This window comes from Eptatretus burgeri, chromosome 14 (assembly GCF_056783735.1).
Source record: "Eptatretus burgeri isolate ZD-2024b chromosome 14, Ebu_testis_v1, whole genome shotgun sequence".
NCBI classification, from domain to species: Eukaryota; Metazoa; Chordata; class Myxini; order Myxiniformes; family Myxinidae; genus Eptatretus; species Eptatretus burgeri.
Genome location: NC_140974.1, coordinates 66,769,241 through 66,906,857, shown reverse-complemented (window position 1 = coordinate 66,906,857; position 137,617 = coordinate 66,769,241). Strand labels below are relative to the sequence as shown.

Genomic DNA, 137,617 nt, shown 5'->3' with positions numbered 1-137,617 from the left:
GTTAGAGTGGTGGGGTTGGGACCTCGCATCCTGAGTTGAAATCCCCCTTGGCTGTTGAATTAATAGCAGGTGGGGTTGACTCTGCCTGTCATCCTTCTGAAGTTGGCAAAATGAGTGCCAGCATGCTGCTGTACTGTGTCGGAGTGGTGACCCGTCCAGGATTGTGCCCAATAGCCAAGGAGACTGCTCAGGCAGCACCAACGCTCTGCACAGAGTATGGTCCCAATGGATGGATGTACAAATGTGATCTTATTTTCTTCATCTTCTGGGACATTTCGTTTCGACCGAACAGCCTCGTGAGCATGCCAAAGTCTGAAGCCTCGGCCTTGCATCAGGTGTGCTTTTATCTTCTTCATGTATTCGACATCGTGCGGATGTAAATCAACACTAGTTTTATTCTGCATGAGTTAAACTTCACGTGCAGTGAATTTCACCTCCCTGTGCCATGTATTTATTTATTTTTTAAAACGCTTCTGTACACCATTCTTGAAGCCCAGTTGCAAGTCACCATCTACATTTCCAATAGAAGAGACGTAATTACTTTTTTAAGAAGTGTTTTTTTGAGTTTTTTTTTTTTAATCTTGAAAAATAGACCGTAGTGAACACACAGTCGTGTTGAAAGATTGGCATTTAAAACCTGACTTAAATCGTCCTTATGAAGGGGGGGCGAACAAATACACACTGTGTTTTATATCGGTATATTGTTTAACCCTTACTTGAGTATGCTGTCCCTGTCTGGTGCCCTGCCCTCTCTACTCAACAAGATTCTTTAAAATGAGTACAAAGGAATTTTACACGTTTTTGTTTGTGTCTCCCGAGAAGAACTTCTTTCAACTCAATCAATGAAATACTGCATTCCATTGATCAACTCTATCAATGTAATACAGTCCTCTGATAGGTGTACCCAGTTGGGTCTGCCGTTTTTAAAAAAAGAGAATGCACTTCCTCACTATTGTTTTTGTTGTTAAATGTTGGTACAACAAATTTGAATTATCCCTTGATAATGTCATTTCTGTCAATCCTACACAGTACACATACTGATGTGATTAAATTTCAGCATCAGCAGGCAGTGACCAATGCTGCTTACTCCTCTCTGTTTCAAAGATTTCCTGGATTATGGGACTCAGTTCCTCCGGAAATTAAAGATACTGTTGTTTTTGGTGTAATCCCTTTTACAAACTTTTTAAGGAAATATTTATTAGCCCCAGGTATAGGTGTGGTCCTAACCCAAATTGCTTAAGCATTTCCACAATCCTTATTATCTGGATAGTTTTTTTCCATGGGGTGATTTCTTGCCTGTTTCGAGATACCCTTGCCAAAGGAAAGGGCATTGCGTTTGTCTCGGTTTGTTACTTACGAAATCTTTACATATTGATGACTTCCGTCCTCTGTTTGTGTGTTTGTGTGTTTGTTTGTAGGCACGATAACTCGAGAACGGAAGAAGCTACCAATGTCAAATTACACCACGTGATTCAGGAGGGTGATGGCTAGTGCTGATTAGATTTTGGTCAAAATCGGTCAAAGGTCAAGGTCACAGTGAGGTCAAACATCCAAAACATGATAACTCGAGAACGGAAGAAGCTACCAATGTCAAATTAAACTACGTGATTCAGGGGGGTGATGGCTAGGGCTGATTAGATTTTGGTCAAAATCGGTCAAAGGTCAAGGTCGCAGTGAGGTCAAACATTCGATTTTTGATGGTTTGGTGCAGAATCATCGTAGAAACTTCTGGTTTGCGTCGCCACCTTCTCTAGAGACAGCTTTTATTAGACAAGGTCAGAGGTCAAGTTGACGATTTCGTAAGTACCGTCTATGACTGCTTGTTTGTTTCTTTGTTGGGTAGTTGATGTCGTCGAAAAAAAATTTTTTGAAATCTGTTCTACTTTATTATCAGTATTTCCGTCGATATGTTTGGCTGTCTGTCTGTCTGTCCCTCTGTTCGGTCCAGTGCTCCGTTAATACAATGGCGATTTCGATGAAACTTGGTTGGTAGGTTCATACCATTACCTAGTTGTGTGCAAATGAGAACCGTTGCTATGGACACCACCGTTGCCTAGCAACAGGACTTTGAAATTTTTGAAAAATCATAAAAAAATTAATTTTTTCGAAAATCAAAAATCAGGCCACGAGCGACTGTGGGTAGTACATTCAGCCATATTGTCAAAAATTTCAGCCGGATCCTATGAAAACTGTCGGAGGAGATAGACTTTGAATGAACCCTGGTCGAAAACAATAAAAAAAACGAAGTTCGTTATATTTCAGAGACTATGAGTCAGATATACATGAAACTGGTACGGTAGGTTCATGGTATGTCCTAGTTATGTGTGAGAAAGAACCGTTGCTATGGACCCCTCCGTTGCCTAGCAACGGCCGAAAAACCTCTAAATGTGGGGGTATTTTAACGAAAAAATAATCTGCAGCATTAACCCTTGAAGCTAGAATCATGAATTTTCTTGTGCTTATTCTTCAGGTCATTCCCCATCGAACGGGCCCATCACGTCAGGTTCTATTGGGTAGGCGACTACACATGTCCGCCTACCGGCTTGTCTGTTTGTCTGTCTGTCCGCACAGAAATTTAGTGTTTTTCTCCGCAACTGCTTGTCGGATTGTGACAAAATTTTCACCATAAGAGCGATTACTCATGTAGAAAGTTGTATCATAATTATGACATCAAAGGTCACGTGGTGTGGCAGCCATGTTGGAATCACGGAAAAACTTTGGACCTCTGCATCTCTGAAAACTGCACCAAGGAAAAAATTGAAACTTGGCACACAGCAAGCACTCCTCATGAGGAATACGTGTGATTTTTTTAATATGACGTCATCGGTGCATTCATTATGACGTCATAATGACATATGTCGAATGCTACATCTGATCAGTATGAAAATGTTTGAGGGTCATCTTGGAATAAAATGGTCCACAGAAAAATGTTTGATGATGTCATCAGTCACGTGATTCGGCAGGCATATTGTTGTTTTTTTACACCTTCAAAAATCTTCTTCTCTGAAGTCGCTGAACAGATCGAGGCGAAACTTTACATATGTGACCACCTATGCATGAGGAGGAACAAAAACTTCACACATATGACATTATAGGTCACATGGTTTGGCAGCCATATTGGATTTACCCTAAAACCTATTAAATTAAATGACCCGTATCTTGCCAAAAGGTGACCACGTGTGACTTATTTAAGGTCACACTGAGGTGAACAGAGCTGCTATCCACCAGGAGCGACTTCTTGAGGAATATCTGCCTACAAGAGATTCCGATGAGAATCGTTCTACAGCGTAACCATGAAAAATATGCTTTTGCCTCATAACGTCACCAAATGACGTCATAATGTCTCAAGCTTGACATATCTAGAAAGCACTCATCGAGGTGTTCAATTTGAGGTACTACACGATATGGTTCATAAAACTTGAAAATTTGGCCTTGGGGTCAAATATGTTTGACCTCAGGCGCTAACCATGAAGGTCAAGGCCAATCGCCACCAAAAATTAATCAGCTGAGCGCCAGACCATGAACTATATTCCCATGAAGTTTGAAGATGATCCGATCAAAATTACTCAAAAAATAAGGGTTTCGTCGACTCCCCTGATTTGCGACAAAGTGACCTTGACCTTTGACCTTGACCTTCAAAATTTTATGCGCTGAAAGGGACCTCGATAGGCCTCTGATATGCGAAGTTACAAAAATTTCCAATGACAACTGTGCTCTGCAGAGTGATTTATACGTGATTACAGACCAAAAAAAAACAAACAAACAAACAAAAAAAACATATGAAAGTCAAGGCCAATCACCACCAAAAATTAATCAGCTGAGCGCCAGACCATGAACTATATTCCCATGAAGTTTGAAGACGATCCGATCAAAATTACTCAAAAAATAAGGGTTTCGTCGACTCCCCTGATTTGCGCCAAAGTGACCTTGACCTTTGACCTTGACCTTCAAAATTTTGTGCACTGAAAGGGACCTCTATAGGCCTCTGATATGCGAAGTTACAAAAATTTCCGATGACAACTGTGCTCTGCAGAATTTTTTATACGTGATTACAGACAAACAAACAAACAAACAAAAAAACATACAAGCTGACTAACATATCTTGCAAAAACTTCGTTTTGGCAAGATAATAAAATTGTTCTCCAGAATAGCTTGACAAATTGAGGGGAAACTTCACACAAATGTTTCCCAAGCCATGGGTGTACAAGTTTGTTAAGGAATAATTGATAGGTCACATGGTTTGACAGCCATATTGGATGCTGGAGATGATGTCTTGGAACAACATGTGAAGAGTTGTGCAAAGAATGCCACCGGCATTCATCTAAAACATCTCAAAATTAACTCCTGTTCTGTATAAAGCAGTTAGTCCAGCAAAAAATAGTGGCTGAAGTTAAGCATCAGGCTACTGGGCCATACTACGGAATACAGTGTGAGGAAATGACTGACACTAGCAACTGGGAGCAACTCGGTCTCGTATTACACTATACACTAAAGAACCAAGCAGTAGAGCACTTAGGGGAGTTTGTTGCTTGCGAGAGTAGAACTGATCAGGCGATTTGCAACATCATAAAATCCCTTTAAGATGCTGGACTTGACACACAGCTTTGTGAGCACATAGTCAATCTCCTTTGCCACACCGCCAGCGTTGGAATACCAAGTCCAGCGATGAGCTTGTGGGCGCTGAAACCATGAACCAGCCACCCTAAGTCCATGACTTCTTGCAAAGTCAAGGAACTGAGTGTTATTCAGGTTCACAGTTCCAGACCGATGGGGACCAACAAACGTCTCATAACCATCCCTATCAGTTCCAGTCGATGCATTGAAATCCCCGGACTAGAAGTGTGTCTTGCCTGGGGCATTGATCAACCACAGACTTGAGCATGGCCTAGAATGCGTCCTTCATGGTGAGATCACTCGCCTCAGACGGAGCATTTACAGAGACCAGGGAAATGACACCAAGGAGTGACGAATCCTTCGTGTCATAATGCGCTCGTTGACCGGTGTTACCTCAATTATCATTGGAGTCAGCTAATTCGACACAGCGACAGCACCTCCTTGGGCATGGTAACCATCAGAGCGACTTGACCAATAGTCGGTGTAACCACATGTTGGAACGTCTAAGTTCAAAATGTTCTGCGAAACCAGGTGGACCGATAAGATCACCATATACAGGTATTTGATGAAATGTATGAGCCCATCCCATTCACATTCTAGGGAGCTGATGGGAAAGCTGTTGCTGAATCACATGCATTGGTGACGCGTATCAGACCCAGCATTCATTGTATGCTTCCAGATCGTTGTTGATTTCTTTGGAGATAGGATTGGATTGAGCAGGAAGCCCCAAAGTTCTATGCTGGATATTAAGCAAGGTCACTGGATGGTGGAACATGTTAAAGGAACCATATCAGCTGCAAGGGGAAAACGATCAAGATGATGACTATCCAGAAAGGCAATGCGAATGGCAGAGGTGGCAAACCTCACATCATTAGTTACACATAGGTGTTGTGGAAGGCAAACTCAAAGAAATAATAATATACCTGCAGACACACCAAAAGAGTCCTTTAGGTTTGCCATTTTCCTTCCTTTCCTTGACTCGCTAATCCAGCAGTTTAGCATGCAGTTTGGTAGTTTGGCCAAGTCGACTATAAGAGCCACGAGTTTGATTCCTTCAAAGTTGAAATTACTGGAAGGTGGATCAACAATCTTTGGACACCATCCTGAGTAACTATAAGAAGGACTTTCCGATGCCGTCCACATTCGAGCGAGAGTTGGTGTTATGTGGGACAGCCAACACAGGAAGCCTGATGATGTCTCAACAACCCTTGAAGACACTAAACCATGCCCACTGATGTACCCAAATATCACCAAAATCCTAAATCTGTTGCTCCGAACATCCATGACATCCAGTGGCGTTGAAAGTGCAAAGTCATTGCTGAAATTCATGAAGAATGCATCCAGGAGCACCATGAGGGAGGATCAATTCAATGCTTTGGTGTTGTTATATGTGCCCAAAGCTATTGAGTTAGACATTGACAGGGTAGTTTATTTATTCGTAATCAGCCAATGGCTGCTTGGCTGCATCATTTTCTGGAAAGGGCAGGGGGGGGGGCATCTGTACCGCCGATGCAATGTCTCCAGTTACCAGAAAACTGGTACTCATTTCATCAACCTCGAGATGACAGGCTGAATCAACCCGCCTGGTGTTAATTAAACTGTTTTTACAGGGGCTTGAAGTCAAGAACTTAAGCCATCACCAAGGTATTGAGAGGGTAGTGGACACCTATGCGAGAAAACATCCCCGTGTATGCAACATTTTTTGATTTTAAATAAAATTGATTCGAGTCTGATTTTAAAATCGATTGCATCAGACAATCGCAGTGACGTCACAAATCAACCTTATTTGCCTAACGGTTGTCGTCGTTGCGGTTTCCGTAACAACAATCGATTTGTTTTCGATCATCACGCAATTCGTTTCTTTTGATGCAACGTCTGCTTTCCAGTCAATCAGATGTAAGCCTGGTGTTGACTTAACGGTCAAGGTGGCTGGCTTAAGACCTGAGGGTCTTGAGTTCAAGCCCCTGTTTGACGCATTGAATTAACACCTGGTGGGGTTGACTCCGCCGATCTTCCTTCTGAGGTCGACAAAATGAGTACCAGCTTTTTGGTAACTGGGGGCAATTCGTCAGCGGGTTCCAAAGGGAATATATGAGGTTCCCAGAGAATTATGCAGCTAAGTCGCCACAGGCTGCATTCGAATGAATGAATGAATGAATGAATGAATAAATAAAATCAATCGATCGGATTAGACAATATTTAAAATAAATGTTGAGTTTTGAGCCAAAGTTTTCTCATTAAAGTACTTATTTTCAAGTGTATTAGAGTAATCTTTGTCTGTGCTGTATTTAGAATTTTTTTTTTTTTAGAATGTACGAAAAAGAAAAATGTTCCCCTCACTCTCCTCAGCGAAATGATATTTTCATTGAAATGTGCATTTTTTCACCCCCGAACTTAAAATCACGGATCCGCGTCTGATATATGTATATACACACGAAACGTACCAGAGGGTAGATGATGATCGGGGGTAAACGGGGCTTTGTAAATACTGCACGTGCAAAAACACCTCGTGTTTCCTTGTTTGCTATCGGATGAAGAAGAAGAAGAAGATGCAAAGACAGGAAGAAGAAGATGCGCATTCAAGAAGGAGCACATTGCGTAGAGAAGAAGAAGATTGCGTGGAGAGGAAGAAGAAGATTGCAATGAGAAGAAGAAGAAGACGTAATAAATAAATTCACCACAGAATAAAAAATAACGGTGAAGTTTAACTCGAAAGTAATGCACATCGTGTGAAATGATGAGGAAAGAAATTTCCTCACTGAAGAGGGGGGGGGGGAAATAAAAATGTAATAGCCGTGACGTCACGTTCTGGAAGGTTCCTCTGACGCTCGTCTCGTCAGCCATCGTTGTGGTTCATTTCAGAACACAAGCCGCCTCAGAGTGCGTTTTCGTCGTTGATATCTCGCAAGTAGATATCTCGTACAATGACTGCCGACACGGAGCAAAAGCCCGAGGTTGAAGGAGAAGATATTACACCAAAACAAGACGGAGGGGTGCGAAAGGTAATGTACGGTTGCAAAGGTGTGACGTCACGCCAATGAAAATTGGTTTGCAAAAGTCTGAAGGAAATAATTTTATTTATTTTCATTTTTCCTTTTCGAGACGGATACAAATTAATTAATATAAATTAATTTACAAAAATCCGATATTCTGATGTGAACGAAACGTGCCCTTTTTCGTTCTGCTTGGGATTGACTAATCTGAATATTAAGAAGGATAATTATTCCTCCTGAGTGAAGATTTTTTAATGTATGTTAATTTTTCATTCGTCTGAAACGTTTTCGGGTCTCAAGTGTTTTTAAAACCACGACGTGAGGTGAATGAGAGAACGGGCCTCACTATCACCGGTTCCTCGACGTCATGGAGAGAAAAAAAAAAAACCACGAGGGACTATCAAAGTGGGGGGGGGGGGGTGTTTTCATCAAAGGGGCTTGGGGAACCTCTTCGTGACGTCACCCCCCCCCCCATCGCAGCCAATGTGTACTTGACTTTACTTGAGCCTAGATGTCCATTTGTGGATGCTATTATATTGTAGATCTACTCTAGATCGTTGCATTCTCAGATCTACTGTAATCTATATACCACTTGTTTCCATTTGGTTTTGGATTGTTTTCTAATATTTTGTGCGTTTCTTGTTGACCATCTTCGTTTTTACATTTTTTTTATTATTATTATTTTATTATTTTTTTATTTCTGCTTATATCGATCTGTTTTTGAGTACGGCTTGCATTACTACTGGAGTGTGGAGGTGGGCAGATGGCACTGCAATGATTGCTGATTTGGTCTTTTCTCGGGATTACGAGGCTGGAGTTGACATTTCGTGGAGAACTTTTCACCATTGCCTTTAATTTCTTGTTCCAGCTGATACTGCAAGAGGGAGAAGGAGAGGAGCGACCATTACCTGGAGATAACGTTTGGGTGCATTACACAGGGAAACTCACTGATGGCACGGTGTTTGATTCTAGTCGTGACCGCAATGAGAAGTTTTCTTTTGAACTCGGCAAAGGTGATGGTTTTATTTTCAAAAACTCAAAAATGGTTTTATTAAAACATGTCTGGTAGCTGATGGCTGAATGCATACATATTCACAATTTACAATCAATGATTGCTTACAAGATAAGAAATATAAATCCAGAAGGAATATTCAAGAAGTACAACTTCTCAATGATTATATATATATATATATATATATATATATATATTTAGGGTGGTGGGCTTGGGATCCTAGAATCCTGAGCTCAAATCCCCTTTTGTTGTTTAATTAATACCAGGTGGGGTTGACTCTGCCTGTCATCCTTCCGAGGCCGGCAAAATGAGTGCCAGCTCGCTGGTATCCTATGTCGGAGTGGCGACCCGTCCAGGATTGTGTCTATAGCCAAGGAGACTGCTTAGGCAGCACCAACGCTCTGCACAGAGTATGGTCCCAATGGATGGATGTACAAATGTGATCTTATTTTCTTCATCTTCTGGGACATTTCGTTTCGACCGAACAGCCTCGTGAGCATGCCAAAGTCTGAAGCCTCGGCCTTGGTCCCAATGGATGGATGGATATGTATGTTTGTTTGTTTGTTTGTCTGTTTGTTTACTTATTTACTTACTTATTTACTTACTTACTGTGATGCTCTGCTGATGAAGTTGCTGGAGGCATTATGTTTTCGGGTTGTCCGTACGTCTGTCTCTCTGTGCTAATTTTCTCTGCAACTGCTTATCCAATTGAGAATTGACACAAGTTTCACCATTGGTGCGACTATTCAAAAATGCTCAAAAAGTTTAACTTGGCCGTGGAAGATTTGCTTACCATTTATAAAGGATATGTTGGATCACTTTTAGAGTATGCTGTCCCAGTTTGGAATGCTTGGCCTCACAATCCGCCGAAGTAACGAATTGGAGCAGGTTCAGAAAAGGGCTCTCTGAATCATACTAGGATAATCACACTGATTTTTGAGCAGGCCCTTCAGTTTTGTGATATCCAAACCTTGAAACAACGCAGGTTTGAAATTTGTTTGAGATTCGCACGCCACTTACAAACATCAAATAAGTTTAGACATTGGCCTCCAGACCTCAGGCAGGATAGCACACAATACTTTCAGAAATTCATCTCAACTTTCACAAATTACGTGCAAAACCCAAAGGTACAAAAACAGTGCCATACCATCTATCTATAATTCCAGCAATCTCTCTGTGTCTGTCTGTCTGTGACCACTGTTTCTCGACAACGACTGGTCCGATCTAATTGAAACTTGCCAGGAATATTGCTGAGGACCTGAGTATGTGCCTTTTCAAGGTTTTATATTAATGGGACAAGTGATTCCCAAGTTATGGCCATTTATTTACCAAACCAATAACAGGACACGTTGCTGCGTAGGCGTGGCCGATGGGGAAAGGGCGCCTTAGTTACCGTGGCAATGGTCAATGGCAGCGAATATCATGGCAAGCAATGACAGGGAGGTAAACTTGATTTTAATTTGGATTTTAATTAACTCTGTGTGTGTAAGTATCACAGCAGTTGTTACTTCAATGCAAGCGATAATTCGTGGAATGCATGTGAACATTCCATACGGGCACACACTACTTCCGGATAGTGATGACACTATTCTGAGAATTTCTCTATTTCTTATGCGCATTTATAGATAAACACAATGCCCCAATCCAGTCGTCGTTTACGAAAGCGAAGGAACGGCCTGTGTGTTTGTTTGAAAGTTTATTTTTTTTTTTTTTTTTTTTTTTTTTTTTTTTTTGCACGCACGTATGTGCATGTGAGAGCGAAGGAACGGCCTGTGTGGTTGTTTCTGGCACGTGGTTTGAAAGTTTTATTTATTTTTTTGGGCACGTATGGGCATGCACGTACAGGCCTGCACTAGTACTTTAAGATTCTTAATGAATAATGTACATTGTACTCCCCCTTTTACTTTATTTTATCATATTATTATTATTTATTTATTTTTCATGACATCCTTTTCTAATGATGTTCAAGTGGAAAGTAATTACTTCTATAGCTTTTTGATCATCATACTGCTGATTTTGATTTTAATTGATTTGATATATTGTTGTGGTGCCGGGTTCGGTAGCGAGGACGAACGCCAAACGGGGCAGTCGGGCTGACTCTCACCGAACACCCGGAATGAAAAGGTCGTCACCCCGAATAACTCCAGAGTCGACGGGTCACTTGAAGGACCGTGATCGCCAATATTTTGAAGGCGTGAGGTAGGGTCCACTTGTCTAAGTACCCACGCTGTCTTAACTACGGGGGAAGCCACACCCTCGGCCGACTTTGTCCGAACCGAGTGGAAGTAACCAAAGCCGCGCCGGACCAAATGAACAATTTATGGCACAAACGGCCTTACTACTTCTCAAGCCCACACCATGCTGGGTCAGTGGTAGAAACGACAGGCAACGAACTGGAACATTTAACAGATATTTATTTACAGTAATAAGACACAGTGCAGACTTAATCACAAATAAAATGTAATGTGCAAAGATCAATCAACACTTATACAAGTCTACTTAATAGACTGGTGCCACACACACACACCAAAAGAAAATGGACCCCCGCCGGGTCTTTATTTGGTCCTCCAGCCAAGGAGGATAGTTCAGCTGGGGGGACAGAGGCTGGCCGGGTACCTGTCCGCCTCATGCGGTCACACCGACTCCAACCCACCACAGTGGGACTCTAACCCACGACCCGGAATCCACGATCCTGGCTGTCACAAACGACGATCGAGCACCATGGTCCTGGCTGCTTGACCACCACTACCATGAGGAGCCTCGGAAAATACCGCAGACCACGACGACAGACCAAAGGGCCAAGAGCAAAGACGATGACTCTACTCTCCTCTTTTTTTACGACTGCTCGCCACCTTTTCTTATCCTTCCCACCTCCCCCCTCACCTGCGGGTCGAGGGAACTGTCTCCGAGGGAACCGAGGTAATTCTCCTCCGGATTGGACGAGGGGTTGTCGGGCGATCAGTGGCCTCCCCTTATTGGTCGGGACGAACACTCCATCTGGCTGGGGCGGAGTCAGTCCTGAGGTGATGAGCCTCCTGATTGGACAGGGGGTGACCCCCTCCTTTCCTGAGCGGAGTCGGAGCTCTGAGGTGAGGAAATCTCCGCTCACGTCCGTGGTCGAACGCACGTGGGCAATGGCGTCGATGGTTCGAAGAACGAAGGATTAATTGAAGATGTAAAAAATCTGACTATAAAAGAAACCTGCAGCGCATACATGAAATTAACCCATTAGACAGAAGGACGGAACCCTAACTATAAACACATACTTATCAAAATAACTGAACTGCGGGTTCTCTGGCTGGCTGTTTGTGTGCAAAAGGTTTCCAAATCTGTAACAATATAATGTTGCTGCTGTCCTCTTCTTATGTTTTATATTAATTTTTCATGAGAACACCTGTCTGCCTTTTTGCTCAAAGGTCGCTCACTTTCTCGCTCTCTATTTCTTTGAACCCGATTTTAGTCTGGTTCCCAGGCTGAGTTTTCCTTTTCCTTCTTTCATCCCATTTACCCTGGTTTCCCCCTTCCTTGTGTTCACCTTCTTTCTCTGTTTCCATATTGTTTTGCATCTATTCTCGCATCCTCCTCCTGGCTTTATGCTGCATTCACCCTCCCATAGTATCTGTCCTGTCCTGTGGTCATGATATTTTATAAATTCAAATTGTTGGTATTTCTAATCATGTACTTGTTATTCCTCAGAATGTGCAGGTGACGGGCCCTTCTTGTGCAGTTTTTATCAATTGTTTATATGTCACATGTACAATGGGGATGGTTCCCTCTTTGTGGTTTGCAGTGATCAAGACTGTTTGTGAATTCATTTGTCGCATCTGTCCCTCGTTATAATGTTTTATCTGCATGTTACGATGTACTATTTTGCAGCCATTTCCCTTTTCTCTATGTTTTAATGTTTATGGCCAGTTGAGTAAAACCATTTATCTACCTACCTACCTACCTACCTGCTCATGTAGGATGATTTAATGACAAATATGATGTCATAGGTCAAGTGGTGTGGCAGCCATGTTGGAAAAAAGGAAAAACTTTTGACTATCTCCAAAACTGCTCCATGGAACAAAAAAAATGAGTGGCGACCCGTCCAGAATTGTGTCCAGTAGCCAAGTAGACTGTTTAGGCAGCACCGACCCTCTATACAGGGTATGGTCCCAATGGAGTACAGTATCGGTGTTTTTCAGATTCATCCACTCTGCTACAGAAGGTCGACTGAGGTTATATATTCACCTCGGTGTGTCTGTCTGTCTGTCTGTGAGCACAATATATCAAAAAAGTTGTAGACTGATTCGGATGACACTTGATGGACAGGCTGAGTGTGTCACAAGGACAAATTGATTTGATTGTTTTAAAAAAAAAATAAAATTGTGAAGGTCCCAATTTTGGATACTATCGTTTTTGGTTACCATTACATCAGTTGCCTTTCAACTCTTCTAATCGGTGCTATTGTAAAACTGCTTTGGTCAAATGCTTTTACTTCCATTGAAGAATCATTATTGTTTTTAGGAGCATCTCGCGTAGGTGTTGTTCTTCTTCTTGTTCTTCTTGTTCTTCTTCTTGTTCTTCTTGTTTTTCTTGTTCTTGTTCTTGTTGTTGTTGTTCTTCTTCCAAAACCTTAATCTCTTGGACTCAGCTCTTGTATATACAAGATCCGGATCTCCTTAAAGACTAAGCACATGTACACATCCTCACATTGACGGTGCCTTTTGAGAGCGTCGATCATGAACTTTTAAATATATTTGGACATTTGCTTTAAAGTTTCGAAAAGTTCACGTTGCTATTTAAAGATTATTCCATTTATCGTATTGTAATTTCATAAATACATTATTTATATCGTAAATACATTATGACGGGTCTCGCTATTGGCTTAATCAAGGCACGTGACGAAATATCGGAAGTTGTTGTTGTTGTTGTTTTTTATTTTTTTAGTCGACAAAACCTTGAGGATGCTGCTCTTGGACACGTTTGTCCTTGTTTGTTTTATTGTTGCTCTCAGAAATGGAGTCCATCAACATTTATGGGTTTTATTATTGCTTGCTGTGCAATACGTTTCCATGTAACATTCCTCTGTTTAGATTGATTCATTGATTAGGTGCAGATGCTCCTTAAGAATCAGGAAGTGTTGCTTGTTGTGGGTGCAGGTCAGGTAATCAAAGCATGGGACATTGCGGTAGCGACGATGAAACGGGGAGAATCTAGCCGCATTACCTGCCACCCGGAATATGCTTATGGAGCGGCAGGCAGTGCACCCAAAATCCCCCCAAATGCAACGCTTGTTTTTGAGGTCTGTTGGTGTTTCTCCCCACATTTGCATCCTTTTAAAAATTGTTTGCATCAGCATGAAAAGTATGAAGCTTGGCTTCATCTTATTATGATGAAAATTGAAAATTTTCATCTTATGTCGGTCTGTCTCTGTGTTTGTTTGTATGTTTGGCTGTGAATGCGATAACTCGCGAACGCTTTCAGCCATCTTCGTCAAACTTTACCAGAGGATTCTGAAGGACAAAAGTGAGGCTGTCCATGTTTTTTGATGACGAAGGTCAAGATGACAGTGACGTCATTCATTTGCATGATTTTTGTCATATCTGTCAGGCTATAGCCCGACGCCTTCTTGTTTGTTTTTGTACCCTTCTTTTGTTTCTTGCAGGTTGAACTCTTTGACTGGCAGGGAGAAGATCTCAGCGACAACGGTGATGGAGGCATCGTGAGGCGTGTGCTGACGACGGGCGACGGTTTCACAAAACCAAATGAAGGCGCTAGCGTGCATGGTATGCCGATTCATAACTTCGCAATGGGATGTTTGTAAAGGTAGATGAACAGACATTCACATTGGCCTTTGACCATTGGTTAAACAGAAAATCAGTTGAATGGGTACAAACGGTAGAAGACATATGTCACAGCCATGAGGAAGAAGAATATTTGGCAGAGTTTGGAGAAAAGGGTGATGAGCAAAACTGCAGGCAAGCTTAAACGCCCTTCAACGAAATATACTTTGCCTTGTTATGTGTGGGCACACCTGTTGGTCGCTTGCAGTTCAGCCAGGTGTTGGTGAGCACAATGTTGTGTGTGGGCACGCTTGTTATGCTGTAAATCACGCTCAGTTGTACTTATCCGTCCAATTTCACCTATATGTACCCTCGTTGACAGTGTATATGTGCATTTTTGTGTTGTCAGAAAGTGGGAATGTATGATTCTGTATTTTGCAGTGGATATTGAGGGCAGAGTTGGAGACAACGTATTTGAGAGCCGCTCTCTGAGCTTCTGCATGGGCGAGGGAGAAGAACATGGCGTTCCGAACGGTGTGGAGAAAGCTTTGGAGAAGATGCAAAAGGGAGAAGAAAGCTTGCTCTTCCTCAAACCCAAGTAGGGTTCAATGTTTAGAAACTCCACGAAGACAAATAAATAAAAGCGATGATTGACGCATTCAAACAAAATTATAATCAACTGCTGCTTGCAATGCATTAAAGTTAAAATCTCGATGTGACAACCTGCCGTTTATCTCACCTTCCAAAGATAATTAGGCAGCACACTTAATTACCCAGTTTGTAAAGTAAGAAAAAAAATTTAAGGTTCAATTACTTTTTTTAACAAGTTATGGGATTAATAAGATTTTGTTGACACAATATTATTTTTTTTTATATTTTTCATTTGTCAGGAGAATTGAAATCTATGGGGAACTACATGGCATTCATAGAAGGTTAGACAGTTTGGAGGCGAGTGTGTGTTGGGGTAGCTGGTAATTGTAGATATCGTCTTGGATAAAATGTGTACTTCTTAACAGGAAAAAACCCAAACTTTTATTCCTTCTCTCACTGCAATACATGTGGAGTATGAACTCTGGCAATGTTTACACACACACACACACACACACACACACACACACACACACACACACACACACACACACACACACACACACACACACACACACACACACACACACACACACACACACACACACACACACACACCACACACTGAAATATTAAAACAACGATTTTGCACAAATGTTTGCAATATATCAAAACGTTGAAGGATTTAATCAGTGTATTATATATTGATACATATATTTATTTATTTATAACGAGGTCAATTGAATACATGTTGCAGGTATGCCTTTGGTGATCAAGGGAAGGAGGACTTTGGCATTGCTCCAAACACAGACGTTGTGTATAAAGTGAAACTAAAGGACTTTGAGAAGGTGAGTTATTCATCTTGGAGGGTTTCTGATGTTGCAGCTTGAAGGTAATTTTCATTTCCTTGAAAGACTAGACGGTGAGTGGGTGTATTTGAGGCGCCGTGAGGAGGAGTGATGTAAAGGCCCGGTCACACCTTGACGTTTTAGCCAGCGATGGCAACGTATTAAAATGTATCTAAAACGCTGGCTTACGTTGAACTTTTGATGTTTTTTTTTTTAAAGATTCGGACGTATTCATAGCGACTTGGTCTTATGTATAACGCATTGGTAACTACACAGAACGTTTCGTTGTGTTATAGATAACTTATACCAACGAATGCTGAACCTGTTGTCGGCCTACACAACCGATGCCCAACGATAGTCTAACTTAGGCATAGCGCGTTGCACGCATCACTGACGATGTCGTGACGTAGCCTATTAAAAGGCTGACGCACAACGATTCGAATCATAACTGCCGTAGAAATGGAAGTGTCAACATCGCGGTCACACCTTGGCGATCTTGCCAGCGTATGCCGACCTAAGAAAAATGTGTCTAAAACGTTGGGGCGCGTCAAATACGGTATGAGTAAGTTTGGTATACGTGAGTACAACGCTAAAGTACGCTATCATACGTCAAGAAATTTTAAACGTATTCAAAATTGTACGACGTACTCGGCGTATGACACACGTTCCGCATGCGATGGGGATAAGTTTTACACACGACATGCGGACGCTTACACACGTCCACAAAGGCTACTTATAAGCTACTCATAAGTCGAAACACGTCGCGGTAATGTCTTTTTTACGTGAAACTTATTTCTAACTTATGTTTGACGTGCTTTGAACCAATTCTTTACGTAGTCCCAACACACATCGACGTATGTAGACGTATTCCAATGACGTCTTCCGGTCGACAAAAAAAAAAAATTAACGTGTTTCTAGCTTACAACTGCCATATAAAGACGTGTTCCCAGCGGTTTTGGGAATTGGTATATAAAAATGCTGCTCATAAAAGGGGAACCCAACAGTGTTTTCGAGTCGATGTCCATGTCATCAGTATCAGTATCGGTATTGGTATTAGTATTAGTAGTAGTTTGTTCATGTTGGCAGTAGTAGGTGAGTGTGAGGGGGAGGGTGTGGGTTATGATGGATCATCCTTGCGTTTAACGATTTAACGATTTAAATGATAAACTCAACGATTTAAATGGCTGCATCTCCACTATTGAAAGTAGACGCTTGCGCTCAACAATTGGATTTTTTTACACTTATCGACTTTTAAACGGTACCACTCAGCTATTTTCATTGTTTACAATGAACGATTTAAATTGCTGTCACTCGCCTTTGTTTTTTGACGCTGGGGTTTTGAAATTTGAAGCGTTTCTTCTGAACGTGTTAAAACGCTCAAACTCGACTATTTTAAATAGACGCTGCCGATGGACAATTGGAATCGTAGCCAAGCTAGACATCGAAGTGTGAACATCCTCGTCATGCCGAAGAAAAGTTTGAAGAATGCTACAAATAAGTGTCCTGGCCATGGCCGTGGACGCTGACGCAAGGACGATCCATTATACCGACGTCTTTCAGCCTATGAGTAACTTAAAAGTAACGTCTGTCTGTGTGGCAACGATCGCGTAACGTGCCAACAACACGTTAATCATAGGTTAGAAATAAGTTTCGGGTACGCTAAACATTACCTCGGCGTGTCTCAACTTATGATTAACTTACAAGTAGCATGTGTTGACGTCTGTCAACGATCGCAGACCGTGCATAAAACTTGTGGCCAGCGTAGCGGAACATGTGAGTCATACGCCGGCATACGTCGTGAAATTTCAAGCATGAAAAAATTTGAGGACAACCAAAAAGTACAATGTTTAAAGCCAACGTACAACGACGTATGGCAGTGTTTTTCAGCGTGCTCTCAATGTTATCAAAACTTACCCATAACGTATTCAACGTGTGCCAGCGTTTTAGAAAAAAAAATTCAAAAATCGGCATACGTTGGCTAAAACGTCAAGGTGTGACCGGGCCTTAAGGGACACATTGGCCATTTTGGAGTTAATGCCATATAGCACTATTTTAACCCTTACCCTATCATCCGAGCCTATCATCATCATATCATTAAAAATGTCGCTTACATCACTCCTCGTCGTGGGGCCTCATTTTTTGTGTGAGGAGTGAGTGGGTGTATTTTTATTTTTTTTTGTGCGTCTGGATTGTTCAATTGTGTGAAATGTTTCAGAAATTCCGTTGACTTTTTTTTTCTTTTCCAGTCAAAGGAGTCCTGGGAGATGGATACCAAGGAAAAGCTAGAACAATCTGCAATTGTGAAGGACAAGGGTACCAAATATTTCAAGGTTATTATACTACTACTACTACCACCATCTATATGGCCCCATTAATTCCCATCTTGTGAGGAATGTTTTTGACATTAGTCTTTCATGAACCGTCCAGCCAGGCCTGACGTTCTACGAAGGGTCAAAGGAATTTGGAATTTTGCCAGGGTACCAGTGATAATTCGTCTATTATTTGTGAAGGACACACACGATGCTTAACATCCACCAATTGATGCTGGCAGACAACAGTTTAACGTCCATTAGGGGGACTTGCGCGCACGCACGCACGCACGCACGCACGCACGCACGCACGCACGCACGCACGCACGCACGCACGCACGCACGCACGCACGCACGCACACACACACACACACACACACACACACACACACACACACACACACACACACACTGATGTCTCACCATGCCATGGTGACAGTTTGAAGCTGGGTTGAGATTTCAACCCAGGCGAAACGAGTGTGCTCTCCAGATTGCCAGCTTCTTCAGGGTTATTATTCATGAGAATTTCCCATGTTTGCATGGATTTCGGCGGTTTCTTTCTCCAATCTCGTCGTTCTCGAGATTGATAAAAGTAAAAATTAAAAATGTTTTTGTCATTCCTGACTGACTTTGTCCTTTGAATCTGGTGGGTGTGCGTGTCAGCAATATATTTACTGGTAATTTGCCTATCTTGTATACCTGTCACACGCTATGTTAAAACAACTCAGAATTCCCTTTTTTATTGGAACGTTCTCAGCATCGAGAGGAGCCAATCATGGGAATTGGACAAACAATGATGGCTGCTTTGTATTACCTGTTCCAAAGATATCTCTGCATTGGAAGAACCTCCAAAAACAATCTGGGATCCATTCAGAGTTTTATACTTTTTGCTTTTCTTGCTTCTTTTTTTTGTACATTATGTTGTACATCTTGAAAGCATTTTCAAATATAAAGATAATGCAATAATGTGTTCCTCATTCGTTATGCTCAACATTAATTTCATATGTGAGTATCCTTTCAAGTGCTTTTTGCCACCAAAAGTAATTCTTCCAAAAATCAGATTCCAGGAGTTAACAACAGTGATTGTATTGGATTATAGTTATCAATTTTTATTGAATCATCTTTTATTTAATTATTTCATTAGAGATCCTCACAATAATCCACAATCTTTAACCATGCTGGACAGTAATCTATTTGGTTATTTTGCAGGCGGGTAAAATACAGCAGGCCATATCCATGTACAAGAAATTGACTACATGGTTGGATAATGAGTATGCCATGTCTGAAGACGAGGACCGCACCTCCAAGGCCTTGCTACTGGCCACCCACTCCAACCTGGCATTGTGCTACCTGCGGCTCGGAGAGCCCGTTCTTGCTCTGCAAAGCTCTGACAAGGTGCTGTTATCTTGTATACACACACACACACACACACACACACACACACACACACACACACACACACACACACACACACACACACACACACACACACACACACACACACACACACACACACACACACACACACACACACACACACACACGGTGTACTTACATAATTGTGTAAGCATATGAACCATGCTTCCCCATTGTCTCGGGTTGCTCATCTGCATTTGATTTTTCATTCATTTATTTTCAATTATGGATGCCTTCTGACGATTGTGATTTATTTATTTATTTATTTATTTATTATTTTATATATATATATATATATATATATATTTTTTTTTTCCCCCGTTGTATCGGCCTAGATATCCGTCTGCCCACAAAATTGACATGCTTCCCCATTGTCTCGGGTCACTCACCTGCATTTTTTTTTCATTTATTTATATTTTCATTTATAGATGTTGTCCGATGCCTGGTGTTGGAGTAGTGGTTAGGGTAGCGGCTTGGGATTCAAAAGGTCCTGAGTTCAAGCCCCGTTGGCCGCTTGAATTAATACACACCAGGAGGTTGACTCAGCCTGTCATCCTTCCGAGGTCGGCGAAGTGAGTACCAGTGCACTGGGCCCCGGTGTATGCCCCGGTTAGAATAGGTGTACCATATCCCTGTGTTGTAAGAGGCGACCAGGGTTGCGTCAGGAAGGGCATCCGGCGTAAAACCTATGCCAAATCATTATGCGGATCATAAAGGATGATCCGCTGTGGCGACCCCTAACGGGAGCAGCCGAAAGAAGAAGAAGAAGAAGAAGATGTTGTCTGATGATTCTGTAAATTTTACCTCCACCACCGAAGGTGAAGGAGGTTATGCTTTTCCGGTGAACTGAATTCGATGGCCATCAGCACTCAAAATTTCAGCTTTCTATGTCACACGGAAGGCACCAATCTTTAATATCAGTCAGTCAGTGGTTAGAAAGAGCTCCATTATATATTTATATATACAGTCAACCCCCGCTTTATCGCGGTTCACCTATCGCGCCCCGGTTCATCGTGGGTTTTCCCTTGGAACGTAACTAATTTTTTCTGCGGATTCCCCCGGTACATCGTGGGTTTTCCCTTGGAACGTAACTAATTTTTTTCTGCGGATTCCCCCGGTACATCGCGGTTATAATATCTAAAATCTAAATTATAACGCGTGGTGCTCGACCAGTCACACAACGCATGAGACAAAGTTTCGCTTGTGAACTTCGAATATTTTCTACGTTTTTTTCTCCAAGCCCCACGATGCCGCCCAAACGCCCTGCACCTTCTAACGCTTCTGGCAAGGAACCGAAGCGCCAGAGGAAGGTCCTGGGACGCTCCAGGAGAACGTTAAGGTAAAGGTGCTCGATATATGCTTCGGGAAGGAAAAAGGTTTGCCGCCGTTGGACGAGCACTGCTCATACCCAGCACCTCAAAACCGACCAGACCAGATGAGTCGATCTCCGGCACCTCAAACCCAATCACTGCCAAACCGACCAGACCAGACGAGTCGATCTCCAGCACCTCAAACCCAATCACTGCCGAACCGACCAGACCAGACGAGTCGATCTTGGGCACCTCAAACCCGATCACTCCCAAACCGACCAGACCAGACCAGACGAGTCGTTTTTTTTGGGGGAGGGGGGAGGCGTCCATTCATCGCAGATTTTCACTTAGCGCGGGGAAGTTTGGAACGTAACCCCCGCAAGAAATGGGGGATTACTCTATATGTATATTGTTACGTCTGAGGGGGGGTATGCATTCAAAGGGTAATTAGGATGTTTAATTAGGTATGCCATGCTGTTCGAGTTTACCAGGATCTCGATGTAATAAGTAGCAATTCAGTGGTGATAAGTTGTCTAGTAAATGTCCATTTCTTTAAGGGGGAAATGATAATTGTCACGCAATTAGATAGGGAGACTGGTTAGGGTAAGTGTGTCTGCGTAAACCCTTTTAGTATTCCCTGTAGGCTTGCCGTGACGTAACAGGAAAGTGCTGCGGATGGCTCCGCCCCTTGATCACGATTGGCGGAAGGCGACGGCGGAGGGCCAATAAAACTGCTCGATTGGAAGTGACGAGGACTCGAGTATAAAAAGGTTCTGTTCGGGAAAAGAAGTGGAAGAGGAGTCATAAAAAGAAAGCGTCTTGTCGAGGCTGTTGGTCTCGGAGCGTGCTCTCTCATTGCGCTGGTTCATTCCTCGATTCGTCGTGCCTCGTGGCCTTGCTGTGCTTCGTGCCTCACCTCGGTTGGCTCTGGAGTTCTGCTGGCTCGGAGTACGGGACCGAACGGCGGGCGGACCTGCCTCCCTCTCCTGCTCGCATCTTGGCGCCAGAACTGGCTCCCTGGCGGCTGTGAGCGGACTTGGGCCAACACCAGGAGGTCGACACCACCAGGAACAGCACCACGGTGTCTCCTGCCCCTGACGAGCGCAACGCCAGCTCGTCCGGCGCCAATCGAGGGACTGTTGCGTCGATACCACGGGCCAGCCTGACCACCAGGACCAGCTACGTTGTGTGTGTGTGTGTGTGTGTGTGTGTGTGTGTGTGTGTGTGTGTGTGTGTGTGTGTGTGTGTGTGTGTGTGTGTGTGTGTGTGTGTGTGTGTGTGTGTGTGTGTGTGTGTGTGTGTGTGTGTACCTGGCGCCGAAGAGGGTTTGAGATTTGCATATCCATTGGAATTGTTTGTGTTTTCCCCACGCCCGAACCCACACCACCATCCCGTCGAATCGCCCCAGATCCCTCCTCTTGCCGAGTCTTATTATTATTTCTGGTTTGAGAAATAAACATTATTAACTCGGTGAAAAGCGACTCGTGCCACCTTCCTCGTCCCGTTTGCTGTGGAGCGATTAAAACCGCCATCTTTGGGTTATAAAAAATAAACCGCCTCCATAGTTTCGGCTCATTCTACGTTGGCGGGACTGTTCAAGTCCCGTGGACGTCACAATATGTATGTATATATGTATATATGTACATATATATTTTTTGGAGGAAAACAGGAGCAAGTGTGTGCTTGTTCATTATGCATTCGCACCCTGCAGGAACCAGTGCAACCAAACTTTTCATGGCCTCTTCTTTCATCCAGAGGAAGGCCGAGGGCTATGTTTGGATTAAAAACAAAATTAGAAATATATTTTTAAAATATTAAAATCAGACAAGTCTGAAGACGGCAATGGTTCACGAGCGGTATTTGACGATGTGGATTGTTTCAGAAGTCAAGGATGAGACAATGTGATCATTTTTGAGCAAGTTGTAAAAATAATCAACATGATGTGGTTCGGGTGATGGATTATTAGCTGCAAAATGTCAAACCCGGTTTCGTTCAACAACTTTCAAAATTTGACCTTTGCATAACCTTTAAAGGTCACAAAACAATGTTGTGGACATTAAAATAAGGAAATAGGATACGTACTATAGCTTATTGGAGTTCGTTTGTCGAAGAAGGTCGAAAACCCGGTTCAATTCCCACAACCTTGTAAATTTGACCTTTGTGGCCTTTAAAGGTCAAGGATTATGACCTTTGGTGCAAAACTTCCTCTGGAACATTCCAGGAACAATATAACGTCATATAGGCTATATAGCATTTCGCACTCCTCGTATTATCCATACTTTGATAAAATCAGTGTAAAAACAAACTTGAAGGGGGCGCCACGGGAAAGGTGTTCGAGATAGAGCAAAATGGTTTCAAGACTTTAGGTGGGGAATGACCTCAAGATTATGCATAAAAAATATTGTCATCCGAGCTCTCACAGTTTGGGCGGTCATATGATTTTTATGTCAAAATTCGCTATTTTCTAAGTTGTTGACCTTGGCATGAAAATGAAAAATCAGACGACAAGTTTTAAATAATTCATTTTGCTATTCAAATACCGAAGAACCCATTCCATTCAGTCAATTCCCGAGGAGAAGATAGATTTTTAATCCGACTACCTCCTAAAAATGGCTATTTTTGGGGCGTAGCACGCCCTGATCCAGGAAAACACAACTCGACATTGATATTGAACACATAACCAAGTTTCATCAATATTGGATCAAAGTCCACAGAGTTATGCTCTGGACAGACAGACAGACAAACACACAGACACACAGACATAACGAATATAGTGCTCACTCTGGCTGGCACTCGTGAACCAATAAATGGCCTTCAGGCGACGGTGGGGTCTTGTGCTTCTACACTGCTGAGGTTTTTTTTTTTTTTCACGGAAGCAATTGAGTAATATGTATTGTGAAAATCGTAAGTATTACATGTTGAGGTTGTCGTGATTTGTTGTCAAAAACAAATTTAATTATCATGTTTACATGTGCGCCTGTTATTAAAATGATTCCTTTACACAGGTTTATCATAACACCTCTGTGTTCAGGCCTCGAGTGAGTATAATTTTACTGCCACGTTCGAGTAATATGTATTGTGAAGATCATATGTTGAGGTCATATTATGTATGCAAGCTCATAACGGAAACTGTGTTTTCCCTTCGTACGTTTCTCCACAACCTCTCGGTACAATCCATCTGTTGCTTTTTAACTTTAATCAACTTCGTCACGAAGATCGGCAAGGTAAGATGCCTGCTGGAGCACTTCTGGAACACCAAAGGGGATCACTTCTGTTCAGAAATATCTTAACCTACCTTACTTGCATTATAAATACTGCCACATACCACCAAAAAAAGACCCTTGATGGGCAGAAACAAATCGGATGCAAAGGGAATGGCAGTCGACAAGTCACTTGAGACTCGAGAGCAGACACAGGCTCGGCTTGAGGATCAACGTTCAAACCAAGCAGCCTCTAGGATAGCATGTTGGGCGTCCTTGGAAGGTGAAGCATTTTGATACAAGTCCAAGCGCATTTTTGCAATGCCCAAGATTGGTAATTCATACAAAACCATAAAGCTAACATTCCCCAATTTGTCATCCAGGAAATATTTCTTCACATATTACATTGAATTTCCCTGGACAACTCTGGGTACTTCAGCTAGTTAATAATAAACACTTGGTCTGCCTCCATAAGGGCTATGCTTTTGCTTTGTGGATGAGATGACGTCATATTGTGTACTACGAAAAACAGTTATGAAACACGGTTCATTTGTACTGACACGCTTCAGCTTTGAGTTGCTTGTTTAAAAATCTGATGACATTCTTTGTTTTTGTTTTTTTATGCCTGTACAATATTTGCTATTCATCTTTCTCTCGGGATCCAGTTTCCAAAATTAGTTTCTAATTGTGCCATTTGTCAAATGGCTTTGTGTTCACACATGTTTTAACCAGTGGAAAATGAATGCTGCATAACAAAAGCAACGAGAGAGTTCATAGAATACATTACCCCATGCAGTTTTCAAATATATACTTCAATTTAATTAATATGATGATTTTAAAGATTGTTTTAAAAAACAAAAAATTCCAGAAATTTATTTATTTTTATAAATGATCAACGCTCGTGTTAGAGCTAGGACACAGAACAGATCAGGTCACAACAAAACAAAGGGAACAGCAGGGGAAAGGGGAAACGCCAACAACAGTGACAAGGGACAAAGTAGAGGGAAAAAGTTTTAAAAGTTGTAGAGAAAAAAAATTCCTGAAGTTTATCGCCATTGATGCAGCATCTATTACACCACCTTATTTAACATGTGACCTAGTAGTTTGTGTCCTTGTATGACATTCTTAAAACAGGAAGTTTCCTGCTTGGAATGATTTCCAGTTTTGTTTGACTAGCCAGGTAGGTCAATTTGTGTTGTCAGAGATTGATGATACCAGGAAGTAGTATTTTCCCATTATTGCATCTTTCAAAAAACTAAAAGCATGCTGCTTTTCTGGCAATGTATTCACCTATTCAATTGGAAAGTAAGTAGAAATTACACCGCAGATGTTATTTTATGGGAAAGGGGGACTTGGGCCGAGATAAATTGCGTCAAAAGTGGACTTTGCCTTGACCACTTGAGTGCTTATTGTATCATCTAATCTGAAGCAGACATGTGAGAGTTATCTGAGCAGTGTACTGTCCAGAATCACTTTGTGGACGTGGTGCTCCATGCCCACACACCTCAAGTGAAACCCTTGTTTTGACCAAAAACAAAATGCATGAAATGGGCCCTGGAACACACAAGTCGCAGTCGGTGGAACTCCGCTTATATTTCTAGATTAATAAGAGTTCAAGTTGAATAACCTATACAGGTGGCAGTTCGTTTGACATAATGCTGGAGAAGAATTCTTGGCACTTCTCACTATATGAACTAGATTCGTTCCACAAAAGTAGTGTTTCACGAAAACGATTTTCCCATTGACATCATGTTATAAATCAACGATGCGTTCCTGAGGGGCTGATGTTCGGACACCTTACGCAACCAAATCTAACCGAAATTGAAACATCATAACATGGTAATCAATACAGAGCATCACTAAATGTATAATTAAATGAATAGCAACCGCAAATACATCAAAACGGAGTCAACTAGAGGGGGAGCACTCAGAGTGCAAAACCTCCACCGCCAATACTGCTAGGTCACTCAAGTGAACCTGATATCCTATTCATTCAATTTGATGTCAACAGTGCTCAGAGTTATAGTTTGCAACTTTCCCTTTTACTTTTAACTTTTACATACTCGATTCATTTGTCATAACTAGATTCCTTGAGACAGAAATTGATTTTACGTGGGTATATCCACCTGAAGTTCCAAAATCAGCCACAATTATAATTTTGGCATGTTTCTTTTTTGTTGGAAATCACTTATAACATGTAGAAATGCAAAAAAAAAATCGAAATTTTGTTGAAAAAAAGTTGCAAACATTTTTTTTCTCTTTTTTTTTTTGGGGGGGGGGGGGGTTGGAAATCACTTAAAACATGGAGAAATGCAAAAAAAAAAAATTCAAATCTTTTTTCAAATTGGCCACCATAGCGGCCATATTGGATTTTGGACCAAGTCCAAAATCTAATGGCATGATCCTTGGACCAGACCTAACCCCCCCGCCCCCCACCAAGTTTCGTCGAAATCCGTCGAGTTTTTCCGTAATACTGTTCACAAACAAACAGAAAGGGGTGAAAACGGTAACCTCCATCCATCTTCGATGGCAGAGGTTAATAAGTGAGTGCAATATTGTACAGTACTCACCAATATTAGGTGGAGATTGCGTGTCGAGGCTTAGAAATGAGTGGGGGGTGGGGAGGTTATTGTGGTGGGGGGTTAGAAAGTGGAGAGTCCTCTTACCACGAGTGCTTGATGGAGTAGACATAGGTCGTTTTCCACTCATCTTGTAAGGTTTGGGCAAAGTTTTCCGAAAATTACTGCACGAAAGTTACTTGACACCACCCAATTATGATGTCCAAAGTAGTGCAGTCTGAAGTACAGTACAATGTGCAGATTAAAACGAACCAGGAACGATGTGCATATTTTTAAAAACAAAACAAAACCCCGTGTAATGGCACCGACCGATTTGATGAATGTTAATTTACAATATAATAATACTGTATTGTGTTGGTATCCTTTGCTTTGCAGTGAAATAATGAATTATCTTTTGTCATTCTCGTGAGCACATCATTCTGCTTCCGTTCTCACAGTCAAAGCACATACGTTACCTCTTTAGATGTGGCAATGGAAAAAAAAATGTGTATGTGAAAATACGTGGTATTTTCACTGATATGCCTTTTTTTTTCCCCCCCGCTGCTGTGTCTAAAGGGGTAGTATACAGTGAAAAGTGTTCGTTACTTTATTCATTGCACATCAGCAAAACTACGTAAACTGGGAATGCATGTAGTGAGGAGTGCCTGTACACCCTGACTCCATGAGAGGTACTGTCCAACATCCACTTTGCTCGATGGTGTGGGATTGTATTTCCAGCTGTGGTTAACTCGACTGATGGACATTTCCCAAATTAAGGTGAAAGAAACCTGAACGATGCCAGCATTAACACCATGTCTTGATCTGGGAAAAGCATTGATCTCAGTCTGGATCAATGAGAACTGCTGAAACATTTTGAGCAGAGAGTCTAAGAGGTTGTCGGTTTAAACCCAGGCTTGGTCATACCAAAAACTTTTTTTTTTAAATGGTACATGCTGATTTCTTGCTTGACGTTCAGCTTTTAAAAAGGATTAAGCATGGACAATCCCCATATGTTGGCATCCATGGGGAGGAGGAAATTCCTTAGGAAATGCCCTGCTGAGTGCTGTGAGAAAAAGTGATGCCTTTGTTGTCACTGCTGGTACCCAGAGTACCCCAGGAAGTCATGGCATTTCCCCCCAAGCTCAGGGGCTATTTGTCTTTTATAACAGCCCTGTGTTTGTGTTGTCTCATGTATTCGTCTGTCATGTGTGTGTGTGACAGCTCCACTACGAGCCTTAGATTCTATAAAAATAAAAACATGCCAACAACTATGATTGAGCATCAGAACTGTTTGATGCTTGCTGATATGGATTGAGCAAATTGCAGTCCTGCACACCCATAATCTAATGTTGTCCATGCTCAGGAGGTGCCACATTGTCAAGGGTTAAGGAGGTCCATCCAAGTGCGACTGTTACAAATCGGTCTTGGCTGCAAAGATCAGTCTTATTTCTGCAATCTGATGTCGGTTACTTGGAGGCTGTTCAATTACGCTTCTCGTCGTCTGCAAAATGATATTATAAATTAACAAACCGATTTTCTTTCATTTTATAGCAAAAATTGATCAGTGAAACTAGAAAATCAACCACAACATTGATTTAAGAAGTATGTTTTGATGTCATGAGTGGGGATTTCAAAATCCGAGATTTCAAAAGTTCGAGAATGAGATGCATAAAAAATGATGTCACGATGAGTAAGTATAAATGCAAAATACATTTGTCTATTTTCATCCCAATGTATCCTTTTACTGCACTGTATATTAAAAATATATTAGCAACAGGCATCCACAACCATCCTTGACCATGTTGTGGAATGTTGGTTGAGGCCCTCAAGTTTTTGAGTTTTCTTCACCATTATTCGCTTTTAAATTAGTTTTCTCTGCAACCACTTGAGCGATTCACACAAAACTTTCCACATCGGAGTGCCTACCTACCCATGGATATATATATATATATATACATTTTTTTTTTTTTTATAAACAAACCTCCATGATGATATGATGAAAAATGCGACCGGCGTTCCAAAAATCTGTTATCTGTAGGCGTGGGTTACAGGGTGTTTAATGTATCAGGAATAAATGGCCTTGGCCTTTGTCTTGGACTTTTGTTTCTCTATTCGTAGAGCTCTTTACCCCTTGGAGTCGAGAATTTTCTTAATTATAGGAAATATATTTTAAAAAGTAGTTTCCCAAGTTAAAGTGAATGATGCGAATGCCGATATTCACACCATCTTGATCTGGAAAAGCATTAATCTTTATTGCAGTTGCTATAAAAAAATTGGTACTTTAATAAAAATGTTTCCACCGCTACACTTAAACTGTCTTCATTCTTTTTAATTGCATTATTTTTGTTCATTGAAGCCTAGTTAGGAGGAATAATTTTGTCTCGTACTTGCACCTCGTTGGCATCGTCGCCATAAACAGTTGGATCATGCTTTGGGACACTTTCCACAGGTGAATCGCAAGACATTGAGTTGCCTAATTTTCAAGCATTTTGATGCCTTTGTTTATGGCTATTACATCACCAATATCTAAATAGTCTGAGCCATTACATTTAATAACAAGAAAAAGAGCAATCTGAGATTGCAGACCCTCACCAGGACTTCTTTTGTGTGGTGTATTTCATGTGGCGTTTGTTACGTAATTAATGAGACATAATTATAACTGCCACTTTATAACTTCTGGCAGTGATGACCGGGTCACAAGATATCCCGCTTTGATGCAACCCCACTTTGATCGGACACCTGACCCTGACCCTTGATGTTCTTTTGTTATTCAATTTAATTTAGAATGGGATTAAAATAAATTTAATTCAAACCAAAGGGAAGACCAAATAGGTACAGTCCTGCATCGGAGTAATCAGAAGGAAACCAAACAAGCAAAACGCAAAGATGAAGTCGTCAGGAGGAACCTGGATAGGATTCACATTTCAGCTGCTACTCCTCTACCCTCAAACCCACACTTGGTACAGCCAAATGAGCCTTGTTTAAAAAAAACAAGATGAACCCATATCACAAAATTAAATTATTCTGGCTGCCAGACCATGTCTGATCAAGTTGAAATTTAAAACATTTATTCCCTGTCACACGACTGGATCATAAATGTAAAGTTTCATGTCGATTGATTTAGCGGTTCCAGAGAAAACATCAACATTTTTCTTCAATTCAATATGGCTGACAAACCATGTGACCAATCAATTATTCCTTAAACTTGTACGCCCCTCGCTTGGGGTACATCTGTGTGAAGTTTGCCCTCGATCTATCCAGCCGGTCTGGAGAAGAGATTTTTATAGCTTTTCGGGTAAATCCAAGATGGCTGCCAAACCATGTGACCTATGACATAATGAGTGAACCTTTTGTTCCTCATGGATGGGTAGTCATACATGTAAAGTTTTTCGCCTCGATCTGTTCAGCCACTTCAGAGAATATTTTTGAAGGTTAAAATATATATATATATATATTTATATATATATATATATATATATATATATATATATATATATATATATATATATATATATATATATATATATATATATATATATATTTATATATATATATATATGTCAACAATATGGCTGCCAAATCGTGTGACCGATGACATCAAAAAAAAATTTCTGTAGACCATTTTATCCCTAGATGACCTTCAAAATTTTTTTTATGCTGATCAGATGTAGCATTCTACGTATGCAATTATGATGTCGTAATGAAGGCACCTACGATATCAAACAATTGCACATTCCCCATGAGGAGTACTTGTCGTGTGCCAAGTTTCAATTTTTTTTTCTTGGTGCGGTTTCAGAGATACAAAAGTCCAAAACTTTTTCCGTTTTTCCAACATGGCTGCCGCACCATGTGACCTATGACGTCATAATTATGATCAATACATTCAACATGAGTAGTCGCACCAATGGTGAAAATTTTGTCTTGATTCGACAAATGGTTGCGGAGAAAAACTCAAGTTCTGTGCGAACAGACAGACAAACAGACCTAAACTCAATACCCTCTCCTTCAGCGAGGGGAAGAACATGTTCATAAGTTGTCTCATTGCTATTGAATCTTTGGTGTTGCAAGATATTTGAATGTACAGAATGAAATAAGCTGGGTGGTGGCATATGCAATACTCATAAATATTTTGATAGAACGTTGAAATGTTTATGTTAAACACATGAAACTGATGCCAATACCTGTGTATCATGCAGGCACTTCAGCTGGATCCAAACAACGAGAAGGCATTGTTCAGGCGTGGCGAGGCACGCACCGCGCAGGGAGACTTTGAGGCTGCCCGTCTGGACTTTCAGGCAGTGAGACGCATCAACCCAGGGAACCAGACGGCACTCGCGAGGGAAGCAAAGTGCAAAGAACGGCAGCGGGAGCAGAGGGAACAGGACAAGCGCCTTTACGCCAACATGTTCGAGAAGTTTGCAGCTCAGGATGCCAAGGCAAGGGATTGTGAGGGACGTGAAAAGTACTGACATGGAGGGTATTTGCAAACAGCCGAGGTATTGACCTTTGGAGCCTTTACGTTTGAAATACCCTGATTTATATTTCAGGTTTCATCGTTGGACTTCTTCAATAAAAGCTCGATCCTGCTGTACTTCAGAATATACTTCTTAAATTGCATGGCACGTGACGAGTGAGTTTAAAAGGTTGAGATGTTGCATCTGAGTCCTGGTATTTTGTTGTTTTTTTTAAACTTTTTTTTTTCAGAAAGAGGCACAAAACAAGAAAGATGATGTGTTTAAAGAAGCTTATGAAGAATATGTTAAGGTGAGGATTGTTGAATATGTTTTTCTACATTCACTAAGCCTTTAAACTTCGGTTCTCCAAAATTTGTTTTTGGAGCATTTTTTAAGAGCTTTAAAAAGAGCATTTTAAAACTTCATAACATGTTTGTTTTGCTTTTTTGTTTAATACAGAGCTCAAGCGCCAGGGAAATAGTGTCACACAAGTCAAATTTCAGACTTGTTTTACTGTGGCCATTGTTTAATTACTAGCAGGGGCTCTCTGGGGGGGGGGTGAACCTTTTTCTGGTGGTGGTAGTTTCAGGACATGTTGAACATTGAAAATCTATGGAGTTATTGGCCTCATGATGGTTACCTTGCCTGCAGGCCGGCGGCAACACTGCCTGCCTCTATCCCAATATACACTTTATAGTGGCCTTTGGCCTCAAAATGGCCTTCAAGACCAGCATGAGGTAGCTTGAAACATTGTCAAGATTGTAAAGTACCTGCACCCAAAATTGGGGCTTTTAGGTACTACAGTTTGGATGTCAAAGAATAACAAACAAATGCACAAACACTCGCTTGAAAATATTTCTCGGATCTTTGATTTCAATATCTGCTTGATGAAACTGGTGTATGTTCTACATTGTACAACTTCATGACAAAATTTGCACAACAATATTGCTCAATCACTCCTCCTTGGTCAACTCGTGAGTGCTATAAGTAATAGCTGTATATAAAGTACGTGGCCATTACGAGATGAACATAATGTCGTGGATTTCAAAATGTGCTCTCGGTATTGAGAGGTCAGTGCTTGAGTGAAAGCACAGAACAAACTGAGCCAGACTTTTAAAAGTGCACCTGCAGAAATTGCACGTGAAAACTTTGTCTTTTTAAACCGGGTGCACTGTGAATAGATTCCACCTTTTACAGAGATGTTCCTGTTTTGTTTTTATCTTGCCAAAACGAAGTTTTTGCAAGATATGTTAGTCAGCTTGCATGTTTTTTTTTGTTGTTGTTTTTTTTTATTTTTTTTTGTCTGTAATCACGTATAAAAAATTCTGCAGAGCACAGTTATCATTGGAAATTTTTGTAACTTCGCATATCAGAGGCCTATCGAGGTCCCTTTCAGCGCATAAAATTTTGAAGGTCAAGGTCACTGTCACAAATCAGGGGAGTCGATGAAACCCTTATTTTTTGAGTAATTTTGATCGGATCGTCTTCAAACTTCATGGGAATATAGTTCATGGTCTGGCGCTCAGCTGATTAATTTTTGGTGGCGATTGGCCTTGACCTTCATGGTTAGCGCCTAAGGTCAAATTTTCAAGTTTTAGGAACCATATCGTGTAGTACCTCAAATTGAACACCTCGATGAGTGCTTTCTAGATATGTCAAGCTTGAGACATTATGAGGCAAACGCATATTTTTCATGGTTACTCTGTAGAACGATTCTCATCGGAATCTCTCGTAGGCAGATATTCCTCAAGGAGTCGCTCCTGGTGGATAGCAGCTCTGTTCACCTCAGTGTGACCTTAAATAAGTCACACGTGGTCACCTTTTGGCAAGATACGGGTCACCCTGCGGGTGACATTGGTTTATTTTATGATTGCTTATTTTATTCTGCGGCATCTGAAGGTTTTCCATCATGAGCGGTCATCCTCTAAAGGAAAGCAAAATGGGGAATCAATCTATCATCGTACATTTGTTTAAAATCCCCTGAGACAATGTGATGGCATTGTCCCAATATACAGTACATCCTAAAAGATGGGTCATGTAATACGGCAATACCCTTCCCCTCAACCCCTAGTGCACACCGTGGCGTTTTTAACTTGGTGCATTAAGACTTGTGAACCAGCAACATTGTTTGAACCTTACTGTTTCTAATAGCTCTGATTTTTGATGATTTGTGATTCACCAATGTGAAAATGTTTGGTTTGTTTCTCAATGCACCCTGAGAAAGAACAACAAAGTATCCTTCCAGGAATACTAGAACAAGTTCATGAAGGATGAAAGGAATCTGGGTTTGCTTAACTGGCTGAGTACTTCTCCATTGCAACCTGATGATCGCACGTTCAAATCCTGACCCACTTGTAAAACTGTGGCAAACCATCCATTGTATTTCATTTGCTCGCATGCTGATTCGGCTGGAACAGGGATGGTACTTGGACCATGGAGCAAATAACGCATAATGATTTGGGAGAAAAGAACTCCAACGATAAAATTCATAATAAGAATATTCTTTGTGTTTGGAGTGAAAACATTGCAGGACATGTTAATTTGCACCTTTTGGAAACATGCGTATCTAAAATGGAAACATTTGCAAAAACTCAACAATTAACTTGTACCATAAGTAAATAATACATTTCAGTGCATTGCCACACAGAAATAAAATTTCAAACGAAACGGTGAAACAAATAACTGGTCAGAAAGACATTATGAGGAGATGTTAAAAACATTAAGTGGAGATGGGGAGGACATGAAGTAGAGAAAATGAGATGAGGGAAGTCATCTTTTGCAGAACAGGAAAGAGGAAAGTTGGACCACTAAAAATTACCTGGAGGAAGTATAGTGAAGCAAGAGCTGAAATAATTTGATAGCATGAACGTCGAAGAATGTTCATGCTATCAAATTATCTCGTCACGTCGGGTTTCCCTGAGGTCTTCCCCGTCTATGTGCACCATCGTGTTTATTTGTATTTTCTCCTTTTTACCATCAGTTTTTATTTTCTCCACTTTTCCTCCACCCTCCTCCTATCCCTCACAACTATACCTCTCGTTTCACGTCTTAAAATGTTAAAAAAAAAAAAACTTTTCCCTTCTCACCTTATACCCCATGTACCCACGTGACTTCCTGCACCGACTTTTCTTCCTCCTTTCTCTTTTGCCGATCTGCCATCTACTTTTGCCGACCCACATTCACTATACATCTTCGGTTTTTTTTTTCTTCAACCTTTCCTTTACCTACCGTATTCCCGGTATATACTCCGCACTTTTTTATCAGCAAAAAAGGTAAAAGTTAGGGTTGCGGTTAATACGTGGGTATCGAAAAAATATCAGTCTTAAAAATGATCAATGCTAAATTTCAATTATATTCCAAATGAACACTTTTTTTCTCCTTTATTTATTTTTTATTTTTTTAATTTTTTTTTAGCAGTCAAAACCGCTATTAAGCTAAATTTCGCCGTTTAAATTTTGAAAATCGGTTCAGGTTAAAAGTTTGTACAACGTTTTGTTAAGCTTGTGCGGAAATTAAATAAATTTTAAAAAATTGGAGACGCCCAGAGTTAAGGTGCGTGGCGTATTTCAAACCTCGTGGCTCTGAAAATGCCATTAAGCACAAAAGAAGAACACCTGGTCTCACATCAAAAGAAGAATTATTCACAATAGTTCGTCTTTGGTGATGACACTTGCAGATCGAGTGTAAAAAAAACTTTAACACTCAAAATATAGCAAACAAGAAAAACAGCGAGAGCGTCCTTCACGTTAAGCCGTGCATCGAACCTCTCGTAACTCGGCTCCACTCTTTTTTGTCCCACCTCCGTTTGAGGGGAAAACACACCGGTTATGTTCAACGAGCGAACGGATGCTATCCGGTCTCTGGAGGGAAAGGACCGCTACAAGTCTAATACGGAGCACCCACCTTAAATAAGCTTGCGTGCAATGTGACAATCAACCCTACTGATTACTAGAAGGACTGATTCACCGTTATGCTCACCTGCACCGCAGACAGTGGCAAGCTTCCCGCGTTTGTCATGTTGAAGAGGAAGATGATGCCCAAAGACAAGTTTCCAGCTGGCGTCATTGTTCGTACGCAGAAGAAGGGGTGGATAGACGAGGGTCTGGTCCAGGACTGGGTGCGCACGGTTTGGATTGGTAGGCCGGATGGCGGTCTCTCCAGACAACGGAGCATGCTAGGCCTGGATGCATTCATTTGTCACAAGACTGATGACACCAAAGCGCTGCTCCATCAAACCAACACCGATCTCATCATCCCAGGTGGGATGACATCGCTCCTGCAGCCCTTAGATGTGTCCATCAACAAGCCGTTCAAGGACAGGCTACGTTGCTGCTGGTCCGACTGGATAATGAGTGGGGAGAAGACCCACACCAAGAGCGGGAGGATGAGAAAAATCGACCTTCTGAATCGTCAAGGTGTGGGAGGAGATACCGTTGGACATCAAGCGAGCATTTCTGAAATACTGCATCTCCAACAACATGGACGGCACAGAAGACAACATAATTTGGGAGGAGGAGACTAAATGATGGGGACTTGCTCTTCCCTGATTCGAACAAGGAGTTGCGTGCCGTCTTCGATGAGGAAAGCATTGACGAGGATTTCCTCAGGTTTAACTGAAAAGGTTCATCAAACCCAAATGCCCCTTTTCAGGGCCACAAATCCACAAGAAAAATGTATGATCCCAGTTTGAATTCCTTTTCTTCCTTTTTTGTAGAAACAAACAAAAAAAAATCTCCTTTTCATATACAAAATAAGAAAGAAAAATAAAAACTTCATGGTGTCCTCTCCTCTTTCTTCAACTTCTTGAAAATGAGAATAAGACCGACAAAATTAAGTGGATATGGGAGTAAGCATGTTGATACCTCCTTCACTTTGTTCTGTACAAAGTTGATGTACAAACATATTTAGATCTAGATCAGAAAATAAAATGATCAATATATTCATTTATTTTGAGGGTGAAAAACATGGGTGCACTTAATACACCGGAAATAATTTTTATTTATTTATTTTAGGTGAAAAACAGGGTTGTAGCTAATACATGGCCACCACGGTTTATACACCGGAAAATATGGTAACCTAACCTAATCTTCATAAAAAATAAAATTGTATCTTTTTCACTTCTTACCTGACACCTCCCGCAACCACATTTCTCCATCCCCTCTTCCTCTTCCTTTCACTGACCTACCATCTTCCTTTTACTTTAGCCGATCCACATTCACTGTACACCTTCATGATTTTTTTTCTTCAACCTTTCCTTTACCTAATCTTACCAAATCTTCATCAAAAAAATAAACCGCCTCTTAAAATGCTTCAACTTCCTCTGTCACACGTGTGGTTCTCTGTATTGTATCATAATTCACTCAATTCTTCTTCTTCTTCTTCAAAAGACTTTTCAATTCGACCTTTCCTTCATCCCGTGTCTTAAGTCCCACCGTTACGTTTATTTTCTCCATTCTCTTAATTCTCCTTTATTACATCCCTCATGTGATGTTTTTAATCGCATCTCTGACTTAAAAAAAAAAATGTAATCCCAGTTTGCAACGCATGATCGTGTTCCATCGATCATCTTTTTTTCTTTTTCAACTACAGTGCCATTTCACCCCACCTCCTTAAATCTACCTCCCCGAACTCCTCCACCTGTTATACCCTCTCCTTGCCCCTCATCCGACCTCTGCTCTTAGCACCTCTTCACTGCCTTCTGCTTTAGTATCAGCTCCTCCTCTGGCGTCTCAAACTGTGTGGTGTTCTAATGTCTGTGGGCTCCATTCTAAACGAGTAGATATCTCACTTTCTCAATCAGTACATTCCAACATCTCACTTTCTCAATCAGTACATTCCAACATCTCAAACATGCTCTTTCTTTCCTCTCATCACATGTCTCCTTCTTCCCAACCCCTCAAATCTTGTACCTCTTATACCTCCCTTCTTCACCATACCACTACCAAGTCTCATCCATCGCCCTCCTGCCCCTTGGCCATGTCTGTTCTCATCGTCTCCCCTCCCTTTCAAAGCTTCCCACTCACCCCTCTCTCTCAAAGCAACCTTCACATTCTTTCCCCTCCAAGCTTCCCTCTCACCTTTGTCAAAAACTCCCCCCTCATCCTTCTTCCTCAACTCTCTCCTCTCACCCTTCTCCCTCAAATCTCTCCCCTCATCCCCCCCTCCTCACATCTACAAAGCTGCCTCCTTCCCCTGCCCTCTCTCTTCCATCTCATCCCTCCACCTCCTCCAATCTTCAACTTCCCTCTGCTCCCTCTCTTATTACTCATCGCTATGTCTCATCCCATCACCACCGAGCCTTTTATCCTCCTCATCCGGCCCTCTACCCGAGCTCTTCTGCAATCCCCCACACTGTCAACAAGTCTCCCGACCCTCCTGTCCCCTGCACCCAAAGCCTCCTCCCTCTTCCATAACATTGTGGACCTAAACATCTGGGGCCTTCACTCTAACCTAACAGATATTTCCACACAGGTTACCACTGACAAACAATACATAATCTGCTGAACAGAAACTGAGTCGACGAGTGAGTTTATTTTAATTGTCTTCCAGGATGAAAGCAATGAAGAGGAAATGGATGTTGAACCTGAACCAGCTGCGACCAACGGAGCGGAAGATGGAGAGGAAGACGCAGTGAAGACTGAAACTTAAGAAGGCTTTTCAAGTTTTGTTTACTCCTATAGTGTCCTAATTCTCAAACGTGCACATCCTTTGCTGAATTCCTACCCAGCCCCTTTCCCATCACCCCCTCCCTGATTTGGCCTGTCATCCTTCTGAGGTCAGCAAAATGAGTGCCAGCCAGCATGCTGGTCTACTGTGTCGGAGTGGCGACCCGTCCAGGATTGTGCTCAATAGCTAAGGAGACTGCTAAAGCAGCAACAACACTCTGCAGAGTATGGTCCCAATCTCCTCCTCCTCCTCCTCCTCCTCCTCCCTGATTTGATGTTTGTTCTGGTGTTGCACATTTTTGTAACAATACACCTCTTCGGTTGTGCTCTCATGGTGTTTGTTCTCTTTTGCAACCTCCTCCACTGGATATAAAAAATAAATGTTTTTCTTTACTCATGCTTTACATTGTTTTTTTTTTGTTTTTTTTCATATTTTTATATCCTTTACGCAACATTTTTATATCCTCCGCAACAGCGTTTTCTGAAAATTTACCTTGTGTGCATTCAATAGCATCACATATTGGTTTCTCGAACGAACACAACTCTTCCTCTTCTTTTTTTTCACTTCCTGCCGTGCATCAAAATTGTAGTTCAAGTGTTCATGCAATCAATACAATGACGATGTGAAGTCGAAACAGGTTATTTTTTCCCCCTTTTTTGTATGGAAAAATAATCACAAATTGACTTTCTTCACATTTTCCATGATGATAGGTTCATACATGAGGTACATCACAGGAGGAGGTGTTTTGTCAGTTTTCTTGCAATTATCTCGAAGTTTCTTTTCCTGGTTGATTACAGTGATTATCTGTTTATTAAGTTTGCTAACGACCATTAAACAACAACAAAAAAGCCAAAAAAAAATTTCTCCCATTGGACACATTGTGCTGTTCTGTTTTATGCTTGCTTCTCCAATCTACTGATCGAATGCGGAGGACTGATGAATTTGCACTTTCCAAACATCGGTCGAACCAATGTCCTGACACTTTTGCCTGAGAGGGCAGGTCAGGTATGGGAGCATGTGCCAGAGCAGCGCGTCACTGCGTCCACTTTCCGCCGGTACTCCAGGGGCCTCTGTCTGGCCATTCCCCAGGCAGATGCCTGGCCCATCCCCATCTCCTTGAGATGCCGATCAACCTGCAACCACGAGGCACGTGGTCGGCCCATTGGCTTCCTCCACTCAGGAGACTCCCTCGCTGAGAGAATCTGGTGAGCAGGATTAGCGTCAGGAAAACGAGCCACATGTCCATACAACCGCAGCTGATGCTCACGGACGATGCAGGTAACAAACCTCATTTGAGTCTCTCTCAGCAACCGCTCGGACACAAAGTCCGACCAGCGATAGCGAAGGATTTTCCGAAGAGACAGACCTGGTACCAAAGGAATTAAGTCTCCGTCTCAGATCTTGGTCAGTCCAAGTCTCGCATCCATAGAGCAAGCACCAAGGATGGTCCAAGGACCTGAAGACTCGGACTTTCGTGCTCCCGCACAGGTACCGGCAGCGCCACACCCCATTATCCATGACTCCCCAGGCCCGACCCAGACGTCTGTTGACCTCTGGCTCACAGCCAGCAGAGACATGAATATCACTGCCAAGGTAAGTGAATCTCTCCACGACCTCAACATCCTCACCACAAGCAGGTACAGACAGGACAGCAGCATCCAAGATGTCATTGAAAGCCTGGATATTAGTTTTTAACACAGGAAACCCATCATCCCAGCAGCTCTGACTCCTCATTTAGCACCTCGAGGGCTCCCAAAAAAATATCCAGTCTCCGCAAAGATGACCATCATCTGCAAAATCAAGGTCAGAGATATTGACATTCCCAAACGACGCACCACAGCACCACATCTCTCCGACATCCTCCCCAGAATCCATTCCATACAAGTGCTGAAAAGTGTGGGGGCCAGTACACACCCCTGACGAACTCCAGTAACAACTGGAAATACGTCAGAGATGGTACCACCACATCTCACAGCACTCTCAGTACCAGAGTATAGTTCAGACATCTAATTGACCAGTTTTGGTGGCACCCCATGACGACAAAGAATTCTCCAGATGGCATCCCAATCCACTGAATCAAACGCTTTGCAGAAATCAACATCAGCTGCAAGCAGCCCCTGTGGAAACTCTCATCTGCGTTCAGTGAGGACCCGGAGGGTAAGGATACAGTAAATCGTTGACCTCTTTGGTGTAACGCCTGACTGCTCTTGACGCTGGTGCTCAAGCAGATGGGGGCGAACCCTATCAAGAATTCTCCACGTAAAGACCTTGCCTGGCACTAAGAGCAGCCTCACCCCTCTGTCGTTGTTGCAGTCTTGGCGATCACCGTTCTGTTTCCAAAGAGGGACAACAAGGCCCCTATTCCAGTCATTTGGGATGATGCCTGTGTTACAGGCAGAGTACAGAACTGCATGCAACGACATGAGTACAGTATTTCCACCAGCTTTGAGAAGTTCAGCATGAGTCCCACAGATCCTAGAAGCTTTACCCAATTTCAATTGGTTCGCCACAGGCTGTGGTTTCCACAAACGAAGGTGGATCACCGTTGATTGAAGGGTCAGTAGTGAAGACTAACACCCCTGACATCCAACTCGACAGCTGGTGGGTCAGCCTGGTACAGCCGCTCAAAGTAACCAGCCCAGCGGGCCTTCGTTTCAGACTCCTCTGTCAAGAGCTCACCACCCTCTGCTCTCACGGCAGTCCACCAAGGAATAGGCTTGGAGGAACGCAATGCGCGAATTCCCCCGTAAGCAGGACGAGAATCACTTGACGATAGGTGATGTTCTACCCCCTCACCGACTCCTCGCACATCGGCCTCTTTGTCCACCCTCAGCGCACGTACAGTTTTTTTGCCTCAACTCTCTGAACAGCTCAGCTGTGGCATTAAGCCTAGCCATGCAACTCCGTTCAATGGTATCCATTGTCCTTTGAGAGACAAAATTCTTCTTTGCCCTCCGGTGAGTTCCAGGACATCCACTGGCAACATCAAGGATAGTGGTCTTGAAGGCACTCCACAACTCTTCAGGATTCCCAAAAGCACTCAGACCCCCCCCCCCCCAAATCCCCACTCAGCCTGTTCGCAAACTCCTCAGCTACTCTCTCATTGTCAACTTCCATCCATGACTGGGATGGTACCATTCTCCTGGATGTAAGCTGCAACTTCAGAGTTGCTACCACAAGCCTGTGGTCGGCGTTGAGGAAATGAGCACTCGGGTAGGCCCTGCAGTTCTGGATTGTCTTCTGACCATCAACGAGCACGTGGTCAATCTCCTTTGCCACACCACCAGCATTGGAACACCGAGTCCAGCGATGAGCATGAGGGTGCTGAAACCATGAACTAGCCACCCTAACTCCATGACTTCTTGCAAAGTCAAGGAACTGACTACCATTCTGTTTCATCGTTCCAGACCTATTGGGACCAACACACGTCTCATAACCATCCCTATCAGTTCCAGTCAATGCATTGAAATCTGGAAGTGTATCTCGCCTGGGGCTAGACTAGAAGTGTATCTCGCCTGGGGCACTGATCAACCAGAGACTTGAGCGTGGCCGAGAATGCGTCCTTCACAGTGAGATCGCTCACCTCAGTCGGAGCATAAACAGAGACCAGGGAAACGACACCCAAGGAGTGACGAATCCTTTGTCTCATAATACACTCATTGACCAGTGTTACCTCAATTATCAGTGGAATCAGCTTTTTGGACGCAGCGACAGCAACTCCTTGGGCATGGTAACTGTGGTGAATTAACGTGAATTGAGGGACATGATGCGGGATCACATGTTGTGCGTCTCGCGTATAAGGGGAGGTCTCTGCGGCACGAGTGATTGTCCCCGGGGCATTGCTATTGACATCGGCTGTCCACTTGATGCTCGTTAACTGAAGGTGCTCATTGACTGGTGAGAATGGAAATTATATCGAACTCCGTGCTTACGCGGATTGTCTGCAATGGTTAACTGCACATGTATACGTTACTGCTTATGTACTCCTAGCTGAACCTGTATTCCCCGGTGTGCCCACAGAAGCGGCTCCAATCAAATGGAATAAAGCCTAAACTCTGAAGGTTCATCTCTCGCTCTCATTTCAATTTATTCCATTTAATTTTCTCGGCTCTCTCAACCAAAGATGGACAAGATCTACAAACCAGAGAGGTTCGACGCAGACCCGAACGCGACTGACGCAGAAATGAAATGGTCACATTGGTTCTGTTCCTTCTCACACTATCTGACCATCATCGCGGAGGGAGCTGACAAATTTGCCGCTCTCGTGAATCATGTCTCGCCCGGCGTGTACAGGCTCTTCTCGGGGTGCGACACTTACGAAGCAGCGATCGAGGTGCTACAAGCGCTCTACGTGAAGCCCAAGAACGAGGTATACATACGACATCTTCTCAACACATGCAAGCAAGCAGCCGGGGAGACAATCGATCAGTTCCTGCAAGCTCTGAATCAGCTGGGAAAAGACGGCAGCTTCCGGGCGGTAAGCGCCGAGGAACACCGAAAGGAAGCGACCCGGGAGGCATTCATCCAAGGACTCAGATCAGCCCACATACGGCAACGCTTACTAGAGAAAGCGCAACCCACTCTTGACAAGGTAGTCGATCAGGCTCGAGCGATGGATACGGCTCAGCAGCAATCTGAGTCATTTGGGACACCGATGCTGCTCATGAACGCTGCTACGGTGGGAACTCAAGGAACCCCACTGGCACAGACACAGCCAGACATAGGGGATGGAGAAACACCCGAGGAGCCGGATACCCAGACCTCGTCAAACTCCTCAGCAACTGCTCCGGTTGGTAAATGCTTCTTTTGTGGGTACAAAAGGCATCCTCGTCAAAAATGTCCCGCCAGAGATGCCACATGCATGAATTGCGACAAGAAAGGGCATTATGCCAGGGTATGTAAATCTACTCTAAGGAGAAATAAACCCACTTCTGCGGCTCTCTACTCGCAAAATAAATTGACTGCAGCCTCCCCGGGGAATCTATCCAAGGCTATCATCAACGTACGAATTAACGGGCATATGGCTGAGGCACTGATTGATACCGGTAGCTCTGAAAGTTTCGTCAACAGCTCGCTAGTGAAGGGCAGGAAATGGATAATCCACCCGACTGACAATACGGTATGCATGGCCGCCACCTCACTACAATCCCGCGTACGAGGGTACTGCAATGTTGAATTGGACGTAAAAGGGTACACGCATCGGGATGTAAAGGTGCTGGTGCTTCGTGATTTGTGCGCAGACGTAATTCTGGGTCATAATGTCCTCAAGCAGCACACGAGCGTCGAAATACCCTTTGGAGGAAGCAAGCCTCGTCTAATTTTAAATGCGTTGACCACCGCGGAGGTGACGTCCCCCAGCTGTTCGCTAACTTGTCGCCGGTCTGCAAACCGATAGCGATCAAATCGCGGCGATATACCACTGCTGACATGAATTTCATCACTTCGGAAACCAAGCGATTACTGGAGGAGGGAATTATAGAACCGAGCGATTCGCCATGGCGCGCACAGGTGTTAGTAACCAGCAGTCAGAACCATAAGAAACGGATGGTTGTCGATTATTCCCAAACGGTCAATCGCTTCACCCAACTCGACGCCTACCCCCTGCCGCGCATAGATGAGATGGTCGAACGCGTGGCCAATTATAAGGTATTCAGTACCATCGACTTGCGAAGTGCCTATCATCAAATTCCCATCCGAGAGGAAGACAAACCTTACACTGCATTCCAGGCAGGGCGGCGCCTCTACCAGTTCAGAAGGATACCATTCGGTGTCACGAATGGAGTAGCTTGCTTCCAACGGGTTATGGACGACATCATCTCAGATGAAAACCTCGAAGACACTTTTGTTTACGTGGATAATGTCACAGTGTGCGGTAGGGATCAGAGGGAACATGATAGGAATCTGGACAGATTCTTGAGCATTGCTAGAAAATATAATCTGACTCTCAACTACGAGAAATGCGTATTCTCGGCAAGGTCAATTGACCTTCTCGGCTACACAATAGCCGACGGCACAATTAAGCCTGATCCTGAGCGATTGCGCCCGCTCCGTGAGCTTCCACCACCTCAGGACTTGCAAACAATGCGCCGGGTGATCGGGATGTTCGCTTACTATGCAAGATGGATTTCGCAATACTCCGAGAAAATACATCCCCTAGTGCATTGCAAAAACTTTCCACCAGATGCCGCTGTCGTAAGAGCTTTCCACAATCTCAAGGATGATATCAGTAAGTCCGTGGTTTTATCGATCGACAGCTCGGTGCCCTTCGTGGTGGAGACCGACGCTTCAAATCACGCCATAGCTGCTACACTTAATCAGTCTGGGCGGCCGGTCGCGTTCTTCTCGAGAACTCTCTCTAGAAGCGAGCAGAGACACTCAGCGATAGAGAAGGAAGCGTACGCCATCGTTGAAGCGCTGCGGAAATGGAGACATTATTTACTGGGAAACCACTTCACGCTCGTTACGGACCAACGATCCGTGGCTTTCATGTTTGATGGGAAAAATAACGGGAAAATTAAGAATGAAAAAATTATGAGATGGCGGATAGACCTAGCTTGCTACAGATACGACATTGTTTACCGGCCCGGGAAAGAAAACCCTGCTGCAGATACCTTCTCCCGGGTCTACAGTTCGGCAACAATCAGTCAGGCTTTGCAAGACCTCCATGTGTCTCTGTGCCACCCAGGGGTAACCAGGATGGCACATTTCGTACGCAGACAAAATCTTCCCTATTCTGTTGAAGATATTAAACAAATGAATGCTTCATGCCCTGTTTGTGCTGAACTAAAACCCAGATTCTATGGCGCGGCATCTGGCAGACTGATCAAGGCTACTTCCCCCTTCGAGAGACTAAACATCGACTTCAAAGGGCCCCTACCGACCGAAACAGACAACAGATACATATTCACCGTTGTTGATGAATATTCAAGGTTCCCTTTCGCGTTTCCGTGCTCGGATATGACCTCGGGCACTGTCGTAAAATGTCTCTCTGACCTCTTCGCTATGTTTGGGAGACCTTCGTACATACATTCAGACAGAGGGCCGTGTTTCATGTCGGCCGGGCTAAAACAATTCCTATTAGAGCACGGCATAGCAACTAGTCGAACGACGGGTTACAACCCACAGGGAAACGGGCAGGTGGAACGGTATAATGGAGTTATTTGGAAAGCCGTAACTCTGGCGCTGAAATCGAGAGGACTGGGCCCCGAGCGATGGGAGGTTACTCTTCCTGACACTCTGAATTCCATACGCTCTTTGCTCTGCACGTCCACAAATGCCACTCCTCACGAACGTATGTTTACTCACCAACGACGTTATGTTGACGGTCAAACGGTGCCCAACTGGCTGACCCACCCCGGTACAGTGTTCATGAAACGCCCGGTACGACAAAGCAAGTATGAACCGCTGGTGGAGGGGGTCGAACTCATTGACACTAATCCAGAGTATGCTCATGTCAGGCTCCCGGATGGCAGGGAGACCACTGTGTCGGTTCGCCATCTGGCTCCCTCAGGTACTCCTCCCGCCGGTACACCACCTTCTGGCACTCCTCCTTCTGACATTTCCCCCAGGAACTCCGCCAGGCGACGGGGCTGCCGCGTTCCACCCGAGAGCGATCGAGGAGTCATCCCCGGCACAAGTCGAGGCTCACCAAGAGGATCGGGAGTCTCCCTCAAGTGAAACTGCCGTTTACTCCCGGAGAGGTCGACGAATAAGGCCCCCTCGACGACTCAATCTGTAAAGGGGATTATCGGCATTCTCGCTGCTCATGCTCCTATATGCCCATTATATCATATATCGATGCTCATTTCCATGCTCCTACAACTCAAAATAATCACTGCTTGGCATGTATGCTTCTGTAGATCTATTAGTCCGCGTTGCTTGAAATGTATACTCCTATAGTGCTAAAGCAATCATGGCGTGTAAGATGGGCCCCTAGTTACATTTTAAAGGTGGGGAGAATGTGGTGAATTAACGTGAATTGAGGGACATGACGCGGGATCACATGTTGTGCGTCTCGCGTATAAGGGGAGGTCTCTGCGGCACGAGTGATTGTCCCCGGGGCATTGCTATTGACATCGGCTGTCCACTTGATGCTCGTTAACTGAAGGTGCTCATTGACTGGTGAGAATGGAAATTATATCGAACTCCGTGCTTACGCGGATTGTCTGCAATGGTTAACTGCACATGTATACGTTACTGCTTATGTACTCCTAGCTGAACCTGTATTCCCCGGTGTGCCCACAGAAGCGGCTCCAATCAAATGGAATAAAGCCTAAACTCTGAAGGTTCATCTCTCGCTCTCATTTCAGTAACCATCACAGCGACTGCACCAACAGTAGGTGCAACCACCCACCATGATCTCGCCACTATCCAGTCTCCGAACCTCAGAGAGTGCTGCAATGCCGATGTTCAAACGCTTGAACTCAGCTGATACTGTAACAGAGACGGGCGATCATCCTCTCTTCGGGATAGGACATTCCAGGCACACACCCGAAGGGACTGCCTCAGGTTTACCCAAGAAGATAAATATTATATTTCAAAAAGTTGTGGACGAATTACAATAAAACTTGGTGGATGATTTGGTTAAGTGACAAGAACAAGCTGACTATTTTGGCTTCAGGTCCGAATCCAGATCTGGCCTTTCAGTGGGATACAAAACGGGAATTTTTCAGCCTGGTGGAGGTATGCGCTCTACTGAGTGCCGTTCTCCTTATCGTATTTTATCTGTTATCGGCTGGTAGGATAACCTCGAAGTATGTGCACTCGCTTCAGCTGTCGAGCCTGGAATTCAAATCCTGACCCAGCTATAAACTCCTCCCGATGTTTGTTTCACAGGCAAGGCGAGGAATCGGTGCGCCATCCCTTGGATGGCCATCAAACTGGATGCCCCTTCTGCAAGCATTAGTCGGTGGACGTCAAAGAGAACAGTGTCCTTCACGAAGAGTAAGCGAGTTATCGCCCCACCACGCTGAACAAATTCCAAAATCCTGCCTCGATTGTGGATAGTAAGTGGGCTGGCTTTATTAGTGGTTCCTTCACACCAATAACTCTATATCCCTTGCTATCTCAGTGTGGTTGTGTCTCGGCAGCAGCTTCTACACTCTAAACAAATTGTTTCTACGTTTCATGTGAACAGCCTTCTTCGGTTACGAAGGGAAACCTGCATATCGAGTGCCCATAGAAAGTGCGCATCCACTTTCAAAATTTGCACCTCTTAAATTGCATTAAATCAGACTTTTCCCACCTTTATTTACACCGTACCCCACAAGCTTCATGTGAAAAGCAAATTCTACAAATTTCAGAAAATTCATTAAAAATACAAAACTAGAATATCTTGGTTGGATAAGTGTCCACCTCCCTCCTGAGGTCATACTTGGTGGAAGCACCTTCGACAGGAATTACGGCTGTGAGTCTGTTGGAATAGGTCTCGACCAACTTTGCACACCTTGATTTGGAAATATTTGCCCATTCTTCTGGACAAAACTGTTCAAGCTCAGTCAAGTTGCACGAGGAGTGTTTATGGACAGCAATCTTCAAGTCATGCCACAGATTTTCGATTGGATTTAGGTCGGGACTCTGACTGGGCCACTCAAGGTCATTTGTCGTTTTGTTCCTTAATCACTCCAGTGTAGCTTTGGCTGTGTGCTGCGGGGTCATTGGCATGCTGAAAGGTGAACTTCCGTCCAAATTTCAGCTTTCTTGCAGAGTGCAGCAGGTTTGCCTCTCGGATTTTTCTCCATCCAGTTTCCCTTCTATCCTGAGAAGTGCCCCGGTCTCTGCTGATGAGAAACATCCCCATAACATGATACTGCCACCACCATGCTTCATCGTAGGGATGATGTTCTTTGGGTGATGTGCTGGGTTGGGTTTGTGCCAAACGTACCATTTTACATTGAGGCCAAAAAGTTCCATCTTGGTTTTGTCAGACCACAAAACTTTTTGCCACATAACTTCAGAATCTCTGAACTGGTTTGTTGCATACCTCAAACGAGACTCGCGGTGTACTGTTTTGAGTAATGGCTTCCTTCTTGCCACCTTACCATACAGGCCAGACTTGTGGAGTGCTTGGGATGTTGTTGTCACATGCACACAGTGATCAGCCTTTGCCATAAAGGCATGTAGCTGTTTCAAATTTGCCATTGGTCTCTTGTTGGCCTCTCTGATCAGTCTCCTCCTTGCTTGGTCATCGAGTTTGGAGGGACGGCCTGATCTAGGCAGGGTCTTGGTGATACAATACACTTTCCACTTCTTCATGATTGTCTTCACTGTGCATTAAGGGATATTCAAGGCCTTTGAAATATTTTTATACCAATCCTTTGATCTGTGCCTTTCCACAACTTTACCCCAGAGGTCTATTGAAAGCTCCTTGGTGCTCATGGATGAGTCTTTGCTGTGAAATGTACCACCCAGCAGTGGATGTTAAGGATGAATTGATTCGATTTTCGTTTTTTTACAAGTTTACAAGAGACGAGAATGTTTTAATTTTTACAAGTGATTCATCACTATTGAATAGCCTGGTGTTGGCGAAGTGGTTAGGGCAGCGGCTTGGGATCCAAAAGGTCCTGAGTTCAATCCCCGTTGAGCCACTGAATTAATCCACCAGGGGGTTCACTCAGCCTGTCATCTTTCCGAGGTCGGCGAAATGAGTACCAGTATACTGGGCCGGTGTATACCCCGGTTAAAATTGGTGTACCATATCCCTGTGTCGTAAGAGGCGACCAGGGTTGCGTCAGGAAGGGCATCCGGCGTAAAAACTAAGCCAAATCACTATGCGGATCATACGGATGATCCGCTGTGGCGACCCCGAACGGGACCAGCCGAAAGAAGAAGAAGAAGATTCATCACTATTGAGAGATGGGGCCAAAAATGATAAATAGCATGATATTTCAAAAAGTTGTGGATTGGTGGTTAAGTGTTTCATCCGATTCGAACAAAACTTTTCATCCGCAGCCTGATGGAGTACTGCTCTCCCCTCTGGGCCGGTGCTCCCGCCTCTCACCTTTCTCGGCTTCAGGCTGTGGAAACCAAGGCATTTCGGGTAATTGGTATCTCCCGCGATGAGGTCGAGTCTTCAGGTCTGTCACTCTCTCACCGCAGGCAGGTCGGTGGTCTTTGTCTTCTACCGTCTACTCTCTGGCCTCACCTCCCTGTTCTGTCTGCGATTTGTCCCCACCATATTTCCGCAGGGCACTCAAGGTCTGCCAACAACCCCCTTCTGTTAAAACTACCAAAATCAAGAATCACTGCTCACCTTCACTCTTTCATTCCTTTTTCCCACCTTTGGAACAAACTCCTACACTCTCTTCAATCTCATTCTTCCCTCGTGGTCTGCAAAACAGATGTTCACCACCACCTCTTATCATCCTCCATCCAAAACCATGATCTTTTCTACCCCCAGTAATCCACCCCAAACCCACCTCCTTCAAATTCCCTGCTTTCCTTCCTGAAAGTCCTTGTCGTGTCCATCATGTTTACCCCGTGTACCCCACCCCATCCCTCTCCCTTCCACAGATCTCCAAATGCCTCTGTTCCCCACTGTTTTGTGCTTCCCTCTCCCGCCCCTCTTGTTGTACGTTCTGTGTGTGAGCTCCTATATGAGCCTCGACAGTATATACAAAAAATAATAACAATAATAATTACAATTTAAAAAGTTGTGAGGTGACAAGAACAAGCCGATGAGATTTTGGTTAAGGTCCGGATGCAGATCGGGCTTGTCAGTGGGATTCAGAGTAAACTGTTCAGCCTGGCGGAGGTATGCGCTCTTCCGAGTGCTGTGCTAGTTAAAAAAAAATTATTACGTAGATTGTTAAAATGGTAGAGAAGTGAACATACTGACTTCAGAAAGATATAGAGCAAGAGAAAACATATCAGCTTGCAACGAGCCTTTGGTTTATTTTTTACCCAACATGGTTGTAACAATACTGTGAAAGAAAAATAATTCCTTCTTGTGAAATGTATAATATGCTGCACCAACCATTTTCTGTGATGTAAGGTGATGATAATCATTTCCTCTTGAATGCTTTCAAATGCTTGTAAAAGTATAAAGTCTATTGTAAAGCATTGTAATTAAAGTCGTTTTGTCACCATATATGGAGTTGTTCACCAAGAAAGATCATGGGTAAAACATCTGACCCAGGGTTGAGGCAAATGAAAGTATTTTTGGATCAGAAACGAAATATGTTTATCATGTCCTTCAAGAGAGGAAGTAGCCCACACATTTGCATTAGCACGATTGTAACAGATACTGCCAGAAGGATGAGGGAGCCCTTTGTCCTGTGAATCAAACTGCTTGCTTGAAATCAAACCACGAATGAGAGGGAGATGAATTCCCATGCTCGCACACAAACCATAATATGGTGTTCTGACAATTAAGAGACTGGGGAACATTGAGTGATATGGAGTTTTGCTAAGTTAACATGTTCTGTTCTTTGTCCAACCCATGCCCCCTCCTTCCCTCCTCCGATGAAAACAACTTTGCAACAAGGAAGCTTGGCTTGTGAAACAGAACTGAGAGAAGGAAGAGTTCACAGCAGCTCATCTTGGTGTTGCTCTGTGTATTTGTTTCTTCCCGTGTACATGTAAGTAAATGATTAAACTCTCACTGGGACTGGAGTTACGGGAGTGAGGTTTGATTCCACTGGAGGTTTGAGTGATTCGACTGCAACACAAGTATACAGGTGAGACACCATTGCAGAGAGGGTGAGAAAGAAATGGGTGTAGTAGAAGTAAAAACTGACCATAGAATGCACTGTTGGTCTGATACTTAAGCCCTTTCAACATAGCAATTGATGCACTTGCAGAGGTCATAAGCAGCAAAATGAAAATCAAATCTGACCCAACCATGTACTGTCTTTGGTATCCTTTTAATGCTTGTGACAAAGACTTAAGGACGGTTGATTGTTTTTACCCTCGATATTATACAACCAGCACTTGATCTACGGTATTACTTGATCCAAACATCTCAATGGACCGATATCAACGGGAGACCGATTCCGTGCAGCTACCAACATAGTTGCTTGCATTCATCGATTCGAAACGTTATCACCTGCGGAAAGAAGCACAGATGATGGTCAATTGAAGTGGCATCGCAAATGTTTCAAGGAAATACATGTTGGTCCAACGGATTCAGCCTGTTTGTTGCATCATCATTGAGATGCAATTGCCCCTGATGCGATGCTGTGTCCATTTGGGCAGGAAGTCGACCAAGGTACCTTGCATCAAGTGACCTATATGTAAAGTGCAACGGTAAATGCCAGCAGATTGTACCCGTTTCACATCCCTCCATTGGACGATGCACTTTAATGCAATGGCCCTGTCGGCGAAGCCCAAGGATAACAGTTTTGCGTCGAGTCGGGAGAACGTCTCAGACGCAGGTACATAGTCTCCCGATCTACCCTGCCACCCCAGTAAGATACGGTACTATTGGAGGTGTTCTCTCTCGGAGGGAAACACCGTGTTGTGCAAAACAAAGTTCATCAACTCCATGTCCAACTCTCCGTCCAACCCTAATTCGTTTAGCATCTGATCAAAGCTTTCATGGTTTGTAACAACAGGGCTTAACCTGCTATTTTCAAGATCAGGGTTCAGGACATTATTGTCCGTCATCGTCGTTGGTTGTTGCAGGTCGATCCGAGACGATCCAAACTGAGACGTTGAGAGCAGCTGTCGTGTTGGGGGGAAACAGAGTCGATGCAGGTTCACGACTCGGTTTGTTGGGTTTAAGGAGCCATGTAACGGTGGTTCCGCCAGCATATTTGCGCCCAGTATTTCCATGTTAGAGCTACTCGTTGGCGGGCTAACTCTGGCAACATTTCCAGTAAAAGGTGGGAAGTCTAAGGTCGCTGCCAGACTCGTCGTCATAAGGGTAGTCCCTGATGCAACTGAAAGTGAGGGGTTTCTACCAGACTCGGTGATGTTCGCTTGCACTGGAGCTGTTGGTTGTACGTTAGAGAATGTCTGGAGAGGAGAACGTGGTAGGCGTGAGTGAAGTGAAGACCCTGTGTGAAATGAAGAAATAGAATGCCCAAGAGGAGGAGATTGTGGTGTGAAAGGGTTGCTTTGTGGCAACATTGAATTCTGTGTCCGATCCAAGAGGCACGTGGAGGTTGAACAAGCACTCGAGGACGCGAGTTTACAATCAGAATGCCCAATGTAATTTTCATGGCGAGTATGGACGCCACTGGTATCTTGACCATTTTTTCGATGTCGGTCAGGTTTTCTCTGGCTTCCGGTCATTCTCCAGCACACAGAAGTTTGTGCACGAGTACAGCATTGACCAGGGCGAGGCAGAACTGGATGAGGCTGGTTGGTACCATTCCGACTGCCAGGTCTTGAGTTGTCAAACTGGTGGGGTTTTTTTGGGAGGGGGGTTGGGGGGGAGGAGGGTTTGGAGGGGTGGGAGGATTCACGGGCAACAGACAAGGTCAAAATGAAAAATGATGTATCCACATAAAGGTGAAAAAATATTCGCCCACAAGAGCTATTCGGTTTTGAATATTTTTCAAAATTAGTCAAGATGAACCACAAATCTCTTCATTCATCCTTCAAATGTAATTTTAATTAAAACAAATGGCAGGTGACCGATATGAAGGTCTTTGAAAATAAATTGAGGGACTTCTACTTGCGGTTAGCGCACATGGCTCAATAACCTCCTGCCAATAAGATTCTTCTTCTTTGATGCCCACAATTATTCCCACGTTCTTGTGCGGTTGGCCAGGGAAAGCTTAGTAGAAGTCCTTCACGAAGTGGCTGGCCAGGCCTGATGTTCGACTGAGGTTGGGGCAGGAATTTCCAATTTGTTCATGACGCCATTGATGGCTCGACTACTCTTCTTCGTGAAGGACACCGTGGGATCTCAACATCCATCAATGAATGCTGGGACACGGGACGCCCGTTTAACCTCCAGCTAAGGGACGACACATACATTGATGAATCACCCTGCTGCCTTGCATGTGAAACACCGGGGTGACAGTTTATAGCTGGGTCAAGATTCAAACGCAGACCAGACGGCTTCGAGGCAATTGTGCGTACCTCCTGAGTCTCGGCCATCCTGCCAGCCCGCTTCCAATCTTAAGAATACCATCTAGAAATGTCTTGTCTTTGCATTATATGCGATTTTTAAAAATCGTTTTGTTTTGGTGTTCCCGTCTGGAATTTTACCTTCGTTGTTTTGTGTAAAGATTTATGTTTCCGTTCATATTTGTTCTTGTCCGCCAAAGCCAAGCACTGCCAAGAGCTCTGCTCAACCTCTTCCTCGACTCTTTTCCTTACTCTGTTCCATTCCTTTATTTTACTTACTAACACCAGTACGTGCCAATTTCCTGACCAACACTCAACAGCTCCTTGCTGCTTCCTGGCAACCAGTAAGGGGGGGGCAAGGGGGCAAGGGGGGAGGGGGAAGGCAAATCAATAAGTAAATCCGATGACCCCAAACTCTGAAGACTCCATATACGAGGCTCTCTCTGCAAACAATAACACTTTCCTCCTCTTTCTTCGTATGGAGCACAAGGCTGTGGGTGCACCATCACTTTACTCAATATCCTGATTGTACATTCAATTCCTTCATATATTTCTTCCTTGGCCCAGTCAAGGAGACTAATGATGATATTAAACAAAAGAGCAACTGCATGGATCATGACCTTCCATTCAAGTTAGTCTCACGTCTCAACCATCTTCCTTTGTCAAAACAATATATATATATATATATATGTGACGTTCACGGGACTTGAACAGTCCCGCCAACGTAGAATGAGCCGAAACGATGGAGGCGGTTTATTTATTTATAACCCAAAGATGGCGGTTTCAATCACTCTACCGCAAACGGGATGAGGAAGGTGGCACGAGTCACTTTTCACTGAGTTGATAACGTTTATTCCTCTAACCAGAAATAACAAGACTCGGCAAGAAGAGGGATCCGGGGCGATTCGAGGGGATGGTGGTGTGGGTTCGGGCGTGGAGAAAACACAAACAATTCCAATGAATACACAAATCTCAAACCCTCTAAGGCGCCAGGTACACACACACACACACACACACACACACACACACACACACACACACACACACACACACACACACACACACACACACACACACACACACACCATAGCTGGTCCTGGGCCAAGTCCGCTCACAGCCGCCAGGGAACCAGTTCTGGCACCAAGTTGCGAGCAGGAGAGGGAGGCAGGTCCGCCCGCCGTTCGACCCCGTACTCAGAGCCAGCAGAACCCCAGAGCCAACCGAGCTGAGGCACGAGGCACAGCGAGGCTACAAGACACGATGAAACCAGGGCCGAATCAGCGCAACAACACAGCACGCTCCCAGCACAACAGCCTCCACCAAAACGGTCTTTCTGTACCGATCTTCTTCCTCTTCCTTTTCGACCTCGAACAGAACCTTTTTATCCTCCCGTCCTCGTCACTTCCAATCGAGCCGTTTTATTGGCCCTGCGCAGTCGCCTTCCACCAATCGTGATCACGGGGCGGAGCCATCCGCAGCACTGTCCTGTGACGTCACGGCAAGCTTCCAGGGACTACTAAAAGGGGTTTACGCAGACACACTTACCCTAATCCGTTTCTCTAACTAATTACGCGACAATTACCATTTCCCCCTTGAAGAAATGGACATTTACTAGACAACTTATCACCACTGAATTGCTACTTATTAAATCGAGATCCTGGTACACTCGAACAGCATGGCATACCTAATTAAACATCCTAATTACCCTTTGAATGCATACCCCCCCCTCAAACGTAACACTGCCCCCTCCTCTGGTACCGCAGCTCCTGCAAGGTATATCACAGGCGCTACCGTACCAGCCTTAACACTTACTGACTCACACCTAATTAACCTAACGAAATAAAGTAGGAGGGGCAATGGGCAGCGAGTCGCAGCTAACTTACCTATCCTGCTTAATGTACTACCCCCTTATGGCCTTATCCTCGCCTAAACAATCATTCTTTTTTTTAATTTATTTATTTATTTTATTTTATCACTTGAGAGCACTGAGCGAAGTTGCACTCCATCCTCTGGATCATCGCTCTTGCCCAACACTCTTCCAGTGATATGGGGAGGGGAAACAAAAGGTTCCACAAAAACACAACACTTATACTTTACATTCCTACTCTAAGCCTTAACGACACTATTCATGGAATATTTACACTTGACCGCGTCCCCAAGTGGATGCTGATAGACCCAGCGTTACCTGGGGAGCCAATTTTCAAATTTGCTTGACCCCAAAATTATGCAGACATCATGCCCTTGCTGCACATGTCAAGTTGTGCGGGATCGAGTGGGACTCACACATCTTCACAACACTCACACCATGGTCATCATCACATTTCTAGGTCATGGTCCCCATTTTAATGATGCAGGCTGAATCCCGTCATGGTCGTGGGGTGGGTTACCACAAGATGATGGGGGCATCTCAGGTGCAACCATGCCCACAGGTAAGCTTGAGTCCAACCCGGACGTTTCTCCGCCCCGCTCCCTTTGATTCCCACCCCCCTGGTAGCCATCAGCTCTCATCCCGTACAGCACACTGGAAGGGGTCTCACTGGCTCCTCTGGCCTTCCTGGGTCGCCAAGGTCCTACCCACCTTGGTCGCCCAACCAGACCCTCTCCCAGTTGCCTCCAGACACTGTCACCATTAGCCACCAGGGGTGAATCTCCTTGAAGGGGGTCGCAATTCCCGCTCACCGTGAGCTTCAGCAATCCCTGAGGACAAGCACATCATCTCCACCCACAAAACCCACATGACTCCCCCACCCCATCGGCCTTACATGTGACACCTGCATTTCTAACACTTCACTGACCATGACCTTCCCTGTTACCACACCATGTCCAATAAAAAAATCAATGTGTGCACCATACATTTCACTTCTTCACTTGAAGCAACTCACACAGCACTTCTCCTCACCCGATCCACGCACCAGCCATTGGACAGCCACTCGTGCCCGCTTTGTTACCAATTACCCATTGTCCCTATTGTCACTCTAAAACCCAGCAGCACTTACAAACCCATGCCAATTTTTCCACAATTCACTTTTTTCACCAAAGGAGGGCACTTCGCCACAATCTCAGCAGCCGAGCATGGCCGTATATGCTCAGCCCAATCGAGTCTCCCCGACCCCCGACAGTGATCTCCGGACTCGACCTCGGTAAGGGCACCTCGGATAGACCTGGCGGTTCAGCAGGAGGATTCATCCTCTCCGGGCTTGAAAGTCTATTGGAGGGTCTCTCCATCGCCGGGTACCGGCAATATCGTTGCATGTGTCCTCTTCGCCCGCACCGGAAACAACTCCCCATAAAAGGCCCCCGTGGGTATCGGTGTAATGTCTCTTCCGGTTCCGGACCCCCTCGGCCATAATCAAATTGCTCTATTGGCTGGGCTGGACCCCGCCACTTTGGCGCACCAACTACCGAATTACCCCTTCTCAAACTTGACAGTTTCTGGCAAATTTCCTGTAACATTTGGGTAATGCCAATTTCTCCCAGCCCCTCTCCTTGATCCTGAATCTCCGCTTGTCGGACCGTCACCGATGGCCTCTCTGGCACCCAACCCGGTCGCCTCCACGAGGCCAGCCTGGCTGCGCACTCAGCCGCTCGGTGAACGGTGGGTGGATCCTGTAACTCCACTAGCGCTCGGACTTCAGGGTCCGGAAGAGCAGCTAAAAATTTCTCTAGTGCCAGTCTGTCCCATGCCTCCACTGTTAGGTCCCGATACGCGATCCTGACTGATTGGTAAATGTCCTGTGCCAGCTCCTGCACTGTCTCACCCGGCTTTAATCTGCGGTGCTGGAGCTGAGCCCGCACCAGATCACAGTTCGCTGCAAACCCAAACCGACGGCTCAACGCCTCGCAAATGTGGGAGCTGGTCAACATCCCTCCGCGATCACGTTTAACACATCTGCGGCTGGTCCCCGCAACGTTGCCACCAAATTCCCTGTACGTTCCTGCTCAGTCCACCCGTTCAGTCGGGAAATGCACTCAAATTGCGTCAGAAAAGCTTCAACGCTCCCTGACCCGTCAAAATTTACCAGGGGGATCACTTTTACGGTGGCCCGCTTCCCAGTTTCTCCCTTGTCCGAATCCAGCCCAGGGATCAAACACCCTTGTGGCTGCGTATCCAATTTCGGAGCCCACTGTGGCCAAAGATGTTTTGTGGTGAGGGTCTCATGGGTCAATTTTTCCTCCTGTTCCAAACGTTGAATGGACCGATTCACCTCTTCCTGCAGGAACTTCTGGGCCCGCACAACCTCCTCCAAGGCTCCGTCACGAGTTTGTAGCTGCTCCTCAACCAACCCGGACACTCTACTTACAAAAGACGGCTCTACCAGGCCTTTATCCAAGACTTCATCTTGGCTCATAATTTTATCTTGTTCGTCCAAACGAGCCTCCAATCCTTTTACCTCCTCCGCCAAATTCATCCCTTGCTTCCTCAGCTCTCCCCACTCTTCTATTTGCAGCTGCATACGAGCATCCACACAGGCACGATGACGTTCCAGGCTTTCATCCACTTTATCAACCCGAATGCTCGTTGCATCAATTTTATCTACCAATTTTTTTCGTATATTTTCCCCCTCCAATGTAATTTCTACCTGTTTCCTCCAATCTATCCTCGAATTTACTTTGTATTTCTCCCAATTTAACATCCACACACTCCTGCATCTCAGTTTTCATTTTCTCCATCTTTTCCCCCAATTCATCCCTCATTAAATCAATCCGTGCACCCAACTGTTGCCCCATTACCCCCAATTGATCTGTCATTTCTGCCCTCTGTGTCACGAATTGATTTTCCATTTGTGCCGTCATTTCTGCCATTTGTGCCCCCTGTGCCGTCATTTTTGCCCCCTGTGCTGTAATTGCACTCATTAAACGTTCCAACATTGTCCAGATCGTCATCGTGCCGGTTTCCGGCGCTGCTGGCCGTTACGGGCGATGAAGCACGGACCACGCTCGGAATGGGGGAGGTTCCAACCCTACCCCCGTCTCTCCCTTCTTCCCCCGACTCGCTGCCAGACACGTGGCCTTCCTCCTCAAACATCTGCACATCCGACATGGTGCAGAAATCCCGTTTGCCGCCAATTAATTTTAATTTGAAAAATCCCACCAAAATGTTCACGCGCTCGCGCGTTTTTTTTTTTTTTTGCAGTAATTTGATATTCCAATTAGTGGCGAGATTTTAATCCTGGTATATAATTTAGAGGGGTTCGAACATCCAACACCCTGACACCAATGTGACGTCCACGGGACTTGTACAGTCCCGCTAACGTAGAATGAGCCGAAACGATGGAGGCGGTTTATTTTTATAACCCAAAGATGGCGGTTCTAATCGCTCTACCGCAAACGGGATGAGGAAGGTGGCACGAGTCGCTTTTCACTGAGTTGATAACGTTTATTCCTCTAACCAGAAATAACAAGATTCGGCAAGAAGAGGGATCCGGGGCGATTCGACGGGATGGTGGTGTGGGTTCGGGCGTGGGGAAAACACAGACAATTCCAATGAATATACAAATCTCAAACCCTCTAAGGCGCCAGGTACACACACACACACACACACACACACACACACACACACACACACACACACACACACACACACACACACACACACACACACACACACACACACACACACACACACACACACACACACACAACGTAGCTGGTCCTGGCCCAAGTCCGCCAGGGAACCAGTTCTGGCGCCAAGTTGCGAGCAGGAGAGGGAGGCAGGTCCGCCCACCGTTCGACCCCGTACTCAGAGCCAGCAGAACCCTAGAGCCAACCGAGCTGAGGCACGAGGAACAGCGAGGCTACAAGACACGATGAAACCAGGGCCGAATCAGCGCAATAACACAGCACGCTCCCAGCACAACAGCCTCCACCAAAACGGTCTTTCTGTACCGATCTTCTTCCTCTTCCTTTTTGACCCCGAACAGAACCTTTTTATCCTCCCGTCCTCGTCACTTCCAATTGAGCCGTTTTATTGGCCCTGCGCCGTCGCCTTCCGCCAATCGTGATCACGGGGCGGAGCCATCCGCAGCACTGTCCTGTGACGTCACGGCAAGCCTCCAGGGACTACTAAAAGGGGTTTACGCAGACACACTTACCCTAACCCGTTTCTCTAACTAATTATGCGACAATTACCATTTCCCCCTTGAAGAAACGGACATTTACTAGACAACTTATCACTACTGAATTGCTACTTATTAATCGAGATCCTGGTAAACTCGAACAGCATGGCATACCTAATTAAACATCCTAATTACCCTTTGAATGCATACCCCCCCCCTCAAACGTAACTATATATATATATATATATATATATATATTCTTCATGTGATTACGTAATAGTAGGGGAGCCAAGGGCCCCCAACTTCTGATGGAGGTGGTCATGCATGATATACTTTTGTTTGATGTATTTTTAGGTAGGTATAGTGATTCTGCACTGGAAAAAAATTGTAAGCCCTTCCGATCTTCTTGCGAATTGATCCCATGGCCATATATTTGACATTTCACCTCCGAGAAAAAGTGAGCAAAAATAGAGGGGTAGGGGAAAGGAAAATGCCTCTAATAGGTACTTGCAAAACATAAAACCAGAAGTATTAGGTATCATTGGAAAGGTCTTGGGTTATGCTAATTACACATATCATGCAAATTTTCATGACGTCATCGATGACGTCACTAGAGGTCAAAAGGTCACCGATTTTGAGGGCAGGTGAAAATCTGGGGTACCAGCATATACATTATTTTTTTGTGGCAATATGCAAGGAGTTAGAAGAAAATAAAATAGTGCAAAATGTTCACGAGATATCAAGGGAGTTTTTGATACCAAGAAATTTCATATTTATCTTGTAGATTTTATGTCAACCCCTTGTGTTTAGAATGCGAATTTCACGAAATCGGCCAAAAATGGCATATTTCTAATTTTCGAGGTATATGTATTAACAGCTTGAATAAATGTTATAACATGATAAACCTCCTGAAACCATTGCTAGGATAACAAATAAATCCCCTAGAATAATTTTTCATGCTCTTTAACCCTTTCCTTCCAAATTTGTCAATGCAATCTAGGGCCGCACCATCTGATGGAGAATTCTTTTTGCAACATGCGAAAAAAGCTATCGAGAAATAATGACATCTACATAATTTGTTTATTGCAACAACAATCACTCATTTAAATGACATTATTGTATCAAAGTCATTAACAAATTATTCTTGTGGCTGTCGATCACATAGCTCCGGCTGACCACGACAGGCACAAGCAATTGTGCACTTCTTCACCGATGCTGCTTTACACTGGCACCTCACTCGGCAACGCCCTTTTTTTCATTTACACGATGTCCTGACATAGTTTGGCTTTCGCTCTTTGGTCATTCTGACTGCAACCAGTGTACCATTTTCTATGTGTTGTCCAAATGATGTAGGATCTGGCATTGTCGGTGTCACTTCTCTAGCTTTTTTGAAAAATGATCAACTGATTGAGTGCTCTTAGCAGATGAAGTTTGAATGCATCAGAAGTTGGGGACAGTAATCTTAAGTCTTCGTTTTTAGTCATGAAAAGATGGCATCGTAGTTCATCCATTGTCCCAGTGAAGCCGCTCTTGCCATACAATGCAAAGAAGTATTTCTCAGCAGAATCAACTACAGATTGCTCGACATCTATGACATCTTCACCGAAGTCTGCCACTGGGCCAAGATAGTTGGTGCATTGCAGTGCCTCTTTCAGAGCCCGTTTCTCACCAATACGGAAAGGGTAACTAACTGTGTCACAACCTGTTAGGATGTATGCTGCCAGGATTACCCCCGTTATATTTTGATTCGGGAATGTTTCCTCCAGATATGTGGAAATGGCGTGGCAGGAGATGTGCACGTCTGATGCTACTGTGTGCTTGTGAAGCCAGAGTTCCTGCAAACCAAGTAACCGATGAACATGGAAAATACCCATCATCACTATATCTGTGTCATTTGCCTCAATGATTATTCTCTGAATGTTCTGTTCTCGAACCATATAGGCAGCATGAGCGAAAATGAGGGTGTCAGCTTCCTCGTGATTTGAATTGGAGAGAGTTGATACTTCCTGGACCAGGCCACTTGCCAATTTCACTGTGGTTTCAGTGAAGCCACCGACAATGATTTGAACTCCTTCAGAGATATCATTCTCTCCATTGGACCATGAGTCTAAAAGAAAGTTGAGAAGGTTTCTGTTGTTTTCTTTCTTCCTGCTGAATTTTTTTCCATTTCGGCAGGGGCAGGTTTGGCTGTGGAATGAAGGTCTTCAATAACCGAGTTTCTTTCTCCCGACGACTACGTTCCTCCTGCTTCAAGCTTCTCTCTGGGCTGACGTCATATCTATCCCCAACAATATGGATTATTTGACATCCATCAGGAAGCATAGTAACCATCTTTTGCAGGTAACATTTCTGAAGTTGATTGAAATCAGTGCAACCCATGTCCTGAAAGCGCTGTATAAATGCCATCATATCCACAATCACACCAGTGCTGCTTTCAAATATATTGGCTTCATCTAGTTTTTCGCATTCAACCCAGGATGTTCCGCAGACCTCTCTCAGGGCAGCAAGGTAGTCTGCTTTATTACCTTTACGCATTGCAAAGCCACATGGGTGTTCCCTATCTGGGTCAAACAGTGAACTAGGATATTTGGTCCATTCATGGGAAAATGCATCAATCTTCTGTGTTTCATCCAAATTTTGAGCAAAGCACAAAGACCGCATGACATCCTCTTCTTCCTGATGGAGCTTCTTTTGTTTTGACTCTTTTGACACTGGCTTGCTTTTCTCCTGGAAGGTTTTCAGATGAAGGGGAACGACCTTAGCTGCATCATTCTCTTCTGCCAGCTTAAGTGCAGCAAGCCCTTTCTCTTTGGCTAACGCCAGTTCTGTGGAAGAGGCTACTTCGCCTGTTGCAATATTTGTCAGGGACTCACTAACACAACTCGTGAATGGATGAATGAACTTCTCACTAATGACCTTGATTATGTTGGAGACACAGTTGTCCTCCTTCACTGATGAACCATTTCTTAGCAGAACGTCATCCTTCATCATGTGGACCATTTCAAGGGTTTGTTGTGAGATTGAAGTAAGTTCAGGCAATGCCTTCAGATACTTGCTGATCGTTGCTTGGGTTTGTGAGACACCGGAGAACAACTTCGTCTTAGCATCTTTATATTATTGTACGTTTGCTCCAATGCCATGTCAGTCCACACTCCGTTGTATTTACCACGCTTTTGTCAAACAGTGAACTTTCCCGTTTCAAACTGAGATCTGACAGTTTCTCGCAGCTCCTCCATTGCTTGTATATAGTTTGTGTTGGGTCGTTTGACAAACCTTCGACCCCTGGAGTTCAGTCATGGTGATTGATCCCATTGCGACGATCAGCGCGGAGATTTTTACAATTTTGGTAAATTGTCGAATTAGAGGGATCACTTCTCCATTACAGGGACCGAAAAATAATGTTGCATGTCGAAATAGCGGGGGCCGAATTACAGGGATTCGCGTTAACTCAAAAAACGTTAGTGCCATTCGGGACGGGCAATATGTGTCGAATTAGAGAGAATGTCGAATTACAGGGATTCTACTGTAGGCCATTTTTGGCCGATTCCGTGAAATTCGCATTCTAAACACAAGGGGTTAACATAAAATCTTCAAGATAAATATGAACTTTCATGGTATCAGAAACTTCCTTGATATCTCCTGAACATTTTGCACTATTTTATTTAATTCTAACTCCTTGCATATTGCCACAAAAAATAATGTATGTGCTGGTACCCCAGATTTTCACCTGCCCTCAAAATCGGTGACCTTTTGACCTCTTGTGACGTCATCAATGACATCATGACAATTTGAATAATATGAGTAATTAGCATAACCCAAGACCTTTCCAATGATACCTAATACTTCTGGTTTTATGTATTGCAAGTACCTATTAGAGGCATTTTCCTTTCCCTACCCCTCTATTTTTGCTCACTTTTCTCGGAGGTGAAATGTCAAACTTATGGCCATAGCATCAATTCGCAAGAAGATCGGAAGGGCTAACAATTTTTTCCTAGTGCAGAATCAGTATACCTACCAAAAAATACATCAAACAAAAGTATATCATGCATGACCACCTAAAAGCTTAAATAAGCCTCTTTTTGGGGTTTGGCTCCCCTACTATAACATTGTGATGACAGAGCTATGACCTATTTGACCAACCATAGGGCTGAGCTCACTTCCGAAGGACAGACGCTGCTAAGATAACTACTTGATACGACACGCTGTCACGGTATACAAAGCCACTAACTGCAACTCAATTAAATATCCGACACTGTCCAGGGATCCTGTAAAGTTTACAGTGTAAACCATCAACAAACACTTTCCCAAAACACAATTTTCCATGTATTAACCTCCCACCATCTTGTCATTTAACTCTTACATAAGCGTCCAGTTCCGAATGCAAGAAACATTCCAACAGCACAAAAAATAAAATTGATCCGGATGGTGACGAAACAAGCTGAGGTTTTGAAGAAGATGCTTAAACATTTCCAGGATGGAGACAGCAAAGCGGTTAATTGCAAGTCAGTCACAGGAATAACAGAGAAAACCGTCAATTACTGTTCTGATTATCTTGGTCATCAAATAATGTTTTGAGCAATGGAGTTCTGGAAGCAAATAGATAGTGGAGCGCTACCTTTGGAGCGAGGAGGCGAGGTCTCGTCGGTGCCGTCTTCGTGACAGCTGGTGAAGGACTCGAAACAATTATCGGAGCTAGTAGAGGCACCAAAATATGGGAAGGAGACCCTGTAGAAAGATTTGGAAGAGTAGGTCACAACAAGGTAGATTAAAGTGAAGTTCAATTCGCTTGCAAAGCAAAGATTCCCGCTTCACCGTGATCCCTCGGCCATACCGATTGCATTAACAGTGTGCATCGAGTTGTCCTGCTTTGAAGGGTTAAAAACACGTGCCGTTGCCGGTGCGGACAACCGAGCCTGTGTCTGGAGCAATGACAAACAAAAATGGGTCATGCCGAGGCAATGGTACCAGTTGTTGCAGAACGAAAAAGAGATACTTGTCTGGCGACCATTTCCAGCTCCGTAACCATTTCCCTCGATTTGTTAACAGATCCAAGCCAAAATGCTTCCGGCCTCATTCTGTTCATTGACACGACCCGAATCATTCTGTGAAATGTTCCCATTTATCGGGCTCCCTACCTCAGCGGGTGCATCACGAACTGACCAAAATGAAAGCTTTTCCCCTGGAACTCTTTCCTTTGTGAACATGGGCAGCAGGGAAAGGGTGTGTCTGACAGAATTCTAATGTGGGTAACGGAGTGGAAGAGGAAGCACAAAAGGGGAACAGGCTGAAAAACAATCGTCATCAGGGTGGGATGGCTCGAAGCACGGCACTTTCGTGATATCCGTTGTACAGCAATACCTCGCTTAATGCCGATTCAGAGATTTTTGTCCTGGAGAATTTTTTTTTACTGAAAAAAACAAAACTTATGAGAATCGATAACACGCAGCGCTCGTCGGGTAAATGTACCCGCCGCCATTGTTTTCACTGTATGCACACGCTCCGAGCCAATCAGCGCTGTTTACTCCGCTTTCGTTTTGCAGCAGGATGAGCCTCCGCCAATCTCGTCTCCCATCGCTGCCATGTTGGAGGTGTAGGAGCAGAGTAGGACCGACGTTAATTATTCCTGTCATTGGTGTTTGTACATATAGTTGTGGGAATGTTCTTTAGGGGTTAATAAAACTGTTTAGTCGAACGTTTGTCATTTCTTAGCATTTGTTTTGATAAGCGTGACGTACTTTTGGTGCAATAGATATGCGTTGTGTATGTGCAGTGACATGTTTGTTTTTCCAACCCTACTGTTTTGTCCTTGGACCATAGACCACCATACACCACTCGTGTGTATGAAATAACGCTGGCGGGAACGCATCTCCATACGGACAATGGTGTAATGACCCCTTTTAGCGCATTTTTGATTCACGCTCTCTTCTCCAGGAACGGATCCTGAGCGCTAAGCGAGGTATTACTGCATTACATTGCGTCTAAAGATTATGACCTTACCACTTTATAGCTGCAAGAGGTACCGAATGATGCATTTGTTTCACCTTGATGACATGTGAATAAATAAATGTAAGTAAGCACCTTCACCGAACCGGCTTTCAGTTCAACTTACCCGAGGACAAAATCGAAACGTTTGGAATACAATGATGGATTACCCGCCAAAGTGGATTTGCATTCGAACGAAAATACGGGAACTTTTTCTGTATCCAAAGGTAGATTTCGGGAATGGTGAGCCGATGGCTTGAGCAGCTGCGAAGTGCCATCGAGATGAGTTGCGCATACGAGTATGGAGGACGCTAAAAGGGTAGAGAAGCAGGAAAGGATAGAATGGTAGAATTCACACTCAAATGCCAACACAATCAAAACTGTCAATCAAACAGCCGCAATTCTCGTTTCTACCATTATGCATTCCCAAAGGGTAAAAGTAGCCAATTCGGAAGTTCCCTCGCGTTGGTGAAGAGTGGCGCAGATGTCGAGGAAATTAATTTCAGTTTTATTCGATCATGTGTTCGGCAGAAGGCTGTATGGGATGTTGAGGTCCATGAAGCCATCCGACAGCCTTCAACAGGCTCGACCTCCATCTGGGACATTCCAAATATGTGGGGAATGTCCTCAGTCAGATAGCCAATCGAACTGTCAGACAAAGGGTTATTCTGACAAAACTGTACACATCATTACTATGTGGACAAAAATGAGATGCATCATAAAACCTCATCAAACACCATGTGCTCACAGTTGCTCGTCCATACATCAGAGTGAGGAGCAACCAGGGAGATGTGCAATTTTTGCTGCATGTTCAGTTGAAGCAGATACTGTAGTTGTAGCCATCATCAAGGATTATATTGTGTGCCATTATTGCCAATAAAAGTATGCAGAATCGATAGAAAGAGGAGTCCGTCAAGGGCATCTAATGAAGATAACCCCATTCCTAACACTTATCCCTCAATTTGACAATACAAGGGTTAGATGAAGAGAGGAGAAAGAATGGAAAGGGAGTGTGGGAGGAATGATGAGATTTCTCCAAAAAATATCAACAAAAATATCAGGCAATCTCAAAAAAATACCCATGTTTACGTCCGTCACCAAAGGTGGATGGAGGTTGTTTTTTCACCCCTGTCTGTCTGCTTATTATCTGTTTGTCCATACATTTAATTTATTCAATGTGAAGTGACCTTCGGCGGTGGAGATAATCATAAAATCACCAAGGGAATAAACTAACACTAATCAATGGTAAAACCTTCCCGCACCATTCTCACCCTGTCCCTTACCTTGCAATCCAAGTCGCACGATTTCTGGTCCTCAGGTCTAACGGTTGCACAGGTTCCACTGAAGTGTCCATAATCCGGGGCCTTGGTGGATCCGCTGTCGTTCGTCGTTTCCCCATTACCCCCGGCAAGAGCCAAGGGCAGCTTGGGAGCTCGGCATCGTCTCAGCCAACTGATACACGTGAGACTCTCATCAAGGGGAGCGACTGCTTGCTGCCAGGAAAGAGACTGCAAAAGGAAGAAAGGAAAACAAAAATTTACAATCAAAGTACTCTCAGAGCATCAACAGTTCAATTTAGGACAACATGTGGATGCAGTGACAAAGTGTGGCAAGATTCAATTATCAATTACAATTATTATATTTTCACATTATTAACTGCACAATTTTCAGTTGAAGAATCAAACCAAAGATGCTGGAAACAAATAAATTAATTAATTAAAAAAAACATTGGTCATTCAACCTCCAGAAATTTTTATTATTTTTTTTAGTAACACTCAAATGCACCATTATTTATTTATTTGTTTGTTTATTTGTTTATTTATTGCGGAAAAAAAAAACTATTGGAGCTTGGAAGCCACAAGCTTGTTTCTATCCTGCACTTATTTGGCAATCTCTTCATTGCTGAAGCAAGGAGTTGCGGCTAAACAGAAAATAAAAACCGAGAAGTGAAGGATATGAGAGAGAAAGTTGAAGAGTTTGGGAAGAATGGGGATACAAGTGAAAGGGGTACGGGATGAGAAGGTATCAAAGCAAGTGGGGAGAAAACGAAAGAACCCTTACTCACCAGATTTACGTTCATCACAAATAATACAGCTTTCAATTAACAAATCAGTCCACATTGAAATTTCACACTGGCTGCGTTGATCAATTCAGCCTCGGTAATCATCGATGGGATGTTATCAGAAGGATGACTCGTCACTGCTACCTCCCGTATCAACAATCAATGTCACATTTTAACAACAAACTTATGACCGTTAAAAGGGACGGTGCACAAAAATATAGGAAGCGGGTCTACTCGAGCTTGAATTTTTTTAAAAAAAATCTCCATCGAACATTTAAACATTTCTATATTTGTTAAAAGATGGAAACTTCTGCACACGATTTCCAAGGGGGAGGACACAAATAAGACGCGCATCATGTTAGAAATCTCCGTTAACCAGAAAAAATGGAATTCTGATTTGTGGATGCTTATCAAATTTCTGGTCAACAAAAGAAACCACAACTCCTCTGAACGTGTGAACCACATGCCACGGAAGCAGCAGCAGGGGTTGTCTGGCACCGTGATTGGTTGTTGGACAAAGCGTTTTGAGTCTCCACTCGAGTGGTGCTTGAGCGTCGAAGGATGTTCGGCCTCGCACGTTTCCCTCCCAATTCGTGCCTTGCTGTAGTCTCCATCGTTCAGTTCAACTGATGATATATTACCGTGGCTGGTCCTCAGTTGGACACCTGTGAAGTCAAGGGTCAATAATTTATTCAATGTGAAGTGATAAATAGTTAAGTGTGATACAGAGCACATAATGGATTGGAAGCGAATACAATACAATATGTCCTGTGAAAAATGAACATAAAAATTTAAAAAAACACAAAACAATAACATGATCTCAACTAGAGGGGGAGCACTCGGGAGAGTGCAAAACCTCCGCCGCCAATACTGCTGGGTCACTCAAGTGAACCTTATATCTTATTCATTAAATATGATGTCAACAGTGCTGAGAGTTATAGTTCTTTTCTCCAACATTTCTTTGGGGGGGGGGGGGTTGGAAATCACTTAAAACATGTAAAAATGCAAAAAAAAAAAAAAATCAAAATTTTGTTGAAAAAAAAGTTGCAAAATTTTTTTTTCTCGATCAATTTTTTTTTTGGGGGGGGGTTGGAAATCACTTAAAACATGTAGAAATGCAAAAAAAAAATTCCCCCTTTTTTGGGGGGTAACAATTTTTTTGGGGGGGGGTGGAAATCACTTAAAACATGTAAAAATGCAAAAAACAATTTTTTCTCAATATTTTTTTTTTGGGGGGGGTTGGAAATCACTTAAAACATGTAGAAATGCAAAAAAAAATTTGGGGGGGGGAACAATTTTTTGGGGTGGGGGTTGAAAATCACTTAAAACATGTAGAAATGCAAAAAAATTCTCTAACAATTTTTTTTTTGGGGGGGGGGGGTTGGAAATCAAAATATGTAGAAATGCAAAAAAAAAAAATTTTCTCTATTTTTTATTTTGGGGTGGGGGGTTGGAAATCATCTAAAACATGGAGAAGTGCAAAAAAAAATCCTTTTTTTGGGGGGGGGGGGGTAACAATTTTTTGGGGGGTTGGAAATCACTTAAAACATGTAGAAATGCAAAAAAAAATTTTTCTCACAATTTTTTTTGGGGGGGGTAACAATTTTTTTGAGGGGGGGTTGGAAATCACTTTAAATGTAGAAATGCAAAAAAATTCTTTTTTGGGGGGGGGTAAAAAAATATTTGGGGGGGTTGGAAATCACTTAAAACATGTAGAAATGCAAAAAAAAAAAAATTTTCTCACAATTTTTTTTTGGGGGGAGGGGGACCAAGTCCAACATTTAATGGCATGATCCTTGGACCATACCTACCCCCCCCCCCACCAAGTTTCGTCGAAATCCGTCGAGGAGTTTTTCCGAAATACTGTTCACAAACAAACAAACAAACAGAAAGGGGTGAAAACAGTAACCTCCATCCATCTTCAAAGATGGCGGAGGTTAACAATGCTCCACACAACCCTTTCTTCATTTATGGCTCCACTCTCTGTCATGCAGTACCCCCACCTCCATCCCACTGGCAGGCAGACTGCAGAGCCTCCATCATTCTGCCAAACTGGAAATGATTCAATGTTGGTCTGATAAATGGAACATGTTCTTCAATCCCAGAAAAATCTCAGTCTCATCCTTTTCCTCTGGTAGGATCATCAAACGAACCCACCTATCCATTTTCATGGTCAGCCACTGGCAGAGGCTCAGTCTCTTGAACTGCCTGGATTCACCATCAGCCGTGACCTCACCTGGGCTGACCAAGTAGCAGCGCTGGCTTCCAGAGCCAGTCATAGACTAGGCATTCCACAAAATATTAGAAGTACTCAGCCTACAAAGTCTTTGGCCAGAACTCCATAAAATTACTGCTCTTCCCTATGAAATAATATATCATATCATATATATTACACAAAGAAGAGCATCCCTCCATAGTGACGGGAATAGCGAGCAAAAGTATCCATCACCAGTGATGGGAAAAGTATCAGTAGATCTTCTCCCGCGATGAACCTGAGTCTTTGTCTCTCACTCTCTCACGGCAGGCAGGTTGGTGGTCTTTCTTTCTTCTACCGTCTCCTCTCTGGCCTTGCCCCCACTGTTCTGTCTGCGATCTCCCCCCCCCCACCCCACCATATTGCCGCTGGGTGCTCAAGGTCCGCCAACAACCCCCTTCTGGTGAGACTGCAAAATCAAGAATCACTGCTCACCTTCACCCTTTCGTTCCTCATTTTTCTCACCTCTGGAACAATCTCCCACACTCTCTTCAATCCCACTCCTCCCTCTAGGTCTTCAAAACAGCTGTTCACCACCATCTCATATCTTCCCCCATCTAAATCCTCGATCTTTTCTACCCCCGTTAATCCACCCCAATCCCACCTCCTTCAAATTCCCTGGAATGTCCATCTTGCTAACCCTGTGTACCTCGCCCCATCCCTCCCCCTTCCACAGATCTCCTCGTGTCTCTGTTCCCTCCTGTTTTGTGCTTCCCTGTCCCACCCACCCCTCTTGTCCCATGTTCCCTGAATGTTAGATCTTATACAAGCCTCGACAATGGATACAAAAAAAAATCTATCCATTTAAATTATTTTATAGACCTTAAAAATGTTCAGTGTGTTGCACTCTCCGTTTCACTCACCCAAAGCTCTGAGCTACTTATATCACCGACCGCGAAATGGTGGTGCAACATCAGGCGGCAGAGGTTCAATTTGTCAAAAAAAGAGGGCAAAATATCCTGGTTGCAAAATAAAATTTGGCATCAACATTACTCGTGCCTGTTCTCCCGTTATTTCAGAAGTGAATGTTGAGCTTTTCAAACGCAGTGTGGGAAGCGGCTGCCGTAAACGGGAGACAGACACCATGGTTCGCAATGTACAAGAGAGGAGTTCCCTTCCAAGAAACTTCAACACAGAAAGAGACCATTCGAACCATCAAGTGCACACGATGGTTGCCAATCTATGACGGTTTTTTTTGAATAGAGTCAAGGCTTGTGAAAGAACTCAAACACTGAACACAAAAGAATGCAACAGGACAAAAGGAACAGGAGAGAGAAAGAGAGAAAGAGAGAAAGAGAGAAAGAGAGAAAGAGAGAAAGAGAGAAAGAGAGAAAGAGAGAAAGAGAGAAAGAGAGAAAGAGAGAAAGAGAGAAAGAGAGAAAGAGAGAGAGAGAGAAAGAGAGAGAGAGAAAGAGAGAAAGAGAGAGAGAGAGACATCAACAGCAAAGTTGAGGAACAAAAAGAGGGAGACTTGGACAAACAAAGGGTGTGGGAAGGAGTGGGTTGGAAAGGATGGATACAGAAAGCAACTTTTATCCCCCTCACCCCCTTCCTCTGTATCCCCATCTTCTATCAATCTATATATATATGTATATATATATATATATATATATATATATATATATATATATATATATATATATATATATATATATATATATATATATATCTCTCTCCCTCCCTCCTCTCTCTCCTCTCTCTCCTCTCTCTCTCTCTCTCTCCTCTCTCTCCTCTCTCTCCTCTCTCTCTCTCTCTCCTCTCTCTCCTCTCTCTCCTCTCTCTCTCTCTCTTTCTCTCTCTCTTTCTCTCTCTCTTTCTCTCTCTCTCCCCTCTCTCCTCTCTCTCCTCTCTCTCCCTCAACCCCTCTCCTCTCTCCCTCAACCCCTCTCCTCTCTCCCTCACCCCCTCTCCTCTCTCCTCTCTCCCTCAACCCTTCTTCTCTCTCTCTCTCTCAACCCCTCTCCTCTCTCTCTTTCTCAACCCCTCTCCTCTCTCTCTCTCTCTCTCTCTCTCTCTCTCTCTCTCTCTCTCTCTTTCTCAACCCCTCTCCTCTCTCTCCTCTCTCTCTCTCTCTCTCTCTCTCTCTCTTTCTCAACCCCTCTCCTCTCTCTCCTCTCTCTCTCTCTCTCTCTCTCTTTCTCAACCCCTCTCCTCTCTCTCTCTCTCTCTCTTTCTCAACCCCTCTCCTCTCTCTCTCTCTTTCTCAACCCCTCTCCTCTCTCTCTCTTTCTCAACCCCTCTCCTCTCTCTCTCTTTCTCAACCCCTTACACACATCGGCGTGGCGGGGTCGAAGTCGCGTTGTCGAGGCGAAGCCTTGGTGAATTACACACATCGGCTCTGTCTGGGTCAGGGGTCACGCTGTCGAGCGAGTGTTTTGGTGATTTCTACCACGTCCGCTTTGTCAGGGTCAGGGGTCACGCTGTCGAGCGAGTGTTTTGGTGATTTCTACCACGTCCGCTTTGCCGGGGTCAGGGGTCACGCTGTCGAGCGAGTGTTTTGGTGATTTCTACCACGTCCGCTTTGCCGGGGTTGGAGGTCAAGGGTCAGGGGTCGATTCTCGCTTCCCCGGTCCTATAAAAGGGCGAGCAGAATGGAGCTCGGCGTGCCAGTCAGTTTTACGGAGCTCGAAGCAGTGTCGAGAGAAGTGTCGGTGGGTCGGTTGCCAGAGTTGGTGAACGGAGCAGGGACGCGGAGAGGGGCTCGGAGGCAAACCAGAGGGCTACGTGGAGACCACCGCTGGGAAAGGGGGCGAAGTGGAGATCACAGCCAGGGAGAGTTTGCTGGAGCCAAGGCAGTCCAGGGTGCTCGTTCGAGCGTCAACTCGCTAAGAGAGCGTCAACTCGCTAAAACAGCATCGACGTGCTGAGAGAGCACCAGCAATTCCCCACATACCGAGCATCCGCGCTGAGAGAGCGCTGGCAACCCCGTCCGTTCCGTGGCGCCTGCTGTGCGGCACGAGCCTGCGCATCCAGGTGGAGAACGCCAGAGAGAGCTCACCGGCCAAGCCGGGTGGCCGAGGACAGGCGCGGCCACGCCAGGCCGTGGAGGAGTAGACGTCGCGACCTGCCCACCGTCGTGCCACGAGAGTGCGGGTAAGGCCCTTCGGTCTCGTGGGCCTGACCGTTCATCCAGACTCCACGCCACATTCGGTCCACAGACCTGTCTGCCACCCTTGTCTTTGGGGGTGCCTTTTCTTTGCTGTTTGTATAAATGCATGTGGTGGCGCAGTCTTGTAAGTAGACTTGTTTAAGTGACTGTGTGTGCGAATAAAACGCTTTATTCGGTGGTAATTATTTTATCTGCTTGCTTTGACTGTACATACGTGCATGATTCATTGTGTTGGCTGTATATACGTGTGGGTTTGAATAAATGTGCCTGTTGAACTGTTTCCCGTTCGTTGCGTCCATTTCCCTTTTGAAAGTGCCATCTTACATCACGGAAGAAATTGGTAGAGGGGTGTAAGCACCCGGTAAACAGAATCACATCCGTCGAGGTCGGCGATAACACCGCTTGGTTATCACTGTAGCACGGAATGGACCACTTAAGCGGTTCGTGTCCTAGGCCGATCTGCGGCGAGGTACGATCGCCCGGTCGACTACTCGCGCAGGAACTTAGGTCGGTAGAATTTGGCGAGCAACCCTATCCTGCGCGGGTGGGCAATTGGCACAATCGTGGTGAGGTTAAACCCCCACCCGTGACTGGCTCCTGGCGGTAGTTCCAGGAGGGTCACGACTGAATTGTCCGTCCGGTGGGCGACGCGGCTGCCATTAGAGGTACGCGACCGATCGCACGCCAGGCGGGTCAGAATTCGCAACAATATATATATATATATATATATATATATATATACATATACATATATATATACATATACATATATATATACATATACATATATATATACATATACATATATATATACATATACATATACATATATATATATATATATGTATATGTATATATATATATATATACATATACATATACATATATATATATATATATATACATATACATATACATATATATATATATATACATATACATATATATATATACATATACATATACATATATATATATACATATACATATACACATATATATATATATATATACATATACATATACACATATATATATATACATATACATATACATATATATATATATATATACATATACATATACATATATATATATATATATACATATACATATACATATACATATATATATATATATATATATATACATATACATATACATATATATATATACATATACATATATACATATACATATATATACATATACATATACATATATATACATATACATATACATATATATACATATACATATATATATATATATATATATGTATATATGTATATATATATATACATATACATATATACATATACACATATACATATACATATATACATATATATATACATATATACATATATATATATATATATTAGTGGTGTATGCTTATATATTGAAAGCAATAACGACCCGTGCTTCCCTGTTGTCTCAGGTCGCTCACCTGCAGTGAGCACAACAAGGTTGCACTTATTTTCGGATATTTTCATTTACGGACGCTTTCTCACGGTTCCGTGATTTTTCCCAGCGTATCGGTTTTGATGTCCGTCGGCATGCAAAATTCCAGCTTTCTACATCACCCGGAAGGTTCCGAACATCAAAACGTCGGTGAGCGAGTCGGTGGTGAGAATAAGCTTCATATATTACATGTATTTATCCAGGATTCTGCAGACTCTAAAGTCCTCAACATCAAAGACATCTTCAAACTCATTCTTCCCTCCAGGGGCTTCAAAATGCCTGCCCACATCCATCTCAGGTCATTCATCCCACATCCACACACGAGATTTTTTTTCCACCCCCATTAACCCTCCCCAGGCTCACCCCATCCTTTGCAGGTTATTGTGTTTTCTACCCAACTTTCCGTTTCATCCCAGGTTTTCCTTTCCTCTTCTTTTAGCCTCCTTGCTGTGTGTGACCTTGTTGACCCCGTGTCCTCCTTCCCCTCTACTTGCTCTTATTTTTCATTAAAGTGCTCCTCCACCTTGCGGTTGTGGGGGTTCCCCCCTCCCCCCATTCCACTGTATGATTTTATATATTCCTGCCCGTTCTTACTCTTCCATGAGCCTCGACTTTCCAAAAAAAAAAAAAACAATCCCTACCCATAATGTTATCTACCCCCATTAACCACACCTAATCCAACCATATTGCTCGCAGGTAACTGTCTCCAACTGTCCTTCCTCCCTTTTGTTGTTCAACTCATTCTCTTGTTCGTTGTATCCAACTGTGGCCCCACTGCCCGACCCGACAGTTCCTTTTTACCCGAAGTCACCTTGCTCTTCCATGAGCCTCGACTTTCCAAAAAAAAAATAAAAAACAATCCCTACCCATAATGTTATCTACCCCCATTAACCACACCTAATCCAACCATATTGCTCGCAGGTAACTGTCTCCAACCGTCCTTCTTCCCTTTTGTTGTTCAACTCATTCTCTTGTTCGTTGTATCCAACTGTGGCCCCACTGCCCGACCCGACAGTTCCTTTTTACCCGAAGTCACCTTGATCTTCTATGAGCCTCGATTTTGTGTACACACTACACGACAATTGTATATACTCCGTAATCGATTCATAAACTACAAAATGTATGAACAACATAATCATTGAGTTACTAACAGCTTGGTTTCGTATTATTAAAAGTCTGAGAATATATGAACAAAAAACAAAAACAAACTTACATCATCAACAGAATCCACGGAGTATAAATTAAAAAAAAAAACAACAAACAAATCTAGAAACTGATGTGAAAACCCGGAAATGAATGTGCGAGGATTCAAATCCATCTCAACCAATCAGAACACGATCCGTTGTGAGTGAACAAATCGTTTCCGGTTAAAAAAAAATCCGTTTCATTGCGTCATCGTATTGCCTTTGGTCGCTTTTTCAAATAATAATCTTTCGAGAGAGCAAAAAAAAATTAACTTTAATGACAACGTCAAAGAAAACATCAATATCAATGTCGTCACCTCAACTTGGGATGAATAATACCCCTTTTGCATTTCGAGCACCCCCCCTCCCCCACCCCTGATCTGCTACGAGCGCACTGTTATCGAAACGTAAGTTAAAATTTATCTTCTATTCAAAGTAAACTCGATTAATCGACGAATATCAATCAAATTCTTGTATTTCCACGAGGATTGGATTGTGGGCGGTGTAAAAGCAATGCCACGTGACCTTGCAATTTTTGGAGGACGCGATTTTAGCTCCGACCGAAATTAAACGAAAGGAATCGAACTGTATTTTTATTTTTTTTTATTTTTTATATTTGGTTCGTTACGAATGCGACGCAAATTCCCCAAAAGATTTATCACCGAGTCTTCAAATCTCGCGGAAAGTTCGGAGCACTGGTTGCAAGTCACGCGAAGGAAAAAATAACCGTCGGGAACGTCAGTGCACTTCAAGGCGGGAAGAACAAAACACGGACAAGTTGACGACGGCCGACGACGACGAAATGAAGAACCGAACGGTTTGTGGACGTTTCCTGGGTGGGAGGGGGGGTGACGTCATGACGTCACCCTCCAGGTTCCAGAGCGAAGCGGAAGTGGAATCGTTTCGGAGACTGGCAGAGGACGCGCGATGGACTGGCTGATGGGGTGAGACGTTTTGAGTGTTAATCGATGTTCGAGTCAATCGCGAGTCGGGACGTGGATGTTCGGACGAGCCTGGTTCGTGGTGATATCCACCAGGGGGTCGCGATTCGTGAAACAAACACACATCAACAGGAGTTGGACTGAGAGAGAGAGAGGCACAGAGAGAGAGAGGCACAGAGAGAGAGGAACAGAGAGAGAGAGAGAGGAACAGAGAGAGAGAGAGGAACAGAGAGAGAGAGAGGAACAGAGAGAGAGAGGCACAGAGAGAGAGGCACAGAGAGAGAGAGGCACAGAGAGAGAGAGAGAGGAACAGAGAGAGAGAGGCACAGAGAGAGAGAGAGGCACAGAGAGAGAGAGGCACAGAGAGAGAGAGAGGCAGAGAGAGAGAGAGAGAGAGAGGCACAGAGAGAGAGGCACAGAGAGAGAGAGGCACAGAGAGAGAGGGACAGAGAGAGAGGCACAGAGAGAGAGGCACAGAGAGAGAGGCACAGAGAGAGAGGGACAGAGAGAGAGGGACAGAGAGAGAGGCACAGAGAGAGAGAGGCACAGAGAGAGAGAGGCACAGAGAGAGAGAGGCACACAGAGAGAGAGAGGGACACAGAGAGAGAGGGACACAGAGAGAGAGGGACAGAGAGAGAGAGGCACAGAGAGAGAGGCACAGAGAGAGAGAGGAACAGAGAGAGAGGCACAGAGAGAGAGAGAGGCACAGAGAGAGAGAGGCACAGAGAGAGAGGCACAGAGAGAGAGGCACAGAGAGAGAGGAACAGAGAGAGGCACAGAGAGAGAGAGAGAGAGAGAGAGAGAGAGAGAGAGAGAGAGAGAGAGAGATATATATATATATATATATATATATATATATATAGAGAGAGAGAGACATACAGGGGGCTGCAAAAGTAGGTATACAGTAATGAAAAACAAAACGTATTTTATTGATTATACAAGCATATCAATTATAACATATTAATAATAAACATATTAATCCCTCAAATGTTCAAACTGTTTTCCCCTGGCATTCACACACTCCACTAGTCGAGTGTGGACACCCATGCACACTCTGGCACAAAGGTATAATCCTTACTGTATACCTACTTTTGCAGCCCCCTGTGTGTGTGTGTGTGTATATATATATATATATATATATATATATATATATATATATATATATATATATATATATATATATATATATATATATATATATAGAGAGTTGAGTGAATCGAGATTGATTAAAGACAGGGAAATGTTCGATTATTCATGAAGATGCTTCTCATGTTCCCTACGTCATATTGATTTTGTGAGATATAAATAAGTCCGTGATCTTGTTACCAGCAAGAAGACGCATGAACCCAAGTTGGAGTACGAACAGCACTGGCAACGGATGTAAAAGATCATTCTAAGAGGTTTTGGATTTGTATTTTTCGTGAATTCAGTTCGGAAATCCCTAACCATAACCCTAACAGACAGATCTCTGTCACCATGACAACACAATAGTGTCTGAAGCAGTGGCTAAAGCTGAGCTATTCACCAATGAGGATCCACAGGATTGTCCAGAGAGGGACAAGAAAGGAAGCTGGTTGGTCAATTTAGCGATACCTCGACTAGTTTTACAAAAGGACGCGCTCTGGATTGCTCGGCATTATGAACCCAATAGGATTTACCCCAGGACCCTCAAACAAGTCAAACATGGGTTAACAATCAACATTGCACACGCACGCACGCACACGTTGGCTAACCCAATCAAGAGAGTGCACCACGGCAATGATGGGCCAAACGGCGTCTTTCCTTGTTTGAGGTCGTATTGGATCGTGTGATGACAGCTTACGCTCGGTGTACTCCCATGGCAACTGTCCTTAAAATGCAATTGGTTTGATTCCCAACAACAAATTCACCTTCAAACGCAATGCGGAAGTGCCGGGGCACAAGCCTGGCTCCGCTCCTCTCCCCACCGAGGGGATGCTGGGGTATGTTCAGTGACTAAACAGCTCGCTATCACTTTCCAAGCCAGCCATTCCTTATCCATGATTTTGAATGGACGCTTGCTTGAGTGCTTAAGCCACTTGGCGAGCTCTCGACAAGAAACTTGGCAACGAAACACACTCCTCGATTGGCCAGAGCAGCATTATTTCTTGTTTTAACATCGATTTGATTAATAATTGCAATTTTTTTGTTGTGAAGTTAATATAGTGGTGCGGCAAATTTGGTATTAACAATTATATGGCACAGCAAGTTTGGTATTAATAATAATGTGGAATTGCAAATTTCAGAACAATTTGTCCCACGGTGTGGAATTCAATAAAGAAAAAATAATCAAAAATCAAAGAAAAGGCATCACACAGACACAACTCGCTCTTATATATACTGTATATACACAAATTGGGTCACCCGGTCAAAATCGGAATATTTCGACTTCAGTAAAACCATCAAGAAGATCGTTGTTTGAAGCTGAAAGAAAGAAAAAAAGAAAAACAACTCGGGAGTGCAACATGGCAATGATGGGCCAAATGACCTCATTTCCTTATTTAAGGTCGTACAGGTGCCTGTGCCCATTCCTTCCACTGGTGTAATCCCACAGAGACTGTGGACCCTTTGTATGTTATTTTCCATTCTGCATTGAAAATACTAGTGCATGTCCGTAGGTGCGTGCTCGTAGGCGTGTGCCCGTAGGTGCAAACAAAACAAAACAAAACAAAAAACTTTCAAACCGCATGCCAGAAACAACCACACAGGCCGTTCCTTCGCTCTCACGTGCCCGTACGTGCGTGGCCGTACATGCAAAAAAAAAAAACAACTTTCAAACCGCGTGCCAGAAACAACAACCACACAGGCCGTTCCTTCGCTCTCGTAAACAACGATTGGATTGGGGCATTGTGTTTAATAAAATCGAGAAAGTACAGAAATCGCGAAAGAAAGAATCGAGAAAGAATACAGTAATCGTCACTCTCCGGAAGTGAAGTCCTCACTGTCCGGAAGTTCGCATATGGCAGTTACGATTATTCGCAATTTATTCTTAATGGCCAATTATTCAATTAGCGCCAACGTATTTTGCCTTTTCCCAATGTCATCGCAAGGAAAAACACAAAGAGAAGAGGAAAGAGGAGAAAAAAAAACGTGCAAAAAATAATTTACTTCCTGCTTCGGAGCATACCAGCTCACTCTGATGTTACCCAAATTTATGCACCGTCTAATATGAAAACGATCATAACTTGGGGCATTGTGTTTATCTATTAACGCGCATAAGAAATCGAGAAATTATTAGAATACACGAAAAAAAAAACGTCCAAAAAAATAATTTACTTCCTGGTTCAGAGCATACCAGCACTCTGATCTTACCGAAATTGATACACCGTCTAATACAGTGGTTCCCAACCTTTTTTCTGTCATTTCCCCCTGCACCCAATTCAACCATCCAGATTTCCCCCTTCATGTGTATGAGAGAAAGAACAGTTAAAACACACTGAGACTATTTACTAACTTATTTTTCAAATGCACTAACACAGCTAACATTAAATTGTATTGAATAAGAACACAGCATTTTAGTGTGACTTCTGGCATTGTTTGCCGTTCACGAGTCCTTCAATGTCTGGGGAAGTTATGGAGAGCGCACAGAGAAGATCTGCCTCCACCTCCAACTTGTTGCGTGCCTTTGTTTCGAGGTGTACCAGTGCCGAAAATCCTGTCTCACACAGGTAGGTGGAAGAAAACTGGACCAATATCCGCAGAGCATTGGTCGCAAGAAGCGGGTAGGTTCCTCGGACTTGGGTCCAAAACTCTTCCAGTTCCATATGCTGGAAGGCATCCTTCGCTGTAGAGTCGTTTTTCAAGTCCAGGAACTCTTCCTGCCACGCTTCTGGCACATCATCAACGTTCCTCTGAAATGGGTCTCTGATAAGCTTGTTCTCGTTGCTCTCGTTTGTGATCCCCGGGAAGTAATACTTGAATTCTTCCTCCAAGCCTTCGAGGTGTTGTTTGATATCCTCGGCTATTGGATCAGGCAGACCATCCTCCATATCCTCCACACATTCGTTCAGAGCGAGGAATGAGGAAAAACTTCCACTCCCCGCTCTTTTCTTCCACAGTTCCAGTTTAGCCACGAAAGCTCTGATCTTGTCCGACTGAAAAAGGATGTTGGTCCCTTTGCCCTGCAGTTTCCTGTTGAGCTCGTTCAATGCACTGAAAATATCGGACAAGTAGGACAGCCGCACACGGAAAAACTCACCCTTCAACGCCTCCAGAAGCACAACATTCTCTTGGGCCCGAAGGAAGGCTACCACCTCATCAAACAATTCCAGGACTCGTTGCAACATGTTTCCCTTTGAGAGCCACCTCACCTGAGTATGAAACAGCAACGATTCGTGGTCGGCTTCCATGCCTTCACAGAGCCGACGGAACAGCCGAGTGTTCAGAGCGGAACCCTTGATAAAGTTGATGACTTTGATGACAGTCTCGAGATGCTGCTTGAAGTTCTTGGGGAGAGTTCTCGAAGCAAGCGCCTCTTTGTGGATCAGACAGTGTGTCGATTCCACTGCCGGATTCTTTTGCTTGACGAGCGTGACGAACCCCGATCGAGAGCCGAGCATGGCTGGGGCACCATCCGTGCACACCCCAACCAGAGACTCCCAGCTGATGTTGCTGTCTTCGAAAAAGTCATTGATAAGGTCCATCACATCCTGAGCTTTGGTCGTGGTCTGGAGAGGTTTGCAGAAGAGGAATTCTTCTGCAATTCCTTTTTCGGTGGTATAACGAACAAAGACCAACAGCTGGGACAGATTCGCAACATCTGTCGATTCGTCGAGTTGAATCGAAAAAAACTGTGACCCTCGAACCTTCTGACAACTTGGTTCTTGATGCTCTCAGCCATATCATTGATCCGTGACCGAATGGTGTTGTTTGAAAGGGAAATCTGGGTCATCTTGTTGTGGGCAGCCTCACCAAGGACCAACTTCACGCACTGCAGCATACAGGGCTTCACCAATGTTTCACCAATTGTGTGTGGTTTCTTCTCCCTCGCAATCTTGTACGAGACTTCGTATGACACTTTCACAATAGCGTCCATTTGCTGACGAAACGTTCCAGTTGAGTCCAGTCTCGTCTTCTTCAGATAATTTTGTTTCAGCTTGAAGTATTCACGATCCTTGTTCTGTAGTTCGGGATGGCATCCTTGAAGGTGTTGCTTCATCTGGAATGGCTTCTTGCTACCATTCCCCAAGGTCTTTGTGCAGATGACACATTGTGGCAGATGTTCCCCGTTATTCACAACGAACGTAAAACCGAAGTCTAGATATGCTTCTGAATATATCCGTTTTTTCGACATGATCACTTGCGGACCTGAAAAGAACAAGAGAGATCATATTAAGACATGTAATAGAAAATAACAAACGAAAAAAGAAGAAAGAAAATAAAACATAAGAATGAAAGCGGGTAAAGTTCAGGAAACGGGTACTCCTGAGAAGAGAAGAACAGAAAGCTATTACTGGAAATTATTTTCTAATTATTTTCTGATAATTTCCAGAATTTTAATTCCAGACTAGAATTTCCCCCTGAAACACCCAAATTTCCCCCCTGGGGGAAATTTCCCCCCCCCCCCCCGGTTGGGAACCCTTGGTCTAATAGGAAAACGATCATAACTTGGGCCATTATGTTTATCTATAAATGCGCATAAGAAATCGAGAAATTATTAGAATACACGAAGTCATCACTCTCCGGAAGCCCGTACGTTGTAACCCGTAATGGGGAACGCGGCTGAGCTTCCCTTCATCATCGGCCACGCCCACGCAATAACGTGTCTTGCCATTGGTTTGGTAAATAAATGGCCATAACTTGCGAAGCACTTGTCTGATTAATATTGTTACGGATTCGCGCCCGCCGGCGTGCTGACGGCCACGTAACTCGAATCGCGGCACGTCGCCCACCGGACGGACAATCCAGTCGTGACCCTCTCGGACTAACGCCGGGAACCAGTCACGGGTGGACCTTTCGGTCTCACCGCGATCGAGCCAATCAGCCCCCGCGTGGGATAGGGTTGCTCGCCAAATTCGACCTACCTAAGTACCCACACGGAGGGTAGACCGGGCGATCGCACCTCGCCGCAGGTCGACTTCGGACACGGGCCACTTAAGCGACCCGTTCCGTACTATCGGGATAACCGAGCGGTGTTATCGTCGGCCTCGACGGTTCGATTAATTATCGGGCGTATTCAGCCCACTACCAACCCTTTACGTGAAGCAAGATGAGGATTCAAAGAAAGAAATGACGAAGCGAAGCGGGAAACAGTTCAACACAAAGCACATTTATTCGCGATGAACGGAAAGCACACATATTCAATTCCACCAAAATACATAGAAAAGGAAAGAAACACAATGCAATTTTACACAAAAAGCAAATGCAATAATGCAGATCTAATACCGATTACGCGAGCACACGGCAACACTTATACAATTTTACTTCACAGACGGCGCTGACAACACATACCCAAAACCAAGGAAAAGAACACCCTCAAAGATGAGGCGGGCCTGAGGCCGAGACCGGGTCGGGCCTACCCGTCTGGTGATGAGACGCGGAGCGGCGATGGTGCCTCAACTCCGCGGGCCTCGCGGACAGTGTCTGGTAGGGGGTGGGAAAAGGGGCCCCCTTGGTCGCACTATCTCAGCGCAGGGGGAAACAGGAGGGGGTTGCCGATGCTCGGGGTATAGAGGATTTCTACTCTGCCTCAAGTCCCGCGACGAGCGTCTCCACCTCGGCCAGGTCGCGCCGTCGGCCTCCCTGGTGTGCAGCTCCCGGCACGACGCGAGCACCCCCTCGTCTGCCCTCGCCGCCTCTCCACAGCTCCGTCCCCTTCGCTCCGACTCCAACGCACACGACGACGACCAACTCCTTCTTGCTTCTTCTTCCCAACTCCACCGCCCGCGAAGTCTTAACTCTCTCGACTTGACGAACGCGGTCGCTTATATAAGCCCCGTGGCTTCGCTCTCTCATCTTTGACCCCCTGCCTTCGACCTTTCACCTCGTTCCCCATTGGCCCGAGAAAAAGTGGGCGTGAATGCATTTTGATCCATAAATTTGCATATAGCGATCGCCCTCCAACGCCCTGGAGGCGGGGCCAAATCGCCCCTCGCTCACCGATTGGACGGAACAAAAGTGGGCGTGTGTCGTTTTTGATCCGTTTTTGAAGCGGAAAATCCGTGGTTTTGTACACGCTGTTCGGCGCGCGCCCTGCACGAGTCCAACACCGGTACCCACAAGCGGCGCAAGAACGGTGGCGATGCGACGGTTGCGAGGTGTGACGTGAAGCGGCGCCGCGGTGGGTGGTTGATGTTGTGGTTGGTGGTGGTAACAATGGCGGTTGGTCCAAAATAAAGATAGTAAAAGAAAAACAGCTATCCTGAAGAGTCGCAGCACGCATAAATGACATGTATTCCCACTAGACAACGGGTTTGGGCCTAACTACACATATACTTACGGAGATATCTCACCTAAGGGACCTGAATGGTGGTTTGCGAATTTGGTAACCACAACACTATCAAACCTTGAAAAGGCACATCCTCAGGTCCCCAGCAATATACCTGGCAAGTTTCAATTAGATCGGACCAGAGGTTGTCGAGAAACAGCGGTCACACACACACACATACACACACAGAGATTACTGGAATTATAGATAGATAAATATTTTAATCCACGTGGTTTGATTCCCGACAGAGAATCACCGTGGAAAAAGGAAGCACGTTAAGGCGCAAGCCAAACTACTCCCTGCTGCCTGCTGAATGGAACACCCGACATACAACGCTCGATCGGCCAAAATGCCGTCATTTCATTGTTTTTGTATATGTAGTCGAGGCTCATGGAAGAGCGATAATTTGATGAGTAATTGAAAGTTTTTATTATGACGTTTGTCTTCCTCTTGTGAAAATTTTGCAGTGCAGCAGATTTGGGAGAAATTAGCCCTGCAGGGGTGTGGAATAAAACTCAAAGAAAAGGCTTCACACACAAACAACTTGCTCCTTCATATATGTATATATATATATATATATATATATATATATATATATATATATATATATATGTATATATATATATATATGTATATATATATATATATATATATATATATATATATATGTATATATATATATATATGTATATGTATATATATATATATATGTATATATATATGTATATATATATATATATGTATATATGTATATATGTATATATATATGTATATATATGTGTATATATATGTATATATATATATATATATGTATATATATATATATATATGTATTTATGTATGTATATATATGTATATATATGTATATATATATATATGTATGTATGTATATATATGTATATATATATATATATATATATATATATATATATATATATATATATATATATATATATATATATATATATATATATATATATATATATATATTTGCGACAGCTCCCACCGGCGTGCGGACGGCCGCATCACTCGAATCGTGAACGCGTCGCCCACCGGACGGACAATTCAGTCGTGACCTTCCGGGAACTATCGCCCGGAGCCAGGCACGGGTGGGCCTTTCGTCCTCACCACAATCGTGCCAATCGGCCACCCGCGTAGGATAGGGTTGTTCGCCAAACTCGACCTACCTAAGTACCCACGCGGATGGAAAACCGGGCGATCGTACCTCGCCGCAGGTCGACTCTGGATACGAACCGCTTAAGCGGTCCGTTCCGTGCTACAGTGATAACCGAGCGGTGTTATTGTCGGCCTCGACGGTTCCTATTAATTACCGGGCATATTAAGCCCACTACGAACCCTTTACGTGAAGCAGGATGGAGGGTCAATAAAGAAAAGACGAAGCGAAGCGGGAAAACAGTTCACACAAAGCACATTTATTACGCGACACACGGAAAGCACACATACACAGCCATACAGTCAAAATGCACATATAGCAACCCAAACAATAAAAGCAACGACGACGCAGAGTTACTACCGACTCCACGCACACACGGCAACACTTATACAGTTCTACTTTACAGATGGCGCCAACACACATTTACTCAAAAGCAAAGGAAAGAAGCCACCCTCATGGACAAGGGGGCAGACAGGCCTGTAGGCCAATATGCGCGCGTGACCTGAAGGAGCGGCCAGGCCCGTGAGACCGGGGGGGGGGATCCTACCCGCGTCCTCATGACGCGTTGGCGGACGAGCCACAGATGTGGCCGCGTGGCTGTGCCCCGACTCCGTGCTCCTTGGCGGGTTTCGTTGGCACGACGTTTGGAGTGGGGTGGGAACGGGGCCCCCTTGTTGCACTATCTCAGCGTGGGGGAAAGGGGGAATTGTTGATGCGCTGGGGGAGGGAGAATGGCTGGCTGGCTTGTGTCCCGCGACGAGCGATCCCACACCGCGACCTCGTTGCCGACCGCCGTCCTCCTTGCCTCTTCCCGCAACTCTTCTCAGCCGACTCCAGAACCCAACTGGATGACACACTGATGACTTCGCCACCTGACTCGACTCTCTGCCACACTGATGACTCGACTCACTCTTTCTGCCACACCGATCACTTCGCCACCCGACTCGACTCTCTGCCGCACCGATGACTCGACTCACTCTTTCTGCCACACCGATCAGTTCGCCACCCGACTCGACTCTGCCACACCGATGACTCGACTCACTCTTTCTGCCCTGATTCGCCTTGCGCTCGCCGTTTTATAGGCTGACAGGATCAGCTAATATGCAAATATCCGGATCAAGATGACCTCGGGGGCGGAGCCACGCTCGCCAATTGGTCGGAGGAAAGGGGGCGTGAATCTCCCCTGATCCTAGAGTTTGCATATATCGATTTCCTACAGACGCGCCTGGAGGCAGGGCCAAGCCGCTCCGCGCTTGCTCATTGGACGGAGCAAAAGTGGGCGTGTAGCATTCCTGATCCGAATTTTCCTCGGAAAGGCCGCTATTTGCGCTCGCGGCTTGGTGCGTATTGCTGAACGGGCCCAAGACAGCCTGACGCTCAGTGTTCACAGGTGGTGCGGGAATGGCTGTAGAAGGAGAGAGGTGAGGGTGGTGGAGGGTTTTCGGTGGTGGTTTGATGGTTATGGTGCCGTTTGGGAATGACTGTGATGTGATATTTGCGGGATTGAGTTGTGAAGGTAAAGGTCGTGGCTGTTGGCGTTGTTGTTGTTGTTGGCTGAGGGTTGGAGCGTGGTTGTAGTTGGTGACGATGGCTGGCGTGGTGGTTAAGGTGGTTGTTGTGCGATGGTGGTTGAGATGTGGTTGGTTCAAAATAAAGATAGAACAGAAAAACGGCTATCTCAAAGCGTCGCAGCCCGAATGAATCACATCAATTCCCTCTAGACAACGGGTTTGGGCTAACTACACATGTACTTAAGAGATATCTCACCTACGGGCCCTGAATGGTGGTTTGCGAATTTCCACAGCCGTAACACTACCCCCGCCCTTTTTTACAGATTCGTCCTGAGTTGTCAAATTTTCGTGTGGCATCATGTGTAGTTCTCCCCGAGTACGTTTTACCTACGGATCCCTGAGTGCGACATTCATGGTATTCGTGTCCCCAAAATAAATAACCTGAGGGCTGAGTAACTAACTAAACAAACCCACTCACTCAGACGACTTAAATAAAATTGCCGGCACCAGGCAGACATGCCGGGGGTGCACTCATATTTACAGTACATCTTAACCTTTACTTACAAATTTTACACTAAACCATGGCCCAGGATCAAGGACTCTGCAGGGAGCAAAACAAAAGTCAAAAGAAAACCGGTGCACGGGCCGCCACTGCAGGCCTGTGTTGGAGCTGCCAACAGGACAGTTCTTGCAGCTGGCACGACGATCCTGGCACACATGGTAATGAACAAGGGGCGGGGAAATGCAAAACAGAACGGGGCTGGTGAACATGGACAGTGGGCATGGCATGGCAAAGGCAGCAGTCAAACACAGCCTGCAGAACAAGGCCGTTGCAGGCAAACACAGCCGGCAGACGAAGTGGCCGGCACAGGCCTTGCAGTAAAAACAGCCGGCAAATGAACTGGCCGGCACAGGCCTTGAAGCACAGCAGCTGCAGACGATCCGGCCGGCACAGGCCTTGCAGCAAAGCAACAGCTGCCGATGAAGTGGGCCAGCCTTTGCCTTGCAGTGGAGGTTGGTGGAGAGAGTGCGGTGGTGCTGGCCACTCGGAAGGCGGGCTCGGACCTACCCTACGGTCTCCCTCCCAACCTATCGCCTTTGTCTGTCACTGTCTATACCCACTCCCTTAATTTGTAAAAACCCAATTTAGCCCCAACTTATTTTTTTGTGGTTTTTTTTTTTTTTTTTTTACTCTTCCCCACTATAAATCGTCCCCTAACCCCCTTTATGTCTCTGTTCAGCTAACCTATCGTCCCCTAGTCTACTCCCAACCCCTTTGTTCCCTTCCCGGAGGGGAATGAGGGAGAGCTAGCATCCTGTGTCGAGGCCCAACTCAAGCCTCAGGATGGCCTCCCCAGACTTCAGCGATCTATAACACAAAGTGGGTCCAGCGGCCCACAACGAGAGCAAAGGGATGGATGATGCGGAGGGGTACACTTCCTAATCTACCCTATCCATTTAACTGTTAAACTACCCCGGGGCTTTCAATAAGCGCCTCTCGCTTAATCTATTGGTTCTAAAAATCCAGATTCCCTCACCTGTGTTGGTGTCCTCACAATTTCGGGCCTTGCCCCCCAATTTTCTTTCCGTGCCCTCACACGGTTTCGTGGCTGGGACGCGTGGCTCCCTTGGCAGGCACTACCCTCTGCCGATTCTCCGACGATGGCACCCCCGGGCACTACACTGCCTCCGAGCCTACCAGCTTCCTAAACACTGGGGAGTGCCCTCCCTGGCGACTCCCCTGAAATGCTCACGTGGCAAGCTGGCTTCCCGGGCCCCTTTATGAGGGTCACCCGTGCCCACAACACTGCCCACGCGGCTAACGGCGCCCTGGGCCCCCGCATCATGCGGGCGCACCCGTGCCCACTACGCTATCCCGGCCCCCATGGGCCCTTGGCCTACTACAGCCGACTCGCCTGGTGCCCGGGGTACTCACTCAGCGATACTCACCTTTCGCAGCCACGCTCCCAGCCCGTCAACAGGGCTCCTGCACCCCTCCAAACGGGTTTCGAGCCTACTTTCCCACCAACAACAAAACGACTTCCATTTTTGTTAATTTGACTAATCCAGCGAACTCACTCTACACTGACGCTGGGGTCCCTTGGGCGGGAGTCACTCCTCCCCCCAATTACTCATCACACCATGCATTCCACAATCACTCCATACAATCAGACCCGCTGGCCTCACTCACTCACCAAGTACATTTTCCACTCACTCTTCACAACTCACCGCTGAATCTCTGCCATCCTGCTCACTCCATCCCTTATCTAACTCGTGCTCCCACGTCGTCCCTTATACTATAGCACGTTCCTTTTAACACTACGTAGCTAAACTACGTCCCTTCCACACATTCACTGTCAGTCACTGTCTCCAAATCATTAAAATCATTTCCCATCCTAAATCTGGCTTAAATCCCTCTACCTAATCCATTCCACAGACTCCATGAGGACTTACCCCTGCCCCATGAAGTCGGTCTAACTAAGCTAACCCTTCCCCCTAACCAGTGTCATCCTGTGCCCGGCAGGGGGGTCTTCCACCCCTTGCCCGGGGAATCCTGTTCACCCGAAAGCGAGGCTTTCCCTTTTTTTTTTCAATTATGCGCAGCACCAGCGCGGCAACTCGCAACCTGCGCACCAGCGCGGCAATTCACAGCCGCGCACCTTTGGCGTGACGTCATGGCAGCTGTACGTGTACCTCGTCCCTCTTAGACGGCACCATCCGGCAGGGATTCACCCTCCTGCCAGATTTCAACCACACGTGCAGCCATGACGTCACCGTGCGCATTAAAAAAAAAACCCAAGCCCCACGTCTCCAGGGGTTCCCCACGCGAACACATGTGCTCTGCCCATTGGAGCTTAACACACACGCCCGCGTGGAGAACCCGTCCAGTCCAAATCCGTCTACCTGCCTAAACTTTGTCCGTCGCGGGATCGGCAACATTCACCGTGCTCGTTTCCGGACCGGGCTTCACTCCCGCAAGCGAGCACGTGGCGGCCTCGTGCGCTGCACTGCACGGACCTCGCGCTCGCCGCTGGGTGAACCCGGCGCGGTTCTCAAAACATCTACGGCCACAACTCGGCCCTTGTCTCTCTGTCGCCGTCGTCTCCGTTCCACGCACACACTCCTGCGTGTCACGACACTCAGACTGCACTCCATTAAACTCACATTCACACCGGGAGACGCGGCTGCATGCTCACGCATGCCGACCGACATCTCCCTTACATACCACTCGCACACACACACACCATACCACTCGCACACGCGGGGGCACTCACCCGCGGTGTCTCACTCACACACGACGCGCTGGGAAGCACGCATCCTGGCACACTCGCCACCACACCACTCACACACGGGGTCACTTCCTCACACGGGGGCGCACTCACACCTTGCACCACACACAACGGGACAACCACACTGGGGATCAGTGCCACCACAAGGGGTTTCGGGGCCTCTATAACCCCCAAGCTGCACGTGCACCCGTCTACAGCACTCGCCCCCTCGACCTCGAAAAGCACGACCGGAACCCACCTGGTAGTGAGTTGCCTCAAGGGGGCATACTCCCTCCCCTCGTTCCTGGAGGAGGCCATCCAGCTGCTCGCACCGGGTCTCTAACCAGTCCGCCAGCTCCCCCTCACGGTCCTCCACTACCTCAACGTGTGTGTGTTCGTCACTAACCCCGTCCAATTCACTCTCTATCTCCCGTGTCTCTATTCATTTTATTCTTTCCATCGTCACCTCGTGTCTCATCTCACACGTTTCGGTCTCCGTTACCCCGATTAGTTTTTCCCCTTGCTTCACCGTCACAGTTTCCGTGACCTCCACGCGTCTCGCCCAACACGTCTCCCGAATGATTTTCTCCTCACCCGCCTTCACCGTGGGCCTGACAACCGTTGCATTCCCTCGCACCTCATTCGCTCCCACACGTGGCGTCGCCATTACGCACCCCGCTGTTGTCCGCGCTTCACTGCACGCTACTGCCTTCATGCCCACCTGCAGGATTCGGCCTATTTGCTGCATCTCACTCCGCATTTCCTCCATCTTGGCATTCATTTTGTTTTCCATTCCGCTTATCGCTTGTAAAATCATGTTTACCTGGCCCATGTTAAGTGGGTCTGCAGCAATCGCTTCGCCCTCAGGCGCGGGTCCGCCAGGGACTTAGGGAGGACTTTGACGGAGGCGGGGTGGGGGGGGGGGGTGTCATACACCGCGGCCTCTGCCGCTGCGCCCATTTCAGGCTCTGGGTTCAGTTGGGGGGGAAACTGTTCCTGCACAATAAACATTTCCTGCTCGGGGTCTCCATCCTGGGCCATGGATTCTAACAATTCTACATCCATTTCTAATACACCCGGCTCCCGCTCCCCTTGACACTCCATCTTATTTCTCGTAACGGGTTAATTTGGCCTGCTCGTAATTTGGAGGGAATCGGGGGTTGCTCCTCTCACCCCTGAACCGATTCCCCGTGAATTTAGCTTGGAGGGGGGATGGCTTGTATCCCACTCCTGACACCAGTGTTGCGAGGAGGGGGATGGGTTCGTATCCCACTCCTGACACCAGTGTTGCGAATTCGCGCCTGCCGGCATGCGGACGGCCGCGTCACTCGAATCGCGACCGCGTCGCCCACCGGACGGACAATTCGGTCGTGACCCTCCGGGAACTATCGCCCAGAGCCAGTCATGGGTGAGACTTTCCGACCTCACCACAATCGTGCCAATCGGCCACCCGCGTAGGATAGGGTTGTTCGCCAAACTCGACCTAACTAAGTACCCACGCGGATGGTAAACCGGGTGATCGTACCTCGCCGCAGGTCGACTCCGGACACGAACCGCTTAAGCGGTCCGTTCCGTGCTACAGTGATAACCGAGCGGTGTTATCCTCGGCCTCGACGGTTCCGATTAATTATCGGGCGTATTAAGCCCACTACGAACTCTTTACGTGAAGCAGGATGGAGGGTCAATAAAGAAAAGACGAAGCGAAGCGGGAAAACAGTTCACACAAAGCACATTTATTACGCGACACACAGAAAGCACACGTATACAGCCATACAGTCAAAATGCACATATAGCAACCCAAACAATAAAAGCAACGACGATGCAGAGTTACTTCCGACTACGCGCACACACGGCAACACTTATACAGTTCTACTTTACAGACGGCGCCAACACTCATTTACTCAAAAGCAAAGGAAAGAAGCCACTCTCATAGACAAGGGGGCAGATGGGCCTGTAGGCCAATATGCGCGCGTGACCTGAAGGAGCGCCCAGGCCCGCGAGACCGGGGGGGTCCTACCCGCGTCCTCGTGACGTGTTGGCGGACGAGCCACAGATGTGGCCACGTGGCTGTGCCCCGAGTCCGTGCTCCTTGGCGGGTTTCGTTGGCACGACGTTTGGAGTGGGGTGGGAACGGGGCCCCCTTGTTGCACTATCTCAGCGCGGGGGAAAGGGGGAATTGTTGATGCCTTGGGGGAGGGAGAATGGCTGGCTGGCTGGCTTGGGTCCCGCGACGAGCGATCCCACACCGCGACCTCGTCGCCGACCGCCGTCCTTCTCGCCTCGGACCCGAGCTCCTTGCCTCTTCCCGCAACTCTTCTCAGTCGACTCCAGAACCCAACTCTATGACACACCGATGACTCCACCACCCGACTCGACTCTCTGCCACACCGATGACTCAACTCACTCTTTCTGCCACACTGATCACTTCGTCACCCGACTGGACTCTCTGCCACACCGATGACTCGACTCGCTCTTTCTGCCCTGATTCGCCTTGCGCTCGCCGTTTTATAGGCTGACAGGAGCAGCTAATATGCAAATATCCGGATCATGATGACCTCGGGGGCGGAGCCACGCTCGCCAATTGGTCAGAGGAAAGGGGGCGTGAATCTCCCCTGATCCTAGAATTTGCATATATCGATTTCCTACAGACTCGCCTGGAGGCGAGGCCAAGCCGCTCCGCGCTTGCTAATTGGATGGAGCAAAAGTGGGCGTGTAGCGTTCCTGATCTGAATTTTCCTCGGAAAGGCCGCTATTTGCGCTCGCGGCTCGGTGCGTATCGCTGAACGGGCCCAAGACAGCCCGACGCTCAGTGTTCACAGGTGGTGCGGGAATGGCCGTAGAAGGAGAGAGGTGAGGGTGGTGGAGGGTTTTCGGTGGTGGTTTGATGGTTATGGTGCCGTTTGGGAATGACGGTGATGCGATGTTTGCGGGATTGAGTTGTGAAGGTAACGGTCGTGGCTGTTGGCGTTGTTGTTGTTGTTGTCTGAGGGTTGGAGCGTGGTTGTAGTTGGTGACGATGGCTGGCGTGGTGGTTAAGGTGGTTGTTGTGCGATGGCGGTTGAGATGTGGTTGGTTCAAAATAAAGATAGAACAGAAAAACGGCTATCTCAAAGCGTCGCAGCCCGAATGAATCACATAATTTCCCTCTAGACAACGGGTTTGGGCTAACTACACATGTACTTAAGAGATATCTCACCTACGGGCCCTGAATGGTGGTTTGCGAATTTCCAAAGCCGTAACAATATATATATATATATATATATATATATATATATATATATATATATATATATATATATATATATATATATATATATATATATATATACACATACATACATACATACATACATACATACATACATACATACATACATACATACATACATACATACATACATACATACATGTCTTGAACGTAGCTTCAGAACAATCTTTATGGCACCAAGCTTTCGGGCAAATAAGCCTTCTTCTTGGTCTTCCTCAATGAGGGCGAACATATGTATTTAGGATGTATATACCAGCATATTTACCCAGCGTTGTCTGGGAAGAGAAATGTGAATAAGTGGGAACATTTTGTAGCCAAAGGAAATTTGGATATTGTAATACACTCTGCCGCCGCCACCACTAGGTGGCACGACATGGTACACATTTACATGGATTATTTACAACCCCCACCCCCCACATGCCCACGTGAGGCTGCGGCCACATAACGTATGTTACCCCCCCCCCCCACACTAAGTTGTATTTGTACCCCGAGTTTGGAGTTTGTAACTTAAAAGATGTGACCCTGCATAGAACACGTACAAACAAAGAGAGAGATTTTTGCCTTTTTCAGTATACCAGCAGATGTACCCGGTGTTGTTTGAGTAGAGAAACGTGAAAAGTAACACCTTGTGGCCACCCACAAAGATTGATTAATTGATTGGCTCATTGAGGCTCTGTTTCAATTCCCACGTGTGGCGGTCCCTGAATACATCTGAAGAAGAAGTCTGAATACAAACGGCTATTCATTTTTAATGCGCACAGGCTTTCCATTTTGCATTTTTATTTTGATCTTCCTCTTCTTGTGGTGTGTATATCCTTCGCAATTTAGCACCTAATAAGGCAGTGATGAATATTCCATTAACAATGTCTCCCTCCTCACTCCTAACACCACCTCATTTTATTTGTCCCCAAAGGGGATGTGGATGGGCTTTGCGGGGATGGGACGGGCAGGTGCTTTGTAGTTTTATATAAACCCAAACTGGCATCACCTCAACTCACCTTTTTTAATAATTCACCAATCCTCCCTCCCTCCGGCTTCGCCGGCTCTCCTGTCCCCTTCTCAGTCCACTGAACCCTCCTGCCCCCATTTCCTCCACTCCCGAGCAGGCGAAACTTTATGCTGCCTTGATATGTAATAGTGGGGATTAATTTACCACTGGCATTGGGTGGGTAGAGAAATGTGAACAAAGTCATGCAATGGCGTTTAAACAGGAATGGCAAATAATATTGACTGAGGGCTTGCCATTGGGAATGGGGAGGATTGGGGGGAGGGAGGGCTTGCCATTGGGGAAGGGGAGGGGTGGAGGGAGGTGAAGTGAGGAGCGAAGGAGGCCAAATTTACCTGTGCGAAGAGTTCTCTCACCTCAGTGCTCAGTGTTGTCTTCGTAAAAAAGAAAATTGTAATACCCTCTGCTGCCACCACCAGATGGCGCAACACGGTACACATTTACATTGAGAATTTATGCCCCTCCTCCGACTGTATGAGGCAGGCACATAGCCAATGTTACCCCAACACAAAGTTGTATTCGTACCCCGAGTTTGGAGTTTGTAACATAAAAGATGTGGCCATGAAGAGAGAGACAGAGAGAGTGAGAAACGGACAGAGAGAGAGGTTGAGAAACGGACAGAGAGAGAGGTTGAGAGACAGACAGAGAGAGAGGTTGAGAGACAGACAGAGAGAGAGGTTGAGAGACAGACAGAGAGAGAGGTTGAGAGACAGACAGAGAGAGAGGTTGAGAGACAGACAGAGAGAGAGGTTGAGAGACAGACAGAGAGAGAGGTTGAGAGACAGACAGAGAGAGGTTGAGAGACAGACAGAGAGAGGTTGAGAGACAGACAGAGAGAGAGGTTGAGAGACAGACAGAGAGAGAGGTTGAGAGACAGACAGAGAGAGAGGTTGAGAGACAGACAGAGAGAGAGGTTGAGAGACAGACAGAGAGAGAGGTTGAGAGACAGACAGAGAGAGAGGTTGACAGACAGAGAGAGAGAGAGGTTGAGAGACACACAGACAGAGAGAGAGAGGTTGAGAGACAGACAGACAGAGAGAGAGAGGTTGAGAGACAGACAGAGAGAGAGAGGTTGAGAGACAGACAGAGAGAGGTTGAGAGACAGACAGAGAGAGGTTGAGAGACAGAGAGAGAGAGGTTGAGAGACAGAGAGAGAGAGGTTGAGAGACAGAGAGAGAGAGGTTGAGAGACAGGCAGAGAGAGAGCGAGAGAGAGAAGATTTTAAAAATTGGTGTACGAGGAGAGCCCATTTATATTTCCTCTGAGCCGCCATTTTGTGACAGAGCAAACGGCAAATTTGATTGGTCAAGAAGACAAAAAATTCCGTAATATTTTATCCAAGTCCTGCACTGCTCAATGCAAGTTCCTGAAATATAAATGGAAGTTCGTGGACATTTTTAAACATTTATAAAATCAAATCCCGACAAACACAACACTTACCTTATTCTTCAAAAGAAACACTGGTCTCCAAATATCTACATGTCGACCCACTCACCGAACCGCAGAACCGACGCAGACATCTTGCTGCTGTTCCTGGACACCAGAGGCCGATGAGGCCTGAGAACCAACACTGAGCGAAGAAAATGGTGGCAATTTGATTTTGAAGCTCCGCTCAGAAGGACAGACAGACACACACAGACAGACACGGACAGACACGGACACGGACAGACACGGACACGGACAGACACGGACACGGACGGACACGGACACGGACGGACACGGACACGGACAGACACGGACAGACACGGACACGGACAGACACGGACACGGACAGACACGGACACGGACAGACACGGACAGACACGGACACGGACAGACACGGACACGGACAGACACGGACAGACACGGACAGACACGGACACGGACAGACACGGACACGGACAGACACGGACACGGACAGACACGGACACGGACAGACACGGACACGGACAGACACGGACACGGACAGACACGGACACGGACAGACACGGACACGGACAGACACAGACACGGACACGGACAGACACGGACACGGACAGACACGGACACGGACAGACACGGACACGGACAGACACGGACTGACAGACACGGACTGACAGACACGGACTGACAGACACGGACTGACAGACACGGACTGACAGACACGGACTGACAGACACGGACTGACAGACACAGACAGACAGACACAGACAGACTGCCAGGAAAAAAAATCATATACATGTATATATACACACATACATACTGTACATACATATGACTGCACTATCATTATAGTTGTTGCAACTGCACACCAACTTGCAAGTTTCATTGTTGCCTTTTCTTTGTCGTCCCTTTCTCTTGCCCAACCATGTTTGCCAGCAAGAAGGCTCGGCCTGAGAGGGAGAAAGAGCGGGAGCGGGTTGGCGCGTGGGGAACTGGTGACTGCTCGCTGTACTTGAACCCAGAGCTGCTCTCAGCACGAGTTACTGACAGCGACCTTGCACTGCTCAGCCGCTTACCGCCTCTTGTTGAACGCAGAGAGTGGCTTGCAAGCCATGGTATGAGAGGAAGAGGAGGAGATTGGGGAAGGGCAGGAGAGACTTTTGGAGAGGAATGAGGGCATTTTGGAATGAGAGTAAGAGAGAGAGCACAGAATGACATTTGGAGAAGGAGAGGGAGTGGTGGGATTGCAGGTTGGAGAGGGAGTGCTGGGATTGCAGGTTGGAGAGGGAGTGCTGGGATTGCAGGTTGGAGAGGAAGTGCTGGGATTGCAGGTTGGAGAGGAAGTGCTGGGATTGCAGGTTGGAGAGGAAGTGGTGGGATTACAGGTTGGAGAGTGAGCAGTGGGATTGCAAGTTGGAGAGGGAGCAGTGGGATTGTAGGTTAGAGAGGGAGCGGTGGGATTGCAGTTTGGATTGGGAGCGGTGGCATTGCAGGTTGGAGAGGGAGTGCTGGGATTGCAGGTTGGAGAGGGAGTGCTGGGATTACAGGTTGGAGAGTGAGCAGTGGGATTGCAAGTTGGAGAGGGAGCAGTGAGATTGTAGGTTAGAGAGGGAGCGGTGGGATTGCAGTTTGGATTGGGAGCGGTGGCATTGCAGGTTGGAGAGGGAGTGCTGGGATTGCAGGTTGGAGAGGGAGTGCTGGGATTGCAGGTTGGAGAGGGAGTGCTGGGATTGCAGGTTGGAGAGGGAGTGCTGGGATTGCAGGTTGGAGAGGGAGTGCTGGGATTGCAGGTTGGAGAGGGAGTGCTGGGATTGCAGGTTGGAGAGGGAGTGCTGGGATTGCAGGTTGGGGAGGGAGCGGTGGGATTGTAGGTTGGAGAGGGAGCGGTGGGATTGCAGTTTGGAGAGGGAGCGGTGGGATTGCAGTTTGGGGAGGGAGCAGTGGGATTGCAGTTTGGGGAGGGAGCAGTGGGATTGCAGTTTGGGGATGGAGCAGTGAGATTGCAGGTTTGAGAGGAAGTGGTGGGATTCCAGCATTTAGAGGGAATGGTGGGATTTTCGTGTTTGTTTGTTCATCATTAGTTATTGCGTCTCCGCTGACGAAGTTGCTGGAGGCATTATGATTTCAGGTTGTTCATACGTAAGTCTATCCATGCTAATTTTCTCTGTTTTCTCTGTTTTCTCTGCAACCGCTTGTCCGATTGACACAAAATTTGCACCATCGTGTGACATCTCATGCGGAATGTTTTAATGATAATTATAATATCATAGGTCATGTGGTGGGGCAGCCATGTTGTTAAAAAAGGAAAAACTTTGGACCTCTGTGTCTCTGAAACCACTCCATGTAAAGAAAAATGAAACTTGGCACACGTCAAGTACTGTACTCCCCATGGGAAATAAGTGTGATTTTTTTTCATGATGTCATAGGGAGCTTCGTTATGACGTCATCATTGCATACTTCAAATGCTTTATCCGATCAGTATGAACATTTTTGAGAGTCATCTCGATCTAAATTGCAAGGTGTGAAAAAATTGATGATGTCATTGGTCAGATGGCTTGGCAGCCATATTTTTTTAATGTGGGTGAAGGAATATCTGGCAACGTCACGACGTCGGAGAGTGCCCTTCTAGTTTTATTCATGAGTTATTGTCCTTTTGGGTGTGTAAAATAAGAAATGATGAACGGATTCATTTTTGTTGTCTTTATTTCAGCAACAATGTTCTTCAATCTGATCAACCTGCAGTTCAGCTGTGTGAGTGAGTTCTGCACTGCTGAGAGCTGTCCTTGCATGAGCATTGGCCACACGTAAGAGAGGGTTGGGATCCAAGATTGGGAGAAAAGTGTTGATGGGGTCAGGGATGTCGATAGAAGCGTTGGTGGGATATCGGAATAGAATCAACATTTCAAGTTTTGAGTTACCGGGATGAAAACAGAACTAGTAATCAACCATCAGGGTGACGAATGTGTTTTGTACGGGAATTTCAGAGAAGGCCATTGAGGTGTTTGCAGAGGAAATGGGAATAAAGATAAAGAACTAATGAGGACAGTTACAGGAGCAGCAGTGAAGGCTACTTTTTTAGGGGTGCGGGAGGGGGGTGGATGGGATTCCTCAATTAGTATATCTTGTATATAAAGCTGAGTTTGTGTCTGTGGGTCATAAGCACCTCTCATTCTCCAGGCCACGCCTTCCTCTCTCCCACAGCGTCACAAGCACTGCCCAATAGCCAGGCTACACCTTTCCCTCCAGCCATCCAGACATTGCTGCCATCTTTTTCGCTCCGCATAGCTTTGATTATTCATAGTTCTCTGATGTACATTTGAAGACGAAACAACGCGTCGTCTATCATTAAATAAAGATACTGTTTTGAGGAAACAAAGGTACATTTTGATTACAACTCAAACGAGGTAACGCATGTTTTGTCTGCAGAGATCACGTCAGCGGTCACATATGCACCGCCCAATGAAGATACTGTTGCGTATCCGGGGTGGCGGGAATCTGACCCGGTCCTAGGTGCCAGCCTCGCCACCGCCGTCTCCAGGAGTCTATAACGCCGGCCGGCTCGGCACAGGCCTCGGGTCACGCGTCTTCAATCGCGATACCATTGTAATTCTGTACCTTACCAGTTGGGGAGATAGAACCCCTGGCTGCAGACTGGCTTTGTCAGTGACCGAGCGGAGTCTACCAGCCTGCAACCACTTTGGCCCTATATGCCAATCGAACGGATCGTTCCTCGACGCGACACGCATTAATCCATAGCGGCAACAGCATAAGAATTAACCAGATTTATTGCGGAACATCAGGGATCACAACACAAGCAATAAACACAATGGTTTTATTAACAATCAACCCGTTCTTAACTAGGGGACCACGGTCTAAAGGTTTCGAGGGGATCACTACGAAATATGCCTAATACAGCACGTGCAAACAAGACAGACCAACAAACAGCATGCATGCAGAGTACTTGGTGATGGCTCATGGACGAGAGGACCGTGTCCAAAAGAGCACGAATATCGCTCGTAACAAACAAGCAGGTGTCCACAGGTTCGAACTCCCGCTCGAACGTGCCACGCGGCAAGAAATGGCGGCGCAGTGCCTTTCCTGCGCAAGTCACCGCGTGCGCACGTTCTCCTCAGTGCGTTCTGGCTCCGCACAACGTCGACGATGCGAGATCGCCAATCTCTCTCCAGGGTTCAGCACACGAACTGTCTCCAGGGTTCAGAACCCATGCGGAGCTGTCCATTATGGTTTCTGTCCCCTGGCTCAAGTTCTGTCCTGGTGGCATTTCTATTTCCCCTTGCACCTCAAACCTATTTCCTATGTCACCACTCATTCCATGCTCAAGACTCCCACACACAGCAGGCTGCACACATTCCAAGGCCATGTGTTAACATTCCACACCTTCAACCTTGCCTGCGTACTGACCAACTGCCTCGCACTCCAGGGTTACATTCTCGACCGCCAGGTGAGTACCCACACACACACTTCGGCCTCTGCAACACACACCGGTGCTGCAGTCTGGACTGTGGGCTCACAACATTCAGCCACAGGCACTCCACACACACCTTCAGGGGTCACGCATACTGTACGTGCACCCCCTCGGACAGAGTCTCTTTCTTAACATAAAATTCAATTTCTACCTTAAGCTCCTCGTCCGCACCATGTACGCATGCACCCACATACCTGCTTCGTTCCAGTCGCTTCTCTCCAGCAGGTTGCTCCTCATCGGTTCGCCACACTCCTCTGGGGCTGTCAGCTCCACATGCTGGACCTGCTCAAAATGTATCTCACTCGTCAACAACCCCGTATGCTCCCTGAATGTCTCAATCACCAGGGTTTGCTCTAAGTGGGGAGTCATCCGACGAGTGATGTCAATCAAGTTCCACACCACCAACATTACTCCCTGTGGTGATGTCACACATCCTATATTATTGTGCTGTTCTACTTCTTGGCTCCGTTTTCTTTTCCATTTGAGTCGTTCTTCCTCTCCGAGCCTTTTGAGTTGTTCGTTATCTTTCCGGAGTTTTTCCATCTCCTTGGACTCCAACTTTGCTTTCTCCTTGAGTTGGTTAATTTCAAACATCATATTGTTTTTGTTTTCTACCCCACCGTCCCTCATGTTCTTCATTCTCCAATCTCATCCTTTCTTTCAATTGGCTGATCTCTCTTTACTGCTTCATTCATTGTTCTTTCACTACTCTTTCTTGCATTTCATTCTTTAATCTGGCCTTCGCTTCCAGCTGTTCGATCTGTACAGTGGTTCCTTAACGTTTCATTCTCCGTTCTCTTTCTTTCCTCTATTAACATCCTCAGCTCGTTTTGTAATTCCCTCTCTCTGCTTTAGTGTTTCTGTAACTCAGAAGCTTTTTCCCATAATTCCTCTCTCATCTCCTCACCTCTTTTGCATTCTTGCTTTCTCCATCCGTCCATTCTCTTACCGTGTCCCTTGCTAATCTCTAGTTCACTTGCCAGTTCATTTCCCCTGGACTTTAATTCCCGAAGCTGTTCGGACTTTTCCAACAATTCTTCCTTCCTTTTCTCCAGATTTTTCTCTCCTCTTTTTATTTCCTGTTCCAGGCTCTCCCTTATCTGATTGCTTGATCTGACGTCTTCCTTCAGTAGTTCCATTTCCCGTTTTTCCTTTTCTAGCTTTGTTTTCCATTCTTCTTCCAAGTTCTTCCTATCCTATGAGTTAGTAATTTGCTCCTCCTCTATTATTTTGTTCAGTTTGCTCTTCTCTTGTTCCAACTTATGGGTACTCCCCTCTACTTTCCTCATTTCTCCCTGTAGTTCTTTGAACTGTCTTGACTTTTCCAACAATTCTTCCTTCCTTTGCTCCAGAGATTTCTCTCCTCTTTTTGTCTTCTGTTCTAGGCTTTCTCTTATCTAATTGCCTGATCTTACCTCTTCCTTCAGTTGTTTCAATTCCAAATCGTGTTCACCTTTTTCCTTTTCCAGCTTCGTTTTCCATTGTTCCTCTAAGTTCTTCCTATCCTGGGAGATACCAACCTGCTCTTCCTCTATTCTTTTGTTCAGTTTGTTCTTTGTACATTCCAAATTATGGGTATACAACACTACCAAATTCTTTTTCCCACAGTTTGTCGACTCTGTTGGCTAATTCATATTTTTGCCACCGATTTCGTTCCAGTACATCGGCCAATCGCTGTGTTCCCCCGTGCACATAATTTTTCTGAAGCTCGTCTGCGTGCCGTTGTGACTCATCCACTCCAAGTTGCACCTCCTCGATACAATCTTCATAACGCTTCACCTTTTCCAAGACATCCCCCAATTGTGCCTGAAGCTTGCCAATGTTCGCGTAGTCATCCTGCCACGCCTGCCATGGCACATGCCGCGACCACGTGGTCTGAATCGGTGGCTGGGAGCCCACGCCTCGTGTCATGCCTTTCGTTGTGCTATAACCAGCCCTCTCCCACTTCGTGTCGCTCCAAGATGGAGCCGCGCCACCATTTTGCGACTCCATTTTCTTTATAATTTGCAAATTTTTCCTCCGATCTGCTCAAGCATAAAATCAAATCAAATTTGGACCTTTTTTATGATGTTTTTTGTACTCAATGTCTGGGGTGCGAAATGCACACTGGTCCAAATATCCCACTCCTGACACCAGTTGTTGCGGATCCGGGGTGGCAGGAATCTGACCCGGTCCTCGGTGCCAGCCTCGCCACCGCCGTCTCCGGGAGTCTACAACGCCGGCCGGCTCGGCACAGGCCTCGGGTCACGCGTCTTCAATAGTGATACCAATGTAATCCTGTACCTTACCAGTTGGGGAGGTAGAACCCCTGGCTACGGACTGGCTTTGTCAGTGACCGAGCGGAGTCTACCAGCCTGCAACCACTTTGGCCCAATATGCCAATCGAACGAATCGTTCCTCGATGCGACACGCATTAATCCATAGCGGCAACAGCATAAGAATTAACCAGATTTATTGGGGAACATCAGGGATCACAACACAAGCAATAAACACAATGGTTTTATTAACAATCAACCCGTTCTTAACTTGGGGACCACGGTCTAAATGATTCGAGGGGATCACTACGAAATATGCCTAATACAACACGTGCAAACAAGACAGACCAACAAACAGCATGCATGCAGAGTACTTGGTGATGGCTCATGGACGAGAGGACCATGTCTAAAAAGGCACGGATATCGCTCGTAACAAACAAGCGGGTGTCCACAGGTTCAAACTCCCGCTCGAACGTGCCGCGCAGCAAGAAATGGCGGCGCAGTACCGTTCCTGCGCAAGTCACCGCGTGCGCATGTTCTCCTCAGCGCGTTCTGGCTCTGCGCAACATCGACGATGCGAGATCGCCGATCTCTCTCCAGGGTTCAGCACACGAATCCCAGCTGGTCTGTTCTCCATACAAGGCCCAAGTCGAGGTCCGACTTCCACAGGCGGATCGGCAAACGTGACGAGCCGTGAGGTGAGCAAGGACCGTCCGAAGGTCCGGCGTTTCCTCTCCGGCCTTCCCGCCTCGAAGCCCAACTCCCTCTTCGTCTTCTCAGTGCCTCTCTCGGTCGAATCACCGACGTGCAGGTCGGTTCAGCGTCTCTCCCTTCGACACACGTCGCACCTTGAGAGCTGCTGTTTTCACACCGCGATCTTTTGTTTCTCCTCTTCCCTTTCGTTCGGAAACTCTCTCTTCCAACTGAGAACTCCTTTTTCCTTTAGTTTCCTTTTTACCAACCCCCTCTCCAGGCGACTCAGTAACCAAAGGCCCCGCCCCTTCGCGTCACTTCCCGTCCAGGCCACACCTCTCTCCCTTGGCCACACCCCTTCGCATCACTGACTGGGCGGGGCCTATCCGGGATTAGGAAGTAACAAGAGCGATCTCTCGTTTCACCACCGTACGAACATAAAAAAAACAGTCTGTTACACCTCCGGACACACACATATCGTCCCTTATACCAAACAACCTATCTAAACAGGCATTTACTGGGGGATCTGAGCTCATCCTATTCTTAGTGATCCCATAAAGGGCCATTTCCATAACAATACGTTAATTCTCACAATGCAGAGGAAAGAAAATAGTGGTCTTTCATTGAAAAAAAAAACACTTTTTGGCTTTTGCTCGACTTTCCAAGGCTTATAAACAAACTGATAGACATGTTATGTGAAGGAAATAAACATTAAAATTACCCGGTCGTTAAATACCTGCATCTGTAATTAATTAGTCTGGAGGCCGCTAGGGAAATCCCCGAGAGATATTTATTATGTACATGTACACTTTAAAGAAGTTAAGTACACATTCACTTTGAAGTTGTATGAAATGTACATGTCCACTTTCGTACACTCAACATCACCTCTGAGTTTACGTACATTTTAAAACTGAACACGGTACGTTTTCATTACAATTAAAATAATCATGTTTATATTTGAAGTCTTTAATTAAAAAAAAAAAACTCCGTTTGTCGGCATTTTGTATATCCAGTAAACCCTCCAAAATTGCGGAGGTTAGGTTCCATGAAAGTTCTGCAATCGTTAAAACCGCGATCGTGGAAACCAAGGGCCAATGAGAAGAGGGGGGTTTGGTTCCTGGACTTCGAGAAAATATGAAGGAAGATCGACAGCAGCCAGAAATAAACACATGACAGTTGAAATAAACATGTAAATATATATATATTGTTGTGGATTTCCGCCACTCCGGCGTGTGGGCGACCGCCTTTAGCTAATTTGCGGCCGCACGCACCCACCGGACGTGGCAATCCAGTCGCAGCTTTCAGATCTTCTTCTTCTTCTTTCGGCTGCTCCCGTTTGGGGTCGCCAGAGCGGATCATCCGTATGATCCGCATAGTGATTTGGCACATGTTTTACGCCGGATGCCCTTCCTGACGCAACCCTGGGTTGCCTCTTACGACACAGGGATATGGTACACCTATTTTAACCGGGGTATACACCGGCCCAGTATACTGGTACTCATTTCGCCGACCTCGGAAGGATGACAGGCTGAGTCAACCCCCTGGTGTATTAATTCAGTGGCTCAACGGGGCTTGAACTCAGGACCTTTTGGATCCCAAGCCGCTGCCCGAACCACTGCGCCAACACCAGGCTCCAGTCGCAGCTTTCAGATCAAACGCCGAAATCCAGCTATGGGTGTGTTTTTAACCTCACCACAACCTTGTCAATGCTCTGCCCGCGCTGCAGGGTCGATCACCGAATTGTCGATATACCTAATTATTCGCGCGGACAGACTACCGCGAAGTTGTACCTCAACGGGACCTGCTCGGAAATGAGCCGCTTTAAGCAGCTCTTTCCGTCTGCGATTGCCGAGCGGTTTATTACACTGAACAACAAAATTTTTTTACTGGAGATGTGTAAAGTGATTTAGACTAATTTGGGTACGCTGATTTCAAAAATCATAACCGTTTTGCTGTATCACGTCAGGATTTTCAGTAACAGAAATATTCCCATTGCCTAGAAGTCAGGACTTCAATGAAATTTACAAAAATTCATTTATTCATTTATTTCATCATGAATGCTTCAAAATTATAGAAATTACAGAAAAACTCCACTAGAATGTAATTAAAAATGCTTTAGGCATTTGGCTTTGCGTTTGTGCTGCTCTGTGTCAGTTTCACGATGCAGGAACCAGCAGAAATCGCTCATAATGTTCGGGTTGTGCCGCCCTTGGTAACGCGTCTCCATGAGTGAAATCTCTTGGTGGAATCGCTCGCCGTGCTCGTCCGAGACTGCTCCCAAGTTGTCAGGGAAGAAGTTCAGGTGCTGGTGTAGGAAATGGATTTTCAGGGACATCCTGGAGCCAAGTTTCCTGAAGGACTCCAGCAGCTGCTGCACTATTTCTTCATAGTTGTCCGCGCGCTCGTTCCCCAAGAAGTTGTCCGTCACAGCTTTGAAGCTCCTCCACGCTGCCAGCTCTTTGGGGTTTAGAGTTGTCGGAAAAGTTTCGTCCTTCATAATCTGTCGGATTTGCGGTCCAACAAAGACACCAGCCTTGATCTTGGCCTCCGACAAGGTGTTGCCAAACTTTTCCTTGAGGTATAAAAACCCACGCCCATTCAGATCCATTGCCCGTACAAAACTTTTCATCAAGCCGAGCTTTATGTGGAGTGGTGGAAGGAAAACCTTGGCTGGGTCGACAAGGGCGACATGCTTCACGTTGTGTCGACCAGGTACATGCTCTTTTCGCTCTTCCCAATCTTTCTTCGTCCAGTGATTCTTGTCGTCTCTGCTATCCCAGAGACAAAGGAAGCACATGTATTTCGTGTAGTCTTACTGCAGCCCTAACAACAGCGCCACCACTTTCAAGTCTCCGCAGATGTGCCAGTTGAAGTCATTGTACTTGATGGAATCAAGCAGCTGCCGCATAGTCTCATAGGTCTCTGTCATGCCGAACGCGTGAGCCAGTGGGACTGATGGTTTCTCGTTGCCATTGTGGAGCAAAACAGCCTTCAAGCTGTTCTTCCCCGAGTCGATGAAGAGGCGCCAGTCTGCAGGATCTTGATCACACCCAAGTTCTTTCAACAGACCGTTGATGTCACTGCAGAATGTCATCGTGTCTTCCATCTCAAAGAACTCAGCCATGTCTCTGTGACATGCTCTGAACAAGGATATCTTGGTGTTAGGTTCAAGTAGATTCCACTGCTGCAGCCTTGATCCAAGCAGCTCTGCCTTCGCCTTTGACAGCGAGAGATCTCTTACAAGATCATTTAAGTCTCCCTGGTTCAGAAGGTGTGATTCTTGAGTGTCGGGTTCAAAAGGTTCATCATCACCATCCTCTTCACCACTGCTTACAGCTATGTTCTGATCAGCTGGAGGTGTTGGAACGGGGTTCTCGTCATCATGAGGCACAGGTTTACGAGCAGAGACGCAGTCAGCGTACTTGATGTGACCTTTATTCTTCTTGTTGAAGCCGGCGATGCTTGTGCAGCAGAAATAACAATCATCATGATGATTCTGCGGCTCACGCCATATCATGGGCACCGCAAATGGCATGCTCACGCGCTTGCCCACCAACCACTGAGTCAAGGTTGTGTGACAGCTTGTGCAGCAGATGTGTGGTGCCCAGCTCTGTTCTTGGTCCCCCACCTTACACCCGAAGTAGTGAAAGTAGGCGGCCTTCATTTTCACTGCTGTAGATATACTTCGCTGTTGATCTTTTTTGGTATACCGACCACAGACATAACAGAAGTTGTCAGGATGATTGGTACAGGAACGCCTACTCATCTTTATCTGAAAGAAAGAAATATAACACAAGTTAACAACAATTGTACGAAATAGACATGTTAAATACATATGTAAATTTCATTGAAATCCTGACTTCTAGGCAATGGGAATATTTCTGTTCCTGAAAATCCTGACGTGATACAGCAAAACGGTTATGATTTTTGAAATCAGCGTACCCAAATTAGTCTTAATCACTTTGCACATCTCCAGTAAAAAAATTTTTTTGAAATTTGTTGTTCAGTGTTATCGCCAAGCCCCGTTGGACCCGATTATCTTATCGGTGTTAAAAACCAGCTATTTATTCCAAACGCAATTATGGCATTTCAATGGAGGAAGGGACGCAACGAGCAGGTGAATATTCAAACAATGGGGGACATTTGTTGTACATGCATGCAGTCAATGAAGCAATGGGGGGGGGGGGGATGGGGACAGGACACGAGCAAAAAGACCTACAGCCGTTGTTTACTCACTATGTACATGCACTTATAACAATCCTACTTAAAGGACAAGGCGCCACAGACTTCCATGCAAAAATCCCAGAAAAGAAAAGGGAGAACTGGGCCCGTAAACCTTTAATGTTCCTCGGAGCTTGGGAGACCGAAGGAGCTCCGCGAGACTGTGCATATATATGTATATATATATATATATATATATATATATATATATATATATATATATATATATATATATATATATATATATATATATATATATATATATATATAGATTTCAATATGTATAGCATGTTAACAATGAAATAAACATGTAAATACAATAAATATGGTGTAAATTAAACAAAAACACAAGTTTACCTTTTTAATTTGTTCCAAAACAGCAAGGTGGGTGAGGGTAAACATATTACGTATTCGTTCGTACTGTTCTCTGCCGTAAATAGAAAACACAATACTTAGCTCGGAGATAATGTTGATGATGCTGTTTGAGGGGGAGGGTGGATGTTCAAAAGACGTGGGTGTCAAACTTGCGTTGGCTGTTCGATCATTGGGAACACGACAAAGTCGCCTGCTGCATTGCCACATAGAAGAAGGGTAAAACAATCCTTGGTCACCTTGATCCAGAGCAGATCTTCCCTGCTTAGACAGGAAGGAATGAGATGGCATCCTCTTCCAAATTAATCCCATCTCTTTGGCGTTTAAAAACCTGCTCCAGCATATAAATCCCTTCGCCTCAAATCGGTCCACGAGCCATGGTTGAACTGGAACCTTCGGCTCCAGGTTCCTCGTGAAAATGTTGGTAAATATACAACGATTTCTTCTGTACACCAGTCCACTCAAAGTCTCAGTAAATCCACAATGGGTTCTCCCGTACATCGGTCCACTGAAAGGCCGGGTAAATCCATGATGATTTCTCTGATACACTGGTCTACTCAAAGGCATTTTTTTTCTGTTTGGTCCTTGATCCAAACATTAAGCGTATTTTCCATCATTTCAACATGATGACCACGAGACTGGAATGAGACGTTTGCACTTTGCAGAACGGGAACACTTAAACGGATATTTGACTCAGGTTTACACATTCATTACAGTTGATTAATTGATCCGGTAATGGTGGCCCACAGATACCGCACTTTCATTTCTTACCAATGTATCTAACAAATCGATTTCTTCGCACAATCTCATAACCTTTCTCTGCCTTTTGGCACGATTAATTTTATCCGTCGTTTTACGTTTGGGCACTATTATTTAACCGCTTTGTGTCCACAAGATCTTGTAGATCTAGTAGTACAGGATCTCCCGATGTCATTTCCTGTTTATTGATGATTCACTATTAAATTTAGCTTCGTTCCCGTGTGCTGGTCTGATTACTACAATTAACGGTGCACGAGAAACGACAAAAGGCTTGTAATTGGAGGTAATTGTACATGCACATGCAAAGAATGACTCATCTGAGCTCAAAAACCGTGATTGGCCAAAATTAAATGCCGCGATAGCGAAATCGGAACAATAGGTTGCTCATGATTGGTGGAAACCCGTGATATTGGGACCCACAATATTTATGGGTTTACTGTCCTGTATGCTGTCGAGATGTCCAGCGACGTGTTCAGTTGCCAAGTAACAAGCTAGTGCTTGACAAGCCAGCCATGCCTTAGGCCTAAGTCACATTTGCTCTACGGTGAGGATACGGCGGCCGTACGCCCTCTGAATTGACAGAAACGTGCGGCGGCTGTAGAGTTTCTGGTGTGGCCTCAGGGTGGCCCTACGCTGTTTGGCTATCTTTTACAGGCCGTAGGGGTCGCCGTGGAATTACAGCGCGGAGTTATAACTTTTTTCATTTCTATGTTCGCCGTAGCAATTCGACAAGCCGAAAAAAAGAAAAAAAAAACTGGTTAAAAAAAAAAAAACTGGTTAAAAAAAAAAAATGAACCCACTCGTTACCGTCCGTCTGGCCACACGTTCGCCTTAGGGCCCCCCTGCGGTCGCCTTGCGGGCACCTTGAGGCTACCTTGCGCCTGCCTTGAAAATTATATGGCCGCCGCAGGGCCCCCTTAAGGTCACCGTGCGACATCAAATCAAAGACCCCACGTACGGCAACCCCACATTTTCGGTCTCCACAATTTGTAAATCTGCCGTGCGGCTCCCCGAAAAATAAAAACATATGTGACTGCTACATTGTGTGACCGTGGAAATACTGCGGCCGCCGTATAATTGCTAGTGGCCATAGATTTTGGAGACCCCACGGCCGCCGTGGCAAATGTGACTTAGGCCTTATCAACAGTTTCAAATGGAATGTTTGCTTGAATGCTTCAGCCACTTGGTGAGCGCTCTACAATAATCTTGGAAACTGAACACACCCCAGATTCGTTCCGTGGCGATGAGGATAAACTTCTATACCAGGACTTCTTTCGCCATATCGATGAGTTAGTCCCTCAGGGCCAGATTTCGACATGGCAAGTTCGGTGTTCGTCGGAATCGAAGCGGGTTTTATATCAATTATTTATTTTTCCCAAATGTTGTTAATAACCCTGTGAAAATTCCTTCGTGGGAAGAGGAAGGGTAGAGGAGGGAGGGGAAGGGGTGTTGTGGGAGGAGGGTCCCGGCAATGCCGGGGTACCCCTGCTTGTTTTATATTGTTGTGGGTCTCCTTTTTTTTAGTTTAATTGAAGTGGGTTTGGCAACTGATTTGAGAAGATGAAGCAGATTGAGTTGGTAATGTTTTGTTGTAATGCAACAGGCAGCTTTGCTGGCAAGACGGAGAACGCAGCAAGAAGGTTCGAGTGACTGCTCCACAGTACATCGACCTCGCACTATCAGCAACTCAGCGTCTCCTCACAGATGATTCAATCTTCCCCACAAAATATGGTCTCTTTTCTGTCATTGCTGTCTGACACCACAACATAATTTTTTCCCCCCCTTTGATTGCACACACTTACTATCATTATTCTCAAATTATTGCTTGAGATGTTATCACCATGAATGCTGGCACATTTTTTTTTCTGGAGGTTTGGACAACCTCATCATGAGGCTAAGGCGTTATACCACTTTCAAACTCTTCATGTGCCCCCAAACTTTTGTGTTTCTGAGAAGGTGAATGTTGTCCTGAAGTTCCAAGTAAAATTCACAAATATTTTACAGGCCAAGAATTAGCTATAGTTTTAGCTATGCTTTTAACAAGTTGGGTCGTCCGATCAGGATTGCATTATTTTTGAGGTGTTCTCATACGTCAAGCGTCACGTGACGTATGACGCAAGGATGCAGAAAGTCGCCATATGTAATGTTTAACAACAATTTGTTTTGAGAATTGAAAGTCTTCATTGGGACGTTGACCTTCCGCGTGTGAAAGGAATACGGTACAGCAAATTTTCAGGTACAATTTATCCCAGGACTTCTTAGTAGGCAATGTTGTGGGTGTATTTCCTCGTTGTTCGTGAAGATCAATTCATAAATGAGCAAAGTCATAAATACCTCATGCATTTATATCAGGACTTCTTGGTGAGCAGTCTTGTCGGTATTGTTGTCGTCTGCACATATTTACTGTTTTATTTGAACCTCCCTGTGATTGTTCAGTCAGGCCTGTAGCCAGCTGTCACATCCAGTAGGGTGGGGGAGCTGGGGAGGGGGCAAATTAAATTCAAGAGGGAGTTTATATTTTCTGTAAAATATTTATTACTTCCATATGGTATGCGCATCAAAACAACTGGAGACAATGGTGCTTCTGCGAGAACAATTTCACAAATTTCTCCATATCTTAACGCTCCATTGCGTCTTTTCTTGAGGGCCATTAGGACCAAGTTAGCCTGGTAGAACATAATCATGAACCGTCTCTGTCATCTGTTGATCCTCATCACTGATGATAAGATGAATTCACACACTGCCGTACTGCTGCTGAGCATGGCATTTGCTACAGCAAGGGCGTATGTCTCAGGGAACTTCCAGTGTATCATGTTCAATTACTCTTTCTCAGATTAATGAAGTTTAGGTATTATACCTGAGATCATGGTCTGGCCTCAGTCCATGTAAGAGGCCCAATTATTTTTCTCTTGCTAACCTTTTTAATTTTTGGTCTGTCACATTATTTACCTTCGTATTTGACAGTGATATACTTCGTCCGTACAATGTATAGATGATCTGTAGCAATGTATATAGTGGAGTCATGCTGATTATACAATCTGTATACCTATGCAAATGCAAGTTGTGCGATTGTGTCTGAACGGGGTAAACATCATAACCACAGCACATATAATGCTGAAAGATACGTCATTTAAGTGCTCTTGAGTCCGGACAGAGCATGCGGAGGTTTATGAACATCAATATTCACGCAATTTTGAGTTGTGTACATTTTTCTGCCTCGGTTGCGCACATGGGTGGTGATTAGGCTTAGAGTTGCTGGTTCGCACACATACTGGAAGTTAAAAATATATATAATTATCTAACCATAAACCATTCAGTCATTTCCGTCAAACATATAATATTTTTTTGTCGATTTACTTCACCGAGAAACCTTATCAGTGTTAACAGTTAGTGACTATTATACTGCCAAAGGACATTCCCAGCAAACTCCCAAAATATTCCACACTATCCATCCATCCATCCATTGGGACCATACTCTGTGTGCAGAGCGTTGGTGCTGCTGAAGCAGTCTCATTGACTATTGGGCACAATCCTGAACAGGTCGCCATTCCGACACAAGATACCAGCATGCTGACACTCTTTTTGCCGACCTCGGAAGGATGACAGGCAGAGTCAACCCCACCTGGTATTAATTAAATGGCCGAGGGGGATTTGAATGCAGGATCATAAGATCCCAAGCCCACTACCCTAACCATTAAGCCAATACCAGGCATATATTTCACACTATATTAGGAACAAATTATCTTGCAACAGCCCAATGGAGCCGGGTTATCTGCTCGTATATTATAATTTATAAAGATGATCTTACAAGGATGTGTATGGAAAGACAGCACCCCCATTATGGCTTTGTCATCATGGTAACACACTTCCATGTCTATAAATAAAATGCTCTTTATGGACAGTATGTCTCCTCTTTTTGTAGAAATATACCTTTTTTATTTCCGTGAGCTGTTTTTCTTTTTCTGCTGACACTTGTCATGGGGTTATTCTTTGTTTGCAGGACAAGATTTCCTCCCTTGTTTTGAAGCGGTGGCGCGGAAGGTGTTTCGGCTCCTCTTTCATGTGGCCGCTCATGTGGCCACGGCTCACTTCTCTACCTCGGCCTCCCTCGGTTTGCATCCTCACCTCAACACGCTCATCTCTCACCTTCTCGTCTTTGCTCACGAATTCAACCTTATTCCTGCAGACGAAGCTGCTGCCATCGCCTCTCTTGCTTCGGCCCTCCTCGCGGCTCGAGCCTCCGAAGCCGACTCTCACAAACTTGCCGGCTCAACATCAGCATCTCAAAGAGGTGACGATGTTTCTCCAGTGGACGAAAATCACTTTGTTGCGCCGTAGTGAGTGATAGGGTGCTGTGCTGAGGACCGTGCGGCACACTCCAGGCCTTCAGTAAATGCACCGACGTTGAATCTGCACCCTCTCCCTGTCCTCCGTGCCAGCAATACATTAGCGCACAATTCTCTCCCTCGTGAATGTCTATCTTTTGGAGAATTGCTTTAGGTCACGGCAAGGATAACCCTGATGATACGTGATTGGTGGCAATTTTGTAACAGGAAATTGAAAAAAAGAAAAGTACTTCCAGCATTCAATTGTGAGCACAATTACTGGGCTTAGTTAATCCAATAACAGTTCTTGTAATTTTGCAACATAGCTGATCAGCTCATGTATTCATGTTTTTTTTTTTCTTGCGTGCATTCTTGGGGGCTATGTACGTATTATGTACCAAAAAAAACAGGAGGAGGGGGAGGAGGAGGAGGAGGAGGAGGAGGAGGAGGAGGAGAGAGATAGATATAGATGTGGATATGGATGAAAAGGAAGGGGAGGGAGGTGTGTAGGAGTGTAAAGGGAGGGAAGGGAAGGGAGGAGTTGGAGAGGTGCGAAAATGGAGGGGGGTTTGAGTAGGAGGGAAAAGGGAGTGGAAGTTTGGTAGGACGGAACAGGGAGGAGGGGAGTTGGGTAGGAGGGAAAAGGAAGGGGAGGGAGTTGGGTATGAGGGAAAAGGAAGGGGAAGAATGAGAATAGCAGAGAAAATTAAGGGAAGTAGATGGTAGAGAAAAAGGAGAATGGGGTCACGGGGGAGGGGGGTGGTTAAGTAAGAAAATAAATTGTAAAAGTAGTTTGGTATTAGATATGGGTAAGAGGAGAGGGAAAAAGAGAGCGCATGAGAATTCCTGGTGGGGTGTCAAAGTTTCCACCTCTACATATCTCTAGTATGATATGTCGATGACCCCTTCCACATATACTTTTCAACGCAGCTGTGACACAATCGGCGCCAATTTCACAATGTTTCCTGTTGGCTACACTCTACTGTACAGTATACATAAACATTGTAGATAATGGCGTTTGTCAGATTCTATAGAATCGTGTGTAATATATATATATATATATATTTGCTAATTGACTTCGCTTTGGTTTCAAGGTTTACTCGGGAAACATTGTCTTGGCCACCAGGTTGGTGTTTTTTATCCCCACTTGGTTCGGTCGGCTCCGCTTGCTTTGATAAGGGGCAGTGTTGACCAGAAGGTTCGAGTTAAATCGGCTCGACCTTCAGTCGTGCCACATTACCGCAGCTTGTATTGTCTAGTGTACCACTTTCAGAGGTTATGCTACTTTTATTTAATTATGGTTATTTTATTTTATCCAGGAAAACCCGTTCATGATCTTCACTGGTCCGTCGATCGGGGAAGAAAAAAGTTTATCTTTAATTTTATTTTTTACTAATTTAACAGTTTAAGGAACTGCAAAACTCTTGGCTTTATTAACGACCATGCTGCATCAACACGAATTTCATCGATTCATTCCGAGCACCGACATTTTTGCAAATTCGATTTCGTTTCGTATTTATTCTCGGTTTTCGAAGAGATCCCGACGTACGTCGATGCGGCAATTTACACACGGAGCGATAACCCCGCAGGAAGGAGGATAAAAACCGCGCATTGCGAAGGGATTCCAAATGGTTCTGGGGTTGCGTCCCTCGCTCTCGACGACTTAGTGTGCAGCATACTGTTTACGGCAAAAACCAAGCTGTTCTGATATCAAGTCGATGAAACTAATGCCAATGCATCTGGTTTTGACATGAAAGTGTGTTAAATTATTTTATTTAAGGAAACTTTTGATTTTTTGTGATTGTAATAATATAACAGATGGGTGGAAAGAACTTCTTTCGGGTTTTTTTCTTTTCTTTTCTTCTTTAAAGATGGTTTTATCCGACTAACGCTTTGACATGGCTCCATGGTTTCCAGTTGCTGAGTTTGTAAACATAAAATGAGCCCTCTTTATCCCACACCCCCCTCCACTTGGGTTTGTTTTGAAGTTGTGTGTCCGGTAACTGGCTGTGTGCAATGAGATTGCTCATTTCATTCGTTCGTTCGTTTGAGAATGACAGGTTTCCGTGTTCAATTCGGTGCAACAATTGGCTGGTTTGGGAACTTCTGAGCAACTGCGATTAAACCTAAACGTCAGTGTTATGGGCAGTGTTTTGCCTCATGGTTCGCAAATATTGTGCTGAAATGGATTGACAAGTATAAACCAAGAAAAAAAAATATAAAAAAATCCCTTAAAATCTGCAGTGTTCGTAAAAAAACATGAGTTGCTTCATGACCTTAATGGAAATGTCGTTTGATTTCTCGTGAGATCTTAGCAAATTCTTATGAGAAGGCTTCTGTGAGGGTTTGTTGAATGCCATTGATCTTTTCGTTTGTCGTTCTTTTTTGTTGTTGTTGTTGTTGTTAGATTCGCCTTGTCGAAAGATCTCCCCATGCTCAAATGTTATAAGCTTGCATCGTGACCCAATGGGTTAAGAACGTCGAGGCATCCTTGTTTTATTTGAAATATATGCAACTGCCACAGAATTCACTTCAAGATTACTTACAAATTATTAAAAGTGACTCGTGATTTTATCTTGTCAGTTTCCCATTCCTGAATCCTCATCATCATCTTGTTCCATGCCATGTGCCAAGCGTTGGTGCTGTCGAAGCAGTTACTCGGCTACATTGTCCACTCTTGGTGAAGGATGCCGTGGGATCGACAACATCCAACAAACTCATTCTGGCAGACGGGCCTTACGTTTAACGTCCATCCGAGGGACGGCACACACGTACACGAATCACCCTGCCTGTGAAACACCGGGATGACAGTTTACGGTTGAGTCGGGATTCGAACACAGGCTCGACAGCTTCGAGGCGAGTGTGCGGACCTCTCGAGTCCCTGCCATCGTGCCAGCCCGTAAAGCTCGTTACACGTACATTTAATAAAGACAAAAGTTGGCTTTCACAATGTTATCGTGTAATTATAGGAAAGTCGAGATACTTTCATCGATCGGGTAAAAGTTTGGCAGTTGCAGTTTAACATCGAGAAATGTAACGAGGTGGGGATAGGTAAGAATAATGAGAATAGAGATGACATGATGCAAGGGGCAATCTTGGAGCTCGTTATACAGGGGAAGCTTCTGGGGGTGGTGCCAGGGTTCGGTGGCGAGGACGACCGATAGACGGAGCAGTTGGGCCTCTCCCACCGAACACCGGAATTGAAGATCGTCACCCCGGATAACTCCGAAGTCGACGGGTCGCTTAATGGACCGTGGACGCCAATATTTCGACCGCACGGTTAGGGTCTCTTTGTCTGATTCCAATTTACCTAAGTAGTCTAGATACCGGGGAAACCACACCCTCGGCCGGCTTTGTCCGAACCGAGTCGGTGTCACCGACTCGGATCCGGCGTAACCGAGTGGGAATTACCAAAGCCACGCCAGCCCAAATGACAATTTACAGCACAATCGGCCTCCCTAATTCTCAAGCCCAAACCATACTGAGTCAATGAAAGAAAGCACAGACAACGAACGGAAACATTTAACAGTTATTTATTTACAATGTAAGAGGGAGGGAAACACAGAGCAGACTTAACAACATATGAATGCAGGCAAATGTACAATGGAATCACTTAAACGATTTCTACTTATCAGACTGGCCACAGACAGACACACACCCAAAAAGAAATGGATCACATGGGTCTTTATTCGGCCCTTCAGCTCGGGATGGAAGGCGAGCTGGGGTCACAGTCTGGCCGGGTACTTGGCCGCCTCATGTGGTTTTACCGGCTCGCACTTGTGGAGCTCGGAGTCCATGGACTGGAACGGAGATCCCCAGCTCGAGCGCTCCAACACAACCCACCACGGTGGGACTTGAACCCACGACCCAGAATCCAACGAGCCCACGATCCTGGCTGCCACGATCGACGATCGACGACACGAGCACCACGAAACACCTCTGCCACGACCCCCACCAACACGACCACCGACCACCAAGGAACCCTGAAAAAGACCTCTGCTGAGACAGCTCGACACCCTTCTTATCCCTCCCCCGGGTGGGTGGAGAGATCTGCTCTGAGGTAACTCGTCTCCGGATTGGTCGGGCGGTGTCGGGCGATCGGTGTCCTCCTCTCGTTGGATGAGGGGAACATTCCATCTTGCTGGGGCGGAGTCGGCCCTGAGGTGATCTCACCCCCGATTGCACGAGGCGAACATTCCATCTGGCTGGGGTGGGGTCGGCTCTGAGGTGATCTCACCCCCGATTGGGCGAGGGGAACATTCCATCCAGCTGGGGCGGAGTCGGCTCTGCAGTGATCTCACCCCCGATTGGACGAGGGGAACATTCCATCTTGCTGGGGCGGAGTCGGCCCTGAGGTGATCTCACCCCCGATTGCACGAGGGGAACATTCCATCCAGCTGGGGCAGAGTCGGCTCTGCGGTGATCTAACCCCCGATTGGACGAGGGGAACATTCCATCTTGCTGGGGCGGAGTCGGCCCTGAGGTGATCTCACCCCCGCCTTTGTCCGTGGCCTCAAACACGTGCGTAATGGCGCTGAAGGAGTGGAGGGGGATTTAATGCAGAAGACTAACTAGAAAGAAACTCGTAGCGCACACATGAAATTCCCATTAGACATGGGGGAGAGATTCTAACTATCCACATATACTTAACGAAATAACAACTTTGGGTCAACTGTATGTGTGAATGCGAATGGTTTCCAGATTCGTAACAGTAATAGGTACAGGGGCAAAGGAGACAGCACTCGGTGCCAGGCAGCTATGTTGTTGTTCTTCCTTCGGGTTCGAAGATGACCATGACTTCACTTTCAGTTGGGAGATTGGTGACTGTGCGTCCGGAAGTGACTGGTGAGACCAATCCGGGCCCGGAAGGCACGGCCACACGAAGGACATAAATGGATGGGTGCTGCAGTGGAAGTGGAGGTAGCCCGGGCCTTGCGCGCGGTGCCTTTCTTCTGGCCCTCTGCAGTGGGTTCTGTTCTCTGCTGCATGGGCTCCTGTGGTGAGCTTGCTACTCCAGGTTGGACGGTCCAGAGCAAGAGATTCCCAAGTGCTGAGGTTGATGTCCAAGTCTTTGAGGGACACTTTGAGGCAGTCCTCAAACCGCTCCTATTGAGCGCTTACCCTGACACAGTTCTCCATTCAGAAGCTGTTTTGGCAGTCGACTGTCGGGCATTCTCACGACAGGAATGCCCAGCCAAGCAGCTACAGGTAGGTAGAGAAAACAGGGGCTTGAGGTTGTATTCGTGGGGGGGGGGTCAGTTATAAAGTACAAGGGTGACTCGGCAGAGCATATACCTCCAGCTCTCTGAACACTTTACGTTTTGTATCCCACTGATCACTGATGGGTCGGATCTTGATTGGGACCTGAAACAATATCGAATTGCCTTGTTCTTGGTCACTCAACCAACTCGTCCACAACTTTTTGAAATATCGTGCCATTTGTCGTTTTTAGCCGAATCTCTCAATGGTGAAGAATCACTGAAGAAAGAATAAAAAAAAATTTTTTTTTATTGTGTTCGGATCTTCACCAAAATCGAATCAATTCGTCGAGTCACACGCTCAGCCTGTTGCTTGGTGCACCGCGGGCGTGGCGGGCCGAATGTCCGTCTCCCTCCTCCTCCTCCTCCTCCTCCTCCTCCTCCTCCTCCTCCTCCTCCTCCTCCTCCTCCTCCTCCTCCTCCTCCTCCTCCCTCCCTCCTCCCTCCCTCCTCCTCCCTCCCTCCCTCCCTCCTCCCTCCCTCCCTCCCGCCCTCCCTCCCTCCCTCCCTCCCTCCCTCCCTCCCTCCCTCCCTCCCTGCCTCCCTCCCTCCCTCCTCCCTCCCTCCCTCCCTCCCTCCCTCCTCCCTCCCTCCCTCCTCCTCCCTCCTCCCTCCCTCCTCCCTCCCTCCTCCCTCCCTCCTCCCTCCCTCCTCCCTCCCTCCTCCCTCCTCCCTCCCTCCTCCCTCCCTCCTCCCTCCCTCCTCCCTCCCTCCTCCCTCCTCCCGCGCGAACCTCCTCCCTCCTCCCGCGCGAACCTCCTCCCTCCTCCCGCGCGAACCTCCTCCCTCCTCCCTCCTCCCCCGCGAACCTCCCCCCTCCTCCCGCGCGAACCTCCTCCCTCCTCCCCCGCGAACCTCGTCCCTCCCCCTCCCGCGCGAACCTCCTCCCTCCTCCCGCGCGAACCTCCTCCCGCGCGAACCTCCTCCCTCCTCCCGCGCGAACCTCCTCCCTCCTCCCGCGCGAAGCTCCTCCCTCCTCCCTCCTCCCGCGCGAACCTCCTCCCTCCTCCCGCGCGAACCTCCTCCCTCCTCCCGCGCGAACCTCCTCCCTCCTCCTCCCGCGCGAACCTCCGTACGTCACGCACGTGGCGCTTGCACGAGCTCATTAAATATGCACCCACCCGACGTGCGTCCAATGAGCGCATGAGGAGGCATGACGTAACACTCACTGGCCCCACCCTCCGATAATTTTTTTGTCGAATTTACCTCAGAAAGATAAGAAGATATTTTCAGGTCCGCGTTGATGTTCTTGTCAAATGGACGGTTAATGACCCGACTGAGAGACTTGTAGCGAGTGTAGTCGATATTTAAAGCCTCCGTGAGGTGTCAGCGGAGCCCGCAGCCGAAGGGGACCAGCCACAAACGGAGACCGGCCACATCAGGTTGGAATTTATTTTTTCAAACTATCTTTGAAGTCCATTTGTGTAATCGATGTGTTTCTAATAACACGAGTCGCGCGTCCCCAGCGGCTGCCAATCGTTTCCCACACGGCTTCGATCACGTCATGTCGCCCTTCACAAACATATCACATCGGCCCATCCATGTGTAAATCGCAGTGAGGATGAGAAATCCAGTAAAACACAGAAAAACGGACCGTTGACGACGGTTTTATTGTGGTGGTTGTGGTGGTTGTGGTTGTTGTGTTCGTGCACGACAAGACGATATTTTTGTCTTTCTTCAATGTTCTCCATTTGAAACGGTGAGCAACATCACTAAAAACTCCCTCATCGACACTTATCCCAATGTCACGGACGACGCCACAAACAGTTACATCTGCAGAACGCTCTTTCTCACAGCTGAAGCTCGTAAAGAGCAACTTGCGCTCCACAATGTCGCAGGACACGTTGTCACACCGAGTTATCATGGAAATCGAGGTCTCAGGACGAAGTGTGAAGTATGATGAGTGATGACGTCACTGACGACTTTGCATCCAGGAAAAGAAGAACGGTGAAATTGTAAAACATCAATGATTGTTGTGTGCATGAGATGATATTTTGACATTACTACACTGTCACATGACCACAGTCACATGACCACACTGTCACATGACCACACTGTCACATGACCACACTGTCACATGACCACACTGTCACATGACCACACTGTCACATGACCACACTGTCACATGACCACAATGTCACATGACCACAATGTCACATGACCACACTTCCACATGACCACACTTCCACATGACCACACTTCCACATGACCACACTTCCACATGACCACACTTCCACATGACCACACTTCCACATGACCACACTTCCACATGACCACACTTCCACATGACCACGCTTCCACATGACCACACTTCCACATGACCACACTTCCACATGACCACACTTCCACATGACCACACTTCCACATGACCACACTTCCACATTACATTACATTTCCACATTACATTACATTTCCACATAACCACACTGCCATAAGACTACATGACATTTCCACATAACCACACTGCCACATTATATTTCCACCTCACCACATTACCAAAGTGACACCTCGCAGCATTACCAAAGTTCCACCTCACCACATTACCAAACTTCCACCTCACCGCATTACCAAAGTGCCACCTTACCGCATTACCACAGCACCACCTTACCGCATGACCAAAGTGCAACCTCACCGCATTACCATTGTTCCACCTTACCGCATTACCAAAGTGCAACCTCACCGCATTACCAAACTGCAACCTTACCGCATTACCACGCTGCCACCTTACCGCATTACCACACTGCCACCTCACCGCATTACCACACTGCCACCACATTGCATCATCACGCTGCCACCTCACCGCATTACCATGCTTCCACCTCACCCCCATTACCACGCTGCCACCTCACCGCATCACCACACTGCATCACCACGTTGCCACCTCACCGCATTACCACACTGCCCCTCACCACATTTCCACGCTGCCACCTCACCACATTACCACACTGCCACCTCACCACATTACCACGCTGCCACCTCACCGCATTACCACGCTGCCACCTCACCGCATTACCACACTGCCACCTCACCGCATTACCACGCTTCCACCTCATCGCATTACCACGCTGCCCCCTCACCGCATGACCAAACTGCCACCTCACCGCATTACCACGCTGCCACCTCACCGCATTATCACGCTGCCACGTTACCATGCTGCCACCTCACCGCATTACCAAGCTCCCACCTCACCGCAGTACCACACTGCAACCTCATCGCATTACCACACTGCCACCTCACCGCAGTACCACAATGCAACCTCACCGCATTACCACACTGCCACCTCACTGCATTACCACACTGCCACCTCACCGCATTACCAAGCTCCCACCTCACCGCAGTACCACACTGCAACCTCACCGCATTACCACACTGCCACCTCACCGCAGTACCACAATGCAACCTCACCACATTACCACACTGCCACCTCACTGCATTACCACACTTCCACCTTACCGCATTACCACGCTGCCACCTCACCGCATTACCACGTTTCCTCCTCACCGCATTACCAAGCTTCCACCTCACCACATTACCAAACTTCCACCTCACCGCATTACCACGCTTCCACCTCACCGCATTACCACGCTTCCACCTCACCGCATTACCACGCTTCCACCTCACCGCATTACCACGCTTCCACCTCACCGCATTACCACACTGCCACCACATTGCATCATTACGCTGCCACCTCACCGCATTACCATGCTGCCACCTCACCGCATTACCACGCTGCCACCTCACCCCCATTACCACGCTGCCACCTCACCGCATCACCACACTGCCCCCTTACCGCATTACCAAACTGCCACCTCACCGCATCACCACACTGCCCCCTTACCGCATTACCAAACTGCCACCTCACTGCATTACCACGCTGCCACCTCACCGCATTTCCACGCTGCCACCTCACCGCATTTCCACGCTGCCACCTCACCGCATTACCACGCTGCCACCTCACCGCATTACCACGCTGCCACCTCACCGCATTACCACGCTGCCACCTCACCGCATTACCACGCTGCCACCTCACCGCATTACCACGCTGCCACCTCACCGCATTACCACACTGCCACCTCACCCCATTTCCACGCTGCCACCTCCCCACCTTACCACATGACCACATTTCCACACTACTCATGTCCATCTTTGGACGTTCTCCTCCGCTTCCCCTCAGTGAATATCTGAAGAATTTAATGTTCGAGCAGAATTCCCTCCCGACGGGCGATCTTGCTCCAAGAATGCAATGAGTTCTTTGAACCATACCTTTGATTTGGGCGGTGTATAGGTTAAAAAAAAAACCCTGGTTACGTGCACGAAGCAAAAACGTACCTTCTGCTTATCAGGGATGGATCCAGGATTTCTGTGGAGGGGGAGGGCAGAATATGTGGGAAGGCACCTTGGTGCAAAAAGGGCACCTGTATGCACGATTCAGCTCCGATATAAGTCCACAGGTAATTCTCGATACAACGAAACTCAGGGAACCGGCAGAAAAGTTTGAGGTGTTGATGGTTGATTATATCGAGCATATTCTGAAGGAAATCTCCGGGAAGGAGCATTTGAGACTTTGTGGTTTATTCATTAAAACCAGGTTCAGTGTAATGCGGGTTTATAACATTGAGACTGGTATTTAAATACTCGTGTTCCCGCAACTTGAAGGACTCGGCGTCGACAATGTGCCCACACTACCTGCTCAATGAAACACAGTTACTCGGGCTCATTCTTCAAGGACGTTTTGCGGAAACCATATTCACAGTTACCTCTGTGTTCACTTCCATGTCATCGTGGACGTGTAAGAGGGCGAGCCCGTTCATGCGGTGTTCACCCACAGTCGAGCGGACATACGTCTTCAACAGACTCGCCATTTGCTCTTTCGACCTCACAAGATGTCACACCAATTGTGCACAGAATCGTGAAAGCATCTTGTGCATGTTCTCGTAGGCAGCAGCTCTGCTCATCGCTCCAGATGCGGATTTCGGACAACCTCCACCTCGCAACCTCAGCCTGAACTTCAGCCTCTCCTTCCAGATCCTTTTGATATGTTTTGTAGAAATCTTCTGTGCCCTCCTTCCATATATTGACCAAGGGTGTGGCATCTGCTCAGTACGATGGAACAAGGAGAGCCTTCATGGCTGTGCTGGTGAGACATTCAAAGTGGTAGTGCAGTTGTGCGAGAAGATGATCCAGGAACGGTATGGCCTAAACTATTTTGTGGTGGTCCGATGGCGAATCGGCCACGATATTCACCCTCAACGTTTGCCGACTACGGCTTCGTGGCATGGAGGCTTGTACATCCACCTTCGCTGCCTGATTTTCTGCTTTCATGAACCATTCGTTGAATTTCTCATCAATCTCGTTTCGGGCAACACCGACCGTATTGATGACCGTTTTGACCACACCGTAGGCACTGATAACAGCTTGATAATGGGCTTGCAAATTCTGGCTCAGAGTCTTGGTGTCGGCAAGACAAATGCACGCTACCACCATGTCAGTGATGTAACAAGGAAATCCAACACAGGTGGAGGCCATTCAGCCCATCATGCCTGCACGAACACCACACCAACCCATCGACATAATATCCAAGGAAGAAAATGCAGAAAAATGTTTTTAATTAATGAAATGAAAAAAAATTGTTTGTTAGGTTTTTTTGTTGTTGTTTTGTTTTTTTGTAGTTTTTGTATTTTTTGGGTTTGTTTGTTTTTTCCCGCCTTTTCTTCATCTCAGGGGAGGGGTATGGGCTTGGTTAAAACACACATCAACCAGACAACCCCCCTTGACAAGACCCCCACCAACAGCACTCCATACACATGCACACAATCACCCATCAATGCTCAAACTACCTAAAAGTCTTATCATCATCCCCATACCCTTCTATCTCTATAACTTCCAGGTACCCGTCTAATTCTAAATTTAAACTTATCTACTTTTTCTGCTGCCACTACCTTTCCAGGTAGGCCATTCCATGCATTGATTACTCTCTGAGCAAAAGACCCCTACTTTACGACCATCTTAACTCTCCTCTTCTTTACTCTCAGGCTACGGCCCCTAGTCCTGTTACTGTCTACTCTGTTGAATAATTCATCTGCACTTATTTTATCTCTACTTTTCATTATCTTAAACATCTCCATTTATCTCCTCGTAACTGCCTCCTTTCTAGCGTACAAACTCCTGTCTCCTTCAGCCCCTCCTCATAGCTGAGTCGAGCTATACCTTGAATCAATCTAGTCGTCCTGCGCTGAACCCCATCTCTATAGCATGTATGTCCTTCCTGAGTTGTGGTGACCAGAACTGCACACAATATTCTCGATGTGGCCCTCACTAAATTCCTGAACAATGTTAACACCATCTCTTTTGATATATAATTGATCCCCTTCCGAGTACAGCCTAAAACCCCATTTGCTTTACATATAGCCGCGTGGCACTGTGCTGCCTGTTAACTCCCGTATCTATGACCACCACCAGATCCTTCTTCTGTGTGACACGCTCCAAAATTACCCCTTGCATCCTGTAATCTCTATTTGCATTGTTCTAATTTGAACCGAGTTATTGCAGCCCGTAATGGCCCTGCTTGTTTGCACCTGTCACCACTGTCGGTGACATCTGAAGATATGTCTGCGAGAGATTCCTCATTGGCTTCGTAGTTGTCCATGAACTTGGCGATGACATCATGTCATTGGACAATCCTGGTACGTGCACATATCCACGAGTTTATTGTCGTTGCCATATCATTTTACCGTCCATTGCACAAGATTGGAGATTCGTTGCGGTGAATACTTGGAGAAGATCATCACCCCCTCCTCTGAAACATCCATGACGTTTCTGATGAAGACATTTCTCATCAACTTTCCGAAGGCAAGTTTCAAACAATCGCTGTTGCAATGAATATCCTGTGCCAGCTTGTTCTCCTTTGCGATGATAGCAGCTGCTCCGTTCTTGGGTCCCCACATGTTTGATCTCGACATCAACCCAACTCCAACGGACAGCTTGATATGGGACTCTTTATGCCATTGGCAATTGCTTCTCTGTTGGTGCTTCCACTGACGCCAATGAATCCCTTAAAAACTTCACGGATTCTGTCATGATCGTCCACGAAACGGATGATGGCGGTGAGCTGTTCTTTATTCGAGACGACCATTTTCTTGTCAGACGATGACGCGTAAATGCCAGCATCATGGATTTGGTTTACGAGCTTATCAATTTCCCCCATCCATCCGTCTACAAATCGCAAGCAAACCTCGTATTTACCTCAACATATCTGATATTTTGCGGAACTTCGCTGCTTCAGTCTGCAGCTCCAACTCTTTCTTCTTCTTTGACCGTTGATGTCGTGGCATGGTTTCTGACAAAAAAAAACTTCGATGAAATGGTCTTGCTGACAGAAGCTGTAACCGATCTCGAATCAACTGCGACACGTTCAACGCCAAAGAGCACCAATTAAAAAGGAGCAATTTGATTAATCGGTGGGAAGGTGGCAGAAGGCACCTGACGTGTGGCTGGCTGACCAATCATATCGCTTGTTACAGCCGGTAATCCAGTGGAGTGGCCGGTGCGCTAAATTAATTAACTAAATGGTGTCTGAGCCACGGCCACCCACCACCCTCCCTCCCAGATCTGCGCATGCTCATAATTCAAAACACTTCACTGTATTGGAAAACGTGGGGTCAGGAATATTGTGCTGTAAATGGTGAAGACTTGCAATACCCTCTACCACCTGGAGGCGGCGCTCCACGACGCACATTTACATCGCGAATTTGCGTCCCCCTCCCCTCACACCCCCGAGACACTGGCAAAGATAAAAACACCCCTATACATTAATTGGAGTCATGCTGATCCAACGGAGAAACTCTGGATGTAATTGGCACAGAACTGTAGGAGGAGTCGCACGACAAACAAACACACACAAACAAACACACAAACACCAGTCCGTGAGTTGTAGTCAGGATAATCAACCGAAATCATCACGAACAACATTTAAAATTTTATTTTTTTAGCACTTTTCAGAATGATGTGATATTCACTTCATTCTCTTCTCGAGTTATTTATTGCCCTTGACCTCAAATTGCAGGAATTAGTGATTTTTGACTGTTCAGTCTGTATTACATTGCTGCCCAATTTGTTGGTGATCGACAGATCGGGTCATTATTGACAGTCATGTACATAGATATTGTGATGGTTCTGCGAAATCTGTCATCCCCCAAGGCAATGGCACACAACATATAGTGGTGCCTGAGATAGTTATGTCATTATTATTCGTTTCAGATATCCCATTCCTTTTGTGCCAATATGTGTTGTGTGGGATTAAGCAGGTTTTTTCCCCCCATTGTTTTCCTGTCTTGCTTCTCCGCATGAGCCTCTCCTTCACGCCATGCATATCACACAGGCAATTTACATACGCGTGCCAATTCCCATTTGAAACGTGTGCCATTATTCAACGGCCACTAAAGCTTTTATAAAAATCACCACACCATTGAAGCATCATCCAAGCTCTCTATACATTCGCTATTGCCGCCTCAACCACAATCCACAACCACCACCACCAACGAACCACGATGCCATAGACTCAGCTACAAACGCCTCAACCACAGTCACCACCGACGACCACCACTCCCTTTTGGACCAACGGAATGAGGGAGCGTCGCATACCATTACCGACACTCGGACTCGGGACGTTCAGGCAACAAACTCGTCATCAGGAGCAGGAATAACCAAATAGCAAAGATGGAGTCATCAGGAGGAACCTGCATCGGAATCGGGTTTCCGCTGCCGCTGCTCCACCTTCGAAACCATCCAGGCACAGCCAAGTGAGCCTTACACAAAATTTTCTGCAATAATTCACTTCTCCCTCGATGGATGGATTCAAAAAGAGAGAAATAAAGAGTAAAAGAGATGAAAGAAAAAAGCAAGAATTAGAACGAATAAAGAGAAATGTGGAAAGAAGTGTGAAAGGAACAAAGTTGTCGGGGAGTACCCGGATAGATAGATTTCAGCAGTTACTCCCCACGCTCAAACATGGCAACATGTACAAGCTACATGAGGTCTGTCGGTGGGGAAGCATATTAGTCCACACAGCATGAGGATATGGTACAAACATAATGAAACGGAAGACTATATACTGCATTGGGAGTCATCAGAAGGACCCCGAATATTTACATTCCAGGAAAAAAGTAGAATGCTGGGTCATTCTTTCACTGCCTGTGCTATCTGAAATGATGTGGAAGTGAAAGCTCCTTCTGTGTTGTATTTTTCATAAACGTACACCCTGATCACTTTGCCTCATTATATGTTTAATCTATAACCGCTTTAGCAGCATTGTGGAGGCGATGTGACAGTTGCCGCCAATGTTGGACGAGATATTTTTGTTGATTTTTTTTTATTTTTAATGTTGTAAAATATAATATTTTGTTGATGATGATATTCATATTTGTATTTACCAGACAGAGACCATTTAATAAACACAATGGTGAGTGAGCGACTGGACTTGCCGGCAGAACAGTGTCCTGTTTCACAAGGCCACGAAGATGAAAGCTCATCTGATGAAGATGAAGCAAGTCACAGTTCTGGTGGTGATGACACCCAGGGGACCACAGGGTTGTATTGTCAAAGTGTCAATGATGGAAATTTTCAAACCGTTTGTGAGAAAACGAGCAGTTTTTTAAGGAATTTTTTAATCCAGAAATTTAAAACCACAGAAAGCTCCAATATTGATGGTCGGAGTTAAATGTTAATGGAACAAGATGTTTTAGAGCAGAGACATCGAACGTCATCGTCCTGAAATCTTTCCTCTCTTTCCTCGACTGAAATCCTCAGAGGAAAGCCAAAAGGAAATCGACGAGTTGCTTGCCTTGAGACGGCAACAAGCGGCTGCACGCTGGGGATTTGACTTTAAGGTGTGAGCAAGGCCTTCACCACAATAATACTGTTTTGATTTCTGGTCAACTATGTAGGCCTACTTCCTTCTATTTTGTCTCTGCTACTTGATTTGCTTTTCATCCTTCCTGCAACTCTGAAATAACAATGAAATGAAAAAAAATTGTAATGTGAATTTCGTCATCTTTGCAGGCTGGTCGTCCACTGCCTGGTCCCTGGAATTGGGAAGCTGTGCCATCGTGCTCAATTCCATCCTTTTATCACAGCAGATTCATCTCTCCTCCATACATAAATGGTCTGCTGATGTATGTATTTGAACAATCACTGTAAAAATTAAAACTTGCCCATCACAATCATCACTTTTCCTTCATTATCAGTTGAGAATAATTAGAGAATTCATTCCTCTGTTGTTGTTGGTTTGTTTTTAACGCCTTTATTAAGCTTCTGGCAAGTTATGATGGGTTACAAGCCATTCTGAATCACTGTGTGGTTTTGCTCCTGTACATCACTGTGTTTTGTTTTTTGTCATTTCCTTCATAGCGTGGATGATTAGAAAGCACAAAGTGAATTCACAATCGGATGTGCTGGGAAGAACCCGTGCAGCTCAATTCAATTGTGCAGAGTGCAGCACAAGTCGGATGCCATTCGGGATTTATAATGTTGAATTCTCACGTACACGGTCCATTGTGTGTGCTGCTCTTACTCCGTGGAACTGCTCGATGATTTTTTGGTTTGTTTGTTTTGTTTTTGGGTTTTTTTCCCAACTGCTGAGATCAATGAGATTTGTCTCTGGGTAGTTGCTGACTTTCACCATACCCCTATATATTGATGAGTTATGCATGGTGATTCGACAAACCATCTTATATTTTATTTTCATATTATTTTAACAAATTTTTTTTACAAAATAAACAATCTTCTTTTTATTAAAAATAAAAAAAAAACTTGCACATGTTATTTTATGTGTGAAGGACAAATGTGTTGAATGTAAAAGAGATGCTGAACAAGTATTGTAAAAATTATAATTTTTGATTGATTGAGTTTTTTAAAAACTTCATTTATAATTTATTTTAATTTATATGAATTGATTTTTCTTTTATTTTTTTGGTTAATTGTGACTTGTTTTTTGTTTTTTGATTAATTGTGATTTATATATATATATATATATTTTAATTAATTGTGATTATTTTTGTTTTTCGTTAATTGTGATTTTTGTTTTCTTTTTTCGGTGAATTGTGATTTATTTTGGTTAATTCTGATTTATTTTTGTTGAATTGTGATCGGTCTTTTTTGGGGGGTGGGGGTGGTTAATTCTGATATTTGTTTGGTTAATTGTGATTAAAATTTATATTTTATTTTATTTTTGGTGAATTGTGATGTATTTATTTTTTTTGATACTCTGATAATTATTTCCAACATTGCGAGATGGATTAAATCCTTTATTGTTTAAGTCTGTTTGAAATCTCATCTGGCACTACCCTTGTGTGTATTCTTTCCTTGTGAGCCTCCAAGATGATATTTTGATGCAGTTCTACTTGGAACAGCTTTCTTGAGCTGAATACTATGGCATAAGTATTTCTATTGTTTTGGAAAGGAATTTAAAATCAGGTTATTGATGCATTAATTTTTGGTGTTAATTTGTTTTATTTATTGCTTTATTTATTTGTATTTTAAAACATTCATTTATGGAACCTTTTATTTCATCTGTGCACACAAATGTAATTTTGAATCCACTCCTGTCAACTGTGTGTCCCGTGTACACACCTCATTCAGAAACATCTCCTGCCCATCCACCTTTCCTTTTTCTCCTCACTCTCACCCACACTTTCTCTGTTCTCCTTCTTTCTCCACCTTATCATAATTTTATTTTTCCTAATTTCTCTCCCCCTTCCCCACCTAAACATAAATATATAAGTGACCACGCCCATAATTACTCCTGTGCTCTCTGATGGGTTTTAATTTTTTTTTTTTGAAACACATGATGTTCCCGAATATTTTGCAGCATTATTGAATGTATTTTCTTCATGAAAAATTATCTTTTCTCAATGAATACCTTCACATGTATCCTTATGAGTTGCCTGTGGCTAAAATGTCCCTTAGGCCCATGACTGCGATGTACCCCGGTCTATTCCTCTGGTGGAAGATTTTTTTTTAATGTTGTCATATGAAAGTTTGAGGATAGTTCATATCCTTTTCATAACACTGTGGATATTTGCTTTTGAATGTTTGTCTTTTCTTTTGTGAAATGTGACTTCAAATTCTTACTCATGTTATGGGTATTTGTTACTCAAGTTTGTCATTGAAATGTTTTGGAAAAAGTGGAATACCAGGCATTTGTTTAATGTTGCATCATCATGAGTTGTATTATTTTGCTGTTTGTTTTTGCAAAAACACTTTTCTGCTTGGAGTTGGTGTTTCTTTTTGTAAACATGACTGCTAATTCGAATGGCTCTGTTTATTGACATGCATTGGCATAACTTATGATTACTGTATCACAGTGCAAATACATTTGAGATGCCTGAAAATCTCTTATCTATTTTCTTTTATGATTCGTTTTTCTTGACAAGATTGAGACTCACGGAAGAATGAGATGAGAGAGGGTATGGATTGACAGTGAGAGAGTGTGACAGCAATTATATACAATAAGCAAGTGAATTAACAAACAGTTAAAGAGACAGAGGTGAGGAGTAAACATTGTAACCTGGATGTAACACTGTTGGGTTAATGGCAGGAGAAGAGATTGTGGGTATGGATGCGGGATGATACGAGGTGTTGGTGCATCACCTTCATGAAGCCCTTGAGGGAAGAGTGGAATAGAACAGCCTCTGTAAGGCAGTTCCACAAACGGGAGAAAAAAAAGGAGCAAAAAGTGGAGATGGGCAATGAGCCTGGTTGTCGGAGTTGAATCGGAACTGGGTTTCTGAAAGAACAAGGACATCCTTAACTTGCCAAGAAAGGGTTGGAGGGCTAAAAGAGAGCAGGAGTCGTGAGTGGAGGAAAGTTGGGAGAAAAGCAGGCCACCGAACTGCCTATGATGTGAGAGAAACAGACCTTGTGTTTCAACCACATCATGGGATATTCCAAAAATATTTAGAACCTTCGTTTTCTTCAAATTCCAGGAGAAATATTTGATGCTGAAGTATCAGCCAATAGTGGAGGGCAGTACTCCATTGATCTCAGACATAGCTCCTGTAGGCAGTGCGGCCTATTTTTCATGGAATGACAAAGGATTCCCAGTCTACAACTGGCTTTGGAGACCAACTTTGTGAAGTGATTAGACCAGGTCTGATCAAATTTCAGGTTTTGTTGCATCATCCCAAATAATTTTGATAGCATCATGTATACAACAAACCCTTAACTTTCGCAGTGGTTACACTCTGAGACAATAGAGATATTCAAAACTGCGATAGGTTACTGGTTACTGGGCTTCCAGAAAATATATAGGAAGGTGGGCGGCAGCCAAAAATATACGCGAAAAATTGAAATAAACATGTAAAATAAACATCGGCTTAATGATGCAGGAGGATGAAGTCTCTTGCTGTGATGGAGCAGATGAAATATTCAAAAGTGATTAAACTTCTCCCTTTGCCTCCACCATTCCTTCCCTTTTAATTTCATATAATTTTCCTTTGTAATCTGTCAGCTGTGTCTCTTTTAGAAATTGTTCTGCAGTTCCATGAATACACATAATTTAAATTAAAAGAATCACTTTTGTGTATCGTTTTACATTTCGGTGACATTTCATTATTAACAGTGCACAAAAATGCAACAAAAGGCTCATGTTGTGAGATAACCATCACAACTCAGCTCAAAAACCATGATTGCTCGAAATTAAGCCTCGAAATAACAAGATTGGTACATGTAAAGGTTGTCTGTGATTGGTCAAAATCTTGATACTCAAACCAATGATATTTAAGAGTTCTTGCATATGGCAGCTTGGCTGCCAGGTAGCTGTCATTTTGTTGGGGCACGGCTGTGCCGCTGATGCTGTGCTCCCAATACCAGTACACTGGTACTCATTTCACTTATCTCAGAAGGATAGCAGGCTGAGTCAACCCCACCTGGTGTTAATTCAGCAGCCAATCGGGCTTGAACTCAGGACCCGAAGATCCAAAGTCAGCCACCATAACCACTAAGCCAACACCAGGCTTTCATTTCAGGGTTTACTGTATTAGAAGCAACAAAACGGTGATTAACACTCTCTATAACTCGTACCCTAAACCGAAACGGAAATTTCTTCATCGTATGATAAAAGACTGCTTCTTCAATCGGAAGGCCACTTCATGCGTGGCTCGGAGTTCAATAGCAATGATTGATGCTGATTGGTTGATCATCTGGAGATACGATGATAGAAAAACAAATTAGTCAAGATCATATTTTCTGGGCATCAATGGATCAAAGCATTCCTTTGCATGATATCTGTCAGTCAGCTTTCCAGACTAGTTAGGCCTGCTCCTAAATCGCTAGTTTACTCTGAATGTACATAAGTTTTTGCCGGCATTGAAGCAACATGTTATGCTTTTAGTTGATCTCTACAAATGATGGTGCTGGTCAGCTTAAAATAAGAGTTTTACCCTCTGATATGGGCTGCTTGATTTGGATGTTTGGTCAAATGGTTAAAGACTTTCTCCACTGACTAGTGTGAGTATGGTTCCCACGGTTGCTCATTCTCATCAAATCGCAGTTTGCAAATGTGAAGAATACACCAAACACCACACAAAATCGTTGAGGGAGGCCTTTGTTCTGCAGTTGACCGAAGGAGCCTGGTTTATTTATTTATTTAAATTGTACTCCTCGGTCTACGATACTTAAAGACCATTCATGAGTTCTTATCAAAGATGTTTATGGGCACCATGACAATTCAAAACGGGAAAAGTGTTAATTCTGGTGGCTACTCTTAGAGAACCCTTATTCTGGACATTTCCATCTGTCTGTATGTCCGCGAAACTTTCGTCAAGCCTAGGGGCTAAACCACTCAACTGATTCCAATGAAATTTGGTAGGTAGGCCCAATATTTCTGGGAATCGTGTGCTTTCGAATGTGGGACCCCGGGCCCGAGCAATGGCATAGCAACGGCCCTTTGAAGTGGTCAAAAAATCGAAAAAAATAAAAATAAAATAAATCGAAAAATCGAAGCTTAGAGTTCTGTGTGCAATCTATCTTGCTCCCTTCATGCCAATTTGCAGCCCGAACAAAAAATATTTGGAGGAGATAGGTTTTGGGCGAGTACATGTCGAACATTTCAGAAACGGTTAATTGCGAATATCTAAGAGAACGAGTCTGATATTGATGAAACTAGGGTGAAATGTGTACAATGTGGCGAGCATGTGCACAAAAATGAATTTTTGCTATGCACACCTCCGTTGCTTAGCAACAGCTAAAATACTTTATCGTACATCGTACACTTATTGTGGACTTTACAAAAAAAATCAATACCTCCGAAACTGGACCTCCGAGGGACCTGTTTTTTTTGTGCCCAAGGAGAATGTCTTACAGCATCATATAAAAAAATAAAATCTTTAGCGAATAGATAAATGGAATTACCAGGGCTGCCATTTGTTAGAGTCTCTTTGGAAACATACCTGAAATTTCACAAGGCAGGTTTCTGGGCGCAAACTAAGAGGGCTGTGATAATCATATTTATTGTGCTAAATTGATTGATAGCATGTACATGAATACCGTATCGGCTAGTCGCGTCAGCCAGCTTTCCATCTCGAGCGAGCAGCCATGTCTCCTACCGGCTTGTCTGGTTGTCAACTGTTTTTGATGGGTCATGGCATGACGTTTAATTGTGACATCACGGGTTGAAAATTGTCATTTTGCTCATCAATTGTTATGTTTCTTGTTCCTCAAAAAGTTTTAGTGACCTCATGTTTGGTTTTAAGCCTGGTGTTTGCTTAGTGGTTTAAGGTGGCTGGCTTGGGACCTTCGGGTCCTGAGTTCAAACCCCCTATTCTCTATTGAATTAACATCAGGTGGGGTTGACAGCCTATTGTCCTCCTGAGGTTGGTGAAATGAGCACCAGTGTATTGGGGTAATAACCATTTACGGTAACCTGTGTTGGAGTGGTGACCTGTCCAAGACTGCACTCCTTGGCAGCCTGATGTGCCTTCATGGCATGAAAGGAATGGTGTTGTTCACTGCTTCTTCCCAAATCCATTTCCAGGGAGTGCATGATATCATCACTGATTGCGGAAGGGAGTATTCAGTTTTTACTCCATTTGTTTGTTTCCTTTCTTGTTTGTCCGGGTAATATCTCGACCATCCATTAAGCTAAGAAGCTGAAATTTGGGGACAAAAGTGCAGATGTGCTTTGGCCAAAACAGCATTTTAAAAATTATTTTGTTTATCAATTAATTGATTAATTTATTATTATCGATTAATAATTACTTATTTATTTTCTTTCTCATCTGGGCAATATCTCAGGCACCTTTTGAGCTATGAAGCTGATATTTGGACACAACAGTGAACACAATATTTGGCTATGAAGGGTATTTTTGATTTATTGATGAATTAATTAATTAATTGATTCATAATTTTCTTTCTTGTTTGTCCGGGCGATATCTCAGCCATCCTTTGAGCTCGGAAGCTGAAATTTTGGGGACAAAAGTGAAGATATGCTTTGGCAAAGTATTAAAAAACAATTTTGATTAATGACTTCATTGAGAATTACTTATTTATTTTGTTTCTCAGCTGGACAATATCTCAAGCACCTTTTTAGCTCGGAAGCCGATATTTGAAGAAATATATATATATATATATATTTTTTAAATCGTGTTCGGATCTTCACCAAAATCGAATCAATTCGTCGTGTCACACACCAAGCTTGTTGCTTGGTGCACCGCGGGCGTGATGGGCCGAATGGCCTCCTCCTCCTCCTCCTCCTCCTCCTCCTCATACTACTACTACTACTACTACTACTACTACTACTACTACTACTACTACTACTACTACTACTACTACTACTACTACTACTACTACTACTACTACTACTACTACTACTCCTGCGCGAACCTCCGTACGTCACGCACGTGGCGCTTGCACGAGCTCATTAAATATGCTCACATGACGCGCGTCCAATGAGCGCATGAGGAGGCATGACGTAACACTCACTGGCTCCACCCTCTGATAATTTTTTTTTGTCGAATTTACCTCAGAAAGATAAGAAGATATTTTCAGGTCCCCGTTGATGTTCTTGTCAAATGGACGGTTAATGACCCGACTGAGAGACTTGTAGCGAGTGTAGTCGATATTTAAAGCCTCCGTGAGGTGTCAGCGGAGCCCGCAGCCGAAGGGGACCAGCCACAAACGGAGACCGGCCACATCAGGTCGGAATTTATTTTTTCAAACTATCTTTGAAGTCCATTTGTGTAATCGATGTGTTTCTAATAACACGAGCCGCGCTTCCCCAGCGGCTGCCAATGGCTTCTCACACGGCTTCGATCACGTCACATGTCGTGAGGTCCGTTGGAATCACTATTAACATAATATTGTGCACTTCCAGATATGAGCCCCAAACGTGGCAGGTGGTGAGATGTGATCATAATAAATAAATCGAGAAGGGAAGACAATCGAAAAATTGCCATTTTCCAAGATGGCCGCCAAACTCACTTTCGAACTGAATGAAAATCATATTTCTGATTCGGTCAAACCCCACTAAATCGAGCTCGAGGATTCCGAATATGACACCGAAACCGACCTCAGATGACCCCCTTGGCCGCCATTTTCCAAGATGTCCGCCAAACTCGCCATATCAGGACGTGAGGCGACATTCTAAATCCGACTGAACGATATAATAAAGAAATTATAGTCGCCTTAGAGAACATGTCTTTCCACGTAAATAGGCACCAAAAATGTGTTAATCAGTTGATAAATGGGAAGGTTACAGTAATTTAATTGAAATGATATTGTGTTTGAGACTAAATTCCTATTAAATCCTTCAACAGTTCAAATTTTCCGTAACCACACTGCCCCATGGGTCCACGCGGTTTACTAATCATCCACGAATGGCCTTTTAAAATCAGGAAAATTTATGAGTCTGGATTACATCTTCACTCGGGAAATCACTTTTTTATTTTCCTATTTTTTTCATTATTTTCCTTTGTATCCTCTTATTACTATAAAAAACAAGGACAAATGTGTCCAAGAGCCGCGTCCTAAAGGTTTTGTCTTCACAAGAAGAAGAAGAAGAAGAAGAAGAAGAAGAAGAAGAAGAAGAAGAAGAAGAAGAAGAAGAAGAAGAAGAAGAAACCAACAACTACGCGGAGCTCTCTTGGACCCAGCGTTCGCAACGCGACGCCGCTAATAAATAAATAAAAAATAAAAAAAGATAAATATATAAATAACATCAACAACTTCCGATATTTCGTCACGTGCCTTGATGGAGCCAATAGCGAGACCTGTCATGGAGGCTCCTCGTTCATGACGAGAAAGTAGTGTATTTACGAAATTACAACACATTAAATGGAATAATCTTTGAATAGTAACGTGAACTTTTCGAAACTTTAAAGCAAATGTCCGAATATATTTAAAAGTTGATGATAGATGCTTTCAAAAGGCACCCTCAATGTGAGGATGTGTACAGGTGTTTAGTATTTAAGGAGATCTGGATCCTGTATGTAAAAGAGCCGAGTCCTAAAGGTTTTGTCAGCAGAAGCAGAAGCAGAAGCAGAAGCAGAAGCAGAAGCAGAAGCAGAAGCAGAAGCAGAAGCAGAAGCAGAAGCAGAATGCGGATAGGAGCTCTCCTCGAGCCAGTGCTCGCTACGCAAGCATGAAATGAACCAATTTTGCGTTTAACACTCACCGAACATTTTTGGTTCGCTCGAAATTTACTCAGTTTCAGTAAATCCTTCCACATAAAACAGGTTCCTTTGTGATATGTCGATTTCCTTTTCCTTTTCCGGAAAATCGCCACAAAATATTTTTTAATGGAAATTCCAAAGAGAAAATGTGTCCAAAAACGAGGTCAAACACATTTTCAAGCCCATACGCAAAAGTATGCGCCCAAAACAGTGCACTTCAATTGAATGAGACAAAAAGTCAAAAATCATACCTCCAAACTGGTCCAAATATACCGATTTTAAATACGATTTCAAAATTTACCTGAGATAAGCCGAATGTACAATATTCACTGTACATTTCGAGGCTCTGGGATCGATGACAAGAACGGAATTGGAGAAACCTACTCAATCACTACTTTGCACAGGGACAGTTGGCACACAGTGGCCAGTGTGACCACTCCTTGGCTTTTTTCACAAGATGTTGGCTATTCGTTGTTCACCTTGGCGGCTTGGTTTTCTGGAAGTTTTCTTGGCGTATAGGTTTTCTATTATCATCGCTTTTCCGAAACTTTGTGAATTTTTGGCTTTTTTCATTGGCTCACCTTGGCATTTATGAAAACTAGTGCGTGCCCGTACGTGCATGCCCGTACGCGCGTGGCCGTACGTGCAAAAAATAAAATCTTTCAAACCACGTGCCAGAAACAACAACCACACAAGCCGTTCCTTCGCTCTCGTAAACGACGACTGGATTGGGGCATTGTGTTTATCTCTAAATGCGCATAAGAAATCGAAAAATGATTAGAATACAGTAAGTCATCACTATCCGGAAGTAGTGCGTGCCCGTACGGAATGTTCACATGCATTCCACGAATTATCGCTTGCATTGAAGTAACAACGAATATCAAACGAAGAAGAAGAATTGTGACATCATCGCACCGTGTCCTGTCATTGGTTTGGTAAATAAATGGCCATAACTTGGGAAACAGCTGAAACGGATGAAGAAGAATGATATCAAACCTTGAAAAGGCACATACTCAGGTCCCCAGCGTCAATTGTGACGTCATATCAAACGAAGAAGAAGAATTGTGATGTCAATTGTGACGTCATAGCACCGTGTCCTGTCATTGGTTTGCTAAATAAATGGCCATAACTTGGAAACCACTTGTCCGATTAATATCAAACCTTGAAAAGGCACATCCACAGGGCCCCAGTAATATACCTGGCAAGTTTCAATTAGATCGGACCAGTGGTTGTCGAGAAACAGCAGTCACAGACAGGCAGACACACAGAGATTGCTGGAATTATCGATAGATAAGGAGTGGTCACACTGACAGTGGCGTGCACTTCACCAAGGCTTTCACGCATTTGCCGTGTCGACACTCAGTTCTACACGTGCACCAGATCAGTTCACGGCAGACAAGTAGTATACAGGCTATGTAATTCTGACAACTTGAATATTTCAGTACTGGATGCTGATGAGGTATATATGTGATCTATTTGCTCAACGAACACTGCACTTTCACACGTGCACTGGTCAATGTCCATGGTAGGAGGTTTCTTCCTTAGTTTTGACCGGTACAGGTTATTGAGGTTTACCAGGCAGGCAGTGTGGTACTTCCCGTCCATTGCTATTAAATCCCCTCCACTGGACAGTTTGCTGAGCAAACTATCGTCTGCTAACTCAGCGGCGATCATTCCCACTCTCCTGTCCACCTCCATTGTACTGAA

At 45.0% G+C, this 137,617-nt stretch overlaps 5 protein-coding genes and 1 pseudogene across 15 annotated transcripts in view; 4 read left to right on the top strand and 2 right to left on the bottom strand.

The window, feature by feature from the left end:
* Positions 1 to 7,392: 7,392 nt before the first annotated feature.
* On the top strand, positions 7,393 to 38,128 carry LOC147013511 (peptidyl-prolyl cis-trans isomerase FKBP4-like). Its single transcript, XM_085855363.1, has 11 exons — positions 7,393 to 7,616; positions 8,476 to 8,620; positions 13,764 to 13,906; positions 14,270 to 14,390; positions 14,829 to 14,985; positions 15,733 to 15,823; positions 18,070 to 18,153; positions 19,342 to 19,527; positions 30,813 to 31,052; positions 31,321 to 31,380; positions 37,620 to 38,128. Exons 1-11 carry the CDS (start codon positions 7,539 to 7,541, stop codon positions 37,716 to 37,718), a joined length of 1,404 nt encoding a protein of 467 aa, XP_085711489.1. The 5' UTR covers positions 7,393 to 7,538; the 3' UTR covers positions 37,719 to 38,128.
* An 11,475-nt stretch (positions 38,129 to 49,603) lies between these two features.
* LOC147013509 (uncharacterized) lies at positions 49,604 to 75,040 on the bottom strand. 6 transcript variants are annotated; one of them, XM_085855357.1, is made up of 8 exons: positions 74,895 to 75,040; positions 67,322 to 67,519; positions 66,076 to 66,300; positions 64,963 to 65,103; positions 63,946 to 64,047; positions 63,642 to 63,729; positions 63,426 to 63,535; positions 49,604 to 52,079 (listed from the first exon to the last, which is right to left on the bottom strand). In XM_085855357.1, exons 2-8 carry the CDS (start codon positions 67,466 to 67,468, stop codon positions 51,156 to 51,158), a joined length of 1,737 nt encoding a protein of 578 aa, XP_085711483.1. In that variant the 5' UTR covers positions 67,469 to 67,519; positions 74,895 to 75,040; the 3' UTR covers positions 49,604 to 51,155. The 6 variants fall into 6 exon arrangements, with proteins under 6 accessions (XP_085711483.1, XP_085711486.1, XP_085711485.1 ...); XM_085855360.1 differs by lacking the exon at positions 74,895 to 75,040 and adding an exon at positions 74,718 to 74,735; XM_085855359.1 differs by lacking the exon at positions 74,895 to 75,040 and adding an exon at positions 74,579 to 74,596.
* LOC147013510 (uncharacterized) lies at positions 52,089 to 63,418 on the bottom strand (annotated as a pseudogene).
* A 629-nt stretch (positions 75,041 to 75,669) lies between the features above and the next one.
* LOC147013508 (MOB kinase activator 2-like) lies at positions 75,670 to 114,562 on the top strand. The gene is made up of 5 exons (XM_085855364.1): positions 75,670 to 75,809; positions 95,816 to 95,994; positions 97,590 to 97,683; positions 109,269 to 109,396; positions 111,666 to 114,562. Exons 1-5 carry the CDS (start codon positions 75,793 to 75,795, stop codon positions 112,001 to 112,003), a joined length of 756 nt encoding a protein of 251 aa, XP_085711490.1. The 5' UTR covers positions 75,670 to 75,792; the 3' UTR covers positions 112,004 to 114,562.
* Positions 114,563 to 118,417: 3,855 nt separating this feature from the next.
* On the top strand, positions 118,418 to 129,634 carry LOC147013507 (uncharacterized). 4 transcript variants are annotated; one of them, XM_085855355.1, is made up of 5 exons: positions 118,418 to 118,630; positions 126,684 to 126,805; positions 127,053 to 127,132; positions 127,305 to 127,417; positions 127,653 to 129,634. In XM_085855355.1, the coding sequence occupies exons 2-5, from the start codon at positions 126,703 to 126,705 to the stop codon at positions 127,663 to 127,665; spliced, it is 309 nt and encodes a 102-aa protein (XP_085711481.1). In that variant the 5' UTR covers positions 118,418 to 118,630; positions 126,684 to 126,702; the 3' UTR covers positions 127,666 to 129,634. The 4 variants fall into 4 exon arrangements, with proteins under 4 accessions (XP_085711481.1, XP_085711479.1, XP_085711480.1 ...); XM_085855353.1 differs by having other exon boundaries at positions 118,422 to 118,630; positions 126,684 to 126,808; XM_085855354.1 differs by having other exon boundaries at positions 118,425 to 118,630; positions 126,680 to 126,805.
* A 4,613-nt stretch (positions 129,635 to 134,247) lies between these two features.
* The window catches only part of LOC147013506 (uncharacterized), a 17,875-nt gene continuing 14,505 nt past the window's right edge, over positions 134,248 to 137,617 (top strand). For all 3 annotated transcript variants that reach the window (XR_015051344.1, XM_085855350.1, XM_085855349.1), the window contains exon 1: positions 134,248 to 134,437. The gene's annotated coding sequence lies outside the window, so the exon portion shown is untranslated. The remainder of the gene's footprint in view (positions 134,438 to 137,617) is intronic.

Bases quoted from the DNA above. Each gene is read 5' to 3' on its own strand.
- LOC147013511 (XM_085855363.1), top strand. From the start codon at position 7,539: ATGACTGCCGACACGGAGCAAAAGCCCGAGGTTGAAGGAGAAGATATT. The intron at 13,907-14,269 runs GTCTGTTGGTGT...TGTTTCTTGCAG, and splicing joins ATGCAACGCTTGTTTTTGAG to GTTGAACTCTTTGACTGGCA. The intron at 14,986-15,732 runs GTAGGGTTCAAT...TACATGTTGCAG, and splicing joins TTGCTCTTCCTCAAACCCAA to GTATGCCTTTGGTGATCAAG.
- LOC147013509 (XM_085855356.1), bottom strand. The intron at 66,301-67,352 runs GTGCCAGACAAC...TTCCTTTTGCAG, and splicing joins TTGTCCAACAACCAATCACG to TCTCTTTCCTGGCAGCAAGC. The intron at 63,536-63,641 runs GTATGGCCGAGG...ATCTTTCTACAG, and splicing joins GCACACTGTTAATGCAATCG to GGTCTCCTTCCCATATTTTG.
- LOC147013508 (XM_085855364.1), top strand. The intron at 95,995-97,589 runs GTATGAGAGGAA...TCTTTATTTCAG, and splicing joins AGAGTGGCTTGCAAGCCATG to CAACAATGTTCTTCAATCTG. The intron at 97,684-109,268 runs GTAAGAGAGGGT...GTAATGCAACAG, and splicing joins TGCATGAGCATTGGCCACAC to GCAGCTTTGCTGGCAAGACG.
- LOC147013507 (XM_085855353.1), top strand. From the start codon at position 126,703: ATGGTGAGTGAGCGACTGGACTTGCCGGCAGAACAGTGTCCTGTTTCA. The intron at 126,809-127,052 runs GTGATGACACCC...TGAAATCCTCAG, and splicing joins AGCAAGTCACAGTTCTGGTG to AGGAAAGCCAAAAGGAAATC. The intron at 127,133-127,304 runs GTGTGAGCAAGG...TCATCTTTGCAG, and splicing joins GCTGGGGATTTGACTTTAAG to GCTGGTCGTCCACTGCCTGG.